We start from the raw sequence: 144,179 nt of genomic DNA on the forward strand, positions 1-144,179 counted from the left end.
GGATGCATCAAAATCCAATTCAACTTATAGTATTTATCACAAATCTAATTAGTGCTACTATCTTTCATGTTGAAGACCTCCATTGCAAGTATGTTACTAATGTTTTTTCTCTGTGAAGACATCTATATTAACTAAATACAAAAGTTACCTATCAGCAAGTTTTTTTCATATATAGAATAATTAATGTAACAATATTTTCATGCACAAGCATCCCTTTGTCATTTCACATATACAATTCTAATATTAGGCAATGCTATGAGATTGCAGCATTGATGCTATCTCATGCTATTCAATGATTTTAGAATCTAAATAAAAATATCCTAATGAGATTAAAAACTAATAAAATCTTTTCTTATTCATAGCATTTTAATTGTGGACTTAAAGTCTTGATGTTGCAAACTTAATATTCAAATATATACTAGATATTTCTTTCCATCGATCCTAATTAGATGTCAACAATAATAATCTATTAAAAATACTTACATCTAAAACAAAATTTTACATTTAATCATTGTAGAGAGCAACCTGCGTGAGAAACTTTGTAGCCCTCAATTCTAAGGCTGAGATGGAGGCCTAGGATACAATAGCAAAATGTGGTTTAACTTAAAATATGCATAATTTGCAAATGTTTTCTCCAAATGCAATGAAATTGTACCTATAATTCTTTTCACAAAGAAGCCTGGAGATATTGAACAAGAAGTTGAGTTATTACAAGATCATTGTTCCTTCACAATGATATTCCTAGAGTACAAAAACAAAATAGATCTTAGGTTAAAGCATGCATATAACTTACATAGGCTTTGTCCAAATGAGTTGAAATTTAACCATGGAGCAACATAAAAAAATGACAATATACATGTCGCTCTCTTTGTAGAGAAGCCCAAAGATGTTGAAGAAGTTGAGTTTTGAGAAAATCATTGTTATTCACTATGGGAGATTCTTGGAGTACAAAAACAAAAGAAAGCTTAGTATGCATATAACATATATAGATTTTGTCCAAAAGAGATGAAATTTAGATATGGAGCAACAAAAAAACAAGATAACATACCTGTAACTTTGTTTATAGAGAAACCCAAAGATGTTGAAGAAGAAGTTGAGTGTTTAAAATATCATTGTTCTTGACTGTGAGAGACTCCTAGAGTACCAAAACAAAAGAAAGTTTATGTCAGAGCGTGCACATAACTTACATAGTTTTTTTCCAAGCGAGATAAAACTTTACCATAGAACATCCATGGAAGAGTACAATATACTTGTAAATTTTTGTTAAGAAAATCTTAGGGCTTTTATAAAATAAGCTCCACTCTCATAAAATATGTAAAAATCACATTGTGTTTGTTTAGAGGCAATGGAATTTCACAAGGTTACATGTACTGCAAGCAACAATGAGGCTGTAAAATTTCATCAGGAAAGAAGAAGCAAGGAAAGAGAAATGATAAATTTGAGTTTCACCTAAGAAAGAGGGGGAAACTGAAAAGGGGAGATATGAAAAGTCAAACATTAAAAAATGAGAAATAAAAAATTTGAGTCACAAACTTTCAGGAAGTGATAGCCTTGTATTTCCCACATTTTCTCTTATTTTATTATTGAGGGAAGATTTGGGTCAAGATATGGCTAAAAGATTCATGTTACATGAATCTAGAATCCCAAAACTCTCATTTGTTAGGCCTATTTTTGTTCATTCACTCCTCAAGGGGCAAAAAAGAGAGTCTATATTTCTCCTAATGATTCGAACTGGTCATAGGTGTACTAGTCGCACCTTGAGTCCCACTTATCAATGCCAAATTATTTATAAGACGACATAGAATCAAATTTAGGTTTTGCCCTAGATGCATAGGCCGCTTGTAAGCACGACTCTAGCTCCTCTACTCATGTAATAGCAGTGTTTATATCGGTAAGAGCAACACTACTCAATTGCACTTGGATATTGAAGTCCGATCCATGTAAAAAGTATTACAGTTGGGCAGGATGTGGGATAGGAATAGAGGTTTGCGATTTGCAAAACACCTCTATCAGTTTCTTGGTGTATACTTGAGCATTCTCATGAGGCTCTTGACATGTCACATTCAGAACAACACACACCCAATGTTGACCACCTCTCTCAGGGGAAAACACTCTTTGAAAGGCTACAAAGAATAAATCAATCATGGTTATGGTCCCAGCTTCTAAGCCATGATACTGCATTGTAGCTCTTTCTTTCTGAGTCATGTTGAAAAACATCACGAGATGTCCTTTCTCCTAAATGCGGAAATTGAACATTATTTTCTGGAACTCAGTGATATAGAGTTTCACAACTTTCCAAGTCATGTTGAAAAACATCATGACATGTCCTTTGTCTTGAATTCGGCAATTGAACATTATTTTCTGGAACTCACTGATATAAAGTTCCACACCTTTCTTTGCTAACCCATTAAAAATGGGTAGCGAAAAACCTAAGGCTAGAAAATCCAACATTCTTGTTGGGATCGCAATAGGTTACACCATAACAATGATTGGATTCGCTACTACAGGGGTTTGTACCAAAGGGGTTATACTCCCAGTTGAAGTAGATTGAATTTTTTGGGAAAGGAGAACATTAGAGCATTCTCCTCCCCTCGATGTATTGGTTGGAATAACAGGGTCAACAAGACCTCTCTTCTCAAGGATATCAAACTACTACACTTAGGATAATATCGCCTAAGGATCTTAGCTATAATGTCCCCATTACTTAGTTTATTTTAATAAATAATGTGTGTATACATTCCAAAAATTGATTTATGTTGAAAACAAAATGGTAAAGATTGCACATTTTTAAAACTAGCTCTAACTATGAAGATAATTGAAGGAAGGCTTGGGAAACCCTCCCAAGACAAGCTTAGTAAAACTATGTTTGTAGTATAGAACAACAAAAAGAACTAGCCTAGTGGATAGTCACTTGGTAGTTAAGTGCACTTGGGTGACGACATTGCTGGGATGGGTGACCTCCTGAGAAGATTTTCCTACAAGCTAGTGGGAGCTTCTCGCACACAACCAATAGTGCCACGAAGCCTTCATAAGCCATTGTTAAGTATACCAAGGCCAAGATGCCAAGGTCTATGCCTTGGTCGTGCCACCCATTCAACAATGTGATGCACGGTGCTTGCCATATATTCGTAAATTCTTATCTTTATGTATACACTATGTTCAAAAAACGGAGCTTCTCTCTAACATCATCGATGATGTCATCAAAAATGCTAAAAGCAAGCATTCTCTCTTTGCTTCCCCTGATTACTATATAAACAAGGATAGAGCATCACGTTAGAACAACAACTGATGCAGAAGTCTCTCTATTGTTGACACAACGAAGCTCTGCTACAATTAGCCGAGCCTCTCTCTCTCCACACCTATGTGGAAGTGTTGCTCAAATCCATCAAGCTTCTTCCATGGCTCCCAAGAGACATCGAGATGATGAGGGAGGTTATGCTCGGAGAGCTCCCCAATGCAAGAAAGTAGTCACTGTTGAGGGAACTTATCACAAAGCTGAAGTGCAAGCGGAAGTTAACCATTCAACCTGAAGGACCAGTTATTCCACAACAAATCAAGGTTGCAATCATAACCCATAATCGCAATGGATGGCCAAACAGAGATAATGAAGTTTAGTACTTAAGAAAAAGATTAGTTTTAAGCTATTAACTCTACAACTTCCTAATTTTTCTATTTTATGTTATTGCTTTTTTGCATCTTATGATAAAATGGGGGATAAGTTAGTAATGTTAGAAAAGCCCATAGGATAAGTCCATTTCATAGATTACGATTAGTTAGAACGTACTTAAACTTACAAAAACATGTTAGTATTATCAATTGTTTTTTAGGAAAGAACACGGGAATTGATGAGGGGGATAGATTCTATGCATCACATACATTGACAAGTGTGTTAAAAATGTTTTATGGTTATGTCTACTTTTGGATTTTTGAATGATGAATTATGTCTCTTATGATCCTGTGCTTGTTACGAGTTGTAGATTGTGGTGGTTCAGGACATTGGCTTCCCCAACCCAATGCTCCCTAACACTTTGCAAAGTGTGGAAAAACTCACCTGTGAGTGGGGGTCCTATGCTCTTGAGGGAGGTAGGTGTTTTTGGTTTTTGATCACTCGAGCACCTGAGAGGGCAAAGGGCCAAGTGATAAGTGCCTGTGCTATGTAGGACAGCTCCTAAGACTCAGGGAAGCTTAGAGGGGCTCTGAGCCAGTAAATTCCTAGTTGACTGCATAGAAGTGCGATCACATACAACCCAATCCTATGAGATTGGAAGGTCCTATCCTACAATGTCTTTTTGTGCAAATACGGTTTTATACCACTCTGTGGAGTGATAGTTCTGCTTGTTATGTGCTAAAGATTGATTTTAACGAATCCAGTTTAACTGAGTAATAAAAGAAGTTATTTTTACATGTCCAAACAGTGTGGTAGTATGCTTTGCTAATTAGAAAAATAATGCAAACCCAATCAAGGAAAGTGGGAGGCTTCGATCTTGATGATCGAATGCCTGTGGCTAGGTGGGGACTCGATAAGTCAGGTAACTTTTCAACACTAGTAGAGTTGATTAAACCATGACCCTCCCAATATCGGTAGAATTAGTTACCAGGTTTAACACCATTTTAGGGGGTCGGAGCTGAGATTTTACATTATGGGTAGGGGAATAGAGTTACACTCTCCCCCGTCTCTCACTCTCTTTGAACCAAGTGTGGTGTTAACCTCACTTCTGCCTTTGATTGATTACAAAGTGATCTTTCTTAGGTGGACGTTAGATTGTTGTTAGGGGTGACTTGTCTACGCTTCCCCTGTCAAGTAGAACTAAGATTACCATGTTCAACTAAGTCCTAGGTTTCCCATGGGGAGACTGGATGGTGATGTGCATGGATATGAATTTCGGTCGACTACTAAGAGGACTCATCTAGGTCTGTTGGAGGAGGCACCTCACATTAGCTCGCTGTTTAGTGCTTTTGTCTCTTTTTTTACATTGAATCTTAGCTTGATAGTGTCTATCAAGAAATAACAGATCTATTTTAATGCTCTTTGGCATACATTGAACAACTCATCCCTATTAACCAACATTCGAAAACCCCACTTGTTAGCAGCTCCCAATAAATGCACCACCTATTGGAACCTAAAATGGTCCCAACACTGGCTTTATGGCTCTAGTCAGCGGGCTCCTATACTCACCAAACCACCCTCACAGCCTCACAGCCACCAAGAGACTATATACTGATCTAGCTAAATCATGCATGTGTATCAATTTTTAGTCCAACGATTTTGCCCATCCCAACTCCAACAGAGGGAGTATCCAAACATTTAAGTGGTAAGCACCTCGTATCACATACACAAAGAGCTCCTCCCTAGCAGAGTGATGTGGCTCCTACACCTCTTCTACACCCCAAGGGTCCCCGAGATGCGCAATCTCCACCCAACATAAAACACAAGTGTAACAGAGTTCTATAATAATATAAATGTAACAATCCAAAAGACTGTACATATGTCTCACTTAATCAAAATTTCAAGATATCGTATTATCCTACAGTAAAGGGGATCTTACACTCAATGTTGGTCGTCACCTAAACATACAATTGTAGTATTAATTCTCAATTAAAAATGATTTTCTTTATGATATACATGATAAACTATTGTATTTTGGGGAATATTCTATTATGAACATTGACAACATATATTAATGTGGCCTAATTTTCTTGAAGCTAGTTATGAGACTAGTATTATGGTTACTATATAAACTTTTTAAAAACAAATTTTCTTACTAGCACATGCCAAACAATAGGGGAGATTTGAGGTCAATTTTTAGTAATGTAAGAAATTTAGGAGAGAGAAAGTGCTGTGCAATTTATAAAATACACCATTAGAAAAAAATCACAATCCAAGGGAAAATTAGCCCTTGGTGGATGAAAGCATGGTTTGGTGGTATAAGAAAATGACCAAATTTATCTATGCCTAGTGGTGCTTCCATTAATTCTCAATTTGGATTTTGGAGAGAAATCCTTGAAAAAGAAGAGCTAAAATTGTAAATAATTTTGAGCATGTCACATTGGCCCAAATGATATCAAGCAACGATATATGTGTATGGTCTCATTATGATCATGTATGAATGGAGTTCAATCGAGTAGACTTGAGTTTGAACTACTAAGAACTATCCTATCCCCCAAATGAATCTCACCATCATCCAATTGATGGGGCACAAGAAACATGCTAAAGCTTGCTACCCTAGATACAACACAAGCCCCCTCTAGCCATTAAGCTCTCAACATAGCCCCTAGGGCTCTCTACTGTGCTACTAAACTCTTTTCTTGGTGGTTTGCACCTAGTTTGCCAGTTTGCTTGTTACCATGAGGACTCCATCAAGGAAGGGGTATATTAAATCCACCCCAATGAAGACCCCAATGATAAAGTATAAGGAGGGAATGAAATCCCCTCATAGCATCAACAAGATACTATAGTCTTTGCCAAACGAGACATAGACCCCAAACATTGGTGCAAGTAATGATAACTACTCCACTCCATGGAGCAAATTGAGAAATGTCAGCTCTATTTGGTGATGAAGTTAAGTCCTCAATGAAACCTAGAGGTGAGCTTCCATGGTATTACTTTTTTTGAGATTCACTTTGTTTATTCTATATTTTTCCACATTTAGCTAGAACTTCATGTAGTTTTCCATACTGGCACATATGGCGAACCATGACATCAAAGCAACATTATTTCTCGATCTAACTATTTCAATTCCTAAGACCCTCGTGGGATTTAAACCCATAGTGGTTCACCAGGAACTAAGAGAGGCCCCTTCCAAGTGGGCTAATAGTACTATGTCACTTGGTGATGACCCTTTTGTGAGGTGAATCCTGTATGGGTCACCACCGAGTGAGAGTTCCCCACATCAATGGCGAAGGGCCCTTATATCTATTGAGATATTGGCAATCATACCTAGCTTAATTGAAAGGTGAGAAGGATCGAAGCTTACACGGGAGAGCTATGGTGGGAGAGCAAGAGCAAGAGAGAAAGAGACTCACAATGTGGGAACTCCAACAGTCACAATGTGTGATCGGCCTTCCTTTTATTCATATGTCACTAAAAGAATAAAGAATAAAGTGTTGGTGATGGGCACCTATTGCCTGTAGTGTGCAGGCGAGGGTATTGTCAGTGTAGTAATATACGAGCGGCTAAGCAGAGGCACCTTTACCCCTAACAACCTCCCACTTAAAGGCAAATCTGCCCCAGTGAGGAGTGAAAAAGAAAAAGAAAAGGCAGTACAACATATACACATGTACAATAGGATGAGAAAAGACGTCATCTCATCCCAAGTCCATCAATCTCCTGAGGAAGGCAAAGCTCTCCATCGAGAGGTTTTTGGTGAGCAGATCTGTAGGATTATGGCCAATCGAGATCTTGACAAGGTCAACAGAATTGTCCTCAACGACCCCACGTATGAAGTGATACCTCACCTCAATGTGTTTTGTCTTTGTATGGAAGACTGGATTCTTGGCTAACTGAATAGCACTCATAGAATGCGAATGCAATGTAGGGATAGCATCAATACCAAGGTCATAAACCAAACGGCCTAACCATAAGGCCTCCTTGCAAGCCTCAGTGACTGCAACATACTCGGCCTCATGGTGGAAAGATCCATACAATTCTGCACCCTAGACATCCAAGAGATAACACCTCCAGTATAGGTGAATACATAGCCAGAAGTGGACTGCCTACTATCTGCATGTCCTGTATAATCAGAGTCAGTGTACCCCATGAATCGTGTATCCTAGCTACCATAGCATATGCACATATCTATAGTGCCCTTCAGGTACCTCATGATACCCTTCACAGCATCCCAATGCTTCTTGCCATGTGTAGCTATATAGCATGCCACAACACCAATTGCAAAGGCAATATCTGGACGAGTGGCTATCATGGCATACATAAGGATGCCCATTGCAGATGCATAGGGAATCTTGGCCATCTCAACCCTTTGCTCATTTGTCTACAGACAATCAGCCTATGATACCTTCACATAAGAAGGCAATGGACAGCCAATAGGCTTCACATCCTACATGTAGAAGCGCTCAAGGATTTAATTAATGTACTCCCTCTGTGACATGTAGAGGAGTCCCTGATGCCTGTTGCGTCTAATGTGCACGTCAAGTATGTGAGAGGCATGTCCCAGATCCTTCATCTCAAAGCTCTTCTTGAGCTGAGCCTTAAGAGCATCTAGCTCATCATGAGCTTTCACTACTAATAGCATGTCATCCACATAGAGTACCAAAATAAGCAAAGATCCATCACAGGCTTCCTTCATGTACAAGCACGGATCCATAGCACTATGGCTATAGCCCTGTGACTGCATAAAAGCATCAAACTTATGGTGTCATTCCCTAGGTGCCTGCTTCAAGCTATAAAGATTTTTCTTCAACCTGCACACTAGGTGCTCCCTACCATGCTTTGCAAAGACCTTAGGCTGCTCCACGTAAATCTCATCATGCAAATCCCCATGTAAAAATGTTGTCTCAACATCCATTTGATACAAGTCCAAGTCAAGCTATGCAACTAAGGCCAAAACCAAGTGAAGAGTGGTCATCTTAACCACAAGAGACAAAACCTCATCAAAGTCAACTCCATGCTCTTGTTTAAAACCCTTAGCAACAAGTTTTGCCTTATAAGCTGGCTTGGGGTGTCCAAGGGTACTCTTCAACTTGTACACCCATTTGCATGGTAGAGCCTTCTTGCGACTAGGCAAGGAAACCAAATCCCAAGTCTCACTCTTATGCAAGGAGTATATCTCAGACTGCATAGCCCTCTCCCAAGAATGACTATCGCCCCTACGCATAGCCTCATCATAAGTAAAAGGCTCTCCTACATCTGTAACCAAGACATAATGCATCGAGGGCTGAAATCTATCAAGGGGGGTCTATCTCTAGTAGAAGGCTGCACTGCAGGCTGCTCTGCTACCTCCAATACCTTGGCCATGAGTACCTGTTGCTGCTGCAGTCTCTCCAGCTGTCTGCGGGAGCTTGTGGCTACTCCTGAAATATAACCATGTGTATCTCCACTATCTTCTTAGGATGGCAATGCATCTTATCTTCATGGAAGACTACATCATGGCTGCGGATGACTTTTCGTGCATGCGGATCCCATAGATGCTAACCCATCTCTCATGCATCTCCATAGCCAAGGAATATGCATTTAACACTCTTAGGATCCGACTTGTTATTCTTGTCCTTGGGCACATGGAAAAATGCCTCACATCCAAAGACATGTAAATGCTCATAAGAGGGAGGCTTTCCTATCCATACCTCCATGGCAACCTGGAAATCAATGGCACTACAAGGGCGGTCTATTAATGATATGCACGATAGTCATTTAACAGCCTCAGCCCAAAAGTGTTGGGGTAGGCTTGCATGGCCATGCATACTATGAACCCTCTCCTAGATGGTCCTATTCATCAGCTTAGCCCTACCATTCTGGAGAGGGGTGTAGGGGGTGGTCAACTGACGCTTAATACCCCTCTCATCACATAATTTCTCAAAAGTACATGAGACATACTCACCCCCATTATTTGTCCTTAGGCATTTCAGCCTATGCCCAGATTGGTTTTCAGTCAAAGCAAGCCATCTATGAAAAACTGCCAACACATCGAACTTCTGCTTTATGGGATAAGCCCATACTTTACATGGAAAATCATCTATGAAAGTAACAAAATAATTTGCACCACCCATAGACTAACAAGGCATGGGCCCACAAACATCAGAATGAACCAAAGTCAAGGGCTCACTCATGCATGACATACCAGACTTCTTATGCGTAGACCTAGTTTGCATGCCATAAAGACAATAATCATAAGAATCAAAATGAGAATAGTCAAGGGGCCGTAAGTACTGCAAACCTCAAAAAGCATTTTCATTCCCTTAATGGACATGTGCCCCAAATGGGCATGCCAAAGAGACATGAGGTAAAGACCCCACAGACAAAATATGATCAACTGTAGATCCAAAAACAACTAAGGGGTAGAGGTTGCCAACCTTGGCATCTCTCGCAAGCACAAGCCTGCCACAAGTAATCTTCCATGCAAAGTCTCCAAAAGATACATGATATCCTACATCATCAAGCTATCCAATGGACATGAGACTGCATGTCAATGTAGGTACATGACGTATATCGTGCTTAACAAAACTGCTACTAGAAAGAAACTGCAACCTAAGATCACCAATGCCGACAATCTCAAGAAAACTATCATCATCCAAGCACACAGAACTTGAAACAAAACGGTATGAATGGAACCACTCTTGGCGAGTGCATGCGAGAAGCGAGCTTTTAGAGTGAGCTTTGGAGCGAGCTTTTTTTGGCAACCTCAAGTTTTGTTCCACATAGTCCACTTGGTCCTGTTTTTCTTTTGGGCATATATCAAGGACCAATGCTGCTCCTCCATTGCCACCACCACCACCACCACTACCACTACCACCACATCTTACTCTCCCCTCTCCTCATTAGAGCCACAACCTATTCTCCTCTCTCTCTCCTCATATGTTGGGGACCAACCACCGATATCTCACTCCCCTTCAATAACATTACCACCACCACATCTTACTCTCCTCCTCCTCATCAGAACCACAATTCATTCTCCTCTCTCTCTCTCTCTCTCATATCTTGGAGATCCACAACATGCATCTCCCTCTCCTCCTCCCCCTCAATAACACCCTCTCTCTGTCTCTGTCTCTCTCTCTTTCTCTTTTTAACCTCCAACTCTCTCTCTCTCTCTCTCTCTCTCTCTCTCTCTCTCTAACAACACATTAGTAGTTCTCTCTCCTTCATTGCTTTACATCACTGCATTAAGCTTGTGTGATTATTTTTTATAATATTATAATAATGTTAGTGGTTGAATTACACATACACAAGCGATATCACACTCCGTATACATACATATCCCATCTCTCAATTATTTGTATATATGTTATAATTACATCATGATGTATTAGTACTTCTATTGTGCACACATAAGCAAAACCAGATACACTTACACATTCCTCTCTCTTTCTCTCGCTCGCTCGCTCTCTCTCTCTCTCTCTCATATGTTAGGGACCAACCCTCGACATGTCACTCCCCTAAAAAACATATATATATATATATATATATATATATCTCATATGTTGGGGATCCACGACATCCATTTTCCTCTCCTCCTTTCTGAATAACAACCTCTTTCTCTCTCTCTATTTGTCTTTTTCATCCCCAACTCTGTCATTTATCATCTCTCTCTCTCTCTCTCTCTCTCTCTCTCTCTCTCTCTCTCTCTCTCTCTCTCTCTCTCTCTCTCTCTCTCTCTCTCTCTCTCTCTCTCTCTCTCTAACAATAAATTAGTAGTTCTCTCTCAACTTATTTACATCACTAGATTAATCTTATGTGCTTATCTTTGATAATGTTATCACAATGTTAATAGTTCAATTACGCATGCATATGAGATATCACACTACATATACATTCACATCTCCCCTCTCTTCTTTGCACATATTTTATAATTACATCTTGATGTGCTAGTACTTTAGTTATACACACACGAGCAAAAAACTATAGACACATCCACTTATACTTGCACATTGCTCTCTCTCTTCCTCATTTGATTATGCTTACATATAGACTGAAGTTGTGCATTCATTTACAATAGACCCTTGCAAACAATTGCTTCACAATCTCCGTAAAATATAGCTATGTATTACTTCATTACTTGTAGTTGTTATTCCTTTCAAGAAATTTTCATTTTAAACTCCAAATTTCAACAATCAAATATTTTAATATATTGATATATTTCACATTATACTACATGAACTTACTACAAAAACTACAAAAAAAAAATCTAAATCCACAATTGCATTTGCAAGTTAGTGAAATACTATATGTAAAGCAAATAAACATATTATTTACAAATGATAACCGTCAGACGAACAAGGTGGAAAATCTAGAAAAGCTAAAGCAAAAGACAAAGGCCAAGGCAAAGTGAAACAGAAGACGAAGGCGCGCCAAAAAAAAATCTAGAAACCCAAGAAGCACACAAAAGTCCTGAATAAGGAAAAAAGGCGCACAAGGAAAATCGTAAGTCAATACTTTTAAAAGAGTGCAAGTGCATCATGATTTAATTTAAGGAGCGCATTTTCCTCATTTTATGCATCTCACTTTTCCTAGCCTATTAACTATTATATTCTCATTTTTATTATTTGGAGTTTTCATAAATGGTGCATGCAAGACAAGACATCCAAGCCGCCAAGGACAGACAAAAGGCTTACGCGGACTTGAAATGGCAAAACAGATCCTTCGTTGAAGGTGATATGGTCTTCATTCGCGTACATCCAAAGAAGAGTTCCCTATCCTTGGGTGAATGCAAAAAGCTAAGTCCTAGGTATTGTGGACCCTACAAGATTCTCAAGTACCTAGGGCCTAATGCTTACAGACTGCAACTCCCTGAAAACCTAAAAGTTCATAATGTATTCCATATCAGTCTATTGAAAAAGTACGTGCCTAACCCTAGTCATGTACTTGATGATCAACAAGTTGTAATGCCGAGCCAAGGAGTCCTTGAGCTACGGCTTGACAGGATCTTAGATGTTAGGGAGAGGCATTTGAGATCCACGACCTTGAGAGAATACCTCATCCAGTGGAAAGATTATCCCAAAGAGGATGCACCTGGATGGATGAAAGTACTCTCAACCAACAATACCCCCAGATCTTCTCGAGATGAGAACATCTCGATTCCTTTAAGGGGGACAAAATGTAATATTTCCTCAACGAAATATTAACGACTCCAGATCCTGCGCAAAAGCAATCCGAAGTAATCTCCCGCAACCAAGAGATACTGGGCTAAGTGCTCCATCTTTGAGCACTAACAAACACCAGCCCGCATTGTGCATAGGAGACCGTGGCTAAAAAATCGTAGTCCAATCCGAGAACACCCCTTCACCGGAAAAAAAGATAATGAATTGTTTGCAAATTTTTTTAATAACTCCCTCTCCTTCACCCGTTGCATGGCGGGGAGAGAGAGAGGGAGTAGGTGTATGAAGGGGCATGGGGGAGGGAAGCATGTACCCTGCCACTTGTGTGGCCACCCCCCCACCTTCCTCCCATATAAAACCCCCACCCAAGCCTGGGAGGGGATGGTGCTGCCCGCCGTGAGGAGCTGCCGCCGCCGCCAGTCTGCTGCCGCCCCCGTCGCCTTCATCATCATCATCATCATCATCATCATCATCATCATCATCATCATCATCATCATCATCATCATCGTCTTCTTCATCATCGTCATCCTCATCATCTTCTCCATCCCACGTCATCCCCCCCTGCTTCTTCCAGAAGCTTGGAAGCTTCTATTGAAGCTTCCCTACGCCTAGTTCACCCGTGCCTCCCCGGTTTTTTAAAACCGTGTCTTGCAAGGCATGTGCCCTGCGCAGAAGAGGAGATCTCGAACAGAGTGACTTCGAAACGCGTAAGTGAACCAAGGGAGAGTTGCTGAGACAAAATTTACTGCATCAATGGCTCCTAAGAAAAAGGAGAGAGGAGCACACGCGGGAGCTTCCACCCAAAGTATGAGAATGGACAACGCCCCGATAATGAATGCCCAGGTTCCAAATATTATTTCCGCATAGAAAGGAAGCATAAAACATATTTTAATTCACATAGGGAAACTTAAAAGCATCGTAAAATTTATGTACTCGTTCAATTTACAAAGTTTAGATACATGACGGGTACTTGCATTTGCTTGCATTTCCATGGTCAAGGGTAGTTGCATTTTTTTTTAACGTATGATGCAGAAGTTAAAAGGATGGATTTGTGCAAAGGCGTCCTTGTTGCATCACACAAAGGATAGGGCATATAACACATAATGCACTTATGAAATAAATTCCTCGTTGTGACTCATGTAGAAGATAATCGTAGACGGTCATTAAATGATGTTCGAATAGTTGCAATGCATGGAAAGGATTTATGAACTTTGCAAATTGCATGCAATGATAGTTACATTTTAGGTTGGGTTAAGTGATAAAGGAAGGATTAAATCAATGATGGATTCATTGGCATCTGGTCATGAAAGAATGGTGCATCCATGCATCGAGTTCTTTTATCAAAGTTTGAATTTGGGAAAGGATGCATCTTCATTAAAATACTAAAAGCCTGAATTGGATGCATAAAACGTAGGGTTTATAAGAATAACTCTGAATGTCAATCAATATCGCGTAGGGCAAGGAAAAGAAAGATTACTATAGATCCTACAGTTGCATAAAGGCAAAAGGTCTATGGTCTTGAATTTGCATATTCGCATGAATGATGCACCTCCTACTTCTTGCAGTTATTTACATCTTTCATCTCTAAGGGAAAGATCACCTTTAATCGTAAGACAATTAGATCAATTAGGTAGATCGCATGTAATCGTGTAACTCACATGAGATTCATAAAGGCATAAATAGTTAGCATACGACGAACACCTCAATGTGCTGGGTTAGGTTAAGTTATGTTAAAATTCTGCCTAGTATCGCACTTAGGATGCCGATCTAATATTTCCACATTCTCGAAATGTTAAGATTATCTAATCACCCGTGCAAGAACGATCTAGGGTTCTCATCCTAAGGATCAGTTGACCAAATGCTAGACTCCCGCAAGGAATTTAGGGACCCTAGGGCCAAAAACGTTTATCAAGCCTAGTAGGGTTAGGGATTTGGATTGGGTCAATCCAACTCCCAAACCCCATATCTTGATCAAAGGTATTCTTGATCAAGAAATACTGTACGAAGAAAGATATAATCCCCACAAGTTAGGTATTGACACCTATCTCATGCAACAAGCTGCAATGTCATATGCTCTTGTGTCTAAATCACAAAATAGCACTTACCTTAGACCAAGTTTGATGGGTTCTAATTACAAGTCTAATTTTCTAGAAATTGAGTAGTCGTCCTGCTTCAACACTCTTCCTTGAAGACTAATTTGTGAAGCTAGGGTAGTTATGAATTGCCAAGAAAGCAATTGACTAACCAAGTTAGGGCGACAAGGTTGCCCAAAATTTATTGGCCATAATATATGGAAACCTAAAGTAGCGACAATTTGGGTTAACAGGGTATAAACCCTAACCCAAGGAAAAAAAGGGTAAACAAGCAACTCAGCTTACGAAACCCTTGGGATATTGCCAAGTCACAAATGATCCAGGATCGAATGCTGGAAGTATTCGTGGAAAAGGAATTACACCTTGGCAGTTGGCCATACGAACGACCATTGGAATGCTCGTGATTGTATATTTAGATGCACTGTTTGTACTTCTTTGCTCAAGGAACTAATTCAGGAAAAACAACTAATGCTTCGGGTCAAAAGCCTGGAGGGAGAGGCAGTTTCAATTACCTCCGACTATCTGCCTGACCCTATCCAAGGGGGTTGTTAGCTGCGCCGGGTACGTGGACCGAACCCGCCGCGAGAGGTCTCTCCGTGGGTGCCAGGGGAGGCTCTGGCCATAAATTCCTTGCCTCCGGATCCTGCACAAGAGGCCGACGTGACTCGAGATGGGATCTCGAGGCCTGCATACTAGTCAACAGGCGGAACTTGGAATAGCGATCCCTGAGGATTCCTGGGATAGCCTTCGGGCAGGTTTATTTGATGTATTCCAAAGACTGATAAAAAAAAGGATTTTGCTTGACATTGTTTTTCTGTGTCAGTGCTTAAGTTACGTAAAGAAACTAGTGATTAAATTGGTTAATTAAGGAAGTTGTTTTTACTTGTCAAACTAAGTGTGGTAGGTAATTAGATAACTAAAGCAACCCGAGGAAAGTGCGATGGACGTGACTCTGGGTCCGTCCTACGAAAGGGTGGTCTCGGTTGGTCGGAAACTTTTCTCAAAGGAATTGACAACGAGGTAACAATGGCCTAGAAACTATAGAGCTAGAGTCTTGATTTCTACTGTTTTAGGGGAACGGAATGGGACTATGCCTTACAGGCAGAGAGGTCGAGCTTTGCATCCCTCTCGTTTCCCATTCTCCTTGAACCAAGTGCAATATAAATCCGCTTCGACCCTGATGTTCTGCGCAAAGTAGTTCATCTAGGGCTCGACGCTAGCTACCTCCTAGGAATTTGACTATTAGAAAAACCCTAATTCATAGACTCTCTTCCTGATGGGCTGCTAAGACGTGTCCTACAAGTGGACAGGGGGACACGTTACAGCCCAAGAAGGATGGTGAAAACCTAATCCTAGAAACTATGTATAAAAAGGGTGAGAATGAATAGAACTAGCTATTCATGTGTGTGTAAACTTTGTGCTCTTGCCTTCTTACTTTCATTGTGCGAGAATGAGTGAGGGTGAGAGTGAGAGATTGAGAGCAAGAGAGTGAGAGATTGAGGGTGAGGGACCAAGAGGGTGAAGCTCTACTTTTTTACCATGCCCATGCTTCTCTCTTACATGTGGAGGTTGTAGAGGGTTGAGAATCGAAGGAGTACTCACTTGGATGGTAGAGTGTGCAAATCGCATCCTTCATGGGATTGAAAAAAGGCCATACAACTCACTACAAACGAATGCTTACGTTCCTATGCGAGAGTCTATGTGAGAGAGAGCCATTTGATTCTTGTGTGTCGAAGCTCTTAAAGGAATAAGAGTGTGCCCAAAGTCCCACTACGTCGAGCTCATATAGACAACATTTTAGTTCCATTGCTAGGGCCAAAGGAAACAAAGATCTTATTGCAAGAAAATATATCTTTTATTCATCAACAAGCTTGTTTTCATCCTTTATGTAATCACAACAGGCAAAACAACATCAAGCACAACAAATTGTCATGTAGCATCATAGAAAGAATCTCCCACGGCTTTATCTTTAACAAAATTGATCACATTCTTCATATTCTTCTTAGAATCTATCTAAGAACCACAAAAACACAAAAGAATGCTACCACTTTGAATGGAATTTCATCACATAGTATTCATCTTTAATATCATCATAGTCTTTATCATATAAATACAATGTTTTTTAGCATAGAAATGACTATTTCTCATACCTCACTCAATAGTACCATGAAATTACGATCAATAATCCTCAATAACCCTCTCTTGATCATGGATACCCCTTCCAAGAGGTATGTCTTATATGAAGAGTCACTAGAGCCGCTACAGTGTCCCTTGAGAGCTCACTATCATTGTAGTCTTCACTCCAAGTCTTCTTCAACTACTTCTTCTTCTTCGAGCTATTTTGGAGCTTGCATTCTTCCTTTTACAATATTATAAAACATTTCCAAGCTAAACATCCATCCCACAAAATATTCACAAAAGAAAAAAAAATAGAGATAGAGGCTCTACAAAAACTCAACAAAACACTACACAGATGGTCCCACAAAAGGCATAACAATCATACAACTTCAACCAAAACCATTTCAAACCATCCAAAACCATTCAATATGCTCTCAATCATCCCTCATAAGACTCATTCACAATCCCAACCTCACAAATAGAAAGAAAATAGATCAAAAAAGAGACAAAATAGACCATATCAGAACCAAACAGAAAGAAAATAGATCAAAATAGAGGCAAAATAGACTTAATCAGAACCAAACACACTCATCATAGAACCTATCAGAACATCATATCTCAACCAAAACCCATCATAACTCTCCCAAAGATAATCAAAATATCCCAAAATTTTTCCAAAGTCATCAAAATTCAATCAATACACCCTCATATTAACCAAAAAAATCCAAAAATCAACAAAAAATGGCTAAAAGTATAGTCATTTCAGCACTCAACATATCCCCACACTTAGTCAAGGAGTGTCCTATGACTTTAGAAAAGGAGAATAAAAGGTCAAAATACTAGCTCATCACTCGATCTTCATCAGTATCATCCCATAGGCAACAACCATCATGACTCCATCCATTCTTTAAAATAACTTGGATCTAGCAAACAGATTAACGAAAGAAAAACACCTTAAAGTATAGATCAATCCTTAGTATGACAAATTAGAATAAAAAAAATTAGTAAAGAATATGAGAGTTTTTTGCATTGCAACACATAGTTATCCATGCAATCTATAACTTCAACCTCCAACTAGCTTTAATCAGCTTCAGATTCAATCTTCTTCAACAACAACTTCATCGTCTCCTCATGACAAGGATAATATACACAAACCGGACATACACATCACAGAACATAAAACACAAAACTCACAAATACACAACAAAATGTAGTCTAAATGGCACCAGTCCCCAAAAATGGAGAGCTAAAAAGAAGAATAATTTTCATTAAAAAGATTATATATCCAAAGACTACACCACTGCTATGTAGGATGAAGATGCTTCTTCTTAAACTTCATGCTAAGCTTGAGATGTTCTAGGGTTTTTCTTTCATCCACAAAATGGAGAGGTACATTCTAAAAAAATTGCAGACAACACATCCTTTTCAACAAGATAATAAATCTAGTAGGAAACGCATGTGCAAAGTAGTATAGCACATCCATCTGAGCAACAATCACATCCTCATTAGGATTTATTGTCAAATTTGGAATGGTCTTCCGAGTGTTTAGATTGGACTATTGATGCATAAAGGCAAGATACCAATAGAAATGTGCAGTAAGCTATACAAAAGTATCCTCAGACTAAGCATGCACACGAGAAAATTGAAGATAGGATTTCAAACATGCTTAAGAAGTCTCCCAAAACCCAAGAATGAGAGGTCAATTAAATATAGGTCATGTCTCATAGAATCATGTCAAATCCATTGCCGTCGACAGAGGATGTCGTTATCAAATCTAGAAGTATCCAATACATATTAAGGTGGAAGATTGATATATTCTGTAGTAGGAGGTGGAATAGGAATGAGGGTAGAACATTGAAGAGGTGGATATGACAGATCATAAAAAGATGGAAAGTGTAAAGATAACAATATTGGAAATGGAGAAAATAATACGAAAAAAGCTTTAACTAATTCTAAACAAAAGGTTGAAGGAATAAGAGGGACAACAAGAGGAAGGATCTGGAGGAGGAGGAGAGGTCGTATGATTAGAATAAAAGGGCAAGGAGTAAAAACTGGAATATGAGGGGATAAAGCAAGGGTGAAAGATAAAAGAGGAATAGAATTAGGATTAGTAGTAAGAATATGAATACAAGAAGGAAGGTGAGCACCAATAAGGGAATAGGAAATAAGATCATGAGGATAAATAGAACAATGGAATTTAAAATGTTGGAAAAACTCCTCAGTAAACAAGGAATTATCAACAATGTGTTGCAACACTTTAGCATACAACTGTTGGATATCAGACTTATAAAAGGTACTCTGTCGATGGCATAGACCGATGATATCATCATCCAAAGGAGGATACCAATCAACTCCTCTACACCATGATGTGTGGTGCTAATGAAAATTTTGCAAACCATCCACAAGATCGAGCTCCACAGAATGTACATACAATAAATCTTGCAAACCACATCCCCCACATAAATATTCAAATCCTCCTCATCTGGAATTTGCAAGTCTCCTTTAATATACATGAAAGAGAGCAATCTAACTTAAGGATCAAGTATGTCATCCAAGGCTCTATCAAACACAAATTTAAGCAAATCACTTGACCAAAGATCCTGCCAACCACCCTCTAGAGGCTGTAAATCCACATTACTCAAAAAGATATATAAGGCAACCCTCTGCTGATGATATTTAAGCCAAAAAGAGGATGAAGGGAATACAAGTTCATTGTAATGAGTAAAAGCTTCATGCACACAATCCATATGATGATGCAACATTTCCTCCTTGGCACAGCAAAGGCATCACACAACCTAGCCTGTTCTTATAAATTCTCCAGCTCCTTCTTAGAAGACACAATAGAAGGAATAACAAGAGCAGGAGGAGGAACAAAAGGGTAACTATTTTAGACTGCAACTCATCAATATGCTTCTATTGAGATTCTACAATCACTTGGGCATGTTTTAATTCACCCTCACAAACACTAAGCTTTGTAGCTAAAGGAAGCATCTCTACCAAATCATTGTCCTTGTCTTTAGTAATGGACACATTATCAACCTCTAAGCTTGCATCTTTAACTTTCAACTCTCTAGTAGTAGCTTTCTAAGAATCCATTAAAATAGTAGCTTCTTGCATTTGCTTATGTATGTCACTGAGGGCAAACCTTTTTGAAGAAAAATCTTTTAGTGCCTTGCTCAATTAACTTGTCAAGGAATCTAGATCAAAACTCCTATGTAGACAAACTGGAGATAGGAAGTCAAAGTTGTTTCCATTATAGTTTGGACATTTGACATAAGTTGGAAAAATAGGATTCCAGTGTTCAATGTCTAGAGAGATAAACGAATTTTTGAATCTAGTGTATCTTTTTGTTGTAGCGCAAAAAAATTAGGACATGCAAGGAATGAGGGAAGGGAGCTACCAGATACCTCACATATTGGAGTTTGTACTATAGGTTGCGAAGCAAGAGCAAGATCAAAAGGACCTTGTGTGCATTGCTTCTTACACGAATGAACCTAACAAGGGGCACATCTGCTTAATCTAAGTTGGGTTGTATAGGAGGAGGAGAAGAACAGGAGGAGGAGACTTCTGCTGAAAGTGGGGCGAGTTCAAGCATAGGAATGCCACTTGGGGGAGGTGCCAATTGAATTATTTTATGTAGAAAAACCCCATAGGAAATAGTACTGAATTGACCCTTCTTTACACGTTGAAAGTGTTGATGTATTTTAGCCAACATAAAGATTGTCTAGTTAAACTTAACCCCTTCAAGGATTTTGACATACGCAATGAATAGTTCCCTAGATAAGCACTTGGATGCAAGCTTGGCTAACATAAATCGGCCCTAGAGAAACTGGCATAATTGCTTCCATAAGGGAGAGGAAATATGTGCCACCAATACTCCTGAACTGGTGATAACCTTATTTGCTAACAAAGGATTAGAGGTCTCCTTCTCCAACAACAGGGCAAGAATCTTTGCAATAAATAATAAATTATTACCACTAGGCACAGGGGAAGCTACAAAGGTTAGGAACAGGGCCTCATTAATAGTGGTAGGGGATAAACAGAACCGACAGCCATGAACCAAGTCCAAAAGCTTCTTGTAAGTATCCAGAAAAGAGTAACAAAGTTTCATATCCATGGGATGGAACTTCAGGGCCACAAAAAGATGAAGACCAGCCTTACGAATGCAATCAGCATCCAACAGGAGAGCATAATCATGGACCGGAAGGGAGAAAGATGTTGAATCATAAGCATAGGAGATTCCAAAGGTGCCATTCAGATTATTCAAGAAAAAACACACAAAACCAAGAAAATAAAGTAACGAATTATTGCAAAACACCAATACACAAACCACAAAAGTGAGATAGAAAAAATGAAAGAGACACCCCCAAGCAAACCACAAAACTGAGATAGAAAAAATGAAAGAGAAGAATAAGACTGACAAGACTAAACCAGACACCCCAAAGCAAACCACAGCCTACAAAAAATTTCAACATGACCTATGCACACATGAGATAAATAGGCACCCGAATCCCCCATAATCAAGCAATCAAAATTAAATATAATCAAGTCGCATGCAAATTAACCATAACAAACTCATGAGACAGAACCACTAATTGTAAATAGGACTTGACAAGACTACCATTTAACTAATAAACCCCAATCCCGTAAAAGCACATGTCTTCATCCTAAGGTGCAGTGATGTGGGTGAGTGAGAACTTACAAACTCCTTTTATGTGTGAAATTTTCACTATAACATGCCGCCTATCAACTGTCCAAGCACGTTTTTAGCGGTCCATCGAGAGACAAGTCTAAGCAGTGGCACCCAGCACTCCCATAGAATGTCATGAGGTTTGTCACTCTAGGGTTTCCCAATTCCACCTTGCAACAAAATGTTTGCGGACCGAACCCACTACGATCGACCTGAAATTTGGGCTCCTACTGGTCAAGGTCTCCTAACAGCATTCTAACGTCGAGTTTTGGACATCCTACTTCACACAAAGATATCCAAGCTGAAGCAGATCCATGCTGCACTTGGTTCAAGGAGAATGGGAAACGAGAGGGATGCGCTACTCAACCTCTCTGCGCGTAGGGCATTGTCCCATCCCAGTCCCCTAAAACAGCATGAATTGGGTTCTAACCTAGCATTGCCTAAAGGTCGAATGATGATAAAACCTTGTGAGAAGCTCCCAGTTCTTTGGGCCCACCCTGTCGTAGGACGAGACCGTCGAAGTTCCATCCACCCAATTCCCTTGATAGCTTTAGTTTTCTAATTAGGTCCTACCACAATTACATGTGACATTTAAAACCAGCTTCCTTAAGGCACAAACACGAATACAGAGCAAGCAATCCTTTGACAAACAAGTTCAAAAAAATTCATTAACTTATCTTCATGTTAATCTTTGTCTCCTACCCATACATGAGAAATTATGTATCCCTTCTATCCAACAGAAGTACCTGATCTAAATCACATGGCACCATAATTTCCATCCAATATCTAGAATAGGATCTTTCAATGCCCTAGATATTGGGCTCACGGCAATCTACAACTCTGTTCTGGACTAGGCAAGGGGTGTCCAGAGCTCTACTGACCCCAAATGACCTAGGAGCGAGACACAACTTCCGTGGTTAGCCTTTTCACCACTCGACCTTCAGCCCGTGAATCGAGCAGTGCCCTCTCGAGTTGAAACGCGCCATGACCTTGGAGATGATCCACCCGCACAAAATATCCTTCCTTAATTAATCCAATTAAGAATCAAGCACAATCAAGGCAATTAGCCTAATATCATCTTCCATGAGAACATTCATTTATTCCCATGGCAACTTGTCATCACAAACCCCTACCATGCATTTACCATCAAAGACAAGCACTTGGAATAGTCATCCAAATCACATCCCAACAATTTGTTGAGATTCAGCAATCACACTCACTAACAGCCTCTTTGTATGGAGCTTCAGGGCCAAGGACATGCAGGCTTACCTATCCCATATGCACAGTGGTGCCTACTGCAGTTTCCTACTTTCCTATAAAGCATTGTACTTGCTTCCTTTTCTTAATGCAATGATAGTACTCTTTTCTTTTCAATAAAGTGTCAATGTCATTGTCCACATACACAAGATTGTGTTTATGAGTCCAAGTCTCAATCTTGGAACCTAATTCACTTGTGTAACAAACAGTGTCTTTGTCTTCTCCATCATGAGTCCACTCTTCTCCTTCCATCCACCATAACTAACTGCCATGTCCTAGATCCCGCATCTTTCACATGGTATCAGAGCCCAGATGGGCATGGCACTACTCCTTCAGCTCCATTTCACTTTCATCTAGCTCAGCTTGAGCTTAGTCTAGCTCAAGAATTCATCTTCTACTCTTTTTTCTCACTACCCTGTTTGGCAGCCATAGCCAAACCTGCACCTACCTGCCTTTGAGCTCTTAGATCTCTTGAACCAGGCAATATCTCCCCAAGCTCTCTTCTGGAGGATTGTTCCTAAACTCCTTGAACTTCCCTCTGTTGCATAACAATCCAACATTGGGCTCCTATAGCTCCAGCATTGTCATTCTTCTGTGTTTCTGTCCTGTGGCCACCATAGCCAGCCTGGACATACCTCTGATAGAGGGCCGAGATCTCCCTCTACAGGTCAAATCAGCCTATGACCTCTTCTTGGAAGATGTTCTCCAACACTAGGCGCAACTCCTATTACAATAACTGATGACATTGTTGCTCTCTGGCCCCGGCATTACAGAAACCGACTGCGCCTGTCCTGAACTGCACCGATTCTGATCGAGTGCTCTACATGCGTCGTACAGCCCGCAATCTGGTCGATCTCCATGGGGTTTTGATAGCCCTTGACATAAGCTTCCTAGACATGTAAAAAGTTTTGAAAATGATCAAGTATTGAGGTCACAGCAGCTGAAAAACCAGGCCCTTGTCTCAGAAACCCTAATTCCACCATAGCCAAAATCTCCCAAGCTCATTTTTTCCCTCATTTTCTCACTCCTGACACTAAACAAAGCTAAAGCCCACTCTGATCCACTGTCCCAGCACCAAATCAAGGAGGGGAAGGACCTGAGAAGATTGAAGAACGACCGAACGACCCCGAACAAGAAGAATCAAGCTCAACATCAGCGCAGACATAGTGTGTTTTCACACTGTCATTACCTGTGTCTCTTGACACATTGTAATTTGCTCTTCCACTGATATAATCTCAGAATTCTAGAGTTGATTTTCTGCTGATCTTGCAACCTCAACATGGGAAAAGAATCTCCAAATGCTCGATTCAAAGGAGTCAGGTTTCACACCTGGCAAACCCGCATCAAGCTCATTCTGATGAAGAAGGGTCTTTGGGCCATCACAAATGGCAAAGAGAAGAAACCTCAGGATGCAGACCTTGTAGTTACTTGGTAGAAGAATGATGACAAGGCACAAGCCATCATTAAACTGGAATTGGACGACAGCTATATCCATCATGTGGATGCCTGTGACACGTCCCATGACGCTTGGGACAAATTGGATACCTTATTTGGTGCACAGTCAAAGTCGTCTAAGTATGGTCTATTGATTGAATTTTTCCGACTTGATATGAAGCCTCATACATCCCTGGCATTCCATCTGAACTACATGGAAAGCTTGCTTACTCAACTTGCAGGGGTAAAGCTAAAAATGGATGAAGATGTTTGTATTGGTGTCTTGTTAAAAAGTTTGCCTCCTGCTTATGATAATGTATCAACCACTCTAACTAATATGCATGATCCTCAACTTGTTGATATTAAAGCCTCTTTGCTAGAAGAACAAAAGAAACTTAAAAGCAAAGAAGAGCCTAGCACTTCAAAGGATGAACAAATGTTATATGTAAATAACAAATACAAAGGTAAAAAGGAACTGCTCTTCTGTGACTTCTGCAAAAGGACCGGACACACTGAGAAGTTCTGTCATGCTAGAAAGAGGTCCCAAAAGGCCTATCTTGTAGCTGTGAAAGAAGAAGAAGACCATGGACCAAAAGATGAAGATGAAGATGAAGATGAAGACCACCAGGATCGGAAGGACAAGACTCATCAGTCCTTCTACTCTCATTACTCTGATAGACTGTTTTAAAAGCTTTGTATTTCCTTGCCCTAATGCTTCCTGCCATAAGCTTTGTAAACTCCTTATGTAACTTGGCATTACAGTCCCTATACACTTTGTGAGGCCCCTGTTACAGCCTCTGGATATCCATCATGTTTTGGAGCCCACACTTAGCCTTTTTTGCGACAGCCTCTGGTGTCTACCATGTTTGTGGTGTGCCCACACTTTGCAGGTGGTTCTCATTATAGCCTCTACACACTTTGTGCCTTTCTAGTTGTGATTCAGGAGGGGTGTTGAGATTCAGCAATCACACTCACTAACAGCCTCTTTGTATGGAGCTTCAGGGCCAAGGACATGCAGGCTTACCTATCCCATATGCACAGTGGTGCCTACTGCAGTTTCCTACTTTTCTATAAAGCATTGTACTTGCTTCCTTTTCTTAATGCAATGATAGTACTCTTTTCTTTTTAGTAAAGTGTCAGTGTCATTGTCCACATACACAAGATTGTGTTTATGAGTCCAAGTCTCAATCTTGGAACCTAATTTACTTGTGTAACAAACAGTGTCTTTGTCTTCTCCATCATGAGTCCACTCTTCTCCTTCCATCCACCATAACTAACTACCATGTCCTAGATCCTGCATCTTTCACACAATCAGTTTAATGCAAAAACATTTAGGATGTTGTTTGATCGATTAACAAAAACAATGATATCCTTTTCCAAACATTGCAGGAATAGTCGTAGAAACCTTCCATCTCATATTCACTCTCCCCCTTGGGATCAAGAGCAGTTCTATGTAAGATTTACTTAACACACCCTTCTTTCAGCTAAGACATATGTTAAGGTTTCAAACATTGTACAAGACCTAAGTTCTATTAATCACTTACATTGATCGATAACCCAGCCTTCTCCCCAACAAGTACAAAAGCAATCTTTCCTTCTACTTAGGGTTTCTTAATCCTTGAGCTCTTCGCTTGCCCTAGAGTTGTTGTTGCATCTAGCCCAACCCCGAATAGGATTGATAAACATAGTCACTATTGGACGAGTCTCAAGGCATCTTAATTCTAATCCTTATGATCGTTGTTTGTGTTAACTATGCATTAGAGTTTCGAGATTGAATTACCTCCAGGATAGATTACTTACCATGTGATTTGTCAAGTGTGCAAGCTCAATGTACTTTCAGCATGGTAAAATACTTAACTATTATTTTTCAGAAAAAGAGAGCCGACAATACCTTGGAACCTTATATGTTATTCATGCTATGTATGGATTTGTCACATAGCATCTAGATGCACTTTACAAACTCCGCCTTTCGAATACGTGAAATGAAATTTATCCTTTTTGAAGACCTATTCTCATGTAGCATAGTATGGGGCCTAACATACTTCATGCGATAATCAAAGCAAGCATTCATCAATTTGGAAATACGTTACTTATGATCGGTACCACGGTTGGACGGACAATTATGTCCTTGCCCGAGGCTTCGTTGCTTGTTGTGGGGTTGCCATCCACGCACGATATTTTCTGCTTGGGGGCCATTCTCAGTCTTCATCTCCCTTAGATGTGAGTCGCACAGGACTTATGTACCTTGAGCTCAATTAGTGGGCCAATTGGGGAGAGAATTAGGCTTGTGGATGGACAATAATCTCATGGAAAGGTATAGTGATTAGTGAGCAAAGGGGAAAAAACGATGCCCACCCTCTTAGGAGGGGAAGAGAAAGAGTCCACCCTCTTAGGAGGGGAAAAAAGGATGCCCACCCTCTTATGAGGGGAAGAGAAAGAGTCTCTCTCTCTCTCTCTCTCTCTCTCTCTCTCTCTCTCTCTCTCTCTCTCTCTCTCTCTCTCTCTCCTTCTTTCTCTCTCTCTCTCTCTCTCTCTCTCTCTCTCTCTTCTTCTTCTTCTTCTTCTCTCTCTTCTCACCTCTCTCTCTCTCTCTCTCTCTCTCTCTCTCTCTCTCTCTCTCTCTCTCTTCTTCTTCTTCTTCTTCTCTCTCTTCTCACCTCTCTCTCTCTCTCTCTCTCTCTCTCTCTCTCTCTCTCTCTCTCTCTCTCTCTCTCTCTCTCTCTCTCTCTCTCTCTACCACCCTCGACATGCCATTCCCATCCTTCCAAGGCCTCCCTCTTTATTGCGATTGGGGGGGGGGGGGGGGGGGGGGAGGGGGTTCCCATCCTTCCAAGGCCTATATAATGGGGAAGGGGGTTCCCGTCCTTCCAAGGCCGCCCTCTTTATTGCGATTGGGGGGGGGGGGAGGGGGAAGGGGGTTATTATGGGGAGGGAGGGGCGTGGGGAAGAGGTGATGGAGGCCCTCTCATTAGCCTCCACATGGACGGGCAAAAATGGCTACCCTTCTTTGCATGGCAGCAGGGGACTGAGAGAGCCAAGGGGTGGTAGGCCCCCACGTGGCCTCCCCCCTCCATCATCGTTATCTCCATCGGTGTCGACTTCACCTTTGTCATCGTCGCCTGCTTCCTCATCAGCTTTGTCCACACAGTCACCCATCTTGGCATCGTCGTCAACCTCCCTCCCCTTGCCATCTATTCGACGACGGCTGGGGGAATGGGGAAAAAATAATTTAAATTCCTTTCGTTAAAATTGGGGGGGAGGGGGAGTTCGTATGCAGTAGCGGCGGAATGTTACATTTACTTTGTAGTTTATTATTAAGGTACCCATTAGTGCATGGGAATCGAATTACGTAACCCAACCCCACTCAAAGTTAGACTAAACTTAAGTCTCTACTAATGCACTTCCTTGTTACAAGCTAGATGATGTTTGGTACATGCGCATGCATGCGTGGTGACGGGGAGTTCATTTTATTTACAATTTAAGTGTGTTTGCAGCGCATGTACACGTGCAATCTGGATATCAGGGGTTAATTTTAATTTATAATATTGTATGGGTTATTATGCAAGGTGCTCGTGCAACGGTGGGGATTCCTTTTACAAATTAATGATTGGTTGATTTTAAGTTAAAATTTTATGGAGTGCATTCTATTAAGTTTATAACTACAATGGTTTTTTTAATTATATTTACAGATTAAATGTGTGTTATGGTACACATGAAGAAGGGAAAGAAAATGGAACCTGGTAGTGTGTATGTGGCGCCCTCATCAAGGTCTAATGGCACAGTGGAAAAAGAAGCAATGTGAATCCCACATCCAAAAAATCCGCCAACAAGAGGGCAATAGGTCGACTAATAAAGAGTCGATCTCTTGGACAATGATAAAATTCAAAAAAATCCAATGACTAATACCATCATACAAAAAAACATATAAGAATGACTAGTTTTGTATGTTAGTTGTGGTTTTTTTTCTTCATTTTTGTTGTGTTTGTTTTTTTTGTTAAGTGTGTTTATGCTTTTTTTTAACTTTTTCATTTGTAATATTTTTTTGTGTGTGTTTATGGTTTCATTTTGTTTGTTTTGGTTTATTTTATTTGTGTAAATTGTATATAAGTTGGGTTATGTATTACTGGTGTTTTTTAATTTATTTTGAGTGTTGTGTTCACATTCGTGTTTGTTTTGTTGTTTGTTTTGTTTCAATGATGATGTCATGTTGGTAGAAAAAATATTCAATTAAAAATGGATGGAATATATGTAGGGGACTGCTTTCAATTTTTTGGAATTTTTAGCTATTTTTGTAAATTTTTATTGATTTTCATGATTTTTACCAATTTTGATTAGATTTTTCAACTTTTTTAACTTTTTAATGTAAATTTTTCATTGGAATGGGTTGTCCCTAGTTTTAGAAGTTTTTAAATTTTTTATAAAAAATATTTAGCAACTTTTTTCATTTAATTTGATTTTTTTATAAATTTTTATGTTTTGGTTTTTTTTGTATTTTTAAAAAATAATAAATAATAATGCGGGTAAAGAGCAAGTACTAGCTACATGCTATATGAATAGCAATCTACATGTGATCAACAACAACTCGAAGAAGACTACATGTGCATCCTCGCGCATGAACGAGAGCTTGATGGCACACACGCACAAACTACAAATCCTTGCACATAAATGGAGGCTTTGATGGCATGCACTCGTGAACTATAAAATCTGCACGTGAATGACCACGTAATGCGAATGATATAGAAAAGTCACCCGCACGAACAAGGGCACATAGGAACAGGATGATGGTGGTAGGAAGAAAAAAGGATGGGACAGGCCCGGCACGATCTCGTACACGAAAACAGACGCTGCGCAACACGGTGGGAGGGGTAAAAAAAAAAAGTGGGCGAGGCCAAATGTGGAGGGGGGCTAAATTTGGGGTAGGGGATCAATTTGGGGTGAGGGGATCAATTTGGGATGGAGAGAAATTTGGAGTGGGGGGGGGGGGGGGGGGGATTAATTTGGGGTGGGGAGTAAATTTGGGGTGGAGGGATAAATTTGGGGTAGGGGGTCAATTTGGAGGGATGGGTGGTGGGCAAGGAGATGGGCGGGTAGGATAGGGGGTACGATGGGGATAGCGGGCTAGGAGGCGCGAAGGGTTAGGGGACTAGCAAGGGGGTCGGGGGGGATGGTTTGGGGGGTAGGGAGGTGGTATAGCAACAGACAGAACAAGGAGGAGCAGCGTCGCATGGGTAGGTGGCAAGGTAGGTGAAGGCGAGGAGGAGGGCGGGGGAGGAGCGCCGCGGGTAGGAGGAGGGTATTAATGGTCAAGGGTGCTAGCAGTCGTAGAGCTGGAGGTGAAGGAAAAGAAGGGAGAGAAGGAATAGAGGGAGGAGGAAGAGGAGAGGGGGGAGGGAGTGGGAGAAGAGATGGAGGGAGAGGGGGGAGGAAGGAGGAGAGGATGGCAGGGGAAGAGAGAGAGGAGAGGAGAGAGGAGGAAGGAGAGAGAGGATAGAGGGGAGGGGACCAAAGGGAACAGTTGGGGGAGGGATTTTTATATATATATTTTTATCATTTTTTATTTTTGGGTCTTTTTTAAAAGTAAATAATCATAAAAAATAAGTGCCCTCCATCTCGTGCACCTATGCAGGATAGGGGGAAAATTTCTTTGATGTGATGGGATTGGACGGGAGGAGGAGAAGCAAGTGCGGGTTGGGCGTGATACAATGGACGTCCTAACACGCAATATGAGGCAAAAACTAGCGTTCATGTGGAAAAAGGACAAAAACGTGGATGAAAATACACATTAAAATTAATAACCAAAAATCCATTGACCGGAACGAGGGGTGGAAAGAAGGAAAAATGATTGAGTGAAGATGCCACATAGGTCTCTCAAGTCAAAACACAATTCCGATAGGAATAGGGCACATTCACATGGAAAAAATAGAAAAATAAAACCCCAAAAATGTAATTAGAAATTAATAACGAAAAATTGAGTGGTTAAAATAGAATGTAACGAGAAGGAGAAATGATTGGTTTGATGAGACAGATAAGGTTATCAAGTCGAAACATGGTTCCGATGACAAATGGGATGATTCACGTGGAAAAACTAAGAAAAACACACACAAAAATCAGAACAAAAAATAATTCGAGACCATCCAACAAGAAAAACAAGAGGAAAAAGAAAGGAAAAATGTCTAGGAATTGTTGTTTGACATTGCTATCAGGTCAGAATGCAATTTCGATGGAAGACAGTTATATTCGTAGGGAAAAATGAGTAAAAATACATAGGAAAACACAATTAAAAATTAATGACAAAAAATCAGTGGACCGAAACAAGGGGAAGAAAAAGAAAAAAAATGTTTGAGGGACCAACAGCTCGAGGCTATCCAAATAGGACACCCTTTTGATGAGAAAAGAGAGTGTTCATATAAAAAAGAGCAAAAATCATGTAAAAATAAACCTGCAAACATGCAAAAATAAATAACGACCAATTCGTGCATTGAAAAGATAGGCTGTAAAAAGAAAAAGCGTTTGGGAGAAGGGGAAGTTTAAGGTTATCATACTATAGTTCTAGTGCAAAAAATGTGTGTTTGCATGGAAATACGTTTAATTCATAAAAAATTCTTCAATTTTTAATGATTGATAAAGTGTTGCTCAAAACATAGGATAGTAAAAAGGAAAAGTGGCCAATTCAAAGGGACAAATAGGATTATAAGGTTACACTCCAATTTTGGTAAATGTAGGGTGCATTCACATGGAGGATTAACAAAGTGATAAAACAATTGAAGGGGCAAGAGAAGACTGTGGGAAAAAGGATTAGAATAGGGCAAGTGGAAGAGGAAGGAACCTGAACAAAGCATGAAGAATACATGATATCATTTAAGGATCAATTAGCGGGGTGTTCACGAATGTATGCAAACGAGATATGTAGAGATGCATCCCCACACTTAAAAAATAAACATATCGGTTTGACTAATCAATAGGGGCCTAGCACTTGGCCATGACCCATATCCTTGCATCCCCACACTTAAGACACGTCACACACAGAAATAAACACAGTAGATAGGGTTGAAAACACTTGGCCCATTCAGTTAGTCGATGTATACTTATCAGTGATGCGTTGGGGAGTCGAAGTCATCTATAGGAGGTACCATGGCTCGTCACATCACTCGTCCCAGCATGGAGGGACCATGCAGCAATACCCTGGGAGGTAGAATCTTTCATAAAGACCCGATAAGCCATTGATGGCAATGGATATAACACTCAATCTCGACAGTCACTCATGTTGGGATGATAGATCAATCGCTCACCCTATAACTCACATTTCTTAGAGAGGAGTGGAATGGGACCTATATCTCACGACTAATTTAGAAATCAACAAGGGGAATGCTATAGAGGAAGCATCCCAACGTGCACAGTTTATGGTGCATCAATGCATCCGAACCCATCTAGCATAAGTGCAAGAAGGAAGGCCAAGGAGCCTTACAATGTAGTGCACAAAAAAAAGTGATGTGTCATGTAATGATGGTATAGGCTCGTCCCATGTGTTCATAGGAAAATGGAAACTTACCTTATTGCTAGTGTCATAACATTCCTCAAATCTCACTTCTCAATTGATTAAAAGAAAAATTCGTCACACGCAGTCCCCCCCTCTATCTCACACTATGTTGATGAAGACATGAGGGCAACCCAAATCCTAACACCCATTGATTAATCCTCACTACCACTTGTGCGAAGGGTGTATGCCTTGTGCACAATTAATGGTGCAACAGTGCATCCCATCCTATGCTAATATGCATGCAAGAAGGAAGGCCAGGGAGCCTTATAGTGCCGTGCATAGGAATAAAGTGTGCTTTGTGCATTGAGAAGCCCGACATGTGCGTGCAACACTCCATTCACACATCACACCTCTCATTTATATTTAAAAGGCAAAAAGACTAGTCAATCACCCCACCCTCTATCTCATGCTCTATTGATAAGTACTACAAAGGGCATCCCATGCTCACATCCCCATTCAATTAGGCTAACAGCTCACATCACTCAAGGGGTTATCGATGAAGATCAGCGTTGGCTTGTTGATGATGCCAAACAATATCTGTTGATGGAGAGGCGTACCCAAGGAGGTAGCCTATAGATCAAGAACATATTTTTGATTTAGAAATTTTCATTTACTGGAGGAGTCAAATGCTTTGTAAAGAGTCGCATGACATAGTGCACCAAGGGAGGAGGCTTTAGAACTAGATTCCGAAAGTTCAATTCAGGAATAGGCTAGTCTAGACTGTAGGGTGTTACCACCTTTTCCACAGCCAACTTCCCTCCCAAGGGTGTTTACCACCTTTTCTTGGAGTGAGGCCTATTATAATAAGAAATTGCTTCCTCTTCTCCCATAATAGTTTTTTTTTTCATAGGACTAGAACATTACTTATTAGAACCATCCATGCCACATCAATTGGGGAAGGTAATCGAATAGAAAGCACAGGTCGAGGTGAGGGGCTAACGTAATGGTGCCACCCCATGAAGCTGAGAATGATGGATATCAATAGCAACATAAAAAGTAGGAAGGAGCGACACCTCTAAGAAAGAGGAACTGCCAATTGTGATTGTCAAGATCCCTAAGGAGGGAAGTACTTCTTTAGGAATAGCCATTGTATAGAAAGGAATCTTCAGAGGCAACCATGGTGGCTTGTATCTGAAACAGAGCTGTTAGGGATGACAGCAAGTACATTGTAGGGACCCATCCAATATTGTTAGAGCTTTCCTGGGAACTTGCCAAATCTTGATGAATCATAGGCAAGGAAGAGGTCACCTTCCTTGAATTCCTTATACTTGGTAAAGTTGTCATGGTAAGCCTTTTCCGTCGAGCCTATGTGGCTTCCATACACTATAAGGCCCACCTTCGGATTTTGTCCAAACAATCCAAGTGTAGAAGATGGTGTTGCAATGACTCATTATCTCCCAAGCACTCAGTTATAGCCACACAAAAGAGGGTAGCTCTAACTCAATAGGGAAGACTACTTCTGTGGCACCAACTGAAAAGGTTTCTATCATGTAGCAGCCTTATAAGAGATTATGTACACCCAGAGGGCCTCTATAAGTCGACTGTCCTAATCACGGTGATGTGTAGCAATCATCCTTGTCAGGATTGAGTAAAGGATACAATTGGTAACTTCAACTTGGCTATTGGCTCTAGGGTAGTAAGGCGTGGACTTGCAATGGTGTATCTTGTAAATATTTTTCAATTCTTCCATAATCTTGTTCAGAAAATGAGTACATGTATCACTAACCAGCTCTAAAAAATTGTCAAAGTGGGTGATGATGTTCTCATACAAAAACATGGCCACGCTATTACCATCATCTCGTTTGAGAGCTTTGGCTTCACATCACTTCGTCACATAGTCTATACAGACCAAAATGTATCGATTGTTCTGTTTCCTTCTAATTGGTGAATTGATGGGGCTGACAAAGTTGATGTTCCACTTTTTGAACGGCTTTAGGAGAAAGATGGGTTGTAGTGGCATAGCACTGGTTTTGGTAGGCTTTTCCATCCACCACTAGCAAGCATCACAACATTTGCAGTAGTCATAGGTATATTTGTGTAATGTAGGCCACCAATACCCTTTGAGCAGAGCCTTTTTTACCATTTCTTCTCCTACAAAGTATTTGCCACCACAGAGCTTATCATAGCATGCTTTTAGAACTATCCTAATCTCATTTCCTGCAACACATCTTCGTAGCACTTCGTCTTTGCCTTTCTTATACAAAGCACCACCTAACAGGGTGTAGGGGGATAATTCCAACAAAAGCTTCTTCTTGTCATGGGTGGAGATGCCAGTAGGATACAGTTGTGTAGCCAATAGGTTTTTTCAACTACTTCTTTGTTAGTTTTCTTGGTCTACAAGAGTACTTACATCCTCCTTGGTTAGGTTTTGCAATGCTTGGAAGGCCATTATCAATAATGTGTTTGCTTGGGAGGGAGATGATTTTGGGATACTAGACAAAGAAGCTAAGAATAGGAGTTTGTGAGACGCTATCCAAATCCTAATTGGTAGAAAGAGACACATATCGATCATTCATTTCTCCTATGTTGATGGTGCTATTGCCTAAATTAAATTACATGTATGTCAACACAAAGTAGCGTATAAATTTGGATTCGTACAAAGGATTAAGAGGACAAGTCATTTGGGTGGGGCACAACATCATCCTATGCTGCATTGACCTTCCAAGATCCACAGCTTGTGTTCTACAACGATTCTCAGGCTTGGAACCATAAACTCCATAGGCACCACAGCCTCTAATCCATATACCAACCTAAAAGTTGTAAGTCATGTTGTAACCTTGTATGTAGTCCTAAAAGCCCATAAAATAGAATCCAACTTTGCATCCCAATCCGTCCTATTATCCACAACTATTTTCTTCAAAATATAGAGCATAATCTTGTTGGAACTCTCTACGTACCCATTAGCCTACAGATGATAGGAAGTTGACTTTTTATGTAATATCATGTGCCTAGCTATTAATTCCTAAATGACTTGATTCAAAAAAATTTTACCCCTAACATTGACCAACTCTATAGGGCATCTGAACTTGGTCATAATGTTAGAATATAAGAGCTTGGCCACAGTGGCTACTTTATCGTCTTTCAGGGCCTAAGCCTCCACCCACTTTGTGCAATAGTCATAGTGTAGACCAAATAATACTAATTACATGTCCTCTTTATAGCTGGCTTAATAGATCCAACAAAATCAATTCCCTATTTCTAAAATGGCCCAAGCGATAGTATAGGATGATCTTGCATCCTATCTCTATCAAGAGGTTGACCCTCCTTCAAACATTGCAAGCACTCTTTAGCATATTGATGGGCATCCTTCAAGATAGTAGGCTGCCACAAGCCAACCTACAAAATTTTCCTACTTGTAATCTCCCCAAAAAAATGGCCACTTGATAGTCTAGCATGGGCTTCATGAAGAACTACTAGCAGTCCATATTCAGGCACACACCTTCTCAATACATTATCAACTCTTCTCATGTATAAGGTATTCATAATAACCTGAAATGATCTGCTCTTCAATGCCAACTTCCTTCTTTGATTAGCTATAAGATGTGATGGCATAACTTCTTCCTACAAGAAATGTAACAGTTGATCATAATATGAATCTGGATCTACAACCTGAACTTCAAAGAGTTGAACATCAAATAGTTGATCAGGAATACTTCTACATCATCATTCTCCAATCTATTGAGATAACCAACCACCACTACATGTTCTTTCCCTAGAATGTGAATGACCTTGAAGTCAAACTCTTATTATAGCAACATCCATCTAGCCAATCTATCTATTAGCTGAGGTTTAATGACCAGAAACAAGAGAGCTTGGTGGTCCACATGAAAGATCACTTGATTACCTAGCAAGTAATGCCTGAATTTCTACACTGAGTAGACCATTCTAAGTGCTTCTCTCTTTTGTGATTGAATAGTTCTTTTCAATGACACTTAATCTTCTACTTACATAATATATCAATCTAAACCATCCATGCATAATATATCAGTCTAAACAATCCGTGTACCTTATCATGCATAAGCACTACTTCCACAACAAGATCAAAGGCATCCACAAATACATGGAAAGGTAGGTCCCATGCAGGAGGTTGGAGGTTGTAATATTGGAGCCACCACTAGCATTTTCTTGAGGATGCTAAAAGCTTTTTTTCTAATCTTCCCTCCAAATATATTGCTACAAAATATGGCATAAGAGTACTCCCCTCTTTGCTACAAAAATAGACTTGAAATAATTCAAGGACATTCCAAATCCCCTGCATCTTTCGAAGCATAACGTAAGATGCTTCAAGTGCTCCCTTTTGCTACCAAGACACAAAAATCATCAATAACCACCCTCATAAAGATTGTTAGATATGGTTCAAAAGTCTTGTGGATAGCTCCTTGAAACTCAAGAGATCCATTTTTCAATCCAAAATTCATCATCGTACCTGACATAAGCTCCCCACTCCGTAATGAAGACTGTCTTATCCATATCTTGTGGATGCATCCTAATTTGATTATAGCCTGAAAAGCCATCCGAAAAACTATACATTTCATGTCCTGCTACATCATCAAGCAAAGAATCAATAAAGGGTACTAGGAAGGGATCAGTAATGGTAATTTCTTATCATCCACACACAACTTGATCTTCCTATTCTTCTTAGGTACCATCACAATGGGAGATAGCCATGCCACTTCATTGATAGGCTTGATCAAGCCAACCCTCAATGACTTGTCAATTTCTTCCTTAACTTGCTTAGCATAATTTGGATTCATTCTATATCTCTTTTGAATGATTGGCTTAGCATCCTTCTTCAGGCTAATCTTACGTTCGCACACTGTTTGATCAAACCCCTTCATATCTGTATAATTCTAGGCAAAGATGTTTTGAAACTCTTGGCATAATTTTCTAGGATCCTTCTTGAAAGCCTCCTCAACATAGATGCTCATTTTGATAGGTTTACTCTCTCCTTCCTCATTCAGGTTGAACCCCTACACTTCATCCTCTACCACTCTTGCAATTCTTCTCATAGTGTGCTCATACCTCTGCTCAACTTGAATAATGCCTTTCTGTCCTTCCTCTTCTAGCACATTAGAGTTGCCCATACCTTGAGATTCCTTTTTCTACGGATTTTAGATTCCTCTTTCAATCCAATTTTAGGATGACTAGTTCCTAAGTCTTGAATCACTTTATACTCCTCATTCCCTAACCTCTCCTAAAATTTGAATTGCTCTTTATCTTCAAGAAGGCTACTTGAATGATGTTCGGTGTGCAAGTTGAACAATTTGTTGCTCTAGAAAGAATTGAATTTCCATCACTTGTGGGATAATCCTTATAATCCTAAATAATACTATCAACATCTATCTCAAACATTGGAACCAAAGAAGGATTTTCTTGTGCAGGAATAGTTCCTCCTCATCATCTCCCACTTCATCTATAAGATTGATAGTCTTAGCTACCACAAGCTAGAAGTACTCTTCAAGATTACCTTATTGGTTGTTGATAATTTGATCTCCTTGAGTCCTCTGCGGATACATACATAATCATTCTCCCAATCTTGCCTCAATTTGGCCGATTTAATAGCCTAAGAGCATGTTATAAGAATCTCCAATTTTTGACATCCTTAGCACAACAAAACTTACCCTAAACTTCAGGCCACAACTTCAAGCCAGCCACTTTTATTTGTTGTTTCTTAAGGATACCTAATGGTTGTAACCTCCTTTGTTCTGCCATCCTAACCTAAAATAATGGGGTTGGTAGCAATTTCTCCTACTTGCTTGCTAAATATGTCTATTCAAGAAGTATGTCGACAACTAAGCCTCCATCTAGTAGGACATGATCATGCTTCTTTCCTACATACTCAACTTGAATAGTGGAAACTTGATAATGCACAACTTCCTTTTGGGTGGCTATTACTGCCTAACATTCAGAAACTGCTTGATCTTAAAATGATTTTTCTTCCAGAACTTACTATTGCTTTTATCGAATCTTCAGGAGAAACTTTTCCTTGAACCAAGGTCACCTGCAAAGAGTATCTTGCTAGAGTATGAAATAACTCTTCTAAACCTTCTTTCTCAAACTCTCCCAATGTCCTATCTTCAAGATGCTGATCCTCCTCATCAAGCTTCAGTGTGCCTTGGCCCTCCTGATCATCATACTCCTCAAATATTGGTTTTCTTGCTACTTTTATAGCTTGCTAACTTGATTTGTTGCCTTTTTCTTGGCTTTCTCTTGCTCTTGCCAACCAAGTTTCACACATGCTTGGCTTTAGTTACAACTAGTACCATACCTTCTTCATCCTCTACTGTAATGTAATTAGAACAATAACATTGAGCATGCATACTTATAGCATTCAAGTTACCTAACACCTCCTCATCCCTTTCTTAAACTTTCTCTTGATGAGTTTATAATCAATAGCATCTGCACCTTCAAGAAGTTTCCTTTTCTCATCTTATTCAAGTAGCTCTATGAGGGCTACTGCAACTAGGGCAGGTGCCTGGCAAGTGGATGCTATTGATGAGATGCTCTTGTAGGTATTCCTTCATTGTGGGTCATTGTTATTGGCATTCCTCTCTCAATCCTATGCCTTGCCCATAGTTCATAGTTTGGCCCTACAAAGTGTCCTTAACCTCCACAATAATGGCATGCTCCCGTTTAAGTAGTTTGCTACTGCACATGGAAATTTTCCCATGGCTATATTGCTAGCATTCTTCTAGGTACCTTAAAGGGTCTCTAAGGCATTGTGTTAGTAATAACCTAATTCATTGCAATTGGCTGCACAGCTCTTGACCTAGTTTGCATAACTAGCATCTGCCATGCCATCTTAACATTGGGGTTGTACCAACAAGTCCTAGTCTCATGGCCATTCCTATTGTATATTTCACTGTACTTTTCCTTCCTCTTGGTTTCAGAAAGACCTAAGTCTTTTAGCTTTTGTTTAATCTTCTTATCTAGTTTACTCTCCTCTTTCTTTTTCTTGGTTTTATCCTTTACCTTCTTCTTCTTACTCTTTGTTGAACCTAATTTCTCCTTTTTCTTCCAATGCTTCTTCCTACTAGACTCTTCATCATCTAAGTCACTAAAGTCATCTTTTGATTCTGAATTTAACTCGTTGTCCTCATCCTCACTATCACTTTTTTATCCTAAATCTAAATCTAAATCTAAATTGGAATCCAATTTCTTAGAACCATCATCCTTACAAGTCATTGATTGGGAGGTACCTAGCCTTCTCTCCACCCTCATAGCAGCTCTTATCATGGTATCTAAAGAATCATCATCCTAACAAGGCTTTGATTGGGAGGTACCCAGCCTTATCTCCACCCTCATAGCATCTCTTATCATGGTATCTAATGTATCATTCTAACCAAGCTCCACATTGGCTAGTGGATTCCTGATCTTTGACCCCTCAAATGCTTAATAAAATAAGTAATTTGTATCTCTATTGATGGTGCATCTACAACACCTAGCCTATTAAGTAGGTTATTAAACTTCTAAGCATAATGTTGAACCAACATATTTGTTTGCTTGATCTTCTTAATCTTTCTCAAGATATATCTAGGATTTTTATCCTTCCTGAACCTACCTAAGAATGCAATCCTTAATGCATCGTATGTATTAAATGCGACCAAGCCATAACTCCGAAACCATTCCATGGCTTTCCCTTGCAAGGAGGTTGCAAACTGCAGCATCTTAGCTTGACCTCCATAGATTCGGTTGAATCCACTTGTTGTCCACCTTGTCTTGAATTAAGCCACATGGCAGTTGGGATCTTCCTTCTTTTTCCCTGAAATTTTAGAAGCTCTCACCTTTGGATTGACAATCTAATTTCGATTCATTTTACTTTTCTTTTGAGACTTCCTCAATGGTGGTAAGGGATTAAACTTTAGAGACTTCCTTGATTAAAGTCTCGTACTCCACAATAGCACTATCCTCCTAAGCATTATACACTACAATCTCTCAAATGCTTATTTGGGAGGATTATCATGATCTTTAGGTGATAATATTGATTCATCATCATTTGACACACTTGGTAGACTTGAAGGATTTGGAGGGGTTTGATAAGACTCTGTAGAGGTAGCACGAGAATGGTATATTATTGCAGTACCCATAGAGGTATCCACATCCTAATATTCATGTGTCTATCATTTGTGCACTATTCTTCATCCAACCTACCTAGTCCTCTTGCTTCTCCTCTATTATTAAGCAATGCATCCTATTGTTGTTGTCTTGCCAATTCTTCCCTTAATTCTCGGGATCTACTCCTTGTAAAAATAGGATTTGACAAATATGGATACTTTTTTTACATATATGATGCCCATGAAAGGCACTTGGCACATCCTCAATGCCATTAGCATCCTACACTCTTGCAACCTAATCTTGTAGTAATGGCTTCCAATCTTGATGTCTAAATCATGAGAATTATGCCCATGAAACCAATAGGATTGCCAAAGTGTTATGGCCTCTCAAGACCAGCCTTTTACCCCAACAACCTCCCACTAAAAGGCCAATGTGGCTGGAGAGTGAAAACAAAGAAAAGAAAAAAAAAGACAAGGTGAGGAATCATGACATCTCACCCAATGCCCAATCCGAAAGCGAGTTGTGCAAGAAGTGTTGAGAACCTCTGCAGAAAAAGAGTCAAGCATCCCCGATTCCATGACATCCAAGAGATAAGTGATCCCGCAGCTCCATACAATGGAGCAATCCAAGAATGCTTCTCATGAAACAAGCACAACTCATCAATGCACGGTTGTAAAGTATCAAAGTTGCGCATAACATCAGCATGGCGAATACAAGACAGTGGAGAGCAATCAAACTCTCCAGAGTCAATCATTGAAAGAGAGCCAACATCTCGGACACTCGTCCAACGGGGTCTCAAGACTACACGTGGCCTCAGCGAAGCGGAAGACTGACATATGGCTAGCTGTCTAGCTTGCAAAACTACAAGAAAATGGCTCTCATGAGCCTGCAAGGGGTCTAGCATTTGACCACCAACATCTTGACCCTAACTGTTATGCATAGCTATGTCATCTGGGCCAATAAGTGCCTCATTTTCAGCATAAACAGCTTGTTGTAATGGCACTATAACTGCTATAAAATCAGCCATAAAGCATACTAAACACTCATCAAGAGGCCTAAGAGGTGTCTGTGTCTCATAGAAGACAGCATGATGATTGCATATGACCTATTGGGCATCCAAATCCCATAATTTGTAGGCCTTAAAGTCACCATCTCCATAACCAAGGAGGATACATCTATGTGACATAGGCTCATGTGGCATACGTACAGATGCTTGGCAGCCAAACATCCTCAAGTAATCATAGGAGGGTTGCATGCCACTCCATGCCTCATGGGGTGTAATACCATCAAGCACGGTGTCCTGTTAACCAAATAGACTGCCGTCATAAGGGCCTCAGCCCAAAAGCCAGAAGACAACCCAGCTATGGTAAGCATAGAAGAAACTTTTGCCTGTAAGGTCAGGCACATGCCATGAGCAATCCCATAATACCGTGGGCACAAGAAATCAATGCCATACTGCTGACAAGAGGTCCAAAAGTTGGGAGAGAGAGCATGACTCTCATAATCCATCTACAAGCACCTAGGCCTGCTACCAGCAAAATCCATAAACCTGTCAAGCATAACTGCAGCATCCTCAATCTTCACCAAGGGAAAAGCCCAAACACGATGGGTAGCATGATCAACAAAGGTCACAAAGTATGACGCTCCACCAAGTGACTGGGAAGGCATAGGTCCATATACTACACAATGGACAAGATCTAGAAAAGCATGCCTCGTACGATTGCCATAAGCCAAGGGGGCTTTGCAAGGACCAAGAGTACAATCAGGGCAAGCATCAAGATTTGTAAGTGACATAGGAGGCAACAATGAGTCTATACGAGACAAGATCTCCATCTCTCTGTGGTGCATATGGTCTAGGCGATAATGCCATAACAATGCATGTGGTATCCGGATAACTACAACCATAGAATCTCCCACATGAGAGACATGCACTGGGTAATGAGAACCAACTCTAGAACCTCTGGCCAAAACCAAGCAACCACGATAGATCTTCCATGACCTATCCTGAAGAGAAATAGTATATCCTACATTATGCAACTGACTGATAGAAATCAAGCTCTTACTGAGCATGGAAACATGTAAAACATCCCTGAGTATAAGAGAAGTCCCATTAGGCAAAGCTACGTGTCTATCCCCTATACTAACAAGAGCATAAGATTGCTCAAGGCCCAAATCAACACATCCGTCAACCTCTATGTAAGAAGAGAACCATGCTCTATGAGGGGTAACATGACAAGATGCCATAGAGTCCAAAAGCCAATCAAACGCATAGGCCTGATCACTGAGCAAGTAAGTTATAGGGAAACAAGAGGACATGAGTATATGCTCAACTCCATCATCATGGGTAACTGCATGTACCTCACCACTAGTAAGAGTGGTAACACCTGATGCATCTGACTCTCTGCTCATGTCGATTCCGTCTCTCTCTCTGCTGCTCTCTAATCCGTCTAAAGCATTTTCTTTGAACATGCCCAAGCTTCCCACAGTGGAAGCAAACAACATCTGAAGTAGAAGAACCTGTAGAAGACAACAAGGAATCCAATTCATCATGAATAGGGCTATCCATAGCATCCACGGAGCTCAAGCAGTTGAGGGCTATCCCAACAAAGGGAACCTGCTCATAAAGACAATCATCTGCAAGTACATCAGTGGTAGAAGCATGCTGCAAAGGATCATGAAACCTTAACATATGAGAGGACATAAAGGCATCAACCAAGGATGCAAAAGCTCCCACATGAAGAAGAGTCGTAGCCAACTGCGTGACATAACCAACCACAGTACGATAAAGCATAAGACATCTGACATAAGAGCATATGGTATTCAGCCATGAAATCAGCCAATAACCATAATGGCAAACATGACTCTGCAGTACATTAGACCACATAGTAGCATCCAAGTCAATGCAAGACCGATAAGTGGCATAAGATCCTGCAATGGTCAAGCTCCAAGAGAAGCCCAAGCATCTATACAACATCTCAAAACATTGGGCAAACATCCCCAAAGCATTTGGCCAAAGCCTTGGAAGCATCACATAAGCTAAGAGCATGACATTTTCTTGTTGTAAATCAACTCAGATCTATTATAGAAATTTTTGTGATTAAAATTTGGCAGATTTGACATCAACATTGCATCCGAAGCATGCCAAAACCCCAAGTTAGACTCTTACCTTGCCTAAATCGGGTTTCGAATGCCCAAGATATGAGAAAAAATGGGATTTTTGAGCCAAATTTTGAAACATGCACAAAAAAAGTGATCTGCTACTGTGCTGAGGATAAGGGGGCAAATGGGGCCATACAATGTGCCCAATGAAGCCAAGGAATACCTGTAAAGAGCCTATGAGGACCGGGGAGAGGCGAAAGATGAAATCTTACCTCGGGGGGAAGAAGCCATGGCTGGTATTAAAGCTCCAAGCTCTAGGTCCTCAATCCGGGTTGAAGTAATGCCAGGCCAAGCTCCACGATCAAGCTCTAATACCAGTTGAAGGGGATGCAATGGCAGTGGAGAAGGAGAAGAGGAAGATGCAGGAGAGAAGAGCACACACAATGTAGGTGCTGTCCAACTAAACTAACAGCCTTATTGCACTATCATATTATATATGAGTAAAGAATGGGTGATCACACTGTACACGGGCAGGCCCAGAGGCCTTTTACTCCAACATGGACAATATTTGGCTAGGACTTCAAATGTTAAGTAACCTCAAGGGGTTTGTCTAGGTCATTTTCCTTTATGGTGACTACAATGCTCTGGAGTAACTTTGCCATCTTCATTCTAGGCTTCCTTCTTCTCTTTTATTTCACTCAATCCAAAGAGAGGCAATAACTAGAAACTCACTTCTTAAATCATTGTCTTCTACCTAGTCTGAGTCACAATTCTCTACCAATGAAATTTTGGAATTCTATACGATACCATAGCTTACCATATTTGAGCAGATGCATCCCAACATTCCAATGACCCTGATGGGGCTTGTTTGAGAAGCTACTCAAATTACCAATAGAAAAAATAATATCTAGCCTGGTGTTGCACAAATAGATGAGACTATTAACCAAAATCCTAAACCTCCCAATGTTTGCAGGTGCTAATGTGTCTTCAATTGATAGCTTTACATTGACCTCTATATGTGTAGCTATCATCTTGCGATTGGTCGTTCCATTTTGAGATCTCCCATGCTTTTTTTTTTAGAGAAATAAAGATCTTTCCTAGCTCTTGCTAGACTTCAATCCCTAAACAATTATGCAATAAGTCCAAGCCTATCATTTCAAACATAGATCTCAAATCCTTTCAAGTTTAATGGATCATTTTCGTAGGCACCCATAACAAAAAGGTCATCCACATACTATCTACATATAAGACAATCACTACATGCTTTTCACCATCCCTATAAACATATAAGTTGCTATTTGAGGCATATCTTTTAATTTTTAAGCTTTAAAAAAACTCATCTATCCATTGATGCCATGCTCTAGGGGTTTTTTCCAAACCATATAATACCTCTTTCAACTTAAAAACTTTGTTCTCAAAATGGGGATCCTCAAGCCCTAGTGGACGAGAGCCATGTACACCTCTTTCTTGAGGTTACCATTCAAGAATCCCAATCTTATATCCATGTGGTAAAATGGACACTTCTTGTGAGCAAGCACTATGCGTACTATGCAAAGAGTGGTTATTTTAGCAGATGGAATGAACAATTCTTAAAAAGTAAACCCTTCAACCTATGAAAATCCTTGGGCAACCAATCTGCCTTTGGACCTTTCTAGGCTTTCACCAAACTTATACTTTACCTTCCATATCCATTTTGTCTTGTCTAGCCAATCCACTAGTTCCCAACTATCATTCTTCACTATGCTTTCATACTCAACATACATAGCTACTCTCCATGTTGGATATGCAAGTTCTTCTTCCAAGTTTGCTAGCACCTTTACTTCTCTCATAATCTTAACATCAAGCCCATATTGACTCTATGAGCTGAAGCCTTTCTTTGCTGCTTTATTCTCTGAGACCTCTTTGGTCCATATGCTTTTTCATCAACAAATATAGGCATAGGATTATTTCAATCATAAAGTTGCTTTACCCATCATGACAATGGCTTTCCCATTAGCACAATGGTAGGTTGGTGAGATTTCTCCTCATCATCCAAAGATGATCCTTCATCTTTCATAAGGATTGGGATAGCTCTTGGGACAAATTCATAATGGACTATTGCTTCACTTGATGATAAAATGGAAGACTTACCTTTTCCTTCATTGTATGTGGATGCTCCTTGAACACTAGATCACAACTTGCTATGATTTGCTTTGCCTCTTGGTCATACAATTTGTAAACTTATTGCTCATCCCTATAACAAAGAGAATACATTTAGTGCTCTTTTATTTTAACTTATTTCATTTATCCTTTGAAACATGTGCATAACCTTCACATCCAGAAGTTTTGAAGTGTGAGATTGATGGTTTCTTCCTAGTGACTTCATAAGGTAATTTTGCCTTAAGAACCATTGTGTAGCTCTAGCTGAGAATGTAGATTGCAATATTAATAGATTTGGCCCAAAACTAGTTAAACAATCCCTTTTCTTTAAGGATGCACCTTGCCATTGTCCACAATGGTGCTATTTCAATATTCAACCACATTGTTCCATTGAGGTATATAAGGCATTGTTAATTGATGCTTGATTTGTTTGCTCTTGCATTGAGTTGAACTCACCACCACCGTCTATTCTGAATGTCTTCACAATTTTCCCTGTGTCATTTTCCACAAGAATTAGCTATTCTTTAGACTTACCAAAAGCTTGATCCTTATCATAAAATAATTACATTCACATCTCTACTCATCAATGATCAACATGATATAAGAAGTCTCCCCCCAAGGCTACCTACATATCACATTATTCAACATTCACCAACTCTAGAGGAGCCTTCACTACACATATTGCTCTCTTGTGAAAATATCTTTCTTTGTTGCTTTTCCATTGTACAAGCTTCACATAGTTCCTTCATTTCAATCAACTACAAGTAGGTAAGCAACCATACCTTACTTATGCATCTCCTTTGACACTACAAATCCAATGTGACCAAACCTTTCATGGCAAAGTTTAATTGTGTCCACTCTAGTGAGGGATTTTAGAGCTCTTAGTTCATATAGGTTGTCACTTATTTATTATTTGCCAACAACTTTGCCATCACTATTGAGAATTTTTGCACTTGTCTTTGTAAACTTCATCACATAATGGCCAACATCAATTATGGAAGAAATTGATAATAGATTTTTCTTAATGTCTAGAATATACCATAGATTTGAAAGCTTTTGGCTTCACCATTTGTAGTAACAAATGAATTAGTACATATTCCCTCAATAGGTCATTTTGCATAGTGATGGATTCTTGTAGAGGCTACATAGAACCACATAGACCTTTCTTATTGGTCATGTCACAAGAGGCACCACTATCCAACACCCATGAGCTAGTGGTAGATGCTTCTTATGCTAAGGAACATACTTCTTCAATGGTTGCCAAGAATAGTTCTAACACAGCTTCAGTCATATTGGTTTTCTCCCTCCCTTTACTTCTCAAGGTGCCATTCTTTTTATCACTCTTCTTGATGCAACAATATACAATTGCATGTTCTTTCTTCTTATAGTAGAAGCACTCTTCTTGTAGTATAAGCCCATCATCTTTCTAAGGAAGGCAAAATGTTCTACTAAGAGACTTTTAGTGAGCACATCCACAAGATTCTTATCAATAGAGATCTTGACAAGCTCAATAGACTTATCCTCTACCACCTCCTTGATGAAGTGATAGCACATCTCAATATGCTTTGTCTTCACATGGAAGATCGATTTCTTAGCTAACTGGATAGCACTCATAGAATCCAAATGTAGTTTGGGGACTACATCAATAATCCTAAGGTCTGTGACTAGATGGCCTAATTAAAGAGCCTGCTTGCATGCCTCAATGGACTGCGATATACTTTGCCTCTATAGTAGATATGATTGTCCATTTCTATACCCTAGACATCCAAGAAATAGTACCTGTAGCAAAGATAAAGACATAGCCAGAGGTGGACTTTCTATTGTTTGCATATCCTATATAATTAAAGTCAGTGTATCCTAGGACTTGTGTATCATGGCCACCATAACATATGCATATATCTCCAATGCCCTTAAGGTACCTCATGATACCCTTCATGGCATCCCAATACCACTCACTAGGTGTAGCCATATAGCCTGCCATAAATTCTACTACAAATGCTATGTCAGGATGACTGGCTATGATGGCATATTTCGAACTACCCACTATGGATGCACGAGGGATCTTGGCCATCTCGGCCTTCTACTCATCAAACTGTTGGCAATTGTAAGGCCATAAAAGCTCTTTATCAACTTACATACTAGGTGTTCCTTAGATTTTTCCTAAAATCCCTTAGGCTATTACATATAAATCTCATCATGTACTCCCCATGTAAGAAAGCCATCTTGACATCCATCTGATAGAGGTCCAAATCGAGCTATGCAACCAAAGCCAAAACCAAGCATAGGGTAACATCTTGATTACAGGAGAGAAGACTTCATCAAAGTCAATACCATGTTCGTGCTTAAAACCCTTAGCAACCAATCTAATCTTATAGACTAGCTTGGGGCATTCATAGGTACTCTTCAACTTGTACATCCACTTACATGGCAAAGCACCTTTTTGACTAGGCAAAGAAACCAAATCCTACATATGATTTTTCAACAATGAGTCATACTCTAACTACATGGCCCTCTCACAAGAGTGACTATCACCTTTTTGTATGGTCTCATCATAGGCAAGAGACTCACCAGCATATGTCACCATAACATAATCCATAGAGGGTGCAAATCGATTGAGCTAACATATATCTATAGTAGACCACCACAAAATAAGTTGTGGGGGCTATACCTCCTATTTAACATCATGATCTTGGGCCACTGGAGCATCAACTACTGCTATATGACATCTAGCTAGTTGTACAATAACAGAAGGCTCCTCTTGAAATATCACTATGTGTATCTTAATGAAAGGGAAGTGGAACCCAAGAGAAAGAAGCTTGGCGGTGAGAGCTATGGCAGATGGAGAGTAAGAGCCAAGAGAGAGAGAGAGACTCAAAAAGTGGGAACTCCAACAACCACAATGTGTGACCGGGCCTTCCTTTATTCAAATTGTCACTAAAAGAATAAAGAATAAGTGATTGTGGCGGGCGCCCACCACCTGTAGTGTGCAGTGGCGGGTACTGTCAGTGTAGTAATACACGGGTGGCTAGGCAGAGGCGACTTTACCCCCAACAACCTCCCACTTAAAGGCGAATCTACCCCAATGAGAGAGAAAAAAGAAAAGACAGTACAACATGTACACATGTACAACAGGATGAGGAAAAAGATGCCATCTCATCCAATGCCCATCAATCTCCTAAGGAAGGCAAAGCGCTCAGTAGTGAGGCTTTTTCTGAGCAAGTCTGCAAGATTCTTCTCAGTCGGAATCTTGACAAGGTCATTAGACCTGTCCTCAATGACCTCACGAATGAAGTGATACCTCACCTCAATATGTTTCATCTTCGCATGGAAGATCGGATTCTTGGCCAACTAAATGGCACTCATAGAATCCGAATGCAATGTAGGCATAGCATCTGTCATACCAAGGTCTGTAATCAAACAGCCTAACCAGATAGCCTCGTTGCAAGCCTCTGTGGCTGTAATATACTCAGCCTCTATAGTAGAAAGGGCCGTACACTTCTGTGCCCTGGATATCCAAGAGATATCCCCTCCAGCATAAGTGAGCACGCAAGACCGTGTAAGACCATGGCATCCTGTAAACCATTAGAGAGCTTTGGCTTGCATTTACATTAGGTATGACGAATTCATGTACCTTGCACAAAGAAAAATATAAGTCACAATTTATGATTTGCATAAGTTCATTGAAATGAATTTCCAAGGATAGAGGCTTTGCATTGCATCATCAACTCAGGAAAGAATCGCAACTAGATTTACGTGGCATCGTGGACAGCTTTGGTTGCACTACATGATAGGGATTCATCTTAAAATATAGATTTAGGATGCACATGTAAATTGTTGAAATTAATTGCAAGAGGCAGTTCGATAAATGAAACCCTAGACGATAAGTAAGGCTAGGGTTTAATTGTAAAATTAATGCTACAATCATAGACTGACCTAGAATCAAGTAAATACACTCACGGGTCTCTATCCTTAGAAACTAGCTGCGATAAGTCCAATAACACCTTTAGGGGTATCATTTTAAGCCATGATATAACTCGATGTCAATACAAGAAAACTCGAGTGTTGTATCTGCAAGAAAGAACAACCATTCACCAAGTGACGTTTGATGCTCGCAACTGCTCAAGGATTGAAAAGGGCTTAGTTTGCTCTTGGCTTGCGAGAGGAATGAACAAAAGTTTATGTTATGAAATCTTGAGGGAATGAAATCCTAGGGTAAACTTAGAAGCCCTGATAAAGTTCTAAGAAGGAAAAATGGTTACCAAATGACCAATTGAAATCCTAGTTTGAATCATTTAAGACATGTGATCTCAAGATAAGAACCCCGGACTAAATGTTAGCAAATTAAGGCAACTACCATCCGGGAACTATTGGATATAAACGCAATGGCATAATTGCTCGCTCCTATCGCATAAGAATGAGGGTATTCCCTATCCCTCAGAAGGTCATTGCAGTTGATACCAAGGCAAGAAAAACCCAAAAGGGGTGAACACTAAGTGTTCAAAAATAGGAACTCCACCTTAGCAGATGTCCTGAGTACTCATCTCCATTATTGTTTGGGCTTGTAAATCTAAAATCATTGTCTGTGAAAGGATTGTATGACCCAAGATCACGAAAGAAATTGGAATAATGAATCAAGTTAAATTCATGGAGGGCGCGCCAAACCACCCCCCCAGCTGGTCGCCAACCCTATCCAAGGGGTTCTAAATAACCGTGACAAGAACATGGACCGAAGAACCTGCCACGAGAGGTCTCTCCGTGGATTAGTTTGAATGTAGGAGGACGCTTGGATGCCAGGGGGAGCTCTGGCTGTAAATTCCCTCCCTCCTGATCCTACTCAAATGATCTACGTGACTCGAGATGGATTCTCAAGGCCCTGTTACTAGTGCAAGGGCAGAACTTGGAGGAAAATAAGGCGCGTCCTTACAAATCGTAGGAAACGTCCTATCGATGGAACTTGTGCCTCAGTTGAAATGTTAACACAAAGTTTACTTCCAAGGAACTTGTCTGAGCTATTTTCGTGCTGGTGCCATAAGTTACGCGAACGAACATGGTTCCCTAAAAGGCTTAATTAAGGAAGTTGATTTTAAATGTCACACATAAATGTGATAGGATCTAATCAGATACCTAAAGAATTCCTATTGAGGGAAATGGGTGGGCGGAACCCCTCGACAGGCCCGTCCTACGACAAGGTGGTATACCCTACAGGACTATACGCTACCATGTTAGGTTAGAACCCCTCGACAGGCCCATCCTACGACAAGGTGGTATACGCTACCGTGTTAGGTTAGAACCCGTGTTAGGGGATCGGAATGGGACTATACGCTACGGGTAGAGAGGTTGAGTGGTGCATCCCTCTCTTTTCCTATTCTCCTTGAACCAAGTGTGGCATGGGTCAACTTTGGCTTAGGTATCTCTGCGTAAAGTAGGATGCCTAGGACAACCGACACTAGAATGCTGTCACGAGACCTTGGCCATTAGGAACCCAAATTCAAGTCAATCCCAGTGGGTGCAGCCGCGAACGTTCTCTCGTGAGGCGGACTTGAGAACCCTAGGCGACAAACCCCGTAACATTCCATGGGAGTACCAGGCGGCATCCTTTAGATTTATCTCTTGATGGACCGTTAAAAACATCCATGGACAGCCGATAGGTGGGCACGCTACAAAATTGCTCCATCACTTTACTTTCTCTCAGTTTTTCTCTCTACATGTATATTCTCTCTCTCTCTCTCTCTCTCTCTCTCCCTCTCTCTCTCTCTTTGTGTTGTGTAAACAATTGTCTCTCTTTCTCTCTCCCTCTCATGTGTGCAATCAGTCCACATTGTATGATTATGTCTCATGTCGAATTATGGCATGTGTTGTAACAAACACTTCTCTTTAATCGTAAGTACCTCTCTCTCTCTCTCTCTCTCTCTCTCTCTCTCTCTCTCTCTCTCTCTCTCTCTCTCTCTCTCTCTCTCTCTCTCTCTCTCTCTCTCTCTCTCTCTCTCTCTCTCTCTCTCTCTCTCTCTCTCTCTCTCTCTCTCTCATTTTCGTAAAGTGAACACTCATGCTACCACTTCAAATTGTTAGAACTTTAATTAAAGGGATTGATAGCTTCCTCCCTTCCCCTACTCCCTCTCTCTCTAGTCTCTTTCCTCCCCTCCACCCAATGATTTCAATACAATACAATTCATACAAGCAATCCACAACTACATTTATATTGCTTTGACTTCTTGCAAGAGTACTATTGCTCGACAACAACTGAGAGAGAGAAGGTCACCAAAATCTTATCAAATTTTTTATATCAGCTAACCTAATGAATTATATGACAATATTTTCTCAACAAAGTAAAATGCAGCTATGCTAAGAGGTAGCATTAGTGTTGCTTTGATGGTCATAATATGAGTGCTACTAGAATAGTTCTTCTATTTCTAAATACGAGGTGCAAGTTTTCCTTTGTAAGTATGGGTTGGTGTATAAACTTTTTTACATTTACATCCATTCCAAACACTCAAAGGTACACCTAGTACAAGTTCTTACATGCCAAATATGTTTTTTCTTCTGCTACACAATCCATGAAATCTGAGCAATTACATGTTGGGCTCTTTGCAATGTGCAAATGATAACACTTCTACAAGACAATTGAGTTAGGTATATCTAGTTTGAAAAGCTCATGCTTCAAGGGCTTCACCACTGTGTGGCCCTTCATAGTTGCATCTAGATCTAATATTGAGTCTATTCTTTTCCATGCAGTCTATGAAACACCTCTTCAATATCTAAGTGAGCCCTCATTAGTGTCCATTTGTTGTGTTGCCTTTGTAAAAAAAACCCATCATTCTCCAATATGTGGATTTCTTCTGCATTCAAATTTGTGCCTCGTGTCACTAGCCATATTTGTGGAACTCTAGATTGTGTGTGATGAATGGAAGAACAAACGGTCCATATATGATCCACACTATCATTGCAAAACCACATGAACTAGCACTGCATTTTATGTTGATTGCTAATTATTCCTCTTGAGCTGGACCACTCCATGATGCCCCAAAACAAACATGCCGGCACCCCACGCATTGCGTTTTTAATTGGTTTTTTTGTATTTTCCTTGTCTAGCTCCCAAGCAACCTTGGCATTCCATACGATTGTGAGCTAGAATCCTTCTTATGAGCCTAAACAATGTCGTGAGGGACTATCTCCACCACCATTTTCTTTGAAAAAATTTAGCATTAGTCCCATTGATTTGTTGGAAGGAAAAGGGTCCTCAAAGTTTAGTTTTCTTGTGCCCTTTCTTTTAGGTATTATTTCTATCATATACTCAAGCCTATAAGAGGAGTTTGCTTCCTTTGACCCCACTTTCCCATCATCCTTTTGTTTCCTTGCTACAATCACATTGTTCCCTCTAAAATCAAGTCGTTGATGCATGTCAATTCTAGTTTCCACCTCCTCAACCATCCTTGTTGTTGCTCGAGGTGTGGGGCCAATTCCTTGCTGTAGTCGACACAAAAGCTTCTATGTACTAGTTCTTGTACCATGGAACATTTCGCCAATGAATGCATGCCATTTTGTGCTCTATAGTAGAGCATTGGCCAAATCACTGACACACGCATCATACAAGCTGATAGATCCTTTGAATCCCTCCCCAGTGAACCAACTTGCAACCATTGGCTCTACTAGGTCCATGGTTTGGCATATAAGCAATGTCTTCTACCGCTTGCACAAATACCAACATGAGAGCATATGGAGTATGAGAAAACAATTGCGTTGCACGTCACATCCTACTCTTATGGATTAGTCTTACCCCGTGACAAAGTTTTATCTCCAATGTGGATATTTGATATGCCACCTACTACGCAAATAATCCATTGTTGTAATATTGCAATTTGCAACTTGTCCTGAGGCCCACTAGGCCCAAATGAATCGGTATTGCACTATTGCATCATCTTCCATGATTGCAAACCCCCACATGTGGCTCAAACACTTATACTTGTCTTGCAAACTCTTGTGCACATACTATGATGTGTGTATTTGGAGACTTTTTTCCAGTGAAATAATCAAGATCTCTCCTTTCCTTGCATTGTGTTGTCCAAAAACCACCATTGAATACTATGTGGATGGCCCGGTTGCCTCATCTGCTATGAATCCTCAAAAATCAATGCTTGGGTGGCCACACTTCTCCATCACTTCATTCAAATTTGACCAGAATAAGAGTGGTCCATCTGTATTCTCTTCCTTCATCTCAAATATTGCCAGAGTCATTAACTCTTGTCCACTATAGAAATACAAGATATTACGGACCATGTGTTTGAACCTACATGCATGGAATACTAAACATCATATCTAGGGCTTTTTTATGATATTTCTTATACAACTAGTAACCATGAATGGAATATGTTACATGTTTCTTAAATGAGTGGTTGGAGTTCCTTGAGCATTGTTGAAAATTCAGTGTTAGACATGGAAACACCTTGTTCTTGAACACGAGCACTTGTTGCTAGTCTTCTAGCCACAGTCATTTGCAAGTGTCGAGTTCTAGTTTTACTAAAGTCTCTTACCATTTCCTCTATAGTCTTTTACACCTCTTTGGCATTAGCTCTGCATGTGCCTCTTTGCACCTCATGGTTGTTTGTTCCATGATGGATGAATAGTCTTGATATTGTGCTTACTGACATCACATAATACACTACACACTCGTGCTTAGAGAGCAAGATGGGCGGATGCTTACAATAGAAGCATCCAAGGTTTCCGAGACCATTAGCTAACATTCTAATGGCCGACATATTGGTATTAAGTTTTCCTACATGGCATGTTATGGAACTTAATCAATATAATTTACTCATAATATGGTACAAAAACCAAGACATGCTATCCCACAATGATTTTAATGACTTTGCAAATGAAGAGTCTTATATCTTTCCATGCCACCTAGTTTGGTGATCCAAAAATTGAGTGGCTAACACAATTTCTATTTGGACACTCTAGTTCTCCAATGCATTTGCCTTCGGTGAATGGTACCAAGGAATGCCATTGATATTGACATGGGGCTTTGTTCAACAATGGTCATTGTACTTTTTCTCCATGCCCTTCATAGAACACATATTGTTTGCTACTGGTGGAAGCTCTTATGCCACACTGCCATCATATAAAATTGGGATCTCTTCCATTCTCTCTATAACACTCATATTCTAAAGCAATCAAGGTAGCACTCGGCATTGCCCTCCTAAAGTCGTTTATGTACTCAACCACGCTTGTAATGTAAGACGATGGCCCTGTGCCCTCCTCTTCCACATCACATGTGATTGGAATGGTTTTGTTTTTTGCCATGTTCAAGGGGGGAGGGGGGAGATGAGGCTACCACATTGATTGTTGTTTTCTCAATACGGCAAGGGCTCTGATGTCTATTGTGAGGGAAGGCTATAACGTAGGCCTATTTCCTTATTCAATAAGATAAACTTGCGAGGCCAAGGTGTCTAGAACATATACATGGCTAGCCTCACGGTCATTGCTGCAATGGATCAATGTGCTTTGTGTTCAGCTATTTGCATGGGTGATAGCAAGAACATGTTTTCCATTGCCATTGCAATTGTCTTACTCCTTCAACATCAAGAATCAACTATTTGTGTAGTGCATAATAGGTTTAGTAGAGAGGGAGGCCACATATGTGTTGGCCTCTATCTCAGTATTTGGCATAACGCTTGATGATGGGTCCATTTTCCAAGCTATCTACACATGTATGGATATACATGTCAAATATGGATGACAGTGAAACACTTAGTATGGGCGTGGGTATCAGAAATGTGTGTGTGTGTGTGTGTGTGTGTGTGTGTGTGTGTGTGTGTGTGTGTGTGTGTGTGTGTGTGTGTGTGTGTGTGTGTGTGTGTGTGTGTGTGTGTGTGTGTGTGTGTGTGTGTGTGTGTGTGTGTGTGTGTGTGTGTGTGTGTGTGTGTGTGTGTGTGTGTGTGTGTGTGTGTGTGTGTGTGTGTGTGTGTGTGTGTGTGTGTGTGTGTGTGTGTGAAGAGGATATATAAAGCATGTGTGCATGAGAGAGAGAGAGGGAGGGAGATAGAGAGAGAGAGTGTGTGTGTGTGTGTGTGTGTGGATGTGGGTGCCAAATATGAGAGAGAGAGGGAGGGGAGACAGAGAAAGAGAGGGGGGAGAGACAAATAGAGAAACAAAGAGAGAGGGGGGATAGAGAGAGAGATAAAGATTAAGAGAGAGTGGTGTACTTACCTACAGGATTAAGTAAATATTCCACATCTTGGGCAAGTGGTTTCACAAGGGGTGTGTAACCTTATATGACCACTTTGAGATAGTGAAACATTAAATGCATGTTAGAGATTATATATATAAGGTATGAAGAGAGAGCCACTTGGGTGGAAGGGGGGGTTTGACATATTTTTCTTCACCAAATATGGGGGCATCGACGACCCCTTCTATGATGAAAAAATGATCCTAATCCACACGCACTCTCTCTCCCATCCCCTCTATAAGAAAACCCAAATAACTATGCATCACATTCTCCCTATATCTCTACCCCTCTCTCACTTACCACCTCGATCCCTAACATTCCATAAATCTCTCTAATTGTTGACTATCCCCCTTTGAGTATAGAGTTGTTAACATATGTAATGTAGAGTTTCTCAGTGTATTATTACTTAGTATTATACTAATATACTATTAATATTAATTAATATATTACTTAATATTAATAGTAATGACCAAACTTCTCCATCATTTCATTCAACTTTGACCAGAATAAGAATATGAAACCTCAAAAATAATTCAACTTTCAACAAATAGTAATAGTAATATACTCATTAGTAAACTTATTACTATATTAGTTAATACGATACTAATTAATTAATAGTAATATATTAAATCATTAATTATCATATTAATTCATATATTACTTATTTATACTAATCTACCCCATGCCCCACCCCCCAATACTAACTATATTAGTGTAAGTTATTAATAGTTATTAATATTACTAACCAATAATTATTAATACTACTAACTAATATATTATTAGTTACTAATTAATATTAGTTAGTATTAATACTACTAACTAAGTAACATTAGCTAATACTAATTAATAATAACTAGTTATAGTAATAATTTATTTATTTATTTAATACTAATTAATTAGTTAATAATCAATTAAATGATTAATTAATTAGATAATACTAATTAAAGCTAACTACAAGTTTAGTTAGTTGTTGAGAGAGAGAGAGAGAGAGAGAGAGAGAGAGAGAGAGAGAGAGAGGTAGAGAGAGAGAGAGAGAGATGTGTATTTTTTCCATTGGAAAAGGATTGCCAATAGCCCCTTCTCTAACGAAGAATGATTCCAAAAGTCCCCTCTCCCTGAAAAAGGAGGGTACACTGAATTATTTTTCATCGAATAAGGAGTTGTCGGTAGCCTCTTCTTAGTGAAGAAAAATTCCATAGGTCCTTTGAGAGTTAAAGAATGGGATGTTTAATTTTTTTGTTGAGAAGGGATTACCAGCAACCCCCTCTTGAGTGATAAATAAATCCACTGGTACACTCCTTTATCTAAGAGAGACTTGTGATATTATTCTTTGTTGGAGAAGGACTACCTTTTCGGTAGGAAAAAAATGCACATATTGCTCTCCCTCTATTTATCTCTCTACCTCTCTCTCCTCCGAGAGATGAATGATTGGACTAGTGGAATTTTCTTTCACCAAGAAGGGGTTGTTGATAGCCCCATCTTGAGTGAAAAACAAAACAAAAAGTCCGAGAAGGGGTTGCCCGCGATCCCTTCAACCCCTTCTTGGGCATTGGCAAAGAATGGGCTATTGATGACGACCCCTTTTTGACGAAAAAAATTCCATAGATTACATAATCTCTCTCTCTCTCTCTCTTCCCCCTCTTTCATGCTTTCTCTCCTATTTTCTCTCTCCTTTGCCTATAAAATGACCCCTCTTCCCCTATCCACATTGCAATTCATTTTCACAACTCTCAATATGTGGTTCTCTCTCTCTCTCTCTCTCTCTCTCTCTCTCTCTCTCTCTCTCTCTCTCTCTCTCTCTCTCTCTCTCTCTCTCTCTCTCTCTCTCTCTCTCTCTCTCTCTCTAGGTGTGTCCCTACTTGGCTCCTTCCCCCCTCTCTGTCTCTCTCTCTAAGTGTGTCCCAACTTCTCTCTCTCTCTCTCTCTCTCTCTCTCTCTCTCTCTCTCTCTCTCTCTCTCTCTCTCTCTCTCTCTCTCTCTCTCTCTCTCTCTCTCTCTCTCTCTCTCTCTCTCTCTCTCTCTCTCTCTCTCTCTCTCAAAGAGTCTCAACCTAGCTTTATTCCTACCTGGTTGCTATGCCTACTTAAATCGCAATTGGTTATTGATTGGGAGGAAATCTAGAAAGTAATATATCTACAAGAAGTAAATATCAACCCTCCATCATGGTGATATTGGATTTCAAAAGACAATATCATGTCACTCTTTTCGAGGGTGATCAAAGCATAGGAGAAGGCTTGGTCCATCAAATATTCCCCTTAGAGAGCTTGCTCCCTAGATGAGTGAGAGTTCTCATCGCCATCATGCATCTGAGAGGTGTGAAGGCATGTGGTATCAGTAATACCGAGATTGACTTTGAGGAAAATGCAATGGTGCAATGGCATATCGAATTGAAGGTAAGTAGCTCCTCTCTTGATTTTGGATTGCTGTAGGAAAGTGAGCGATGACTCTATGAGTCTCTAGAGGACTCCAACTTGCCTCCTCGGCCTAGAGGAGGATGGCCTATTATTGCCAACAGTAAGCAATTGCAAGGGGGGAGATGACCTCCAAGAGTGAGGGGGAGAGCAATACAAACACAACCACTGACATTTGCAGAGGTGCAAGCAACCATTGCATTTGCATGTGGGGAAGGAGTGATATCAGAAGAAGGTGGACATGCTTTGATTACACAAACAAGGAAGGGTAAGAGAAAACTCGTAGTATCGAAGAGTGATACATCAATGAGGCCAAAGTTGAGGAGAACAATGACCAACAAAGCATCGAGTTGTTTAGTGCATAACAAGAGCATAGCCACACATAAAGCAAGAAGAAGCGAATGCAAAGAATAGAAAAGGAGTGATTGGTGAGATTCACAGTTACTTGCGATAAACATATTGTGCAAGCTTACATCAAAGACTAGTTGGAAAAGTTGGCGGTGAGTGGTTATAAAGGATAGTGATGTGTTATTAAATATGGTTTTTACTTTTTTATATTAATGTCGGTATTACTACATCATTTCATACAAATGTAGACATCCACCCCTTTACCTCCCATCCCATTATGTCATTTGGTTGCCATGCCTATGATAATATAAGTTACATCGAGGTATAAGAAACTCTCCAAGACTTTTTTAGCAATGGGTACATTAGAGGAATGGATATATTCATAGAATTATTAGAGACTCCAAGGCACCAATGTAAGGTGATTGATGATTCAATTACACAAGGAGTGGAACCCCCGTTGGCTAAAGAAGCATGAGGAGTTTGAGGTAAAAATCAGCAGCACCAACTAGGCCTTTTTGTCAAATTGCATGTTTTATGTTTGGGATGGCAACCATCAGCTTACAACATGAATAATGAGATACACACATGTGAATGGCCCTAAACTATAGGGCCTTAACAATTTTCAATGTGTTTGTTGCCTCCATCGTTGCTAACATCTTTATGTAAAATATTACACGGCGCAGCAAACAGAATCTGAGAAAGAGATAGAGAGTACACAACAGATAAGAGGAGAATCAGTAAATTCTTTAACTCCAAACAACTGATACAAAGATGGCTCTGTCCACCCGTGCGCTTCCACTGTGTGAAGCTTAGATGGTGATCTAGACAGAAGATAGGTGAAGAGCTTAAGGCTAGCTGGAACAACAACTCTGACTGGGTGAAAGATGAGTGAGTGATGGCTGCGAAGGGGTTTATCTTTTATAGCCCACGAAGGTCGTTAGGTCGGCCTGCTAACCGACCTACCATATGAGCCTCCACTAGTCGGCTAGGGAATATTCCCTTTACCATCGGGCCGGGGGCGCTGCCCCTGGACCCCCGCCAGGGGGGCCGCTGGCCCCCCTGGGACCCCCCCAGCCAGGGGCCGCTTCCGCGGCCCCCGGACCCCACAATAGGGGCCCCTTTTAACTCCCTTACCACGCAACTCGATGCAATGTGCCTCGAGTTGCTACCAGCTTAACCACTCCGTCTAACCCAAAGATTAGACCCACAACAGTCACCTTTTTGCCATCCGGTCACATAGACCTCATCTGATATACAAGTCAGGACTCAACCAATGTCCGGGCTCACATTTGGCTTCTCCTCATAATGGGGGCCTTACAACTTTGAGCACCATGGATCATTGGTAGCACCTACTGAGGGTGGGGCATTGATCATATCTAACACCCCCCCTCAATGTCCACCCATAGGTGAACTATCTCCTCGGCCCAATGCCGAGTCTCTAAAGATGAACTTGAAGCAGATCCTTCGTAAGTGCTTTGGTGAAGATATCTGCTCCATTCTCCTCTGTTGGACAGTAGACCAATTCCACTATCCCATCCTCCATCAAATCACGCACATAGTGATACTGGATCTCTATATGTTTGGTGCGTGCATGAAACACTGGATTTCTGGCAATGGCGATGCAACTCTGATTGTCACATCTCAGCACAGTTGGTTCTTCATCCTGCACTCCCATATGCTATAGAATCCTTCTCAACCATACGGCCTCACATGCAGCAAAACAAGCTGCCTTGTACTCTGCTTCGGTAGAAGACAATGCCACTGTTGGTTGCTTCTTACTAATCCAAGAGAAAATTCCTGAACCCAAAGAGAAACAATAACTAGAAACTGACTTCCTGGAATCAATGTCTCCTGCCCAATCTGAGTCACAGTTCCCCACAAGAGAAGTTCTGAAACTGTATGTGATACCATAGTCAAGAGTTTTCTTCAAGTATCTGAGCATCCGCATCCCAGCCTTCCAATGACTCTCGTGAGGTTTGTTTGAGAACCTGCTCAAAATACCAACAGCAAAACTGATATCTGGTCTGGTGTTACACAAGTAGATCAGACTGCCGACCAACCTCCTATACCTCCCAATGTCTGCTAGTGATGATGTATCCTCGACGGATAACTTTGCATTCACCTCCATAGGTGTAGCTATCTCCTTGCACTTGGTCATGCCAAATGCCTTCAAGATCTCCCATGCATACTTCTTCTGAGAGATGAAGATCTTTCCTGGCTCTTGCCAGACTTCAATCCCCAAACAATATTGTAGTAAGCCCAAGTCTGTCATTTCAAACTTAGAACTCAAAGCCTTTCGAGTTTGGTTGATCATATCTTCATAGTCACATGTAATAAGAAGGTCGTCCACATATAGGACAATCACTACAGACTTTTTACCATCCCTGTAAACATACAAGTTAGCATCTGAGGCACATCTTTTGAAGTTTAGGTTTAAAAAGAACCTATCTATCCGCTGGTACCATGCTATGGGGGCTTGTTTCAGCCCATACAATGCCTTCTTCAATTTACACACTTTGTTCTCAGAATGGGGGGCCTCAAACCCTGGTGGCTGAGCCACGTACACCTCCTCCTTGAGGTCACCATTTAAGAACGCTGACTTAACATCCATTTGGTACACTGGCCACTTCTCATGGGCAGCCACTGCAAGTACCGTGCGAATAGTGGTCATTCTGGCAGTTGGGGCAAATGACTCTTGAAAATCAAACCCTTCAACTTGTGAAAATCCTTGGGCAACCAGTCTAGCTTTGTACTTTTCTAAGGTACCATCAGCCTTGTACTTTACCTTCCAGATCCACTTGGTGCCAATAACCTTCCGCTTTGCTGGTCGATCCACTAGCTCCCAAGTGTCATTCTTCATTATGCTGTCATACTCCGCCTGCATAGCAGCCTTCCATGATGGATCTGCAAGTGCTTCTTCTAAGTCAGTTGGCTCCTTTACTTCTCTCATAATCTCAACCATCAAGGCCATATTGACTATGTGAGCAGAAGCCCTCTTTTGCTCCTCTATTCTCTGAGACCTCCTTGGTCCGTCTGCCTTCTCCTCAACAGATGCAGGCATAGGATTATTGTGGTCATAGAGCTGCTTCACCCAGTGCGGCAATGGCTTTTCCGGTGGGGTGATGTCAAGTTGGTGAACTTTTTCCTCGTCATTTGAAGATGATGCTTCCTCCTCCTTAAGGATAGGGATAGCTCTCGGGACAGGTTCATAGTGGACTACTTCTTCGCTTGATGATAAAATGGAAGAACTTGCCTTCTCCTCCTCCACTGTATGCGGCTCCTCCTTGAACACCACATCACGGCTCGCGATGATCTTCTTTGCCTCTTGGTCATATAATTTGTAAGCCTTCTGCTCATCACTATAACCCAAGAAGATACATTTTCTGCTTTTTGGTTGTAACTTGTTTCTCTTTTCATCTGGAACATGTGCATAACATTCACATCCAAAAATTTTGAAATGTGAGACAGATGGTTTCTTACCAGTGTAAGCCTCATGAGGTGTTTTTCCCTTAAGAGCCTTTGTATAGCTCCGATTTAGAATGTAGACTGCAGTATTAACAGCTTCAGCCCAAAAATGGTTAGGCAATCCCTTGCCCTTTAGCATGCATCTTGCCATCTCCACAATGGTGCGATTCCTGCGTTCCACAACACCATTCTGCTGAGGTGTATGAGGCGTCGTCAATTGACACTTGATCCCTTTGCTCTTGCAAAAGCCTTCAAACTCCTTTGAGTTGAACTCACCACCACCATCTGTTCTAAATTTCTTCACACTTTTCCCTGTTTCATTCTCAACAAGTATTAGCCATTCTTTAAACTTACCAAAAGCTTGAGCCTTATCACGAAGGAAGTACACCCACATCTTCCTACTGTAGTCGTCGACAATCAACATAAAATAAGAAGATCCCCCCAAGGCCTGTGTAGGCATCTTACCACACAAGTCAGCATGCACCAACTCTAGAGGAGCCTGTGCTCTATTCTTGCTTTCTTGTGGAAATGCCTTTCTTTGTTGCTTGCCCATCATACAAGCTTCACATGGTTCCTTCAATTCAGTTATTGTAGGTAGGTGAGCAACCATACCTTGCTTTTGCATCTCCTTCAATACTGCAAATCCGATGTGTCCAAACCTTTCATGCCAAAGCTTACTTGTGCCCACTCCAACGGTGGATGTAAGAGCACTTAGCTCATACAGGTTGTTCCTTCTTTCTCCTTTGCCAACAATTGTGCCAGCACTATCAATAATTTCTGCACCTGTCTTCTTGAACCTCACTTCATGACCAAGATCAGTTATGGCAGCAACTAATAAGAGATTTCTCCTGATTTCAGGAACATACAACACATTTGAAAGCTTTTTGACTTCACCATTTGCAACAACAAAAGAAATAGTACATGTGCCCGCAGCAGGGCATTTAGCATCATTTCCAACCGTCACAGTGATGGATTCTTGTAGAGGATGCATAGAACTGTATAGACCTTTCTTGTTGGTCATGTGACGGGAGGCCCCACTATCCAACACCCAAGAGTCAGTGGTAGATTCTTCTTGCGCCGAGGAGCACACTTCCTCAATGGTCGCCATGAATAATTCCAACTCTACTTCAGTCGTATTGGCTGTCTCTTTCCCTTTACTTTTAAGAGTACCATTCTTTTCATCTGCCTTCTTGACACGACAATCTGCAATTGCATGTCCTTTCTTCTTATAGTAGAAGCACTCTCCTTGAAACTTCTTCTTGCCGCCCTTCTTCTTTTTGTCACCATCATTTTTGGTGGAGGAAACACCTTTGCCTTTTGCATTGGCAGAGAATGCAGCATCTCCATTGTTGCTTCCTTCTCGGGCTTTCAGCCTCAACTCCTCCTCCATTAATAATGCACAAAACTCCTCAAAAGTCAAAGCTTGAGGTCTCACCTGAGTATTAAGGGCAGTTACTAGTCCATCAAACTTTTGTGGACAAATCCGAAGACACCTCCGAGCTAGCTCTTCGCTAGTCTTTTGTATCCCAGCGCCAGCCATTTGGTCGCGCAGATTCTTAATCCGAGTGATAAATGCTTCAACCGTCTCTCCTTCAGCAAACTTCTCCGCTGCTAGTTGATTCTCCAAGTTTTGAATCCTTGTTTGGTTTCGTGTTTCATACTGACTCCTTAGTACATTCCAAGCCTCTGACGCTTTGGTTGTATGCTGAATCAGAGTCAAAACACTGTCAGAACAGCTTGTAACTAAGGCACACAATGCATCTGCATTCCTTCGTTTCCAAGCTCTTAGAAGATCTGCATTCGGAGGAATCATCACACTAGGATTTGATGGGTCGGGGGTAGGCTGTGGTTCTGCGTCAGTCCCCAGCACAGTCTCCAGAAGCTCATATGAATCAAGAATAGTTGTAATTTTGAACTTCTACAAGGTGTAGTTTGTACCATCTAACTTGCCTTCACTGAAGGTTGGTGGACGAATCCTCAGTGTTTGAATAGCTGGTACAGCAGCACCACCTCCTGCACCGCTTCCTGATGCGCCAGAACCGCTTCCCGGAGTCGACATCGTTTCTCTTTATTGTTGAAGCCTTTGCCTCTTGCACGCTCTCCGATCTCTAGAGCCCCCTGGGCTCTGATACCATGTAAAATATTACACGGCGCAACGAACAGAATCTGAGAAAGAGATAGAGAGTACACAACAGATAAGAGGAGAATTAGTAAATTCTTTAACTCCAAACAACTGATACAAAGATGGCTATGTCCACCCGTGCGCTTCCACTGTGTGAAGCTTAGATGGTGATCTAGACAGAAGATAGGTGAAGAGCTTAAGGCTAGCTGGAACAACAACTCTGACTGGGTGAAAGATGAGTGAGTGATGGCTGCGAAGGGGTTTATCTTTTATAGCCCGCGAAGGTCGTTAGGTCGGCCTGCTGACCGACCTACCATATGAGCCTCCACTAGTCGGCCAGGGAATATTCCCTTTAACATCGGGCCGGGGGCGCTGCCTCCGGACCCCCGCCAGGGGGGCCGCTGCCCCCCCTGGGACCCCCCAGCCAGGGGCCACTTCCGCGGCCCCCGGACCCCACAATAGGGGCCCCTTTTAACTCCCTTACCACGCAACTCAATGCAATGTGCCTCGAGTTGCTACCAGCTTAACCACTCCGTCTAACCCAAAGATTAGACCCACAACAATCACCTTTTTGCCATCCGGTCACATAGATCTCATCTGATATACAAGTCAGGACTCAACCAATGTCCAGGCTCACATTTGGCTTCTCCTCATAATGGGGGCCTTACAACTTTGAGCACCATGGATCATTGGTAGCACCTACTGAGGGTGGGGCATTGATCATATCTAACACTTTAATTGTTCGTAATAGCCTTTCTAGATAATGCGAGGAAACATGTGCGCATTGATTGTCACCTCATGAAAGTAACAATCATGACTAAGGGGGAGAATTTTTCAGATATATCTCATACAAATAAGTATATGGTGGAGCATTTTCTCATATGCATGGAATGCCTTTATGCGCTAAATGTCACCCTTTTGAATAAATGTGCTTGAAACCCTGATATAGAATGTATACATGTTGCGAATTGTCCATAACTCGTATCCAAACCTTGTTTGCGAAGTAAGAATACTGGGGTAGACTGACCACACATCTATTTTTGACAAGTTAACTAATGATGCAAAGGCATGGGTGTAAGTGCACAAAAAGCTAGCACCCATTCCTGCATGGTATAAGGGACTGTTGATCGCTCTTGTCCACATCATGTGGAAGGTAGATAATTCTTCAAGCTAATTTAACAACTCATTTCACCCTAATGCATTTTTCCTCAAGGCAATAATGTTATAATTAATCACTAAGTGCAAGACAAGTATGATATGGTGGTGTGGACAATCAAATAGAAATAGACACACCTCTTTGACTTTGAGTTTAGAACCAAGTGGGACGAGGCATACTACAATGTTAATGAAAAGCTCAAAAACTCAACGTTTGCTTAGAGTTGCAAACCTTAGCCTCAAAGAGAAGTGGTATCAGTAAGTTGCTACCTCTCTATGCTTGCATGTCATATGTATTCAAACTACATTGGTACGAAGTAACAACGTTTTTATCATTGCAGAACTGTCTCATGCTTGGAGTGGGTCTCCACCAAGACCCGGGGTGTTTCAAATGAGGAGAAAGTATACACATTGGTATCCTCAAAGCTAAATGAGGCACATCACGTAAGGATATTGAAGGCCATAAAATTTAAACATTAACATAGGTTATTCTCGTTCGTTTAGACTATCTACATTGTAAGTCTGACGCATTATTATTAAGCAACATGACTTTGATTTGAGCAAATAGAAATGTATGTTTTTAAAGTTGAATGAGATAAGAGACCTTTTGGGCCATGTTGCAAGATGGCGGAAGGAGACTACTCTTGAGTTGGAAGGATTATTATAACATTCGAGTGAAACATGATTTGTTCTTCAAGTACACACAGAAGATAAAGAGAAAACATAAAGAGCATATGTTTTCCACCGTCTTCCATAATTTCAAGCTAGATGAAGATATCGAGTCATAGAAGTCATTCAAGTTGACAACATAGATGCTTCTTCACAGAGACAAGTCACAATATCCTTCTCTAATAGTATGTCTGCGATGATATCTTCTTGCTAATCCATTCCAGAAATGTAATGGTGACTTTGTCTACTAGATTCATATATAAGTTGAATAGGGAGGTTGTATAAACTTTGTTGACAGAATATGAGAACTGGGTGGACTTGTAGGATGATCAATGCATGTATAAGGATTACCAGATAGAGCACGAGTGAGATGAGGAGGTATACAATGATGCCCTATCATTCTTGACTACCTAGAAGTTAAATACCCCTCCAATGAGAAAGCTTTCTACTAGAAATACTTAAGGAAAAAGCAAACACAAGAGACACACGGTTCCAAAGCCTTAGTAAGTAAAATGATATGCATTCTTAAAAGTATATTGCACTTTGTTATCTGCTAGTAAAGGGACTATGGTCAGTAGTGCAGTGGCCAAAAAAGGAAAATAGAAAAGCAAGTGGACACCTAGTCTTGTCACGAATTAACTTAGTTTCTCCACACCCCAAAGGTTTGATGTTCTAAAGTACTATAGCTAAGATATCTATTGTATTCTTGTAGTGAAAAAACATCATTAAACATGAATTGTAACCATGACCATGTAGGTCCCATGATTGATACCATTGAAGAGCAGATTACAATCCCACTGGTACAATGAACAATGTACTCAAGCAATAGAGGTATGAAGACAATTGGAAGTTGCAAGATTTCCATCTATTACATATTCATCTAGACTATTCCAAAGGTTTTGTATTGTTCCATCTCTTAACATGTTTCCAATGGACTTGATTTATAGTGGAAGGCACCACTAAGGAGGTCTATATTGTTGGCATGGATAGAAGGATAGAGTAAGTCTAGATCTTATGATGGAGAGGCTTACCTTACACACCATTGCAGAGAGATGCGCGACAAAGACGAAAAGTGGCGAGGGGAGAGCCAAAAATACGGTATCACATCCCACTAAAGTGCATATTATAGGGCACCAAGATGGTAAGCTTGCTTATGTAATAAACTTATGATATGAAAGCATTTAAACCTTCTTCATTATTAAAGTAATAACAACAATGTTTTGTATTGTATACAAGATGAAAGAACTGAAGGACTTGGATCTACAATGATAACAGACATGGCATGCATGCATAAAGGTAAAGAAATGATGCTCGTGAATTTCATATGCCATGATCAAATGACGTGAGAGCTTATAAATATTCTATCATTACGCAACATCAATAGTGATGTTTGGTCTTGTGTAGGGAAGGAAAGAATGCAAGAACGCAGACTGGTAGCGCCAAGGGATGTGGCAACTACACATATCAGTAAACAAGGGTGACTCGTGGTTTTTGTCAATGTTGCATTATGTGAAAGCTTTTGAGCCTTCTTCCCTATTACAATGCCAATAAGGATGATCTATATTTTTGCAAGGGGGGGATACAATTTGAGATTATGAACCTACAATGGTGGAGGAAGTGCAAGCCACACATACAAGTAAATAAACATGCCTTAAGAATATTATCTATAGTAACATTCAAAAAGAAGAATACGCTGCTAATAGTGAGGTCTATTTGCAAAGGTCCATACTAATAGTCACATAGAAGCCCACTTGCAAGACATTGTCTCCCACACCACTATGATGGCAAAGGTGGAGTGTCATATTATTCTATGCAATCCATTTGAGACAGGAAATGCATTACGAAGTGATCAACCAAGTGAGGCATTCTCCTAATTGGTAAAGGCTTTGGAGGAGATTAACCAACATAAAATGATTGACGTTGATGAAGAAACCACAGGGGCATTCTACCTCGGCATGCTACGATATGTCGATCTCTAGCAGGCAGAGTCGATGTTGTAGGTTGGCCATGGAGGGAGGCTCAAGAACACCTTGCTTGTCTGGTGGAGGTGGTGGTTATGGTGGATGCCTTGGAGAGTTGCAGACTCTCTCCTCCTCATTCTAGGGGTGGTTCAGAGGGTGATTGTGGAGATACATATGATATAACCCCATGGCTAGTTACTACTCCTTGCTCTCGTACTAGTTCTAGAGAGGATAGCTCAATCGTGTGTTATGGAAACATCGATGCAGTATTCCCATCCTATCAAATCGAGTGGATACTTATCACTTCCAGGATTTTCTATACCTATAGGGATGTCTACTCCCCTGACTTTAGGTTTCACTCAGCCATCTACCAGTGACACCCTTATATGTGATACTCCGAGAGATACTACCCTTATAGGTATGTTGGATATGGATCTCTTGGTTATGCCTAAGAGTGTGGTCATAGGTGGGAGAGGGTGTATCTTAGACACACCCCACTAGGATATAGATACTTAATGGATGAGAAAGCCAATGCCATGCTCAAGAATGCTGAGGGGAGGAGGGGGATGGCAAGCATGAGTTGTACCAACAAATATTTAGGCACAATGTTCTACACCATTAGAAAATTATATCAGAAGGGAGTAAGGACTATATGGTAGCATCTTTGTATGAGAAGTTTTTGATATTTATAATAGCTGATCAAATTTTCATTGGATGGATGATGGACTGTATGTATGCATATATGTTACATAGATGGTCAGATGCGCATAAGGCAATCATTAAGTGGTTGGATGCAGAGGATGACGAAGACTTAGGGAGGAGACAACATATGCTCAAGGACGATGGTGGCAACAATGAGAGGTGGGGAGGGCACAACTAGAAAGAGAGGTTGTGCATCATCTTAGGAGTGATAGACATAGAACTTATTTGGAGGATTTCATGAGTTTTCTTTTGGTTATATTCACTTTCTTATTTGGTGTATTACTTGTATTAATAACCTTATTTCTAACAATGCTACTTTGTTTTTCTTGTACTACTCGATTACAAACTGTGATTCCACAACTTTGGAGAATCAATATACAGAGAGCCATAGTCCCATGGCACTCATTGATATATTATATCTGTGCGGTGGTCCCATAAGTCATGCATTTTTTATATTTTCAGTTTTTAGCTTTTTTTTGTGATGCATTATGTACTATGGATTAATCTTTGGTTGCTTTTATTGCAGAATCCGTTTGACGCTCTGTTACGTCGGAACAAGCTCTCAGACGGCGAGGAGCAATAGCAATCGCTTGAATTCATGGAGCACGCATCCCTTCCTTTTTTGATCTTTTGGTCTATGTAAGCTCTTTCTATGTAGCCTTTCTTAAATATATTTCTCATCCTTTATATGGATCCACATTTTGCAATATTTATGGATACATTTATCTATTTTATATTCTTCTCTCTATCAATCCATATAGTTTAATGAGATGTCATTATCGATATTGTACTTATATGAAAATTGAATCAACAAATATTTTATTTCTAGCATCTCACGATGTATGTGTTTCAATAACAACTATATACTCAATTTATAAATGATTAATGAAACATTGTTCATCACATGTGGCTGGAAGGATGGTAGGGCATGCAGCCTTGCCACTCATTTTTTTTCATTTGCAATTGTCACTATTCGTGTTGCAAATAAACCTGGATGCATATAGTGACGGATTTGTAAAGACATGTATACTGATAGTTTTAGTGACGACGAGGGTAATTTTTTAAATTAATAACTTTGTTGCTTTAAACGTTGGTATATGGTCTATATCTTGTAGTGTTAAGAAGCATATTTGAGAGACAGACAATTTGTTTCGAAATCTTGATGCATATGAGACACTTCTTTTTGATGTTATTTGTGCTCGACTCAATTGGTTGCCCAATAATCAATCCCTTTTTAATGTTGTTGGTGCCAGCCTCAATTGGTTGCCATTTCATGTGGTACACGAGATGAATGCCCTATAAATTAAATTCTCTAGGCTAGAATCTATCTATATTACTATATTATTTTCGTTGTAGGTTCGGAAAGTGCCGAACCACCAAAGGGCTTCCCAAACCTCCCCTTATTAATTAAAATCCCATTTGTTTTACTTGTAATCTCTCCCTCTCTCTTCCCCCTCACTTTTTAATTAAACCCCCCATCTCTCTCACATGGAGGCAAAATAAATGGGAGAGATAGAGAGAGAACAAGAAGAAAAAGAAAAGATAGGAGAGGGGAGGAAAGAGGAGAGAGAAAAGAGGGAAGAGAGAGAGAGAGAAAAGAGGGAAGAGAGAGGGAGAAAAAAGAATGAAAGAAAGATGAAAGAGAGAGAGGGGGTGAGGAGAAAAAAATAAAAATAATTGAGAGAGAGAGAGAGGAGCTTCGATTCTGGACAAAGTGATGACGGGCGAACAACAACAACAACAACAACAACAAGAGGATCAAGAATATCTTAGACAGCAGGTACACTCCCGATTTGCTGAAGTGCTTTGAAAGCTCCATCTGAGAGCATCCCCATGAGCGTGCGTTTAGTAAGCTAACCGAACGAGAGAAGATTTGCACCAAGTTCCTCTGTTCTTAATTGTGGGGAGATTGCTTTCATTACACCTCTCTCGTCCAGCTTACAACAACGAGTACTTTATATTGTGGGTAACCATGGCGAATCAGGATGCTGCAGAGGAAGTCTTAGGTGAATTCCCACTATAATTTTGCATTGGGAGTTCTGGCAACATCTCGAGCAGAAATTCGTGATGTTGAACACTCTAGGGAAAAGCACCATATTGGGCTTCTTTGATTGCATTCCATGAGCAATTGCAAATCTCACCCAACCCACAATCGACCAGTAGTTATGCACAACACATCGTGTGTGTAATTGAACTCGTGGGAATCTCCTACATCCTTAGTAATACATGCCCTCTACAATGATTGCCTGCAGAAACCTATGGGGATGTGAGAACCACAATGTCTAGCTGAGAATTCCACAGAGTTGTACAAACAACATGACTAACAACAGTGCTCAGAGAATGGGATGAAATGGAATTGAAATGAGCAACAAATGTGAAGAACACGATGTGTGCTTGAAAAGCAAAAGAGGTTGATTCCAATGTAGTCGAAGCCAAGGCTGATGCTCATAGCAGAGGTGGACAAGAAAGGGCCAACTCGGACCACTATCAGTTGGAGGTATGGGATGAGGGGTGCTGAAGGAGGAGTTGATGACACCATGAATTAGCAGGAGAATTTTGTCATACTTTAACAGATCCTGAAGATAGCAACTAACCAGCACTCTGACGCTAGCTTGTGTAGAAATTAGTGTGAAGGTGGCCAATCAGTGGCAGACAGGAGCAGTGAAACACAGCTGTATGTGGTTGTACAGTATGCTTGACAATAGCAGCACTATCCAGCCTCTAGGACAGCAAAACACAGCTGTCAGCAGTTGTTACAGCAACAGGGAACTACATGTGGTGAAAGATATCATTGAGACCAGTCGGTCTGCTGCAAGTCTGTGTTTGGGGCAGCAGCAGCAATATCGAATTAGTAGGACAGTAACAGGGCTGCCAAGGGTAGCAAGGCAGCAACTCCTACTTCTAGCAATGACCATAGTAGCTTGGGATGGTGTTGAAGGCTGGGGGTGATTGGAACTGAAGACAATCCGGTGATAAAAATGTAGAGTTTGGAGATAAAGAGTGATCATGCCTTTGGTGTCCTTAAGTAGAACTTTTTGAGCCGATTGTTGAACCAAAACTTTTCAAGTTTCAGGTTTAATTTAAATTTAAAGAATTACTTTTTGGGGCTGAATGAGGACCAAGAAATTGGCCAACATTTGAGGACTCAAATCTGACCTAATTTTTTGTGGCTTAACATCCCTTGTTAGGCCTAAAAATGGAGGCCAAGAGGGATTGGCAAGCAATGTAAGCTCTTTTCTTGTATGATAGGAATCCAAAGTATGAGGCTACCCTCATTTGCATCAAAGATGAAGTAATGATGCCATAAACGAGGTGCTTGCTTAGGATCAAGGGTGACCAATGAAGTCCATGTACTCTTTGTGATGAGGTAAAATCTATGCATCCTATCATGTATGCAAAGGTTTTCAATTGGATGCCCACCTAATAGGGTTTTCAGTGAGAGTGTGCAAGGGAAGAGGAAACACAAACATGGAGAGAGAAGCGAAGAGAAAGATTGCGATGAAGGAAGAGAATGGAAGAAGGAAATCTGCATTGAACTCCAAAAGAATGCTGAATACAAAGAGGATTGGTTAGTCCTTGTATGCAACCCTAGGCATTAGTGAGGGCATTGGATTAAATTGATGATGGAAGGTAGCATCGGAAGATAGAGAAGAAGCCTTGAATGTTGGAGTGTGTGGAAACCTGCAGAAGAATGACCACAAGTATTGTGGGATGGCTATTTATAGCTAGAGGGTGCCAAAACTGGCTGATCAGCATTAGACCAAGCATTTAACGCTTACCAATCTGCATATTTAATGCAGGTAATGTTGGGAAAAAGAAAAAGTTTATTTCTTCATACAGACGAGTATGAATGCAGTCGAAAACACCGAAAAGAAATGCATAGGCTGAAAAATAACCAACCAGTGTGAACACACCTAAAACTGACTAAAAGAGAAATGCATGCTTACATAGAGCTGTCTCCTTTGTCAAAACACATGATGGACTAAGTCTTAGAGCTCCTAATGTCCGTTTGACTTAGATCGAGGCTCACAGGTAGGAGATGATTGTGCAAGATACACATGATTGCTAATATGCCCTCTGAGGTCTTGGATGTGATTCAAGGCCAGAGAAGACAAAATGGATCTAAGGGTGGTAGAAGAAGTGCCAAAGTTGATGAAGTCCATCGATGAAGAAGCTCCTTACGATCCTAGGAATCCCCATTTGAAACACAAGGGGCCAGGGAATCCATGGCCACATTAGTGATATCGTTTCCCTTTGAAAGAGATGGGGGATACGAGGGAACCACCAAAGGAAATGGTGGGGATGGAATAGAACTTGTGGAATAGGTGGTGCACAATTGGGAATGGATGACTATGCAAGATTACCTTAGAGGACCTTGTATAATGAAAGGGGAATGGAGCCTGTAAAGCCCTCTCTCTTGCCAACATGTTGCTAAAATTGCTCCCTTCAAGAAGAATCCTCAATAAATATGGCTTGCTTGGTGAAGACAACCCGAGTACCAAGTCTAGTAAGGCTATGAATTGAGAGGAGTAAAAATCCCAAATTTTGGAACATGTAGGACTTTTGAAAGAGAGCTCGATGAACAGCTAGGCAATAGTGGCAAATGATCAACAACACTAATAGGCACTGAACAAATTATCTTCTGATGGACAAAGATCCTGCAACAAATCTCCCTGAGGAGTCATATGACTTGAAACATCATTGTCCATGAGGCAAGGCCTCTTTGAAGATGAGACAACTGTGAAGAAGGCTCCTCCATCTCATGGATGTGAAGGAACACGAACTTGTGTAATAGCTGGTGAAGTAGAGAAAGGCTTAGATGTTTTAGCTCCATTCTTTGCTCTTGGACAAAGGTGAGGGTGTTTCTTCCAACACTTTTTCTTAGGATGGGTACCCTTCCCACAGTGTTGGCATTTAGGCATCTTTGAATTTGTGTCATAGCTTGAGCAAGACTTGGAACGTTTAACCTTCTTCTTGTTGTTCTTGGCCTTCTTATCCTTCTTGTTGCCCCCTCCCAAACTTGGAGTAAAAACCTTAGTAAGGCTAGATCAATGTCCCAAATCTCTTAGAGTCACTCTTTGTGCTTCAAAACAAGCGGAGCTGGCTCTTCTCTTAGAAGAGTTGCCCAAACCCTGAAGGCAAGCAAGCAAGCTAGTGTAAAAAACATCATACTTGGGATATGGCAAGAGAGTAAGAAAAATCATCACCGTGTCCTTCAATGAGATCATCCTACCAAGGGATGCAAGCTTATCTTGCTTGTTCTCCATCTTGTTGATGTGATCATGTATAAAAGGGGAATCTTCAAATGAGAGGATCCACAATTTCTTCTCTATGGTGATATGGTGAGCAAAGGTCTTCCAATGATAAAGAAAATGAGAGGATCCAATGAATGAGAGACAGTAGGGTTTGTGATATGAGAGAATCCAATCACTCATGGCTCACAGACTGCGAAGCATTTGACGACGAAGGAAGTGCTGCCGGTCGTGCCAAAGAAGGTATTTGGGGCTTGGAAGAAGAAGCCAGGAAGCACCCAGAAGTGGCCTCTCAAACCTGAGTGGGAAAGGGTAGGGTAGAAGGAGGCTTAGGATGAGCCAAGTGTGGGGAACAGTCGCGGGCTCTTAGGAGAGTGGATTGTGGAGGAGATGTGGGCAGTGGAAGCCACTGTACCCGAAAGTGGGTGGGGGAAACCTTTGTGCAGTGGGGTGGTCTCCAGGAGGGCTTATTGTCTCGTAAGGTCTTAGAGCCTTCGTGTGCTCAAAAGGACTTAGTGCGTGTCAGGTGCGGCTTATTTTCTTGAGCGTAATACTTTGATAGCTGATGCAGAACGATCTCTGTGGCCCAAAAAGGAGAGGTGGCACAAGGAGCGCTTGGTGGTTGGAAGACGCATATACTCCGGAGGGGTGGGGAGTAAAGGTCGATGTCGATAGTCTTCGGTGGGATGACCGTTCGTGTCGTAGTAGTAGCACCTAGTAGAAGGGCAATCTATTGGTGGTGGAGAAGCCATGGTACCGGTGTGGCAAACTGGAGAAGGGAGGGTGGGAGGGAGAAAAAGGATATCTCCCATTGTGCAGCGGAAATGATAGAGAAATCAAATGTTGATACCGAACCCGTCACCAGTCTTTGTCTTCTTTGATGAGGAGGATCTTTGTGGGCAAACGCAGCCAAGGAAGGCAGAATTTGATGCAGACGATAGTGCAGGAGAGAGAAAGACTAAAAACGCAGGTGAGTGTTGGGTGTAAAGTCCCTTTGTCTCCGTGTATAGTCTTACGGGTGTGAACACACCCTTAATGTAGCCTAACATATAAATACATTCTTTTATTCTGTGTACCATCACAAATGGTACACCTATCTCTGCGTTCACTTCCTCTAACTCTTAGCTCATCTCTGCTCTTCAGCTAACGCCTTGACCTTGCATGCCATTGCGCACTCTCACCCCTTCAAACTGGTACCAGAGCTTTGGTGAAGGTGTGCGCACTTCCCGAAGTCAAGGCAAGTCAGTTTTAGCTCGCATGTGCGAAGAAAACAGGAGGTCTTTTTTCAGTAGACAGTTGCGCGCGCATCAAGGCGACACATTTCAGCAAGTTGTCACCTCCCACAAGTCAGGTTGTCAGTTTTCTGGCCTGCGTTCATAGTTTGCAGCAAGCGACAGCCAAGTGGCAGCAGGGGGACAGGTCTTCACAGGCAGGCGACAGCCTGCACAAGTGAGCGTGACTGCAGGTGATAGCTCCCAGGCAGGTGACAGCTCACGAGGACAGGCGTAGGCAGATTCGTCGGGCGACAAGCACCCGGGACAGGCGGCTGGTCAACAGCTGATGTTTTCATCACATTATTAGCAATTTTTGTCAAATTTTCATTAATTTTGCAAGGAGGCCCCTTGTTCACTGACTGAGGGTTCGTGCGTGCAAGCACAATTCCCAAGTTTGTGCAGATTTAGGCCAGAAATTTGGGGCTTTTTCAGATTGAGTGCTGCTCATGCAAGATTGAGGCATTTGCGTCAGAAATTGTAGACATTGTGTGCGTTTAATTTGGGGATTTCGCCAAATTTAGTGAAATTTTACTCATTTGAGTAAAATTTCTCAACATTGGACCCATAAAATTTGGGACTTTTGTTGTATTGGTAAAATTTTGTTCAGCTAAGTCAGATTGGCTGACATTCGTGCACACTTGGATCCGGAAATTTTGGGGCTTTTGCAAAATTTTATGAAATTTTGCTAAATTTACCCGTTTTATGCTCTTGAGAACATGTATTAATGCAATTGGGGCAGATTTGATAGTGAAATTTTGGGGCTTTTGCTGAAATCTGTGGATTTTGGCAAAGTTAATGCGTGAAATGCACTTTGGGAATATTGCTGAAGCAATCTTGTGGTTATAAGTAGAGTGATTTGAGCATTTTTATCTCCTGCTTGTGCGATTTTGGAGAAATTGCAGAGATTTCTTGGTGTTTTGGGTATCAGAAGATGATATGAGCACATACATATGCAGTACACTTGCTGGACAGCTCCCCTTGAGTTAAATGTATTGCTGATTATTCATGTTGCAGCAGTTTTAGTGATCATTTGCAGATTTGGAATTGGTGCAGATGCATTTTTGGTGATATTGTTAAAGTGGGAGTTACTTGGTAGTGGTGTATGCATTTAATGTATGTTGAAATTGCAGTCATACTGCTGAAAGTCATTCGTTCTACTGTTGTACATGTACTTGGATTGAATCTTGCTATTATTTGTTGAAAAATTGGGCTGAAATCAGCTGAATATTCAGCTCATTTTTTTGCTGCCATTAGTTGCAGCATTGAATTTCTGGTTTATTGCTGAAAAATGGCTGCAAATGCTTCTAGCAGCAGTGATACTAAATCCCTCTTTGAAATCAAGAGGTTTGATGGCACTGGCTTTGACTTGTGGAAGGATAGGATGCAAGGCATTTTGTTTCTCAAGGACTGTGAAGATGCTCTCTTGGAGACTAAGCCTACAGCTATGACAGATGTGGATTGGGCTGGACTTAATAAGAAGACCATTGCATACATTAAGATGGCAGTGTCTAATGATATACTTACAGACATCAAGCGTCTCGACACAGGTTTATGCTACATGGAAAAAGCTTAAGGATACTTATGAAAATACAACTCCTGTGAATCAAGTGCATCTTATACGTAAGCTTGTGAACATGGAGTTGGATGAGTCTAAGCTAGCATTTGAGCATTTGAGTACTTTCACAGGGGTTTTGAGTCAGTTGCAGGACTCTGGTTTGGCGGCTTTCGATGATAAATTGAAAGCTATTTTCTTATTGATGACTTTGCTTGACAGTTGGGAATCTTTGGTTGTGTCACTTAGCAATAATCATGCTTTGACTTCTGATGGTGTAAGAGGTTCAATCCTTAATGAAGAAATCGGAAGAAAGTCTAGTGGTGAAAGCAGTGACTTAGCTTACCATGTGAGAGGCAAGTCTGAAAAGAGGGGTAATTCAGCCAGTAAATATAAAAGCAGAAGCAAAAGCAAGGGCAAACAACAGGATGTCATATGCTATCAGTGTGGGCGTAAAGGGCTTAAAAAGCCCGATTGCGGGTACTTCAAGAAAGAGCAAGAAAGAAAGAAAGAAACAGTAGGGTAAGAAAAAGAAGGATGATGATAGCTCTTCATCAAAAGAAGTTGCAAAGGCAAATGTTGCATCTAGTGTGGTTATTGAAGAGCTCCTGACATTGAAGAGATACTTGTTGTAGCCTCATGTAATGATGCAGATATTATGGCAACAACAGATGATATGCACATCACCAAAAAGGAGGTAATTGATGCCTTACTTTCAGCTCATGATGGGCTGTCACAATCATGGATAGTGGATAGCGGTGCCTCTTTTCATGTTACTCCCTCTTTGGAGTCATTTTCTGAATACAGTGCAGGTTGTCTAGGCAAGGCTAACTTGGGTAATAACTATGCATGTGAGATAGAGGGAGTTGGCACTATTCACTTGGCTCTTGAAAATGGCCAAGAGCTGATTTTGCAGGATGTTAGATTTGTACTTGGCATAAAGAAGAGGCTACTATTATTTGGGCAGCTTGTTGCTAAAGGGCATTTTACTGCATTTGGTGGTGGAACTTGGAAGGTCCATAAGGACTCTATGCTGATTGTTAAAGGCAGCAAAAGGGGGACTTTATATTATTCGCATTGTAAAGCATTACGTGGCAAGTTCTTGGCCGTGGTTGAAAGGCACAAAAGACTTGGTCATATGAGCCAGAAAGGCCTTCAGGTTCTCTCCTCTTTAGGGAGATTGATGTAAAAGGCTCTGGTCTCGAATTTTGTAATGATTGCTTATATGGAAAACAAGTGAAGCCTCCTTATTACTTTGGTGTTGTTAAAAAGTCTAATGCTCTTGACCTAGTACACTTTGATGTGTGCACTATGCCTGTTAATTCGTATGGGGATGCATTGTACTTTGTTACTTTCATTGATGATTTCAGTAGAAAGTCATGGGTGTATGTACTTAAGAGCAAAAAGGAAGTGCTGGATTCTTTTAAAAAGTTTCATGCTTTTGCTACCACACAAAAAGGGCTTAAGTTGAAAGCCATAACAACAGATAATGGGGGTGAGTATATCTCAAAAGAATTTAATCAAGTTTTGTGAGATGCATGGCATTAAGAAGGAGTTGACAGCCCCTTATAATCTTGCATCAAATGGCGTGGCTGAAAGATTTAACCGCACACTTTGTGAGAGAGTTAGATGCATGCTGTCCACAGCTAATCTCCTGCAGCAAATTTGGGGAGAGGCTCTTAAAATTGCAGGGTTTTGGTCTGGCAAACTTGCTTCATATGACCATTTGCATGTCTTTGGATGTGATGTCTTTGTGCATGTATCTGTAGAACACAGGATCAAACTAGACATGAAATCCATCAAGGGCATCTTCATGGGATATGGAGATGAGGAGAGATGGGTTATAGAGTTTGGCTTCCTCAAGGCAGGAAGATAGTAAGCAGCCGAGATGTAGTATTTAATGAGGCAAAGTTGCTGAAAAATGCTACACATGGTGATCTTGACAAAAAGAAGCTCAAATTTCAGCATGAACAGCCAGCTATTCAGCAGCCATTAGCTGAAAATTCTGTCCCTTTTGATGCTGAAAATGAGTAGCAACCTATTGTGTTACAACCAGAAGATCATGGACAGCAAATAGATGCATAGGATCAAATAGGACAGCAAGAAGAACATGCTGAAAACAGATTACAACAGCAAGAAAATGCTGAAAATCAGCCACCTGGTGATGGTGTGCACATTCCTCAGGATGTAGGCCCACTGCTTGATAATACAGATCATTGGGTAAGACGGTCTACACGTGTCAGAAGGCAGCCACTGAGGTTTCAGCCATCTTTGTTTTTTGTTGACTGATGAGGGTGAGCCTCTGACATTTAAAGAGGCATAGTAATGTGAAAACACAAGAAAGTGGGAGCTTGCTATGCAAGAAGAGATGAAGTCTCTATATGCAAATAACACATGGGAGCTTGTACCTTTGCCCAAGGATAGAAAGCTATTTCTAATAAATGGGTTTACAAAGTGAAATGTATTGATGGGAAGCCCAAGTACAAAGCACGGCTGGTTGCTAAGGGCTATACGCAGAAGGAAGGCATATACTTCTAGGAGGTCTTTTCACCAGTGGTGAAGATGACTACGCTCCGTGTTTTGCTTGCTCTCACTGCATCCTTGGATTTAGAGTTGGATCAGATGGATGTGAAGACTGCTTTTCTTCATGGTGACTTGGATGAAGAGCTGTACATGAAGCTGCCATAAGGATTTGCTATTCCAGGAAAAGAGCATTTGGTTTGTAAGCTGAAACGCAGCTTATATGGGCTGAAACAAGCCCCTAGACAATGGTACAAAAAATTTGATACCTTTATGCTCAGCCATGGATTTAAACGTAGTCATGTAGATCATTGCTTATACACTAAAAAGGTTGATGATGGAAGCCTTATTGTGTTGGTTTTATATGTGGATGACATGCTGATTGCAGGACAACATAAGAGTACTTTGAATACTCTTAAAAGGCAGCAAAGTTCAGCCTTCTCCATGAAAGATTTGGGGGTAGCTGAACACATTTTGGGCATGCACATTAAAAGAGACAGAGGGCAGCATTTGTTGTTTCTCTCACAGGACAAGTACATCAGCAAAGTACTTGACAGGTTTAATATGCTTGATGCTAAGCCTCTTGGTGTGCCTTTACCGCCCTATACAAAGCTTAGCAAAGCTGATTGCCCTAAGGATGATGCAGCTGCTAGTGCCATGAAGGGTATACCTTATGCATCAGCTTGTGGATCTTTGATGTATGCCGTGGTTGCAACTCGCATTGACATTGCTCATGCAGTGGGAGTTGTTAGGAGATTTATGTCTAACCCTGGCAAGCCACATTGGGAAGCAGTGAAATGTATCTTCAGATACTTGAAAGGTACACAAGAAAAGTGTATATGCTATGGAAAGGGTATACTAGAGTTGCAGGGATTTTGTGATTTGGACATGGCAGGTGATCTTGACACTAGGAAATCTACCAGTGGGTATGTTTTTACTTTGGCTAGTGGGACTATCTCTTGGTGTTCAAGATTGCAGAAAATTGTGGCACTGAGTACTACAAAGGCTGAATATATTTCAGCCACAGAAGCTTCTAAGGAAGCTATTTGGCTTGGTCGTCTAGTCAAGGATTTTGGTCTTTCTTCACGTACTCCAGTGCTTGGTTGTGATAACCAAAGTGCAGTATGTCTGGCTAAGAATGCCATGTTCCATGCACGTACCAAACACAGATGTTCAATATCACTTTATTCGACAGGTCTTGGATGAAGGTCTTGTCACATTGACTAAGGTCAAAACCCAAGATAACCCTGCAGATGTTCTCACTAAGTCTCTTGCAAAGGCTCAGCATGAACATTGCATTCGTTTAGTAGGAGTTGGTTAGCTTAAAGGTACCACTTCGAGCCTTTAAGTGGGAGGTTGTTGGGTGTAAAGTCCCTTCGTCTCCGTGTATAGTCTTACGGGTGTGAACACACCCTTAATGTATCCTAACATATAAATACATTCTTTTATTCTTTGTGTACCATCACAAACGGTACACCTATCTTTGCGTTCACTTCCTCTAACTCTTAGCTCATCTTTGCTCTTCAGCTAACGCCTCAACCTTGCACGCCATTGCACACTCTTACCCCTTCAGTGAGGAGACACAAAACGCAGGCTGGAAAAAAGCAAACGCAGGAGGGAGCAGCCGCCAGTTAGGATGCTGATGTAGCAGAAGAAGAGAAGTGGATGCCGAACCCGCCACCGTTCTTTGCCTTCACTAGAGTGGAGGATTGAGGAACACGGAGTGAACTCGGCAAACATGGAGAAGAGAAGAGAAGAGAGAAGAAACTTTGATGAATGGAATGATGAAGTTTTGAATCATGGAGTGAATGTGATACAAGGGAACAAGGGTGCCATAGCACAAAGAAGATGATGATGACAGCGACAAACCAAGAACCACAATGTCCTCTTGAAGGGGTGTGAGGATAGTAGAGAGGTTGGAGAGAAGAGGTGACGGATTTAATGAATCAGGTGTGAGGAATGAATGAGAGAGTGGCCTATAAATAGGCACAGTCAGTCTAGGATGGTGCCCCTTTTTGGTTCTGCAAACCCTAAACGCAAAATGTAGAAACACAAAAATGAAAACCGCGGGTGAAGGGTTTCTCAACAAAACCTATGGCTTGTCTCAATTGGTGTGGAGATAGGACCTATGGATCTGACTCATTAGCCTAAAAAACTGAGAGTGCTAAGTATTATGAGACTAGTGTAGTGTATCCTAAGCATGCTAGCCTAAGTGTGTCGTGCACGACCATTAGTAGGTCTTTGCCAATGAAACTAATATCGAGGCGGAGAAATAGTTCTACATGGGGAAATGATCCTAGGTGAGGGTGCAGGAGGAGACCCAAGAATGGATGCATATAGTGCTGTTGGTGAGAAATCTAATGGGGTGGTATAAGCAAACCAATCACCCAAATCTTTAGGAGTATTGTAAGGTGGGGGTAGATGAGAATGTGCATGTGACACGTCTAGTGGCATGTGTACCAAGTGTAGCAGATGGGGCAGCAACAGATGGCGTACAGAGACACTTGAGAATGGAAGTTGGTTAGCCAATTTAATTATTGGCTAGTCAGATTATTTTTCAAGGCACTGAAATAATTATTAGATTAATTTTTAGTATTTAAAGATTGAAAATTAATATTTAATTATGGGATAATGGTAGTCACTTGTCAAAAATGCCCATGCAAGATTGAAAAACGTTTTTAGAGGTTGGAGAGAGGCAGCTTGTAAGAGAGAGAGAGGAGATACTGCTGGTCTAATTTGCAGCCATTGGAGGACCTTCTGAGATAGCAAGGGGCAAGAGAAGACCAATCAATAGCGGGTGACAATATCTACAGGTTGTTCAGACATGGCAACAGTAATAAATGATAGATTTTCTTCAATTCTTTGCATCTACAAGCTGTTGAGATAGTGCAGCATCAGTAAATGATATATTTTCTCTAGTTCTTCGAGAAGAAAGTTTGAATTTTCCCTCTTCTCAATATTCTATCTCATCTCGCAGCCTTTCAACAACCTTGCTCCAAAGATTATAGTATTGAGATCACTAGAGGTTGAGAAATTTTAGATTTCTCTATTGTAAGTCCTAATTTGCAGCAAAAATTAGGGTTTAGCAGAAACCTTGCGAAGCATGCTAGAAATTGGAAGCTCTAAGACTAGGATTCAATAGGGTTGAAGCTGTTTTTAGTCAAATTCAAGTGGAGGGACCAGCAAATCAATGAATTTGGGACATTTTCCATCTCTATCAGAGCAGGTGAAGGTCAATTGACTGGCAAATCAGGTTGAAGACTAGTTGGTTATTTTGGACAGCAAGGGAAGTTGGAATACCGAAAGAGATTGGGAGAATCCCATTGTACATCAACTTCTCTTAAATTAAGTTAAAGAAGTATTGAAAGGGGCGCTAATTTTGGGGCCAACAGGGTGTCCAATGTCTAAGATTATATAGTAAAGTGTGCATTTTAGTTTTGTGAATTTGTTAATTATTGTAGATAGTACTTAATCAGGTTATTTACCACGCTATCTGAGGAGGAAGGCTGGTTTGATTGACTATCTAACTTGGAGTGCTATTATGAAAGCCTGGTTCATGTAGAAGCAATTATGATATTATTTGTGGAGCTATTCTGCATTCTTGGCATCCTTTTCTAGTTCCTGATAATTTTGATGAGCAGGATCATGAGGAAGTTGTGCTAACATGGGATATGGACGATGCATGTGCTTATTCTACTATTCTTCGATGTATTTCTAAAGAATTTCTACCGACGATTACCTCCTATAAGATATTTCCAGAAGTATGGTTGAAGCTTTAGATGTTGTACGAGGCACCTTCCACCATGTGCGCAGTGATATTTATGGACAACTCTAGCAAATGAAGTTCGAGCTTAAGTACACTATTCAATCATTTTTACTCTGTATTACATAGGTATAGAATCAACTTCGACACATTTAGGCTGCTCTTCTAGAGGCATATCTTGTAGGAACTGTACTTGAGCTTAAGTACACTATTCAATCATTTTTGCTCTGTGTTACATAGATATAGAATCAACTTCGACACATTTAGTCTGTCTGCTCTTCTAGAGGCACATCTTGTAGGAACCGTACTCTACAAGCTTCCCTCGAAGTTTGATGGAGTGGCCAATGCTTTGAGGGTGCAGACATCCTCAACACCTTTGAGCTTTATCCATATATTCTCCATGCCACTTGAGCATGAGCTATCTTTGCGTCTACAGGGCAAGCTTTTGTCTCATTATACAGGCTTTGGTAAGGCTCTTGTAGCTTTAGAGAGAGGTGATAGGAAGAAGAAATCAAAGGCCCAATGTTATCACTGTGGTAAGAGGGGACACTTGCGAAGGAACTATAAAGAGTTAGGGGCTTTGAGGAAGAAGGAGAAGTAGAAGAAGCACGATCCAGACTCTTTTGCTAAGTCATCCTCTTCCTCAGACTCCAATTTAGATCCTCCAGCCCAGGCAAAGGCTAAGGCATAGAAGGGGTTTGCTTCTTGAGATCGAGGGAAGGGCTTGGCTGCTCCTTCCTCTGCTGCTTTCTAGTATAGGTGATACGGTCATCCCTCACGACTCTAGTGCCAGCAAGGGAGTGCAAGAGGGTGGTGAGATCAGATAGGTGAACCTCATCTATATCGGTATAGAGGCTCATAGGTTCCAGAGAGGGACATCCTTGACGCATCAATTGAAGTCTAGCAAGTTCAAATCCTAGAGTTGGGATTGCCATCCAGGTTCATGATGGGCTGGTATTTAACAGAGAGTGGGATTGGCTCCTAGTTTGAGCTCACATGAGGGGACATTTTGGTGGTTTGGCCAAAGGTGGGGAATCAATGGTCACATATGTTTAGAGGCATTTTTGACAAGATGGTATTGTATGCTACTACAAAACATTGTTGATAGACATTGAGAGCTACTTTAATTCTTCTCTATTTTCAAGAATTGGTACAATCGACATTGATATTAGTCTCTCTTCGAGGCACCTTGGTGGTGGCTTGTGCGTCCACTGTCTTCGTATCCATGGTTCTACTCTGGTGGTCCTTGTTGTATGTACTATGATGGGACATTATCATTGTATATTGTATTGCATTAGATGACCCATGATCTAAGAGGGGTGTTAGTAGATATGTCAATTCATGGTTGAGTCTGTGCATGGGATCTAGTGGGCTAGAGCATTGGGATATTATCTTGTGTATTTAGGCATTTTTATTTGGTCATTATGATGTGTTTTTAGCATTTTTCAGCTAGTGCCGACTTGTCATATTCTTGGCATTTATTTTGTGCTATATCAGGCACTCCTCCTCCACAATCATTATCATTCATATGTCATCTGTAGGTCCTTGGAGAGAGGAGCTGGTGCTAGTGCCTTTACAGCCAGTGACTCACATTGGTTCTGTACTGCCTCATGTCTTGGTATATGGATTTTATTTTCTAAGCATTCTTTTGAGTTCTCTTCTTTTGGAGTGTTCTTCTTTTCTCTCAGTCTTGTGTTCAGCAATCTATTTCAGCGCACATGTACGCTTCCATTGCTGCATCCACTTTTGACATCCCTTGTAAAGAAGAGGCAATTAGACCCCTCTTTGAATAAGAATGTGGATAGGATTTGTGGACTTGATCATGTAGCCCCCCGTAATATAGGAGCTGACATTCGAACTCATAGAAGATTAGCAATCGGGGCAACGAAATGATATTTGGATATAGTAGAAGTATTTTTTAGGTGGCTTGTTAAAAAAGAATGCAATATGATCACCATCTAACTTTGCTAAGCTAATATAGTGGCGATTTGCAAATGCAATGAGTAACCGCCTATATTCTACTAGCCTTGCTTTTAGGTATTTCCCTCCTTAATAGAAAACTCTTGAAGCTGAAAGGCGAGATTGATATGTCGGGTTCAATCTCTTGCTGCATAGTGGTTAAGGAGACGACTCCAATGCTCAAATGCAAGGGTAAGGTATGGAACTCAGGAAGCAATCCCTACATTAACTTAACATGGGCTGCGGCATTTCTAGCTCTCCATTGATGAATGTGATCAAGGTGAGCTTGTTGAGGGTGTGGCACAAGCTCTAGACTAGTGACTGGGTCCCAAAGGCCCTAAGATTCAAGCACTTGTTGAATGAAGCTAGGCGAAGTGGTAAAATTTGACCCGTTAAAATGAGTCTTATCTGTGAAGGCATTCTTGGCCATAGCAACATGAGTGGTAGTGCTGAATGAGGAATAGGGCGGATATCGTCGGTAGAGTGGAGGAGTGGAGTATGCTTGGGGATTAACCCTAGAGTGTCCACCATGCATGGGGGATTTGTGCATAGTGGATCCAAAAGTGGGTATGGGCTGACTGGGCATGGGCATAGTAACCACATATGTAGCCCAAGGAGGATAAATGGAGACACGGTAGGCAGAGGATGGAAATTTGTCAGAGTGAAGCAATGTGGAAGTGAGTGACCAAGACAGAGTGAAGAGAGAGAGAAAGAGACAGTGAAACACAGAAAATCTGCAATGAAGAATGCTGTATAAGGATGCAGAATTATAGCAAGAGAATATTTGCATATGTCTCCACCTTGAGGATCTCGGTCTCCATCAGCCTCGAGGGCACGGTCTACAGCCTGAAATTTGTGGAACACAATTGTGTGAGGGTGCTGGAAACAAAGCCTATAAATAGGCTGAAAATAATACCCAAAATAATGTAGATCGGCTTAATTGTAGCTGATTGCTGGCCGACTAGTGCAATCTGATTGCATGCCACGTGGCAACTGGCCGACTGCGTGCCATGTGGTGCCTGCGACGGCCTGCCACGTGTCCTACCTGTTTGGGAGATGACTCTCTAACACCCCCTCTCAGATCCTAGATATGGCAGAATGCTAAAAGATCTGGAGTGGTGTCAAAGGAAAGCATGGGGAAGCGCCTTGGTAAACAAGTGTGCAAGATTGTCCTCTATCTTGTAATAGACCAGGGAAATGGTCTCATCCAGAATCTTCTCCCGAATGAAATGGGATTGGATCTCAAAATGCTTTGTCAGAGTATGAAACATAAGATGCTTGGCCAAGGCAATGCAACTCTCATTGTTGCATTGTAGAACAGTAGGACTTGCAGCCAAGCTCCTCTAGAAGCATGCGAGGCCACACTGTCTCACATGTAGTAGAAGACACTGCTCGATGCTCCATCTCAGTCGAGGAGAGGAAAACCGTAGGTTGCTTCTTGCTGCTCTATGAAACAGCACCAACACCCAAGATAAAACAATAACCGAAGAGAGTTTGGACTCATCTCAAGAACAAGGACGATGGATAGCCTTCGTAACAAGCTCCGCCAAATCATAGGACTCCAATATGGCAAGCATCATGACCCGCCAGATGCGATAGTTCTCACCATCGAGCTTTTGATCTGAAGGAAGAGCCGGTAGGACGGGCACCTTCCGGTTCGTGATCGCCTGAAACTTTGTCTCGGCCTCAGAAGTCATCTTCACCTACAATGCTTGCACCAAAAAACACAAAGAGCATCCCCCTGTGACTGTGAAAATACAGCGTGCTAGGGCTGTGGTTTGCTTGTCCTGCTCCTTCTTCACCCGCTGGAGGTGATGAAAAGGTAAAATCTGCACTTGAAGGCCCAAAATGCAGCCTTCTTTCTTCTCTAATAGCTAAAACAACAGTAACTTTAGCAAATCTTCTCTTTTCTCACACGCCCACGCTCGCCTCAGCCTTGTTTTGATGTGCAGCCCACCTGCTCGCACTTGAATGCTGAAAACATAGCCTTGTGTTGCGCTGAAAACTCCTCTTCAGATGGGTCCGTCCTTCAATGCTCTGATACCATGTCAGAGTGAAGCAATGCGGAAGTGAGTGATGGTGAGAAAGAGTGAACAGAGAGAGAAGAGAGAGAGAGAGAAAGAGATATTGAAACACAAAAAATCTGCAGAGAAGAATGGTGTATAAGGATGCAGAATTATACATAGGTGCAGAGAGAATATCTGTGTATGTCTCCACCTCGAGGATCTCGATCTCCGTTAGCCCCGCTAGCAATCTCCGCAGCTGCAGGCTGAAATCTATGACACACAATTGCCAAGACTGCTGAAAACACAGCCTATTTATAGGCTGAAAATAATGCCTAAAAATGATTAGGTCGGGTGCATTTAATGCAGCTGACTGATGCAGTCCGACTGCTGTCACATGGTACCTGCCTATGTGGCATTGCCTGCCAGTCTAGGGAATGACTCTAACACAAAGATAGTGAAGTAACCCCTGCTATCTAACTACCCAACAGATAGCAAGCTCTTCTTAATGCTAGGTACATACCTAACATCATGAGGAATCAATTCTTGACCATTGTCAAGAGTCACGTGTATGGTCTCGATTCCTTCAATATCACATGCATGGTTATTCCCTAGGTAGACTTTTCCAAGGTTACCTGTTGTGTAAGAAGAAAAATACTCCAAAGATGGAGTCACATGAAATGAAGCACCATTGTCAACAATCCACGATTGTGACAAATCATCATGAGTAGACAACAAGGCATCTATCACATCCCTTTTAGTAATATACATGTCTTCCACTATCATAGTATGTGGATCTAAAGATACAACCAGCAAATCAACATCTTTATTTTCTTCTATCTCCTCAATCACAACATTAGATATCACATTTGCCTTCTTTGTTTCTTTAGGGATAGAACTGCCATCCTTCTCATTCTTTTTGCCTTTTGCATTAGCTTGCTTCTTGCATTCTTGCTCCTTTTTATGGCTTCTTATGCCCTTTGCATCCACATTGATAGCAAGTGACATTTTGTTGTTTTTCCTTGCTTTTGCTATGATTTTTGTGCTTATTTGAAGCATTTGACCTCTTTTCAGTTCGTTCTCTTACATTGTAGGTTGATCCACTATTTTCCTCGCTTGCCTTGTGTCTAATCTAATCTCCTCATCGAGAATAGAACCACACACACCATCAAATGTTAAGTTGGGGTTGTTGCTCAATGACACAACCAATGCTTCCCATGAATTTGGCAAAGTCATGAGCAAGAAGATAGCCCTCGGCTTAGGATCAAAAGCCTGCAAGCTTGCATCTTGTAACCGACTCAAAATACCAATGAAAGCATTTAAATGCTCTGAGGTGAGCTTAGACCCGTTAAGCTTCAAGTTGACTAACTTTCGCATGAGATGGACCTAATTTGACATGAGTTGTATTCTTATACGTAGCCTTGAGTTTCTCCCAAACTGCATAAGTAGTGGTAAATCCCTTTATATCAACCAAGATATCATCTGTGATTGCCATTTTGATGTAAGTAATGGCTTTCTTATTCATTTTAGCCCAATCCTCATCTAACAAAGCAACAAGCATATGTTCTGCCAAAGCATCATCACAATCCTTCAGAAAAAGTATACCTTGCATACGATCTTTCCAAAGATCAAAACCATTGCCATCAAATTTACGAATGTTAAAAAGATTCTTTGTGTTAGATGTAGATGCACTGCCAGCCATCTTCAACAATAAAAAACTGCAATAAAATGTTGAATACTTTCAGCCAATAGCAAGATTGTTGAATATAACAGCAAGTACACACACTTAAACTTCCAAAGGTGTCCAAGAAGCAGATATTTTACTACAATTTCAGTCCCAAGAGCTGATTGCAGCATGTACATGAACCAAATCTGATGCATATGTATGAATGACAGCTCCCACTTCAATAATACATCACCGTAACACCCAAATGCAATAACCCCAGTGCTGTATGTACTACTGTTTCCATGCACAATGAGCATTCAGCAATACATGTACCAAGAAAAGCTGCCCTTTTACAATATTTAATACATCCCAAGTCCAAATTTCCCACTCAGCAGTGAATTTGCTGTAATTATGCTGTCAAAGCACAAATCGGCTCAAAATGCATCATTGATGCGAAAAGCCCCAGAATTTTTGCAATAAATCTGCCCCAATTGCATTAATACATCATCTCGAGTGTCAAATACGGACAAATGTTGCAGAAATTTCACAAATTCTGCAGAACCCCCAAATTTTGGGGTCCAAATGTGCACAAATTTTAGTGAAAAACCAAATGGATATGTAGAGGATGACCTAAGAATGGATGCAAAGAGTATAACGGGTGAGGAGCTAGCAAATTAATTAGCTAATCCTTTAGGAGCATTGAAAGATATAGGTTGTTGAGAGTGTGCGCATACCACATGCCCGGCGGTCTCTGGGGGGTAGGAGCAGATGGGGCAATAGTGGGAGGCATAGCCCCGCTAGATTGTCTAGCAGGAGTAGAGGTAGTTGCAGTGGTTTGTTGAGGTTTCTTAGGAGAAAGACCTCGGGCCTTTGTACAACACTTGTCCACATGGCCTAATCTTTGGCAGACTGCAAAACATAGTGACATGGACGGGTTTTGGGAATGGGAACAAGAACGAGAATCGAGACTAGAATTGCCATCCCTTGTCACCATCGAATCGGGCTTTGACAAGGGAGTGGGATTGGGACAGTTTGAGGCTAGAACTGGGATGGGAAGCTAGGAAATGGCCATTCCATATTACTATGGTGCGAAACCTATTTTTCTTAGGAAATTATTGCCGGATGGGTTTTATTTTTTTGTTTTCGTCGAAGGAAGGGGTGTCACCCTTGTTTTGGCTTACCTTTGCATCTTATGAGTTCTTGACACTCCCGGTTTTTCCTTGTGAAGAAGAGGCAACCGGACCCCTCTTTGAATAAGAGTATGTGCAGGACTTCTTATGGACTTGATTGTGCAACCTTGCGTAACACAAGAATTGACACTCCAACTTATAGAAGCTTGGCCATCAAGGCAATAAGATGATGTGTTGGATGAAGGGGAAGTATTTTTTAGATAGCTGATTAAAAAAGAACATAACTTAATTATTATCTGACTTCGGAGAGCTAGTAGTAGCCAACTCAGCGGGTAATTGTCAATATTTGGTCAATTTGACTTTTAGATCGTCCGCTTCCTTAATGGAAAACTCTTGAAGCTCAAAGTCAAAATTGATATGTTGAGTGCGATCTCTACCACACAACGGTCAATGAGATGACTCCAATGCTTAGATACGAGGAGAAAATGTTGTAATTGTTATAAGATCCGAGATACACACTCGACTTTCTTATATATTTGAATTATATATGGTGAATATTATGCTGGCGCAGAGAGAGAACAGATGAGAGAGAGAGAGAGAGAGAGAGAGAGAGAGAGAGAGAGAGAGAGAGAGAGAGAGAGAGAGAGATTGACAACACACTAGGGACTGGAAGATTAGCATGTCCCCCTCCCCCCTCCTTGTGGAGTTATATTATTGATAAGGAGCAAGCTCCTCCATTACACATAAACCAGTTCTTAACTTGTAGATCTTGGGAACAAGATTGCGGTTCCTCGCACGGTATACAACCGGCTAACACTTGCACAACTTGGAAGTTGGTACCTTTTGATCCTTCTCGAGTCTCTCCTTCTCTCGTACACAATATGTGTAGGGCTCTCCTCTTGGAGCTTGATTTCAGCAAAGCTTCTGCAGCACTTGCACATTCTCTCGTACACATATTGTGTAGGGATCTTCTCTTGGAGCTTGATTTCAGCAGAGTTTCCGCAACACTTGCGCCTTCTCTTCTCCTCTTGGAACTTGATTTCAGTAGAGCTTCCGCAACACTTGCATCTTCTCTTCTTCTCTTGGATGCATGCAAATTGATTCTTCCTTTTACCTCTCCCATACCCAAGGAGAGCCTCCTCTTTGATAGGCTTCAAGAGCTTCTCTTCTTGGAGAGAGACTTGAGTGCCAAGATTGGAAAGGTTGATCTTCATGCAAGATGTGGCTGTTTGCGGATCTACTCTGCAGCACCAGTTTCGAAAGATCTCTCTGTGCGTTGCTCGGATGGAAAAACGTCCAACATGAAAGTTGTAGATCTCGCCGTTTCTGATAACCCTAGCTGGGCCGCTTTCTATCATGAGATATTTAAAAAATGTATTCACCATGTCTATTTTAAGAAAAGCAGCTTTTTAAACTCTACTCTTAACTTATTGTCCATGCAACCACCTTGAGCCATAGATAAGGAGAGTTCATTAGATTGCCTTGTGCCTCAACCTTAAGATTGACTTCCCACAAAAGCTTGTGCCATCTTAGACCTTAGAAAGAGAAAATCACTTCTCTCCTTACTTCGAGAGGATTACGTCTCTTGTTTTTCTTAGTGAGAGAATTACCTCTCTCGTTTTTTCTTAGTGAGAATTACTTCTCTTCTTAATTCATTAAGAGAGAAAAGACCCTAAACCTTGACTTGTAAGGGAGAGGATGACCCCAAATGAATGCAATGGTCATTACACACAAGTAAACATTTCTAGGCGTTTTCGGATGCACACATAAATACATAAACACAATGCTAATGCACTTCCTCTTCTTAGAACTCAATCCATCTTCATTTATGTGTAACTCCTTGGTTTTTGTGTACACTCTTATACTTGGTTCTTGTGTGCATTGGCAAACATTTCCTTCCCTCTTCATAACTTGTACTGCCTGTACCAGATATCCCCGTCACAGTGCTATGATCACCCCATTAAGTGATGCACTAGGAATATTGATCTCTAAATGGTCTCATGGCCATGCTAGATCATCATCAACACTTAAAGAAAAGTGAGTCATTAGTTAAAAGTTTATTGATATAAATTTACTAAATAGAGAATAGAAAAGTGAGTCATTAGTTAATTGATATAAATTTACTAAATAGAGAATGTGTAATACGCAATCAATTTAGTGATATCCCTCTGGCTTCTAAATAGTTGACCTCAATTGTAGAGGGGATACATAGTCCTTAAGAAGATTTGGAAAGTCTTGTAGTTCTCTCTCAGTCATAAACTGAGCTTCCAATGGGGGATAATTGTTAAACTTAACCAGATACTTCCGTAATATCTTACCTGATCTTAGAGTATTGTCCTGATGGTGTAAAATTCTTTCAGGCACAAGGAACTCTTCTGTTTTTTCTATGTCAGGTAAATCTTCATTGATTGGTTCCATTGAAGGTTTTCCAATATAGGGACGTAGCAAACTTATATGGAAAGCATTATGAATGTTCCAATGACTTGGTAGATCCAAATAAAAAGTTACATTGTTTATCTTATCTGTAAACTTGAAAGGGCCATAATAGCGATTAGAAAGCTTAACCACTTTACCCTTTTGACTTTTCTGCTTCTTTAAGCGAGCCTTCTCAAACTTAAGAAGAACATGCTGTCCCAATTTGAGATCTAACTTATGACGATGCTTATCAGCTTCGTGTTTATGCTTCTCTTGTGTCCTTTGGATAGCAACTTTTACTTGAGTGAAAGCTGTATCAATATCTCTAACAAACTCATCTGCTGCAAAGATCTTATCCTTCGTAAGAAGAATGGGTGGTAAACGAGGCTTACCATAGATGATCTCAAAGGGTACCTTACCAGTACTAGAATGTATTGTGTTATTGTATGCAAACTCTACTAAAGGTAAATACTTTTCCCATTCTCTTTGATTATCAGAGACATAGGATTTCAAAAGGTCTAGAAGAGTAGAATTAGCACTTTCACTCTACCCATCTGTTTGAGGATGATTCATGGTCCTTGAGGCGTCTACTCTCATATGCTACTACATGATGCTCTTGGTTAAGCATAGCTTTAATGCAATCCCCAGAAGCATCGCAGTGAACTTCAAAAGGTTTTTGAAGATCCGGAACTATGAGAACTAGTTCTTGAGTCACAAGAAACTTAATTCTTTCAAAGGCTTGCAGTCGCCTTGATCCCTAGTGAAAAGGTTTGCTTCTTAGTAAGGTCATGTAGAGGAGATGCAACATACGCAAAACCTCGTATGAACCTCCTGTAGTATAAACATAGGCCCAAGAAACTTCTAACTTCATATACAGAAGTAAGTGTAGGCCATTCAACAATGGCTCGAATCTTCTCAGGATCCATTCTCACCAAATTGTGAGAAACAATTTGGCCCAAGTAATGAATTTTTGAAAGAAAAAATTCACTCTTCTTAGCATTGACCTATAGTCTATGCTTGCGAAGCTCTTGAAAAACAATAGATAGATGTTTTTTATGCTCTTTTTCAGACCGTGACAATATTAGAATGTCATCAAAGAAGGCACCTGTGAACTTTGAGTGAGGTCTGAAAATTCTCTCAATCATTTAATTGAATGTGACGAGTGCATTAGTCAAACCAAATGGCATGACTAAAAACTTGTATAGTCCAAATGTTGTACGAAAAGTTGTCTTATGAACATCTTCAGGTGTGATCTTCCGGGCGCTTAGGAGGTAACTCTCCTGGGAGTGAATCACCAAAACAATCTTCATATTGTTTATACAAAATCATGTGTGGCTTGATCAATTAAAGAGAGGGTTTTGTTTAAAGCCTGAGACTTAGAAGCATTAGTTGGTATTGTGTGTTCATTAGAGGCATCAAGTGCCCTTAAATCATTAGCTTCTTTTGACTCTCTCATTAAAATCATGTATGCAAAAATAGCTTTCTTCATTGCTTTAGAAATGCTAACATGACTAATAATTGGCACAGGCCAATCTCCAGCATTAGCAATGCATACTATGTTTCAACCCTTGAATTGAAATGCAAGGGTCGTCTTAACAAAATCGGGAAGAGGTCTAATCTTGTAATGCCAAGGCATGCCGAAGATAACATTACAATTACCAATGGGTGCAAGTAGAAAAGATTCTTGGTCGCGGTAATCCCCAATTCTAAGATTCAACTTTCCCTGGATAGGAGTAGAATTGGTTGTAAGTCCTCAAATGCCGAACCTGATCCAATTGGTGTTCCCAATCGATCCGGTGGAATTTTAGCCTTTCATCTGCTGACACAAAATTATCTGTGGACCCTGGATCAACAAGTATCAAAACTCATTGATTGTTGAGTGTCTCCCAACCCTTTAAGAGTTGTCTCTTCTTCTCATTTGAATGAGTGTTAGCTTGCATCTCCGTAATAGAATTTGAGGATGGCGGAGGAGAATCTTTAACCACATTTGCTTCCTTTCTTTTGTGAGGACAATCAGGCTTCATATGCCCTAACTCACCACAAAGAAAGCACCTTTCTTCCTCTTTGTACTTTTGTATCTTAGAGGGTGAGAGATGCTTGCGCTTTTTCTTATTACCCTCTGGCTTTGAATATTGATCATGGGTAAAGGTAGGTCTTCTTCGATTAGTCCTGTCTCTTGGTTGATCATAATTGTCTAGCTCTATAAGAATTCATCTCGAACTTTCGAGATATACCAGGTGTATGCAAACTTTCATCTATGATGGCAGACTCCATCATGCGAGATAAGGTTTCATGTGGATACACCTTCATGGTTCTGTGTAAATGAGGGAGTAGGCTAGCTTCAAACTCCCTTTTCTTCTTTTCATCGTTGATATCCATGAAAGGAGTAACCTTGAGAAGAGTAGACCAAAACTTGTCCACATAACTAGTGACCTTCTCATGCTCTTTCTGGCCTAGCCAATCCCACTCCTTGATATCATTCTTAAAATCAGGAGGCGAGAACTGAGCATAAAACTTCTTCTTGAACTTTTTCCAAGTTGTAGGTTTCATTCTCTCCAAAATGAGAGTCAACCACCAATTTTTAGTGGTGTCTTTCAAGTGCATGCCTACATGCCTAAGCTTGAACTTTTCTGAGAAATTACCATCAGAAAAAGCAACTTTAAATTGCCTGACAAAGGTTAACGCCTTAGTAGGATCTCTCTTGGAGTAAGAGTTAAACTTTATGTCCTTATCCCCAGGCTTGAAAGTCTTAGTCTTCTTAAGCTTGCTCCTTTTATGGTCCCTCTTTGTCTATTTGCGGATTGCACGAGACTTAGAACCAAGAGTAGGAACTAGAAGATGATGATGAGGAGGAGGATCTTGAGTAATCAGGGGAGTAGCTGGTTGTTGAGGAAGATGACTCCCTCCTTATCTGCCTCACTCGAGATGAGGTCTTTTTACTCTTCTTGACTCGAGAGTCCTTCTTTCTTCTAGGAAGCTTCTAAAAAATTAGATGCTTTGCATCTTCACCATTAATTGGTGCAATGGTGTTTCCTCCAGTACCACCATCTTTTGGAGGATTGGGTCTTTCATAAGTAGCTTCTTCCCTTGCCCTTAAGCTATCAATCAATTGACGTACTTCGATATTCTCCAACAAGCTACGATACTCTGTCAATTGAGCTTGTAATTGCTCACTTGTAGGCACTTCATCAATTGCTATCTTTACCTTCTTCTTGCAAGGATCACCTTTACTTTGAGAAAAGCAAAGAGACCTGCTCTGATACCACTGTTATAAGATCCGAGATATACACTCGACTTTCTTATATACTTAAAAGATATATGGTGAATATTATGCTGGCGCAGAGAGAGAACAGATGAGAGAAAAGAAAGATGTAGAGAGAGAGAGAGAAAGAAAGAAGAAAGAAAGTTATATTAACGTCTACAACAGGCCAAGTTGGCCTATGAGACCAAAATGTTACATACAAAATGTCTGGGAGATTTCAAAAGTCCCAGTGAAGCTAACATTTATGCTATGTTGAACTAAATTGAGTAGGTACAAAATGGTATCTTGACTAGATACAATCTAGAGGTACTCCCAATGCGGTATGGAACTGCTCTTGGAGTGTTCATCCTAGGATGTCCCGCATGGGTCGGTCTAACATGGAGAGACTAAAGCGGCGGGGCAGGGCCCTCCGATGGCGGCGTAGTATCCCTTGTATCTTCGACATGTGTCTTCTGCGGGGACGGGGGCCAGCGGGGCGTGGGCGCCGGGCTTTGCCTCTCACTGTGGCTATTTCTAAGGTGGTTCCCCGGGGTCGGGAGGCCGGTTGGGCTGGTGGGGGCTCGGTGGTGGGGAGGGTAGCTGGTATTTGGTAGAATTCGTTGAGTGTGCGTTGGTGGGTGGCTCCTTGTCTTTGCTCCATGGTTCGTAGGAGGTGGTCTTTGTAGCGTCGTATTTCCAGTAGAAAGAGCCCCAGGCATCCCTGGTCTTTGAATTCCATCACCTTGGAGAGTGGTCCGAATCCTTCGCTGAATAGGCAGTGGAAGCGTCCCCGGATTTCGTAGTACACTGGGCATCTACAGATATAGTGTTCCTCTATCTCTGGCTCGAGATGGTAGAGCTGACAGATTCGGTCTTCTGGGGGAAGGGGGTTGGCTCCGTATCTGCTCATTTCGACCCGTAGTTGGTGTGAGGACGTGCGGATCTGTCCGATGGCACTTCTGACCCCGTGAGACAGGTGTGTGTCCATGTAGCTTGGGCGGGTGATGAAGCCATCCGGGGAGATGTGCAGGAAGTGCTCTCGGTAGAAAGCCTTCTTGGTTCCTAGTTCCGACGTGGGGGTCACCCATGTCCTGGCTGTGTCTGTCTGGATGATATCCATTCTGATGATGCGATTCACCTCCTCTCGATTGAGCTCCAGGTGTGGGCAGTCTAGGCTGTATTGTAGTGGGGGGAGGTGGTCCATGTGCAGGCCATGGAGCCGTAGCCAGTGTTCGGGCATACCAGCACTCAGTGTCCCCTTGTGTTGCTAGCTGTTTGGATGACTCCAGGGCGAGTCTGGGGTATCGGTGCCGGGGCAGGTCCCATATTCGGTGCAAGAAGGTCACGGTGTGGAAGAGGGCCTCAACCACGAGGGGCGGTGCCCCCAGCTCTACGCGGATGATCTTGTGTGGTACGGAGGGCTTGCTTCGGATCATCCGTGAGATCATAAGTATTAAGGGTCTCTCTATCTGCTCCCATCCCTCATAGGTGGCCTCCTCCTTAGGCAGTGGCTGATCCTGTAGGGCCCTCCGCGTGTGGTAGAGACTGGGCCCCCATTTGGAAGCCCCGTACAGGAGGGCTGGTGTGACCAAGGTGTCAAAAAGCCAGAGCTTTGTCCGGGGTTCCTGGAACTGTATGCGGGCACATTGGTTCTCCATTGACCCGAGGGCTGCATAGCCTCGGGTTAGTCTATCTTCTGCTGCTTTTCTCAGGGTAAATCTCGGTCCAGAGAATGTAATCCCCAGATAGACGTATCTTTGGACCACGTCCACGGTCTCTCCGCCGTATGTGAAGGGGGGTACCGACCGTCGGAGCCATTGGGTTGACGTGTTGAACACCATGACCTTGGTTTTCCCCAGGTTCACAGTTAGGTCTTTGTCTTGGCAGAAGGTCTGTAGTGCGTCCAGTTGGCGCTGTAGCCCTTCGGGTGTGCTGGAGATGAGGACTATGTCGTCCGCATATAGTAAGATGGGTATTAGTGTCCCTCCCAGGCTCAATCCCTCCTCGCCCAATCTATCTATGTACTCTGAGAGAGAGAGAGAGAGAGAGAGAGAGAGAGAGAGAGAGAGAGAGAGAGAGAGAGAATACTAGGGACTAAAAGATGGGCCAGTTCCCCCCCCCCTTGTGGAGTTATATTATTGACAAGGAGCAAGCTTCTCCGTTACTCAAAAACCAGTTCTTAACTTGTAGATCTTGGAAACAAGATTACGGTTCCTTGCATAGTATACAATTGGCTAACACTTGCACAACTTGGAAGTTGGCACCTTTTGATCCTTATTGAGTCTCTGCTCTCCTACACAATATGTGTAGAGCTATTCTCTTGGAGCTTGATTTCAGCAGAGCTTCCGCAGCACTTGCACCTTTTCTCCTACACAATATATGTAGGGATCTTCTCTTGGAGCTTGATTTCAGCAGAGCTTCCGTAGCACTTGCACCTTCTCTTCTCCTCTTGGATGCATGCAAATTGATGCTTCATTTTACCTCTCCCACACCTAAGGAGAGCCTTCTCTTTTATAGGCTTCAAGAGCTTCTCTTCTTGGAGAGAGACTTGAGTGCTAAGATTGGAAAGGTTGATCTTCATGCAAGATGTGGCTGTTTGCAGATCTACTCTACATCACCAATTTTGAAAGATCTCTCTGTGCGTTGCTCGGATGGAAAAATGTTCAACACGAAAGTTGTAGATCTCGCCGTTTCCGATAACCCTAGCTAGGCCGTTTTTAGAGATCGACTTTCTATCACGAGATATCTTAAAAATGTATTCACCATGTCTCTTGTCTTTTTTAGTGAGAGAATTATCTCTCTCGTTTTTTCTTAGTGAAATAATTACTTCTCTTCTCACTTTGAGAGGATCACGTCTCGTCTTTCTTAGTGAGAGAATTACCTCTCGTTTTTTCTTAGTGAAAGAATTACTTATCTTCTTAATTCATTAAGAGAGAAAAGACCCTAAACCTTGACTTGTAAGGAAGAGGATGACCCCAGATGAATGCAATGCTCATTACACATAAGTAAATGTTCCCAGGCGTTTTTAGATGCAGACATAAATACATATACACAATGCTAATGCACTTTCTCTTCTTAGAACTCAATCCAGCTTTATTTATGTGTAACTTCTTGGTTCTTGTGTACACTCTTACACTTGGCAGACACTTCCTTTCCCCTTCATAACTTATACTGCCTGTACCAGATAACCCTGTTAAAGTGCTTTGATCACCTCATTAAGTGATGTACTAGGAATATTGGTCTCTAAATGGTCGCATGGCCATGCTAGATCATCATCAACACTTAAAGAAAAGTGAGTCATTAGTTTATTGATATAAATATACTAAATAGAGAATGTGTAATAAGCAATCAATTTAGTGATAGTAATTGAGAGTGGAACTCAGGAAGCAACCCATGCATTAACTCAACATTGGCTATGGCATTGCAGGCTCTCCTTGATAGATGTGCTCAGGGTGAGCCATCCGACATAAGCTCAAGACCAACTACTAGGTCCCAAAGTCCCTAAGATTCAAGCACTTTTTGTATGAAGTTTAACCAAGTAGTAAAATTCGATACATAGCAACAAAAGTAGTAGGGCTGTAGGATGGGAAATATGGGTAAGGTGGGTAGGGTGGTAGGGTGAGGGAGTGGAGTACACTTGGAAATTAATCATAGAGTTCCCACCATACATGCAGGAAGTGTGCACAGTGATTCCAAATGTGGGCATGGGTATGGTAACGGCATGGAGTGTGTGATGATGCATCATAAGTGGAGGATAGAAATCTTGACTTTTGGAAGGTCGATGAATGAGAAGGTGAGTGACTAGGGGTAGTGAGGTAAATGCCCATCATAGCCATCTGAGGGTGAAAAGGAGTGCTCACTTGGGGGTATGTGAAAGACACAATGTTAAAAGGTGGCATTCCCCCTAATGATGTATCTCAGTGCAAAGAGGTAGTGAAGTGAGGGTAGTTAGAATATGCCGTGGAGAAAGAGAAAGTGCTAGGAGTGGAGATTGAGGATCTAACTTCTAGTGTATTGGATGTGGAAGTGGAGTGTAATCGAAGGTGTTGGAATGAAGAAGAGAGGAAAGCAAGGTGGAGGTGTAGATTTGAAGAGGCTGGGATGGGAGGGATTTGAGAAGAGTGGTTTACATGCTCAAATGAAACAGATGTAGATATAACCGATGAAGAATGTCTGCTTTGAGAGCCCCTTAATTAAAGTTTACATACTGAAAATCATTTAGATCTTGCACACTAGAAGGAGAAACTGAAACCAAGCTTCCTCCTCGGATAGAGTGGTAACGACCTGATTCAACAATAATTATAGTAAGCATAAAATTCACGTAAATAAAAAATGCACACTTTACCACTTTAATCTTGGACATTAGACACCGTGTTGGCCCCAAAATTGGTGCCTCTTGTGGTATTTCTTTATCTTATATTGCAAATGAAAGGAGTACAATTGAGATCCTCTGATCTCCTCTACTACTCCAAGTGTCTCTTGCTGTCAAAATTGACCAGCAAGCCTCCAAACCAATTTGCCCCTTGGTTTACCTGGGGATTTTGGTCTTCACCATGCTCCTTGAAAGACAAATTCAGCCCCAAATTTGATATTGGTTGGCTGGTCTCTTGAATCTCCCTGAAATTTCTCACTTTCAATTTCTAGAAATCAAGTCCTAGGCTTCAATTCTGAGCACACATCCCGAGGTGGATATCAAAACCCTAATTTTTGTTGTAAATTAGGGTTTATAGATGAAATTGACTAAAATATATTTCTCTAGTGGCTTAAACTGTTGGAAAATGCTACGATAACTTGAGAGATGGTTGGGGAATGAGAGAGAATGTTATAGAGAGAAATTTTAGAGTTTCATCATGAGAAACAGTGAAAATCCACTACTGCCGTGCTCAAATAGCCATGGAAGCTGTCATCTACAACTTAGGACCTTTAACTTTAATTGTCTTGAAGCCTCCGCTAGGTTGTAGGCCTTTTTCCCCCTTAAGCATTGCGATGCTTTATACTTTTATATTGTTGCAATTTCAACTTAACTAATATACAACATTGCATTGAGTTGACTAGCCCCTCATGTGTACATGATATGCTAGGAGTACCAGATGCATTACGAAACATTCTTGTTTGCAGACTTTGGACCATTGCAATGTGACAGTGTATGGAAACGTGCATACTACCAGCCATACCAAGATACATTTTCCCATACATTGCATGTAGTACTAGCTGCATTTTTTCTCATGGCCAACACTATACATAGCATTTGCATAACCAACATTAATACCATGAGTTCGAAGAGAATGGACTGTATATATGCATTGCCAAACTTACCACATTGTGCCCTAGCATCATGTTGACATTGTTATACATGGGATTACGCATATTACTAGCCATATCCGATACATTGGGCCTTGCACACCATGCATTGGTTGCTACATATGATAAGGAGTTGTTTTATACATCCCCATATGTGGTCCCTTACCCACCACAGCATGGAAACTAGTGCCACCACCAAAGTATCATGGCTGCCCCATAATTGCATGCATGTCGTGTTGTCCAAAAAGCATTGGATTGGCACTTTCAAGTTGGCCTTGCATATGCATTAATTGTTCCACTGGTATCATTTGCTTATGCTCACTATCCACATTTGGAACATCATGTTGCTGTATTGGCTCTTTCTTTGGTGCGTCTTGATGTCCCGAACCTCTTGAAGACAATTTTCTATTATTGTCTTTGTTGCCCTCCTTTAAGGGGTTCAAAAAGTGCGTAAACTGAGGATCATTTGCTAATTGCATAAACATTTCAGGTGTTATCCTCAGCGGATCTTTAAACTGGGCAACAAATTCCTCTTTCTCTTGTTAATCATCAGCTTCTGAAGGCCTAGAAGAACCCACATTTTGGTCTAAACCAACATTATCAGCTTGCTGTCCATGCTGTGTGTCTTGTCAATGATCAGACATTGCATTTTTCCCAACACTGAATTTTTAGATTGAGAGGCATCATCCTTGCTTGGGTGGTCCCATATCACTATTCGAAAACATTATTTCTGTAATGAACTAGAGCAAAGCTTTTGACCTCTAATCAGATGCCTCAGGCCTCTACCAAGTCAAGGAAATCAATGGTATATCTTGGCAATGGAACCATGAAACCAGCCTTCCTCCTTAGATAGGGTGGTAATAACTTGATTAAGCACTAATTACAACAATTAACAAATTCACATAAATTGAAAGTACACACTTTACTACTTTAATCTTGGACATTGGACACCTTGTTGGCCCCAAAATTGGTACCTATTGTGGTATTCCTTTATCTTATATTGCAAATGAAAGGGGGAGATCTTGTGATCTCCTCTGCTAGTCCAAGTGCTTCTTGTTATCAAAATTGACCAGCAAGTCTCCAAACCAATTTTCCTCTTGGTTTGCTTGGGGATTAGCCTTTACCTAACTCCTTGAAAGACAAATTCAGCCCCAAATCTGATATTGGTTGGCTGGTCTCTTGAATCTCCTTGAAATTCCTCAATTTCAATTGCTAGAATTCAAGTCCTAGGCCCTCAATTATGTGAGGAAGGACAGGAAAACGAAGCTCAGCACAGAAAACCAATAGATAGTAGAGAGTGAAGCACAACACCCAATGCAATAGAATGAAAGAGTGTAAACTGAAAGTACAAGATACAACCCTTAAACCTTAGGGTTGTAGGGGGGTGTTCACACCTGAACACGGTAAGTACTCATAAGTGTGTATCATAAGCACATACGAAATAATACCATAAGTCTGGGGGAAAAAACCTCTCCTACCGAAAGTAAAAAGTGCCCTAGTGTCCTATTGATCACCGACACTCCTATGTGAGCGTAGGTGTAAGTCAGGCGTGAGTGAAATACCCAACAAACCCCCTTGGAGTGAAGAGTGATCAAGAGTACAAGGATCATCCGCCACCAAAGGAGATCAAATTTAAAGCATCGCAAAATGCTTCAAATTTGTTACGAGGAAGAGCCTTGGCGAAGATGTCTGCCACATTACTGGTGGTAGGACAATAGACAAGGCTGATATCATGTGCATGTAGTCTCTCTCTGACAAAGTGATAATGTATCTCAATGTGTTTCGTGCGTGCATGAAACACTGGGTTCCGTGCCACTGCAATGGCACTCTGACTGTCAGTGAACAAAGGAGTAGGCTCCGTAACAGATACATCAAGATTAGTTAGCAAGCGTCTAATCCATATGCATTCAACTGTGGTAGTGAAAGCTGCCTTGTATTCAGCTTCACATGATGATGTGACAATAGTGGACTGTTTCTTGCTAAGCCAAGATATGCAAGACGAGCCAAGAAAGAAACAATTGCCACTAGTGAAGTGACGCAAATCATAATCACCAGCCCAATCAGAATCACTGTAAGCATGTAACTGCAACAGTCCCCCCTTGGCATAAAGCAATCCAAGAGATCTAGTACCCTGCAAGTAACGGAAGACACGCTTAATAGATTGCCAATGTGACATGCGTGGTTGATGCATATATCTGCTCAGGGCTGAAACTGCAAACTGGATGTCTGGCCTAGTGTTGCATAAGTAAATAAGACATCCAACTGCTGGAGCATATGTGTGTATATCAAAAAAATCACTGCCATCATGTAATGACAGTTTAAGTCCAGGTTCCATTGGTGTACAAATTGGCTTACAATCTTGTAAGCCAAACTTCTCAAGATGTTTACCAATGTATCTTGACTATGATAACTCAATACCTCTAGCATCATGCATGAACTGAATGCCCAAGTAATAATGCAAAGACCCCAAGTCTGACATGTTAAAAGTTTGCTGCAAATTTTGTTTAAATGTTGAAATCTGATCAGCATGTGTCCCTGTAAGCAAGAGATCATCAACATAAAGACAAATGATCAGCATGGATCCCCCCTCTTTACACGTAAAGGGTAGACTCAAATGAGCTGTTTATGAACCCTTGGCTAAGCAAGAAAGCATCGATCTTTGTATACCAAGCTCTAGGATCTTGTTTCCAATCATACAAAGCTTTTTTTAGCTTGTAGACTAAGTGTTCCAAGCCGTCAACTGCAAAACCAATAGGCTGTTGTACATATACTTCCTCATGAAGTTCCCCATGTAAAAATGCAGTTTTAATATCCAACTGATGCACAGTCCATCCATAATGAGCAGCCAAAGCAACCATAGACCTGATGGTCGTCATACAGGAAGTAGGAGCAAATGTCTCCTCATAGTCAATGCCTTTTTTCTGTGCATAGCCTTTAGCTACAAGCCTTACCTTGTATTTGTCAATGGATCCATCTACATTCCGTTTCAGCTTGTAGACCTATTTTGTTCCAATGGAATTTTTTCCAAATGGCAAAGACACCAGATCCCATGTTTGATTCTTAGTGATAGAATCCAATTCAGCTTTCATTGCTGCCATCCAATGCACACTCTGTTGTGCATCCTCAAAACATTCAAGCTCCTCATCATCAAGGATACTTGTTGCCATAACGAACTCCATGGTATGTGTAGTAGCATGCATACCAGCTTGCCTTCTAGTACGACCAGCCATGGGTGCATCCAGATGACTAGCTTTCATAGTCTGTAAATACCAACTAGGCATTTGTCTTGCCTCGTGACTGTGCATAAGCTCTTTCTGAATTTCAGTTCAGCACTTTGCTGAATATTCAGATCAGCTAATTTCTGATTTTCTGCATTTTCCAAAGGAGCTGCTGGCTGAACATTGAGTTCACTTGCTGAAACTCCAGCTGAATCACCAAATGTAATGGGCAGCAGCCCTTCAAATACATCACGGGCAGCCTGATATGTGTCTAAACCAGTCAGGGACAATTCTAAATTTTTATCAAATAGTACATCCCTACTGACAAACACCTTTTTAGAAATAGGATCATAGAGTCTGTAGCCTTTGCTCTCATTGCTATATCCCATAAAAATGCATTTAACAGCCTTGTTATCCGACTTTTTTTTGAGTACCTTTGGAATATGTGCATATGCAAGGCACCCAAAGGTACGAAAGTGTCCAACAGAAGAATTCCGGCTGTTCCAAGTCTCAAAAGGTGTAATTTTCTTCAAAGCTTTGGTGGGGCATCTGTTCAAAACATGATAAGTACACATGGTGGCTTCCATCCAAAAACTGTGAGGCAAGCTCCTTGCCTTCAGCATATATCTGGCCATCTCCATGAGTGAGCGATTCTTCCTCTCTGCAACCCCATTCTGTTGTGGAGTATAAGCAGTAGTGTACTGGTGGACAATGCCCTTCTACTTCAAAAAAGAAATCAGCATAGAGGACATGTATTCCCCCCCTCGGTCCGAATGGAGAGTCTTAATTTTACAACCAGACTAGTTTTCACAAGTGCAATAAAAGCCAAAAATGCATCATACACTTTTGACTTTTTGACTAAAGAGTAGACCCAACAAAATCGAGTAAAGTCATCAATAACAGTCACAAAATAGTAACATCCTCCCAATGACTTTGTCTGTATAGGTCCACATACATCTGAATGCACTAACTGCAACCTGGCTATTGCTCTAAAAGCAACATCATATGGAAACGAAAAATGATGCATTTTTTCCAAAATACATCCTTTGCACAAGTGCTCAGGAGGTCTCTCTAGTAGAGGTAATCCATCTAACATCTGCGTATGTTGTAAGAGCATCAAGCTGCCAAAGTTCACATGCCCCATCCTAGCATGCCATAACTCCGCCTGTATCATAGCAGGAGTAAGAGTGGATGTCAAATACGTTGACTGATCAACTAAAAGAGCATCCAACTCGTATAACCCATGACATAAAGTGCCTGTCAATACCAAAGTCATGTGTTCTTTGTCTCTCACGATACATCTGTCATCATCAAATGTGACTTGCAATCCACAACGTGCCAAAGAAGAGATAGCGAGCATATTCTTCTTTATGCCTGGCACAAATAAAGCATCCTGTAGGCGGAGAATAGAGCCATCAATGGCTGTGAGCACAATCTCCCCAATACCTCTACCAGGGTATGATGCATTGTTGGCACATTGTACAGACTTGCCAACTGGAGCTGCATGAACAGATGCAAATAAATCTCTGCGAGATGTGATATGCCTAGAAGCACCACTGTCAAAAAACCAAGTGCATGCATCCTCAGTAGAGCTGAATGCTCGATCTGCCCAAGAGGTGTCATAACTGCATGTGTAAAAAAAATAATCCCTATCTGCAACAAAGGACGCAGACTCAGTAGCAGTGGAAGAAGCATCAGAAACAGACATTCTTGACTCCTTTTTCTTCTCTTTGGCAATGTGTTTTCTGCACTCAGTAATGTAGTGGCCTGGCTTCTTGCAATAATGGCATTTGCCATTTTTGGCTTGCGTGTCCCCTTGTTTTTTGTTTACCTGTGATGTGCCAGAAGTCCCAGAACTCTGTGGAGCATTATTCACTTGGTTGCTTTTACCCTTTTGTCTAGCCATAAAAGCCTATTGAGAGGCTATAGCATCCGCACCACTATTCCTCCGTGTTTGCTCATTCTCTAGAAGCAAACAGACTAACTGAAGAAAAGTGATTGGCTGCATGGCAATCCTCATGGTGAGGTTTAAGGCCGTATGAAAAGCCAAGTACGAAGGAGGTAATGAGTTCAAAGTGGTAGATATCATCTGTGCATCCGAATAGTACTTATTAACATTCATGAATTGCTCTCGGAAGTCCTGAATTTTGTTCAAGTGATCCTAAATAGAATCACCTTCATCAATTTTCAATGTTTCTAGCTCTTTCTTTAAGAAAGAGATGCGATTCTCATTCTTGCCTGCAAACATCTGCTCCAAAGTTAGCCAAGCTTCTCATAAAGAAGTCGTTGAACGAATGTTGGGGATGATTGACCGCTGAACTGCCAATGCAATCAGCGACAAAGCTTGTGCATCCTGTGTATCCCATGCTTTTTGAGCTACTGTTCTTTGGGAAAGTAGCTGAAGTGGAGCAAACTGAGGTGCCCGTGGTGCATGTCCTCCTGGAGGAGTAGCTAGAGCCACAACTCCAGGTCAAGCTTCTTCTCCACTGACATAATCCCAAAGATTTTTTGCCACAAGTACATTCTTCATCATGAAGGACCAAAGTGAATAGTTATTCCCATCCAATCTGTTCTCTTTGGATACATAGGTGAAAACATCTCCTCCCTGATTTGCCATGATTTTCAATTACCAAATAAAGATGCAAAAGAGCAATGTCGAAGCAAGACTACACTGAAAATCTGAAAATTTCCAAAAATTGCAAGAAATAACTTTCTGCGATTAGTGTGCAGAGGTGCACTCTGTCAAAACTATCTGTTATGTACGTAGTCCAACGTGCAATCAATGTTCAGCAACACTGTACGAGCAAAATTCCCAAAATTTCTTGCCTCGGGTTTGTCAAAACAGTCTGTCAGTGACTATAACTGCAATGCGTATGTCAATGTTCCCAGAAAACAAGCCCAATTTTTTTTTGATGAATGTGTCCAGAAATTGCATTTGATGTGTCCCAGACACGTTTCCTGACTTTTGTGTCTGTGGCGTGGGAACCCTGGATACGGGCAGCACTGGTGTTGGCGAGCAGGGAAAGGGTAGGAGCTGCTGCAGAGACTGAACAAAGCCAAGGTAGAGTTGGACTGAGCAAGAAGCTCCCGGAGGCTGAGCGGAGTTGGGCAGAACCTGAGCGCAGAGCCAATGCTTTGATACCAAATGTGAGGGAGGACAGAATTGAAGCTCAGCACAGAAAACCAGTGGACAGTAGAGAGTGAAGCACGACACCTAATGCAATAGACCGAAAGAGTGCAATTGAAAGTACAAGGTAGAACCCTTAAACCTTAGGGTTGTAGGGGGGTGTTCACACCCGAATACGGTAAGTGCCCGTAAGTGTGTGTCATAAGCGCATACGAAATAATACCATAAGTTTGGGGGAAAAAACCTCTCCTACCAAGAGTAAAAAGTGCCCTAGTGTTCTATTGATCACCGACACTCCTATGTGAGCGTAGGTGTAAGTGAGGTGTGAATAAAATACCCAACAAATTTTGAGCATGCATCTCGAGGCGGTTGTCAAAACTCTAAATTTAATAATTATTATAGTGCTAAAAAATTTAATTTCACTAGCCAATAATTAAATTGGCTAGGCCAATTTGTCTTCCAAGTATCCCTAAGCAATTATTAACTCTTGCATTGGCATTACTTAATTAATTAATGCCTAGTCTCTAATGTCACTACTGACATTAGTGGCCAATAAATCGGTCTAGGCTCAAATCTAACACCGAGTACTACCTAGTACTTGTCAGGGATAACTTATTACAACTTTTGCCTTTGACACTTGTTGCATTCTCGGGGTCCTTGACTTGTTACCATGAAATAACTGCCATGTGCATCACATGTGCTAAACAACCTTGCACATTTGATTAATAACTTAGTTAAATGTTATCTGCAAGATTAAAGCATCTCAAAATTTCATGTATCCGTTGATAGAAATAGGAGAGAGTTTTGATTCATACAACTCAAAGGAGTTGTATGAACTTGATAGTGGGTCTAGTTGAGATGATGAAAATGGGTCACCAATCGTTCCAAGTGTCATATGTCCTCCATGATTGAAGAGGTGATCAATCTCACCAATTGGTTTGGTAGTAGCAAAGCTGGTAGGAGGGGTGTAAACTCGACTATACGTGATACGCAAGTACTTTTCAAACTCCTACTTTGTCATGTGACTGAAATCTGAAATAGGAGAAGAAATAAAGGTGAAGGTGGAGTGTCATCTTCCTCGCTGAGTCCATAATGTGTCCTCAGGGCCCCCAGTGATGGAGAAGCCTAATAAGACATCATGGGAACTTAATAAGAAGTTTGAGACATTAAGAATCAATTATGAGTGGTTCGTGTACGTCACACAAAACCAAGCCTCCACAATATTCGTAGGATACTCCTTGCAAGAGCACCGGATACCATGTGAAGATATGCTAGGGTTTGTACTAAGGAAATATAGAAAGTACAACCATGATTGAAATACAAAGACACGGACAATGATGTACAAAACTCAAACCCAAAGCATAAAACTCAAAACTCAAACATAGAAATGAACAACAAATAAAGAAAGAGAGAAGAAGAACTCTGAAGTGAATGAATGCTGTAAATGAATGTAAGAGTGTATAGAATGCTTAAGGAGAGAGAGAGACTAAAAACGTAGAAAAAACTAGCAGTAGCACTCAACATGCTAAAATCAACTCCAAACAGTGTGTGATAGGCTGAAAATAGGCACCAGACTATTATAGACAGCAATGGTTAGCTTGGACTACGATGTTCTCCGCGTTCGGGGTGTGGGCAACAAGCTGAAATATGTGAAATCTGCAAAAACGAGATAGTTTTCTAAATGGAGATTGATCAGTAATAGTCGCTCTGTTGTAAACAGCTGAAACCAGCCTTCCTTCTTGGAATGGGTGGTGATAACCTGATTTAAGAGTTAATTACAGCAATAAATAAATGCACATAAAATGAAATAGACACTTTACCATAACATTCTTGGACAGTAGACTCCCTGTTGGCCCCAAAATTGGTGCCCCTTGCGGTATTTCTTTAGCTTTCATTCAATTGGAAGGAGTACAACTTGAGATTCTTCAATCTCCTCCTGCTAACCAATTGCTCTTGCTTTCATAAATGACCAGCAAGCCTTTTGGATCATTTGCCCCTTGATTCACCCAGGACTTCTTCTTCAATTTGACCCTTGACTGGCCAAATGCTGCCCCAAATCAATTCGGGATGGGCTGGCTCCTGAAATCCCTTGATAATCTTCAATTATCAGCTGTTGATTTAAGTCCCTTGAGCCTTCAATCTCTGGCACGGATCCCAAGGTGACTGCCAAACCCTTATCAGCCTACCAAAAATGGCTGAGATCTCCTCCAAATGGCTGAGAACTACTGAGAATGGCTGAGCATAGGCTGAAGGAGATGAGAGAATGCTGTAAAGAGAGAAAATTCTGAGATTTGTTGCGAAGCACTGATCAAAATCAGCTGCTGCCCTACTGTACCAGCCCCAAACGGATGCACCAACAACAATAGGAGCATTAGAGACTGTGATCTTTAGGAGAAAGTGCATCAGCAGCAATTGCCAGCTTCCCAAGGTCAAGAATATGCAATCTCCATCACTGAAATGGTCTCCAATGGTTGGGAAATGGCCCCAAAAGCTGGCAGCAACAGTCCAACACCTCTTTCCAACAGCTCCAAAATGAAAAAACGAGATTTTCCTCTCCCTTCAGCCCTATTTAGCCTTTCCCCCACTTGCATGGGAAAGTTTTGCCAAGTGGCAGCTTTCTTAATCCATTTTTAGAAATTTTCAGCCATTTAATTAATTTTCAGAATTAATTAATTATGAAAATTAATTCAGCCCTTAATCCATGCCCAGAAAATTGACCTTGCCCATCCAAAAATTAATTGGCTAGGCCATTTGCAACCCAAAGTGATCCCATGCATTAATTGACTCTTGGACAAGCATGAATCCATTAATTAATGCCTAGTCCCTAGTATCACCATTGACACTTAATGGCCAATTAATGGTCCTAGGGGCAAACTGACACCAAAATTCACCTAGAATCTAATAAGTGTAACTTGTTACAACTTTTGCCTTTGACACCCATCTTTTTCACAGGGTCCTTCGGCCTTCAACTGTGAAAAAGTACCTTGCACCTCATATGTGCATATTTTAATTGCACATTTGATTGATCCTTTAATCAAATGTCAATTAAACATAAGCAAAGCATCAAATTTTCACGTCCTCGTGACAACAGCTACAAAAGGCGGGTGGAAGGCTAGAAAACAGGCACCTGACCATAGATGATAGCAAGGGATAGCTGAGACTGCAATGTCCTCTGCAAAAGGGGCGTGGGCAGCAAGCTGAAAACACCTGAAATATGCAAAAACGAGATTTTGATGCATCGGAAGAAGAAGAAAAGTGGATGCTGAACCCGCCACCGGTCTTTTCATCACTGGAGTGGAGGATCTTTGCCGCTGTTTGAGCAGATCCAGCTCTGATACCATGTCAAAAGATGACATACCAGTGAGACAGTAGGATTTGCGGGGAGGAACACGGTGTGAACTCGGCGAACATGGAGAAGAGAAGAGAAGAGAGAAGAAACTCTGATGAATGGAATGATGTTCTGAATCATGGAGTGAATGTGATACAAGGGAACAAGGGTGCCGTAGCACAAGGAAGATGATGAAGACAACCACGAACCATGAACCACAATGTCTTCCTGAAGGGGTGTGAGGGTAAGGGAGAGGCTGGAGAGAAGAGGTGGCGGACTGAATGAATTAGCCATGAGGAATGAATGAGAGAGCGGCCTATAAATAGGCACAATCAGTCTAGGATGACACCCCCTTTTTGGGGCTGCAAATCTTAAACGCAAAATGTAGAAACACAAAAACACGAATTGTAGGTGAAGGGTTTCTCAACAGCTTGTGTATTCATAGATGTGGAAGGATCCTCACAAATTAGGGTTTTGCATTTGGGATATAGAAACTCTCTAGAATTGCTCTCCATTTCATGAAACTTTTGATAATTTATTGTTTTTGAAACCAACCTTCCTACTCAAATAGAGTGGTAATAAATAGATTTAATAATCTTTACCACTTTAATCTTCAATAAAATGAATAGCGTGTTGGCCCCAAAACTAGCGCCCCTTGTGATATTGCAAATGGATGGAGTACAATTGAGATTCACTGATTTTCTCTGCTTATTCAAGGGCCTCTTGTTATCATCAATGACCAACAAGTCTTCAAATCTATTTTTCCCTTGGTTTGCTCGGGGATTGACCTTCACTCTACTTCTTGAAATCTGATATGGATTGGTTGACCTTTTGAATCTCCCCTGAAATTCCTCAATTTGAGTTGTGTTGGAATTCAAGCCCTAGGTCCTCATTTCCGAGCATACATCTGGAGGTGGTTGGCAAACCCTTATTTCTTTTTCAATATCTTCACATCTGATGATTCAAATGGCTGGATTTTATTAGGATAACTTGCAAGATGGCTGTAGGATGAGAGAGAATGTTGTACAGAGAGAAGTTTTAGAGTTTCATCGCGAGAAAGGCTGAAAAACTGATGTTGCCCTGCTCAAACAACTACGTAAGCTATTATCTACAACTTAGGATTACTAGAATGACTGCTATTCTTTCTTTATGTTGTTACCTACACCAGAAGGACCTTGGTTTGTTGTCACCTGCACCTAGAGGGATTTTTTAAATTGCTATCACATGTTGTAGGTGTCATGAGGACATGTATTTTTGAAACCTCACTTAATATGTGGATTAATTTTTAATCACATGGTTAAGTAAATGCTACATATGTGAGGTGTGATTGGGGTTAGAGTAAATTTACGAGCCTCGGACCCAAGGAAATCATGGGATATCAAAGGCAAAATTTGCTATAAGTTATGCCACACAGGTACGTGGTGGTATTTGGTGCCAGTTGTTGGCCTAGGTCATTCATGATCAAAGATGGCACAAAGATACTCTGCGATGGAAGTTGCACAACCAATTTAATTATTGGCTAGTCAAATTATTTTTCTAGGCACTGAAATAATTATTAGATTAATTTTTAGTATTTAAAGACTGAAAATTAATATTTAATTATGGATAATGCTGGAAAAACCATTTGAAAAGTTTGCCACTTGTCAACAATGCCCATGCAAGACTGAAAGAAGTTTTTAGAGGCTGGAGAGAGGCATTTGAGTGGATTCAACATGCAACAGTAAATGACTGATTTTCTTCAGTTCTTCACGAAGAAAGTTTGAATTTTCTCTCTCCTCAGTATTCTCTCTCATTTCCCAACCTCTCTACAGCCTTGCTCTGAAGATTACATTATTGAGATTACCAAAGGCTGAGAAATTTCAGATTTCCTTGCTGGCAGCATAGGCATGATGCTTGGGGTACAAAGTGGGCCATATGGACATGTATCTGTACCCTAGAGATTGTTGGAGCACAAGGATTTGGTGCTGGTCATGCAAGTGCATTTGATAGTGCTGGTTTTCATGTAAATACAGAAAATGCAGCCTTTTTGCAGCAGTCTATTTATGACAATTTAACACCCATAGGACCACCAAAGGACTATGATGAAGGTGGCAAAAGTATGAAGTTTGAGCCTTTCAATGGTGCATAAGATAGATTGAAAGCATTTACTTTTATTTAGCAATTTGATGTAGCCTATTTTGGAGGCAACTTCACAGAGGCATCTAAGATACACAAGGTAGCCACATTCTTTAAGGGAAATGCATTACAGTGGTTGTCTACACTTCTCATTTAAGGAAAGACGCCTACCACTTGGGTCAAGTTCAAGTAAATGTTTGCTTCAAATTGGTTGACAAGTACTTTTGAAGTAGACATTATGACAATATGGAATCAGTTGGATTCCAAGGATTGCAAGACCTTGGATTAGTACAATAAGAAGTTTTGGGATGCTTTGTTGCCCATTACTTCTTATCAGTTAGTAACCCTCCATGAGCAAGTGGAGAAGCATGTTTGCGGTTTGCCTAAGGGTATATGGGATTTTTGCATAAAGTTCACTATTTCTAGCATGTCTCTGCTTATAGAAATTGCTACTATAGATGATGTATTGCTGCATGGAAAAGATGCAAGGTTCCAGGACATTGCCACCAAGTCACATGTCAAAGAGGCTAAGGCTGCGAAGAAAGAGCAGATCTGAAGTAAATGCTGAAAATCAGGGGCAGATCTGAAAATAGGTTTGGAAAGAGGAACATATGGCAGAGAAAGAGTGGGAAAAATGATACAGGACGTAAGGAATTGATGACTGCAAATAAATGTTTTATTTGTGAGTAGAAAGGGCACATGGCAAGGAGCTGTTCTAATAGGTAGCAAGCTGAAAAAGATGATAATAATAGGGGAAAGAAAGGCAAAACCATTGCTGGTTTAGAGTCTGATATAGTGGCTGATTAGCCCAATAATGATAGTACTGAACTTTGCCAGAGATGGGGCAAAATTAGAGATAAGCATGCATTGATTTTTCTTAATCAAGGGGTATGATTAAATTTCATCTCTCTTAATATGGCAGCTCGTTTAGACATCAAAGGATGAGATGGGGCCCATGGGTGAGATTGGTATGGCATGCCAGGGACATATAGAGTCGTTCACTCCTATCATTGGAAAGCTTCGTTTGCACATTTAGAGTTATGTGGACAACGAAGAGTTCTTTATTGCTCATTTGGAAGGATGTGATATCTTACTTGGTATGCCTTGGTGCATTCGTGTGTATGCAGTGATTAATGCTAATGATAAGATCGTGACCCTCTTTCATAGAGTCAAAGTTCATACTTTGGATGTAAAGTTGAAAGGCAAATTGGTCTTTGTATGTGCTTCTACTATTTCCAAAGTAATGAAAAATCATCTTTTAGCTTACTTGGTTTTCACTAAGGATAAGAGTGATAATGAAAATGTTGGGAATGCGACTCGTTTGGATAAGGATTGCATGTCGTTTTTGCAAATTTATGTTGATTGCTTTTCTTAGTCACTTGCCACCTAAAAGGCGTGAGGATCATGGTATAGATTTTATCCTCGGTAGTAGCCCTCCTAATCCAATTCATCTGTGTTTTGTTCTCTAGTGCTTCTAGTGCAGTAGAAGGATGGGTCGTGGCACATGTGCATTGATTATCTTACAAAGATAGTGAACACAATGAATAATAAAGTGAATGAATAATGAATATACAATGCTCATGCAGCAAACACACTATGCAGTGAAAACTGAACTTCAAACTCTCGTATCTTTGGGATCAAGGCACAGGTTATGAGCTGTAGAGTGTGTCGTACTCCGAACAGATCTCGAATCGCTCACAACAAAGGTAGCCTTTGAGTATCGAACACCGTCAAATGCAACCAAGGAATGCTAGATTTGATGCAGACGGCAATGTAGGAGAAAGAAAGACTAAAAACGCATATACCTGAGGAGAGAGAAAATCTGAACGACAACTGTTAGGTGTAAACACAACACACAGAGGTAAGAGAATGTTAGGGCAGCGGCTAGAAATTGAAAATGCAACATTCAAAGGAGAGAGAAGATCAGGGTGGCAGTTTCTAGCTGATGGCGACAGCACCAGACTGAGGTGACAGTGCTTGGGACTTGGCGACAATTGCAAGCAGGTGATGAAGGCTGGAATCAGGTACTAGATGGTAGCAGATGGTTGATGGAAGCTCTGGTTGTGATGTCCTCCTCCAGGAGCGGGGTGTGGGCAGCAGAGATACGGCTCTTGAAACCTGTAAAAATGAGATTGAGGGAGAGTGGTAGGTTGCATGTCTATTTAGATAAAGTTGGGGCACCCAAGTTAGGGTTTTGCATGTGGGATGCAGTAACTCTCTAGGATTGCATTTCTTTTTAAAATAAGAGGTTTTAGGAGCTATATCTCTATTGCCCATACCCCATTCGTGGAGGACATCATAGTCAGAGCTTCTACTAGTGATCTACTACTATTTGGCACCTGATTCCAGCCTTTATCACCTGTTTGCAATTGTCACCAGCCCCCAGGAGCTATTGCCTACAATTTGGTGTTGTCGCCATCAACTAGAAACTATTGCCCTGATCTTCTCTCTTTTGAATGCTGTGTTTGTAGTTTTTGGCTGCCGCTCTGACATTCTCTCATCTCTATTTGCTACGTTTGCACCTAACAATTGTCGTTTATATTTTCTCTCTCCTTAAGTATCTGCGTTTTTAGTCTTTCTCTCTCTTGCACTGCCGTTTGCATCAGATCCAAATTTCCTTGGCTGCCTTTGTTGGTATTCGATACTTAGAGGTTGCCTTTGCTGCAATTTGGGATCCATTCAGAGTATAATACACTCTATAGCTCATAACCTCTGCCTTGATCCAAGAGATATGAGAGTTCGAGGTTCCGTATTCACTGCATAGTGTATTTGTTGCATGAGCATTGTATATTCATTATTTATTCATTTTATTATTCATCGTGTTCACTGTCTTTAAGTTAACGTAAACCTAAACCTAATTGTGTTCTAAGTTTATCAATGTGCGCTTTGTCATACGATTGGTTTTGTGCGTTTTGCATTTAGAGCATTTCTTCACAACTCCTTATGTAGGACATAGAGGTATTGATGCCACAATTAAGGCAGTTGAGCAATTTTTCTATTGGCTAGCTTTGAGGCATGATGTTGTGTAGTTTCTTAGGACATGCATAGTTTGCCAGAAATTCAAGTATGATAGGCAATAGATGCCGGGTTTATTGCAGCCCCTTGCCTATTCTGTTGGGAATGGAGAGAGAGAGAGAGAGAGAGAGAGAGAGAGAGAGAGAGAGAGTGTGTGTGTGTGAATACAAGATAATGATCAAGAGTGGATAGCAGTTCCACACTCAAAAGATGCAAGTGCTAGAATGATAGAATGAAAGTACAATAGGTTTTAAGTAAGTTAGACCTATCCTTAACTTAACTAGAGTTAATTCAAGTCTAGAACTAACTCTAGAAGTGGTGACACAACTTATTAATAGTATGAAAACCAAGATATGACTCTAGAAGAGAGTTCAGTGTGATGTTCACCAATTTAGCATCCTAAATAATCCCATCAACATTGAGCAGCTGCTCATGCAAATTTTGTATATGAGTAAGGTGATCCATCATGCTATCACCTTCATCCGTGTTTACATTTGCCAACTCTTTGCGAAGATAAGAGATTGTGGCCTCATTGCGGGCAGCAAACATACACTCAAATATGTCCCATGCTGATTTTGAGGACTTGCAAGATTGAATATGTGGAATGATAGCCCTTTTCACTCACAATGCTATCAAAGAAAGTGTATGAGCATCCTTAGAATCCCATTTCCTTTGATCCTCTGCAGGACCAGGAGTAGTAATAATAGCACCAACCACCTCTCCTTGAGCATGAGATTGATGTGTTTGAGGTGCGAGACCTCCTAGTCATTATAAGCCACTTGTAACATAGTTTCACAAATCCTTTGCAATAGGAAGATTGTGTACCATAAAACTCCACAATGGTTAGTTGGAGCCATTAAGCTTGTCCTCCTAAGTGAGGACACTTGAGGATGCTGCTCTAATCATTGTTGCCTTGATGTGCCATGCTTTTAGAAATGAGCAAAAATCTGTAGCCAAATACTTCAAAGCTGAAGTATAGTGCGTGTACTTCTTAGAGTACTAGAAATCCCTCGGGATTACGAAACAAGTGCCAAACCGTTACACAAATGTCAAAAATAACACTCAGTCACAAGAATAGCAACAATGCACTGCTGCATACTATTGTAGTACACCTGCCTCATAATGTGTGGCCACAAAAGTACAAATTCTTGCAATTTAATGCCGATTGTTACTAAAATTTTTAATTTTTCCCCAAATTTACTACTCAATCTGACTATAGCAGCAATTAAATGCAGTTGTACTTCCTCGGGATATATGCAAGGTAGAAGACCCAAATTTCTTCATGAAATTTCAAAGAAATTGAAGAAATTTTTACCTTATAGTTCAAATTTCTGCAAAAATGTTGCCTTGGGAGGCATGCCCAATAATAACCAACAACTGAAATCTGCCTTGTGATGTGTGCAGGAGCCAAAAAATTGAAGGGCCCAAATTTCTTTCATCAATGTCAAAGAAATTGCAAAGTGTTGGCAATTTCGGTGGAGATTTATGCACGGCAACTTGAATCGGGTAAAAGCCCCAACTTTTCTCGAAGAAAATTCGAGAAATATTAAAATTTGGGGAAGTCAATTGAAAATCCCCAAATTGCTAGCATGGAGTGTGAGAAATTGAATATTTCTTCAAAATGAGGTATGAGATGAGCAAGATGGATGAGAAATTGCAAAATTTTCGAAAACCCCCCAATTTGGAAATTTAGGGGTTTTGTGTTTTTTTTTTTTCAATTTTGCAGAAAATGGTGGATATGGCTGAGAAAATGGCGAGCAAGGCCGAGAAAATAGCGGGCAAGGCTGAGAATATTATGAATAGGATGAGAGAGGATATGTATGCAAAGTTGCATGCAAGACTACCTACACGATTGCGTGTAGGCTGAAAACAGCAAAGAACATTGCACAAAGAACTCATAAGCAAAGAGATACTTCGGAAATGGAATCCGTATACCAAGATATGAGACAATACAGATCTAATGTGAGTTACTCGCTGTGACATCACTGGCACTGGCTCCTCTCTCCAGCACAATGACATGTCAGATGATGAATGAGAGATGATGCATGATGTTTGTGGAGGAGGAGCTTGAATAAATAGGCATAAAAAATGCCATAAATGATGTCAGGTCGGCTATGCCTAAATAATTTGGAAAATATACTGGTGCCCTAGGCCTTTGAATCACATGCACAGACTCAACCATGATTTGACATATCTACTATCACGCCTCTCAGATCATGGTTGATTTGATACAATACAATATACAATGATTATGTCCCATCATAGTACATACAAGGAGGACCATCAGAGTAGAACCATGGATACCCAAGCAATGGGTATGCAAGCCACCACCAAGATGCCTCAAAGAGAACCTAATGTCGATGTCGATTGTACTGGCTCCTGAAAATAGAGAAGAATCATAGTAACTCTGAATATGTGTCAACAATGTCTTGCAATAGCATACTAGATGAGCCTGTCAAAAATGCCTCGGAACATATGTGACCATGGATTCCGTGCCTTTGGCGAGACTGCCAAAGTGTCCCTTCATGTGACCTTGGATTAGGAGCCAATCCCACACTAGCAACTGGGAAGGAAGGCCCCTATAGCCATCGGTGGGGCCACATAGCGGGAGCCTAAACTTGGATGTGGAGATGAGAAAGACTCACCGAGAGAGTCGTCACCCTTTGTTACTGTTCGCTCTTGCTTCTGCTGTAAATTTGCTAATGTTTTGCAGTGCTTCTGGAGGTGTCCCTTCGTACCACAAGTATAACATTGAGACTTCTTCTTCTTTTGCTATTTGGTGCCATACGGCACACCCCTCTTTCGAACTGGAACATTTGAAGCACCAAGAGATAGCATCCTCACAGAAACTTGAAGCTGAACACAGCAAGTCTCTAACATAACACTGGTAGATGAGTAAATAATGTTTGCATACTGACCATTAGGAAGAGATACCGGAGGATCCATAATGAGGGAGATACAGAGAAGAAGAAGAAAGACAAGGGATCTTTAGAGAGAAAAGGATTCCAAAAGTATATATTCACAAGGATTGTACAAGTTCTGTGCAGTAAAGAAAGCACATATAGAAAAGAGCAACAGTAACCGGTGTAGTGATGAGAACATGACAATTGAATGCACATGAATCCTCTCTAAAGCTGAGAAGTGTATCACAAAAGGAAAATACGGACCGAACAGCCAAAAAAACAGCCTGAAACCTATCGCCCAGCCTTCCATGGAAGCAGAAGAGCAAAACACAGATGCTGATGACAAAACAGAGGCAGGAACGGCAATAAATGCAGTCGTCCTGCGGGAAAATATGTTGCCTCAGCCAGCAGACACCAAAATGCTGATGTAGAAAGGTTAAAAAAAGGTCCCCAACCTTGAAACAGCCCTAGGAAACAGTAAACACAAATGGCAGTCTGCAAAACAGATGAAACAGGCCAAAAATAATCAAAAGATGGTCACTCAGGCTGAAAATCAGTCACAGCAGTCAGAATAGGTCCAAACAATAGAGGAAAAGTCAAAACTCAAACCTGAAACAATGTAAAATAGCAACAGGAGCAGTGATCCTGCAATCTAATACCATGTAATGGAATCCATATACCAAGATATGAGAGAGTACAGAACCAATGTGATTCACTGGCTGTGAAGGCATTGGCACTATCAAACGTAGCATTAGCTGGTAGAGCAGACACAGTGTAGTTGAGTAAGTGAACGTGGAGCAGCAGATTTGGCACAGTAGTGGCAGGGCACATGGCTAGGTGGTGGTGAGAGCTGTGGAGGTGCTATTGGAGAGGTGGGTGATGTAAGTGAGACATGTATTCCTTGCGCAGAGCCTGGCAGCAATGGCATTGATGTAGTGAACAACTGATGGTGATGGGTGTAGGTGATGCTGGAGCTGGTGGCAGGTGCCAGTAAGTCGGCCAAGGTGGCAGTGTGCACATGGGGTGACAAAGGCTGCAGGCAGTGGAATAGCTAGAGGCGGCGGACCTAGGCAGCAGTGGATGGAGGTGGCTGAAGCAGAGAGCAGCTGCTGTAAATAGCTGGTGGCAGATGCTGGGCAGAGGAGAGAAAAAGGTGAGCTTGAAGCTCAATGCCAGCGGTGGTGGCAGCTAATGAGTTTGATGCTGGCAGCGCAGCGGCAGCTCTGAACCACTGTTGGATCGATGCGCAGCTGCATTGGAGAAGTGACTTCGACTTGAAAAAATTTGTGTATAAACAAGCTGCATGCCCAAATAACTGCAACATGGCCATAAAAGTTTCACATTCCTTTGATCATGTCTTGAACTTCTAGAGACTCGTGTATAAACTAGCTCCATGCCCAAATAACTGCAATGCAACCCCTCAAGCAGCATGCACTCAACTTGGAGTTTTTCATAGAAGGGCTAGTATGTTATGGGAAATAGGCTGATTATGAAGGATATGCAGGTGCGGAAACTGGAAGTTGCATGTGCTGAGCTCAAGTCTCTGCCTTCATCAAGGGTAAACATTTTAATGCTGCTTTTGAAGAATGCTTGTTGTTTGGGAGACTTATTTGTGACTAGTTGCATTGAATGGAAGTCTTGAAATCTTATAAGGTCCTTCCTGCTGACATGAAATAATGACATTTTTAAACGACATTTGCAGAATGTCTATGTAAAGCGGGGTGCTTTGTTTTTCCGTGCTGATGTCAAATCTGTGGCAACCATGCAAGAAAGTAAAACTTTCGATGCCTTCTTTGTTTGTTGCAAAGTTTGATTCATAACGTCTTTGACCTGATTTTGTGTGAAATTGTTTTTTGTCTCAGAGATGCTTGAGAAAGCTAAGGCATCCTTAAAGTAGGGGAGAGCATTCCATGATGCATTTAGCTATCTTGGTGAATGGATGTATTGAAACTCAGAAATATCAATGGACCATGAATGTTTTTCTTGACAGTAAAATATCGAAAAGCTACTGATAGGGTTGTGAGGTTGAATTATCAATGGGAGGTTTGCTCTTTTAGTGTCTCCTTCGTTTGTGTGAGAGAAAACTTTCTGAAAAGATTTCTGGAGTGGACATACTATGTTGAATTCACAACTGTGGAGTTAAATATTGGAACCCAGCGCATGTTTCGAAGGATCACCAGTAGGTCAAGTTATTAGCAAAGTGAACAATAGAGGATCTTTATGTTGTAGAACTCTTGTTGCGAAGTTGATCTATGAGGCCAAATATGCTCAGCCAAGAATAACTTAAAAGAATGTCTGAAATAGTGGGAAAGCACATCCAGATGATGGTTATTGCTGTAAAGAGCATTGAACAGGGTAAAAGCATTTAACAATCTTGTGTGTGAAAGGGTGCATGGATAGTACTACCTGGTTCTATGTGTTGAGGGTCTTGGAGATTGATAGTGAACATCCATGCATTCTTGCTTTTTTGATTCATTGTGATGCTGACTATGTGGACTACAAAGTTCTAGAAAGCTGACTCAGTTAAGAGCAGATGCTTTTGTCCAAGGGAAAGTATGTTCCTCTATGGCTTGTTTGTGACCTAGTTAGATTCAGTTCAGCCTCTCTATCCTTAATGGTTGTCAAGGTATGGATGAGAGGCAATCCAATGGCCATTGGCAATCTAAGGGAGACCTCCATCTTGCTAGTGTTGATTGCATGCTTGTCTTGTGATGATTTTTATGGCAATTGTTGTAGTGATGCATGTTGTCGTCGTGTATCGTGCCAGTCCATGGCCGTGATTTGACATGTCACCTCGTGATGTCATGATGTCGTGGTGGCGGTCTTCACATTTGAGTGACGTTGTGTGTTTCCCTACCTCATGCGGATAATCGTGTCATGTCAGCTTAATTCATTTAATTGGTCACATTAATTAATTAGTTAGTCGACTCGCTAATGCCATTAATTGTTTAGTTAATCATGTTAATTAATTAGTTAGTCGACTTGCTAGTGTCATTAATTATTTAGTTAAAGTTAATTAGGTGGTGCTTAATTTGAGAGAGAGAGAGAGAGAGATTAACGTCTCTAAAAGGCCACAGTGGCCTATAAGACCATAACCAATACAATTGGTATCATCATCTCTCACTAGATAAGAAGAGATAAAATTTGTGTGTAAGTTTACATGGTATATTGGAATGAGATATATGGAAACTGAAAAAAATTGAAAAAGTTGGAAAAAGATCTAAGTTTAAAAAGATCAAGAGTGTAGGGTATCTCCCCCTCACTCTATGGAATCCACCAAGACTATGCAAGCTATCTCCGATTGAGTCATCGCACCAATCTGCCTCTGTACTGAGCTAGCGTGATGTGAATGTGGTGCATATGGGCACGCCTATGTTGTTGTTTAGGTACTCTAGGGCGTCGTGCTCTGCGTAGTATTGTAGCTCTGTCAACTGTGACGCCTCTTGATGTTGTATCTCGGTAACGCCTATCAGTAGGAGGTGGAGGTACTCTAGAGAGAGAGAGATGGATCCTTGAAGCAAGACATGTGGTCATGGATGTATCCATCACAATCTGGTTATACTTATCGATCTTTGCAACATCCAAACACCTGGGCCAAACTGGATCGGATATATATTTGTCAAAGTGATTTTTCTTCATGCAATTATTGACATGTGGGTGGAACGACAACATGTCTTATCATATCACTACCCTTTGGTCTTGGAAATGACCCATAGACGTGTTCATGTATTTAAGGCTCTTCTTACTCGGTTGACACTTCGTTTTAATCAATCTTTTTTGCAGCAGAATCAAATTTTAGAATATGTCCAGCAACTGATTGCTTCCTTTAGCTTGAAGGTCCTATCTGGAGGGATGGACGCATGGGCTGTTTTTAGGGATAATACCTTACAATTATCCCGTCAGTATGGTATTCAACAGGCTTCTGCTTTACGGGTTGAATTGCAGAATGCCCAATCTTTATTGGCCCACTCCTTGTCTTTAAGTCAATCAGGGGATTCTAATGATGACTTGATCACATGCATTGAAAGTTGAAAGACAGGGTTCATTCTCTTCAAGAACATGAATATGCAAAATACAAACTGTTGGTTGGAGCTGAAAGCTTTACACGATAATATATGTCAATCCCATTAATTCTTCACTCGCCCGCACGAGAAATATGCTCGGGAAAATATTGTGTGCTTAATGGATGAACAGTGTGTCATGGTGACAGATCCGGCCTCCATCATTTGTATGTGTGTCGACTTTTATAAGTCCTTGCTGGATTCACAAGAGAATTCTTTTGATGTCCTCCTCTTTGCTCGTCGATATATTTGCGAGTTGGTAAGCAACCAGGTCAAACCAAAATGGGTGGACTTAATGAAGGCGGATATTTCAGAAGATGAAGTGGAAGAAGTGTTATCCCATCTACCTCGAAGGAAAAGCCAAGAAAACATTACCATTGTAAGAAGAATATGCATGCCTTGCCAATCATAAGCCAATATAAAATTATTAAATGCATATTATTGTTGAATCCCACCATACTCACATAAAATAGTGTATCTATTTTATTCCAATCAATTGAAAGACGATCATAACAAAATACAGTTTAAATAGGGATATTTACAACTCATTTATGATCAAATAGTTTGTAATCATGATATTAACATACTTGACCCTAAGCAAACATTATGCTCATCACACCTTAGGTATTAAAGCAAGAATGACTAATGATATTTTTGTAGGAAACACAATTGTAGACGAATCATTAGCCAATCATAAGCCAAAATCATTCATAGTCAAGAACTAGTAAAAGGAACACACAGGCCAAGTGCAAATATGATAAATGATCATGCTATGAAGTCACTAACATCAATCCAAATTGGAATCTTAGCTTTCAAATGACAAAATGTTTCCAATTAGGCTAAAATAATGTACTCAAGTATAGTGAGCCTTAACAAGATCAAATTTGATCTAAACTTTGATTATATATTAAACGACATTACTTTGCTTGCAAGAGATGCAAAAGAAAAAGCTTAAGTGAATGTGACCTTGCATCCTTAATTCTCTATCACTTTTCTTGACTATGGATTGTTAATTCATTTGGATTATACTTAAAATCTAAAATGAAAATCCTAAAAGCTATGCAAAGGATTTAAAACATTGAGAACAAAATCAAGCAAGATACATAGACATAACAATTAATCTACTACATGGGATGATTTGAACATTGACATGATCTAAACTTTGACTATACCCTAAAATGTTGTTCCTTTGCTTGTAAGACATGCAAAAGAAAAAGCTCAAGTGAATGTGGCCTTGCATCCTTCTATTTCTTTAGCATTGCTCACGACCATGGACAGTTAATTCATTTTAATTTATCCTTCAAATCTAAAATGAAAAACTTGAAACCTATGCAAAGCATTTGAGACATTGTGAACAAAATGCTAAGCAGGATGCACAAACATAACAAGCACATTATCTTGGATGATTTTCACATTGACATGTCATTGCTTAAGAATAAACAAGCTTGACGTTAAAGATTTTTGCAAGGATTGTCCATCTTCACTCATCAATCATAATGCTTTTTGGCCCTTTAGCTAAAATAGGAAATGGACTTGGATTAACCATTAAAAACACTAATTGCCAAATCCATCATCAAGCAACTTATCTTTGCTGTCGTACTTGGATATGATTCTTGAGGGTTAAGGGTTTGGTAATGCTAAAAGCCAAGTTCTCCACCTCTTCACTATCCAAGAATCTTATCATAGTTCTGTATCAGGTGTGCTAGACTAGCTTGGCTTTTGATGCTAAGTTTTCTTAAGGAATGATGCCATGATTATAAGTCTTTTCCTTGAGTAACTGGTCCTTGTTGCAGGAACCATTCACATCCCAAATATGTAGGCAAAATTGATTTCCTATCCTAACTTCAAGCTTGGAACTTGTGATGAGAATGTAGGTCAATTTACATCTAGGATGCAAGCCTACACAATGCCAAATTAGGTTTGGGAAATAGGTTGAAATTATCGAGTGGCACTAGGTTGTTTTCATAGGCTTTTAGGCCTCAACTTGTTAAACTAAGTGCACCATATGATATTTAAGGGGAATAGAGTTGACACGAGAAGTCCTTTTTCTTGGCAGGTATTAATGACAGTTCCTAATTGAAATGTAACACTTTTCTAAGTGGTTTGGGCATTTATTAGGCTACTTTTGGTTGTAGCTAGGTTCACCACAATGCCTTAAGGACTAGAGGGAGGTCTTGGTTAACTTAACTACGTCTATTTCTAATTGCAATCATTAGCTAGATTGTCAAGTATAAGAGGGAGTTAGACTTAAAATTTGTTAAATTGAGCTCCTATTGTTGGATTCAATTGACACAAATGATTTAATCCTAATATAGGTCTAAGCTTCATTGATATAAATGCTTAAATTTGTTAAGGGTTATATTATAATATAGAATACAAAAATTTTGTTGTTAATAAAAACCAAGGACATGTCCAAGAAAAATGGAACCTAAAGTGGTAATGTTCAAGGACAAGCATTGTGACTTTAGTTAGATTATGTTGGAGTCTTCCAAGGAAGACTAGGATGGGTCAAGACAAGAAAGTGCTCCAAGGATTTGGGTATGCAAGGTTTGAGGCAAGCCAAGGTCTCTCCTTTTGAGGGCTAACTCCTAAAATAAAGTGTAAATGCTTATGTAGGGGATATACTTTTTTTACATTTAAGAGTTCCAAGGTGTTAAGAAGGTATTGCGTCAAGTTATTTCTTTTTAGGTTCAAGGTAAGGTCAAGTACCAAAACAAGACATGCCAAAGTGCAAGGTTAGCATAAGGTAATAACTCTAGTTCATTTCCCTCATTATTGATTTCAACTTACGTGTTCATGTCCAACCTATTTATTTTAAGTAAACCATTAAACAAAAGAAAGACTCACAAGTTAAACTCCTTTGCCTCATAGCTACATATACCCTCTAGCACCAATATGCATTAATACTTCTAATCCCCTCATTCCACATCTTTGGTGCATATTGTGACAATGCTTCCTCCAATGTGCAATACTAAGGAATTGATACTCATTTAGCGACGATAGAAATGTTATTAGGATATGACAACATGGAGAAAAAATTACAAGGGAAGTTATAGGGTGAAAGAAAAGCAATGATGGAAGCTAGCACCTACCAAAAAAGGTACTTCATAAAAATAACAAGTGAAGGACCAATTGCTTAGATAGTAAAATAAGACAAAAGTATGGAAAATAACACATAATAAAATTTGAAACTATTGTTTAGCTTCTGGACTTTTGTTTTTGTCTTGTAAAATTTATAGTTACATTTAAACTGTCCTATAGCACATGGAGAAAATTTGTTGTAAAACCTCAGTAGTTGGTACATTCCCATGAAAATTGCAATGATCAGAGGACCAAATTAAAGGTCTCTCTTGGATAGAGGAAGAGCTTACTTTACCCACTCTCTAGTCATGGATGAACATCTCACATTGATGTTATGATGGTTGTGTAATCGATGCCGTTTTTCTAAAGTAGTCCACTACTTTTGAGCTTGATTGACCTATAGACTTATAATGCAGAGCAACTTCTAGTACCTAGACTCTCTACTCTTAGGTACTAAACCTGATGTATGCTTCATTTTCTTTTCAAGCTAGAATACAAGATGTTGGAATGCTTTGTCATAATTCTATGCTATACTAAACACTTCTATAGATTTCTACAATAGTAGATTGCTGACTGCTATACATTCTTTACTCTATAGGTTGTAATTAATTCTTTACTACTACAATCATTATGGCTAAAAATATATGTGTAGGATATGCAATTTTTTGTTGCTATCATTCTCAAAAAGTTGCATTATTGATTTACGAGCTTGCAAGCTTTCACTGTAAAGAATTCTCAAGTCAGTAAATATTGTTTTGATGACTACCTCTTTGGAACTTCATTTGCTATAATTAGAACTAATGATCTTGTTTGAGCTAAATCGATCGCTACTATGGTATTTCTCGCTTTCACTTGCAAAAAACTACATGCTTTTTTACATACTTTCATGATTTCATTATCAAGATATTGAAGTTAATATCTAGTAGCAACCTTTTTTATGATTGGTCAACTGATGATCCTAAATGAGATGCACAAGCCATTTGTAGCACAATCAAACAAAATGAGCTAGTTGCTACTCCTAGCTTCACATGCAAGTTGCAACATACTATTGCTACCTAGTAATGATGATCTTTTCCTCTTGAGCATGTCAATGCTAACAATAATCATACGACTGCCTTGCATGAAATGTCAACTTAATTTAATATACAATAGTGCTGATTATTCTTTTTGAAAATGAGCCAAGCTATTGTTGCCTTTATAAAGACATTTAAAACTCTAACGCAATAGCTACAACTATTTAACTTACTAAATTGAACTTAATATTCTATTATCAAAAGGCATTGAAAGCCTCTAATCTAAGGTTTTTATTGTAGCTCTTATTAAAATCTATGGAGCATGTATAGTTAGATGAGGGACCTCCTCATATTGAGCTACTTAGCTCTAATATCCCCTAAGAATATAAGTGAGGATTTTACTATATGTAATACCATCTTATAGTTTTGGCCTATATAGCCAACTTAATAGCGGGCATGACTTGTCTACAACTAAAGTAAATGCATTCCAACCAATTGTATACTTTTAAGGCATCACTATAGTCTATTTATTGTAGCATCTCTCCTACATTCTATGCAAGTCTCCACCTATTCAAACACTTCTTACTATCCCATAAACCTCATGGATTCCTTCCCTAAAGCCACACTCCCATGGAAAAATATTTTCCATCCTTCGTAGACCTTTGTGTTATATCCCTACTACTATTATTGGTCCTACTAACTATGGACTGCTTTCATCCTTTACTTACATAAAGCATGGATCATATCAATGCAACTTATACTTGCAACAGTGACATGGATGAAAATTGGGGATTGTTGTTGATCCCTGTGATACATGTTAGATCTTTTAGTGCTTACTAATGGTTTGCCTATATGGTTTGCAGGTATTTGATGGTCCCATTCTTTTTCAAGTTCATGTTTAACTTGCTTTGTATAAATAAGACTTTTAATTACATAAGAGTGTGCTTTCCATGTATTTTGAACTTTTGCACAATGCTCATGCTTTGATTGTTTCTATGAATTCATGTTCATTAAAATAAGTTTTTCTTAGCTTCTACTTTGTTGTAACACATACTTGTGAGGTTTTTGCAAAATGCAATAACTTCTTTATTTTGTTGTACTATTGTGGTTGCGCTAATCATTTAATTGTTGTTGCTATAGCATAGCTCATGGTATCCTAAACTAGAAGCTCTTGGTTGTGTGGACCCCTTACCTTCCCCATTGATTTTTCATACAAGGGATACTAACTTGTACAGCCTCACGAGAATTCGATCAAACTCTTATAGACATGGGAAAAGCCAATATTGTAGCAAACTGTGATACAAAGAGTTTGCTACTACTATAACTTGACATTGCAAATTGGCTCGAAATCTACCATATCTCTATAAGCAATACTTTTGCTATTGCTAAGCTAACACTATTGATGGAGAACTTGGAAAATCTTGCAAATGAAGACAAGACCAGCCTCATCATTGGCTAAATTCTTCAAAGGGTATCATTAAAAATAATTTTTTGGCACATGGGTATTCCTTTTCAAGAAGTAAACCCTCGACGGAAGAAGACCTTGGATATTGAAACTCCCTCTCTTGTCAACCCAATTGCAAGAAAATCTCTGATGCCATATAAGTTCTTTGAGGAATAATAATTATTGAATGCCCTCTTGGATATCCCCAATGGGTTAAGAATAAAAAACATGGCTCTTATATAGATGCATTTATTCCCTATAGTAGGCATTTGGAAATCTATTTATGGGAAAATAATCATCATAGGCGTATGTGGTATTACTTTAATCATGCCTATATCCATGGAGATGTGGCTATTGCTTTTGGGAAAGACTAATGAAGCTAATTTTGAAAAATAATTTTATAATTTGGCCATTGAAGGAGTCTCTTCACTATCAAAAATTGCCATTTTAAATGGTCCCATTACAATGGCTCTTTTTGAACTTGCCCTTCCCCATATGGGGTGTGTGTTACTACCAAGGCCACCAAGGCAAATGACACAAAATATGATCCCAAATTTTATATGGGATCTTTAGCAAGCTTAGGCCTTTCCTAAAATGTTGTTGTGATCTTGCTAGGTATCATAATGAATGCAAGAACATCACAATATTGTGGTTTGATCATTCTTTATGATACATCATCAATAATGTTGACTTAGTGTTCACGACAAAATCCTTGTGGGGGTTAGTGCTTCTATTCTTTAAATGGATTTTGTGTGAGGCACATGAAGCCATTAAAGCTCCACTAGTCTTCTCTTACTACTACAGGGATATGGTCCTAACTGCAACAAAAAACTTGATGATATCTAAGGATGGTAATAATCTCTTAGGAAATAGAAGAGGTGATAGGAGCTATAGATGAATGTGACTCTACCATAAAGAAGCTTCTCTTTGAATGATTCATGCATGATATTCTTTAGCAACAACATGGGTGATATAAGTTGGTGACACATAGATCAAAGTCAATATATATTCATCTCGTGTCAATGGCCTGCTAGATAAATTATCTCCTAAGAAATATAACAAGGAATACTTCTTTTTGGCTAGGCTACCACTCCCACATTATGTCTTCAATGAGGCGGTTTTTGAATGGTGCATTCTTCCCTCCATTAAATCTTCGGTTTATAAACCAATGGATACCTTTATAGCTAGAGATGTTGTTTGTAATTGCCATAAGTATTCTAGTGATTTTTACCTTGAGAAATCTTGTCATGTTGGTACTACTAGCATAAACATTATAAGTAGTGTTGTGCTACACAAGCTCAATGTAGTGGGACTTTTGACACAATCTTATTACTTCAAGAGCTTTGATGCACAAGAGTCAAATGACTACCTCTCATAGTCTCTCACACATGAACGTAATCATTTGTTTGTAGTGAGTGACATGGCCTTCCTTCAATCCCATGAAGGATGCGCTTGGCACACTCCACGATCCAAATGAGTGCTCCTTCAACTCACAACCCTCTTTGACCTCCACATGCAAAAGAGAAGCATGGGCATGGAAACAGAGAGTGCTAGGAGAGAAGATGAGTAGAGCTTCATCCTCTTGGTCCCTCACCCTCACTCTCTCACTCTCTCACTCTCTTGCTCTCAATCTCTCACTCTCACCCTCATTCACTCTCTTATCGATGAAAGTAGGAAGAAAAGAGCACAAAGTTTGCACACACATGAACAACTTGTTCTATTCATTCTCATCCTTTTTATACATAATTTTTAGGGTTTGGGTTTTCCCATTCCTCTTGGGCATCTAATCCACTTTAGGGCCTCAAGACCAATGTCATCTCTTATTGCATGCTTTTCCTATGGTGAGAATGAACTAGAACCTTTGTATTTTTTCCACAAAAGTCTATGCCCTTGAGGTGCCTTGAGTGTATGTGGGGGAATGAACAACAGGGCTACGGGATTAGGGACAAAGCCAATCGACCAAGGCCATTTGGCGTACCTAATTTGAGGACCCCTAAGTGCAGTGCAGTAAGCATGTGTACATTTTTATTTTGACTTTCTTTTCTTTTTTCTCATTTTTTTTGAATAATACAATCAATGCTATATAATAGGACTTTTAGCCTTGCAAACGGGAACTGAGTTTTTAGGGCTTGAAAGGCTAAAAAAGGATTACTCCTTGAAAAAGTAGATTTGTTTGATTTTTAAGCCTTGATTCGAAGCTGCGAAGAACTTGTGGTCGATGAAGAGTGGGAAGTTTGAGAATGGTTGGAGTTCTTGGGTAGTCATTGCTCTGCATGCTGGAATGTTTTCGACAAATTTGACTCCTTAGTTTTGTCTTTCTTCTTGCATTTCCTTGATATCTGTTGAGAAATCTACTTGTCCAAGTCTTCAAACTTGATTGTGTCTTTTATGTCTTCCATAGCTTGTTGACTTACTGCTTCTTTGTTACCACTTTAAGCATATCATTCACCACCTGTTTGTCAACATTCACTTGATAAGGCTTGAGAGCATATGGAGTTGAGTTCAACAAGGACTTGAGAAAAAATTTTAAAATTTTTAAAAATATCACTTACATGTTCGTGTTGTTAATCGTTGCTTGCTTTCGCTTGCTCCCTCCCTACACAAAAAGAGTTGCAATGCTTTCGAGCATTATAGGGATACTAAAAATGTGGTGTGTATGGATTTTTTGGAGTTTTTGGTTTTTGCTTTTATTTGCATAAATTTGGGTGTGTATAATTTTGTAATGTACAATGTTTTATGATACAAGGCTACTCTACCAAGATATGAGCCATTGATAAAAATGAGGATTGTATTGGAGTACATCATATTTATCAAGAAGTTGTGGCATTTTTGCCATTAGGGTTAAGTATGCAGCAACATCAACTACAACACCTCCTTGGTTTAATCTATTCTCAACATGGAGCTCTTCTTCTGTGAGTATTTTGTTAAATAGAGTCTAAGAGAGGTCCAATTAGCATGACTTCTTGTAGAATGGCAAGTACTCGAAGGGAAGTCAGATCTACATACATTGGGTTAATTTGGGATTTCCAAATAGCCCGTTGTTGCTCTGAAATGTTTATGAGTTGACTTTTGAGTTCAGTTATTCAGGTTCTCATGGTGTGCTAGATTTGCTCAGAGAAGCTTTTGGTCTTTGCCTTCTCTTCAAGGGTTACTAATTCATTGATGGTTGAAGGGAATAATGGATTGCTGATTGTTGGGACTAGATGGTGCTCCTTAGCTTCCTCTTTTGGAACTAGTTGTAGAAGGTTATCTAGTTGATCACTGTATTGCTCGCTAAGATGTTCTTACTCTTCCCAAGATAGTGGCCATGTTAAGTAATCCTCAAAATCCTCACGGAGGAATTCTCATTTTGGGCAATTTCTGTTGTAATGTCTTTTAATTTTCCCATCTGCAAGTTAGGTTTCAACCGAGTTGGAGGTTTTTGGGCGGGTTGAGCTTGACTGGAGAGCTACTAACTCTTTGGGGCTTGTTGGGTTGGTGCTAGTAACACTCTTTTCTGAGAGGTAGCAGGCATATTTTCCTTGGCAGAGTTGGTGGGTTTAGTCACAACTGGGAAGTGAGACTGTTGTGGTTCCACTTCTTGATGAGAAGTAATAACAACTGAGCCAGTGGATTAAGAAGTTGTAAAAATTGAAGGCAATTGCAATCTTAGATCCTAGTTTTGTTCAGAAGGATTCATGGGGTGAAGGGATTCTTTTGTATTTCTAGCTCCTTGTGGACGTGTCATTAAGGCCAATGACTTGTTTTGTTTAGAGCCTTTGTTAAGGGTTCCTTGAGGATGTATGGATCCTTGGCTTTCATATGCAAGATGATTGTCCGTTTCTATTCTAGCCATGTGGGGCAAAGTCCTACTTTTCATTCTTTGATGAAGAAGTGAATGGCACTAAGGAAAAACCAGGTGGCTGGATTAGGTTTCATGTCACATAGTTGTGGATTAAACCATTTGAAGAATTCATGATTGTACTAAAGTGAAGCATAGTTGTCTAGAATTGTTGAATCTTGGGTCACAAGCACCATGCTTCCTACTCCTACTCTACAAGCCATGTGTAGGTCTTCTTTGATGAGAAGCTTATCGAATAAGGGATGATTTTGGGCAATGGTTGATAGTTTAACATCATGGACGAGTGGTAACACTCAAAGGGATATAGGAGTAACATAAGTGGGGCTACGCAAAGAGGTCCAAAGAGCATTCCTTTGCTCTACTACAATCATTAGTTTGCGACCAATTTTAGTTGCTAGATTTCGATTAGAATGCCATTTGCGTACAATTAAGATCTAGAGAGAGAGAGAGAGAGAGAGAGAGAGAGAGAGAGAGAGAGAGAGAGAGAGAGAGAGAGAGAGAGAGAGAGAGAGAGAGAGAGAGAGAGAGAGAGAGAGAGAGAGAGAGAGAGAGAGAGAGAGAGAGAGAGGGAGAGGGAGAGGGAGAGGGAGAGGGAGAGGGAGAGGGAGAGGGAGAGGGAGAGGCTTGATGTATAAAGGTGGTTGGTTTTTTGATTGCATACATCCTAAAGCATATAGTAATGATGCGAGATTGTATGCATAGACTTGACCATGGCACATTCAACTTTGACCTCTTCATTGAATCTACATAGATTATGTGACCTACTTATCATTGTATTTATTTTCTTGTAACATATATATGATGAAACACCTTATATGTAGTTATCCAGGAAAGAGAAAAATTACAAAATAAGAAGGGTTTACGATTGAATATAGAAAGTAGAAAGTAGTTTATATAAGCAATTGAAAAGAAGAATTTATAAATAAAAAAAGGATAAAAAATAGTCTTAAAAATAAAAAAATAAATATTATACTTGAAGAGTTATTAAATATAGAAATTATGCATTAGTTCATATTAAAAAAAGATGAAAAGTGAAAAGAATGGCATATCACTAAGGATAAATAGTATATAGGATTAAAGAAATCACTTACAAAAGTAAAAAGTTGAAATTTTTAAAAAGAAACTTTGTAGAATTGAAGATAAAACTTATATGGGGAGGGATGGGATTAAACGTTTACGAGCTTATATTTACAATAGGTACACTTACGAACCCATTGTATATGAACTCTATAATTTCCAATGTGAATATAATTGTAGCTTCCAATGCATATTTCAAGTAGAGGCCACGCTTATTTGGAACCCATAGTTGGAGTCTATGAGAAGCATCATATGACTTAGGGTAGCAAGAGTCATGCATCATTGTTTTGTAGTTTTAATATTTGTGTTTGGGATTATGCTATTCCTAAAAAATTAAAGGTCACAAAGTGTATCGACCCTTATGTACCTCTTTGATTTGGTTTAGGGATGTTGATGTCTAGTTTGGATAAGGCTCAAGCTAATTATCAAGAGAAATTCATGAATAAAAGAATATATTACCTATGAAATGAATACAAGACAACTATTGAATGGCAATGTTTCACCACCATAGTGGATGTACAATGTTATGGAATGTTTGATCCCTCCTAGATATATCAACTCAAGCAATAACAACACTCATCATTGGTGTGAATCCTTTGATACTGTGGGAGCTTTCGCTCAACCGCCAAGACCCACAGACTGCTTATTGTTTCAAGCGTTCCAAGCAGAGCACTAATGGCTACCTCTCACATAGCCGACACGCCATCCATATCTACGGGTGTAGTGAGCTTACCTCCATGCCGTTCGAGTTACCTCCTCTCCCGCGCACTCCGGTAGCTCCACGATCCAAGTGCAAGCTTCAAGCAAGCTCCATCCTCAAGCTCCACGCTCCAAGCTCCATCACCACGAGCAAGAGAAGAGAAGAGAAGAAGAGAGGAGAAGATGGATAGCTTCTCCACCCCACAGTCCCTCACCCTCACACACTCAGTCCCTCACACTCTCACACTCCCTCTCTCAAGCACAAGCTCAAGCAAGCAAGAAGAAGAAGAAGAAGAAGAAGAAGAGGAGAGCCACTTTTTGCCACACACAAGAATGAGCTTCTCATTCACTTTTCAACTTTATATACAAAACCCTAAATCCCTTTTGGGCGGTCATCCCCTTTTTCCTTTTTTACATGGCCGGCCGTAGCCTAGGCCCTTTTTCCCATTGACCTTCTATCTTCCTAACTTCCTTTCCACCGTCCGTCTACATTTACAACTTGCATGGGTAAGAGCCCACCGCTCTTTGAATTAAACCATGATGCACTTGCGCTCTTTTACGAAAGTTTTGACTTGCGCTTTTCCTTGTGCGCCTTTGTCTTCCATTTCTCTTCGCCTTGGCCTTTGTCCTTGTCTTCTATTTTAGCTTTCCGGATTTTCCACTACCTGGCACTCTTTTACAAGGTTTCAAGGTGCGCCTTTGTATTTTAAAATGCACCTTTCCCCTTTTGCATTTGCCTCGGACTTTTTAAGGTTGCCCTTGCGCTTTTGGCCTTTTCTCCTCTTCTTTCTTCAGTTGAGCTACCTTTTTTCTGCGTCTTTTTTATTTCCTTTTGCTTTCTTCGTGTTGGGGTTAACATTACCCCCCTCCTAGATGAGTGCTAGTCCCATGGCACTCACCGTCGTAGGTAGCAGGCGTTAGCATGCATCGAAGACATGGGTGGCAAGGACGGTGGTGGTTTACCTTGGGGGAGTTCTGATGTTGATGAGGATGAAGGTCGGTGGGGGCACTAGCTTTTCCAATTGGTGGGTGATATGATTGTTGTAGGTGGTGATAGGGCGACTCTTTGTTGGGAATGGCCACTCGTAGTTGGCACGGGGGTTGGTGTGTGTGGGATGTTCCTGGTGGAGTTTGCGCGTGATGATTCTCTAGTGATTGGCATGATGGAGTGAAGGACAAGAGTTTAGAGTTGAGCGTTGATGTAGAGCTAACGGCGCTTTCGTTGGATTCTTGAAAACCTCTCAGGTGGTCTCTCCCTAAGGGGTAGTGCTAGTCTCTGAGCGTGCAGAAGACATATTTTGATGAGTTTGGGAGATAGGTCAAACTCTAAGCAAGCCTGGAGTATTGGCCTACACTTGAGGACCCAAACTATGTATAGACTTTCGTGCAGATATTATGTGAGTGCTCGCGCATACTTAGATATTATGTAGGTAGAAGACCACGGTATGGTGGCTCATAACGTCGTGTGGGTGAAGCAAGGTGGTCCATGGTGGAAAGAAGTACACGTGAAGGTGGGTGCAACATCCTGTGCATCGTGATTGCACGACGTAGCAGGATAGGACACATGGATAGTGTATGAGCCGTAGGTGGGAGACATTGGACCTATGGTTGAGGATGGTGTACTATTCATGGCCATTCGTGCGGTGCGTGCCCTAATTGATTACCATGGTTTTAAGGCAGAGTGGAAGCAGGAATTGTGTGAATGGTTCACGGTAACAGGTCTAACCATAGGCGAGACAAGCTCCCTAGGGCGGTTTTGCCATTGATGTGCCCTGAACTATTGTGGGTGATGGTAGGGGGCTAGGGGACTAGGGACGGAGCCAGCCGACCAAGATCACTGGGACGCACCTAATTTGAGGACCCCTAGGTGCGGTACTTTGATCGGGTTTTTTTTTTTGCCACAGTACAACCATTGCAATATGCGGAGGCTATGAGCCTTCAATGGGTCGGAACATGTCAAGCCTTGGAGGCTCAGAAAATGGATATGACCATGATGATTTGGCCCTAGCCTCATTGTTAGGGGAGCCGTTGTTGCGATATCGATATGATTGCAGCGTCATCTGTCGTGAATGTAGAGCTTGGCCCAAGAAGAGAGTGTAGCCCATGACCATGCATTGGTTCGTGCGATGTGGGCACTCGCAAGGGTGATTGTTCGCGTTGAGCAGCGTGACTTTGTTGCAGTTAGTGCACGGTCGTGGTTTTGCAGTGACCCAGGCGTTGAACACGTTTGCATGAAGACCTGTGTTATCCTGCATCTACTTGTCACATCGTGAGAGCACATGCTTGAATTCGTTAAGTATTTCAACATATTGAGTAATGTTAAAACACGACTTTTTGAAATGCTATGATGTTAATTGCAATGCCCATGAGATCGCTTGTCAAAGATGCTGCATACATTAGAGATAGATAGAAGAAGTTGTACAAGTGGGGAGTTGCCCTTTTACCCGTCAAAAGACAAAAAGTTATGTCTTGATAACTTGTCAAGCTACTTGTACATCATAGGGGCTTAGTCGATTTGTACTAGGCAGGGCGAGTCTGATTGGTTAGGCGACTGGGCTAGTGCTGGTGCAAGACTCTCGTGAGATCGGGCAGGGCACATGTTGGCCGAGACATGGATGGTGTAGTCCCGGGCTGCCACCATTTCCAAAAAGCCTTTAAATAATTCATTGAACTCTTCCCTGTCCCGGGCCGCCTTTTCTGCCCTTGAGTATCTGGTGCGTGAGCGTATATGGGGGGTTTGTGCAACTGGTGTTTAGACGGCTTGCATGCTTTGCTGAGCTGCGGCTTTCCTGGTCTGAGGATTTTTAGGCCTTCGTCCGGGGTGGTGCCGTTTAGGTCCGCGTTTCTTTGCATATCTCTTGAGAGTGGGCACATAGCGCACCAGCGGAGGGGCTTGTGCTGCATGTTCCCGTCATCCATGAAGAGTGTCCCTGCAAGCCGGCTGCTCGTGGTTCTCCATGTTTTCCTTGAGGGGGGCCTGCAAGATGCAACCCAAGGGTTAGGCCTTAATACGGAATAAGATTGTTCTCATAAGAGGGATTTCAATGTCGGTTGTCAAACGCATATGACTAGAAGAGAAGGTGTGGAACATGTTGTACTTGTTGTAGAGGGATGGCCTCCGTAATGGTGTCCATTTAGCCTCTAGCTACTAGCAGATCTTGACTCATGCCAAGTTACATCGGTTGGTGGCCCTGCGTTTGGGCGGGGCTCATCCTTGGAAGGATAGGCCGGAAAGGGAAAAGTGTATAGAGAGGGACTGCGCCCTGCTTACATCATCAGAGATGTTAGTCAGGGCTTTCCATGGTGGCAATGCGGGGTGCATGCTCTTCGCCCGGAGGCTGATGTGATCATGTGAGAGGGGGACCGGACTAGTCTAGCCTGTTGGCCCCAACTCTTCTGTCTGCGCTTGCCTTTTTATTGCTTGTGTGTGTTGATAATGTCTATACAGGGTGACACAAAAATCATTGTTTATATATATACATATTTACGAATCCCTGTCACTTCATGAGGATAGAAACCAATTGTAGAACTCGGGATAGTACTGAAGCGTGGCACGCACATCTAGTACACGTGGCAGCTTACTCAATACTGATAGATATTTTGCTACATCGAGTAGCATGGAACCTTGCCCGAGTCTACTGGCGACATGTAACTCCTCCTCAGTGAGAATCTTATCAAGCAGAGGGTTTTCTTCGCTTGGTTCAGCCATGTCCGTGCCCCAAATGGCAGTCAGCACTCGAAGGGAAGTTGGTGCCACATAGGTTGGGTCTCTTTGAGATCGCCATTTGGCCAATCGATCCTCAGAGACTGTCATGATCTGAGCTCCTAGTTCGACCATTGCAACGTGATTTTCACACCAACGCTGTTCAAATCGAATTCGGCCTTCTGACAGTCGCTTTAGTTGCTCTATCTCTAAGAGATTTGGTTGGCATAGCGAATCATTGAATGTGACAGTTAAGCACAGTTCGTTGGCTTCCTCGCTCGAGATGAGTAGCATGCGTTCATGCACGAGCCTGCTATAGTGCTCGTCAAGATGTTCTTGCTCTTCCCAAGATAAGGGAAAGGGCAAGTATTCACCGAGCTTCTCTTTAGGGAATGCGCGCATGTTTGCCAGGACATAGACACGTGCAAACGCCTTGATCTTGGCATCCAACTCAGTTAGGCATTCTGCGACACTTCTATGTTCAACGAGGGCTTGCTCGGTCGCCATCTCATGCAAGGTTCTAGGAGTTTTCATGGGCTTTAGCGTAGCTAGGGGCTCAGGCTTAGATGAGCAAGATCGGTCAACGCTAGGATGTCTGACACTCTTGGGGTTTCCATGTTTCTCCTGCAGCTTCGTTATTGCGTCATGGTTTTTCGTGGATGTGATTGGTATAGGTTTGTCACCCTGTTGTGACAACGTTATATCCACTCTTGACTGGTCCATGCAAGTTCCATTGTCGGTGGATTGAGTGTTGCAAGCAGCTATCGATGGTAACGACTGCTTGGATTTTTCAGAGCACACGGACGTGTCTGAGGTTTCATCGCTATTAGGGAAGGCGTCAATGGGTTCATTGGCGGGTGGACTCGATGCTTTATTCATCAACTCTTCAGTGCTCTTCGTCTCAATGTTCTTGGTGTCCCCAACCACTTGCAACTGTTGTTGTTTTCGCAGTTTTCTTCTCTTTTTCTTGGTCAGTGAAGGCGCGTCTCTCAATGACTCAGGACCCTGGACTAGGTCAACCGTTGTTGTGCCTGGTTGGGCCTTAGCATTTCCTTTCTCTAGTGTGTCCTCATGGAACATAGCCGTGGCCCACTGAATAGCCTTGCTAGGTTGAGTGGTTTGATGCGTCATCTCCTTAGCCACATCTTTGAGAGGTTTCTCCTCAAGCCTAGGCTTCAGGTGCTTTGGACGGGTTGGAGTTGTCACGGATACGGGTTGGAGTTGTCACGGATACTGGTCACGGATACTGGACACGGACGGGTACGTTCTGCAAGGGGTGTAGTCATGGCCGAAGGCTGTGACTGCTGAGATCCCTGATTGGGAGCAGTGGCGTTTAGTCCAATGGGCTGGTTACTCTTGGTGGATCGCAGTGTCGAGTCCCTAGGGCGATCGGACATGGTCGTGTCTTTTGTTGTCCTTTGAGCATTCACCTGTGTAGATCAATCCTGAGTTGATCTAGTCACATTGGGTTGCACGAGCATATCCTTGGGCCGAGAGCTACGGCTAGTGTCATGTTTCCCCTCTTGGATGTTTGGAAGCTTTGATGGAGACAGGGATTGGGAGTGAGCAATCGCCATTGACGGCTGCCATTGTGCTTCCTGAGTTCGTTTGGGAAGAGAGGACGTGGGAGACCTAGGACTCTTAGGTGGACCTGGCACCGGCTGAATGGTTTGCTCGTGATTATTAGGGGATTCCATCATTAGCTTTGCTGAGCAATCAGCCTTATCATGAGTGATGTTGTGTCCATGGTGCTCATTATCCTCGTGGGAAGTCAAAGGCTCCTTGGGCACTAGTGGACCTTGTGTACACTTGACAGATACATTTGATATTTACTTGCTAAGCACGGCAGGCTGAGGATCTAATTTTTGATAGGTCCTGTTTGGTTTCTTGATTCCCATCGTGAGGGGCCCAATCGCTCCAATATTTCTGGTTTGAGACTTGGATTTCCGTTTAGGTTTCCTCCTACGCCTCTTTGCTTTTGGCATAAGTTGGGCTTCTGGCAAAGGTGGTTTAGCAGGGGGTTTTGGTACCCAAATCCATTGGTTGCCTGCATAATACCCTTGAGCACGAAGCAACGCCTTGGATATCCATCGTGGCATTGTGCTAGCTCTCCATCGATGCCTTCATCTATAAGGCTTGGGTTTCTTTCGTGGTCTTCTACGATATTTGTAAGTCCAAACCCTATCCTTGGCCCTATCTCCTAACCTTTATGTTTCAAGTATGGGCTCACTCACTGGTTCTCTCCGTTCAACCTGCGCTTGTATCAACTCTTCCAACAACTCCTTGCTCTCATTACTAGGCTTGCTTGGTATGTTAGAATGCTCCTTGCCCTTCCCTCGAGGTTTGGTGAGGTCACCCTTGCTAAAAGTTGTGATTATCCTCACACCTGGTAGTGTTAGGTGTATCCTCTGTGCGATATAGTCGGTTTCACACCTCATTGCCTTTTTGAAGGGCCTTCCTAGGAGGATTTCCTTTCCACAATTCTCGCTATTTGGCTGAACATAGAACAGGACTTGCAAGCTTTCTGTTTTAATAGTTATAAGGATTCTGCACTTCCCTAGAAGTGCTCGTGGGTGTTCCCCGTAAGGATTAAGAGTTGCATGAGTCAGTTTGAGCTCTGGTTGACCTAGTAGAGTCCATGCTTCGTAAGTTAATATATTGAAATCTGCTCCTTCATCAATGAGAGCATTAACACTATGCTCTCTTTTTGCGGTGAGTTTGACCCTGAGATAAGCAGGTGACACTATGTCTTCATCTTCCGGGTCTTGGTTTATAGCTTCAAGACTTCTGATACACGCCTTTGAGTCCCTAACTGCACAGTCATACGTGGATTCTCTACTGAGATCTTGGGATGTCTGTGCAGTGCTGCTCAAGGTACATCTATCGTCAGGACTGTCATGTCTAGTCATCCTTGCATTGATAGCTTGATGATGTTGCATTCTGCTTTGACTAGACGCAGTTTGAACACAATGTACATGTGTTCCTGTAGTGTGGCCTTTTTGCCCTTGATGGCTAGATTGGCCCGTTGAGGTTCTAGGGTCTCTGTTTGTCTCTATTCGGGTACGGGATTTTGGTTGCTCTTTTGCGAGTGAGAATCCATGCTCGTGTAGAGCCATTGCTATACTAGGGTCTATTTTGGAGGACCTGTCATGGCACGCGTTTTCTCTCCACCCTACTTGGGGGAGGTGTAGAGGGGGCAGAGCCCCCTTTGCGAGGGTCTGGGGGGCAGTCCCCTCCCCAGCCCGCAGGGCCGTTACGGTAACCACCATGCGCAATTTGGAGGATCGTTCAGCCAAATCTTGAACTACTTGCTCTAAGGTTCAGCCCAGTGATGGATCTGTGATGTGCCTTTTCGCCCTATGTAGCTTGTGGGGTCAATTTCGGGGTTCAGAGTTTTTCTAAATTTGTTGCCTCGTTCGTTTTTGGGTCCAATCAGGCTTTTCCACTCAGCGGTTTGCATCTAAGTCCCTGGTCTCGCAACTGCCTACTTCTAGCAGCTAAGCGGCTGCGCCCTACGATTTTGCCTATTTCGTGTGCCAGAATCAAGTTCTGAGCGTCCTAAGGGCTTTTGATAGTTTGTGCTACTGAGTTCTAGCCGGGTTAGGTCAAGGTTTCTGAAAATTTGGTGAAACTATACACTCGGCCCAACTGGTCCGAATTGCAGGGTCCAAGTGCTCGATTCGGCCCGTCCGAGAGCCGAGTAGGAGGGGCCGTATGTAACTATCCGAATGCCAAATCCGACCGGTCCGAACCCGGGTGTCCGAGGGTCGAGTAGGCCTAGGCTGAGTCAGGCGGGCCGAATAGGCCGAGGCCGAGTTCCGAGGTAGTCTGAGTGCTTGATTCGGATGGGGCTGAGTGTGGGCATCCGAGTGGTAGTGGCCGAGTGGTTTGAGGACCAAGTGGTCGAGGGCCGAGTTGAGTGGTCAGGAGGGCCATGTGGACCGAGGGCCGAAAGGCCGAGTGGTTCGAGGGCCAATTTTGGGACTCGGCCCAGAATCGCCGTCACTCGGACACGTCGAGCGTGGCACGTTTTTTTTCGCCGATCTTCACAAAATTCACCGTGTCAGGTGTTGGAGGCCTTCCTCCTAGTCAAGCAGCTCCAGATCCATCCTTCTCATGTAGGGGAAGGTGTAGAATTACCTAGGTTGGGCAAATATCTCTCTAGTGCCAAGATCGAAGTGGATCCACTCACCAAGGTTTTCTCTTCTCTCCTGCTCTCCTGAAACCCTGCAGTGCACAATGTGGCCTTTCTTGCCACTTTTGGCCCTTATACCCCTTCCCGAGTATGGTATTGATGCCCCCAATAACTCACTTGCTGATCTTAGGCATCACAAGTGAGTTTTTAACCATTTTTGCACGATTCTTGCCCTGTTTTGCAACAGTAAACCCTAATGTTTATTTTCTTTGTTTTTCTTTGTTTTCTCCTACTCTAATGCATCCAAATCACAAAGCAAATACCTACACTACTCCATCTCACAACATAGATCTTAAAAAGAAAAAAACCTACTTCCCAAGGAGATCGAATACCATCTTCAACCTCCTCACTTCCTACCTATCTCAAGCACCGGTTCGGGGAAAACCCTTACTTCGATGCTCGATTCGAAGTGTGCAAGCACTCAAAGCTTGAATCTGTTGGTCCCGGCAACGGAACCAAAATGTGCGAGCTTTCGCTCAACCACCAAGCCCACGGACTACTTATTGTTTCAAGCGTTCCAAGCAGAGCACTAATGGCTACCTCTCACATAGCCGCCACGCCATCCATATCTACGGGTGTAGTGAGCTTACCTCCATGCCATTCGAGTTACCTCATCTCCCGTGCACTCTGGCAGCTCCACGATCCAAGTGCAAGCTTCAAGCAAGCTCCATCCTCAAGCTCCACGCTCCAAGCTCCATCACCGCGAGCAAGAGAAGAGAAGAGAAGAGAAGAGAAGAAGAGAGGAGAAGATGGAGAGCTTCTTCACCCCACGGTCCCTCACCCTCACACACTCACTCCCTCACACTCTCACACTCCCTCTCTCAAGCACAAGCTCAAGCAAGCAAGAAGAAGAAGAAGAAGAAGAAGAGGAGAGCCACTTTTTGCCACACACAAGAATGAGCTTCTCATTCACTTGTTAACTTTATATACAAAACCCTAAATCCCTTTTGGGCGGTCATCCCCTTTTCCCTTTTTTACATGGCTGGCCGTAGCCTAGGCCCTTTTTCCCATTGACCTTCTATCTTCCTAGCTTTCTTTCCACCGCCCGTCTACATTTACAACTTGCACGGGTGAGAGCCCGATGCTCTTTGAATTAAACCATGATGCGCTTGCGCTCTTTTACAAAAGTTTTCACTTGCGCTTTTCCTTGTGCGCCTTTGTCTTTCGTTTCTCTTCGCCTTGGCCTTTGTCCTTGTCTTCTGTTTTAGCTTTTCAGATTTTCCATTGTCTGGCATTCTTTTACAAGGTTTCAGGGTGCGCCTTTGTATTTTAAAATGCACCTTTTCCCTTTTGCATTTGCCTCGGACTTTTTAAGGTTGCCCTTGCGCTTTTGGCATTTTCTCCTCTTCTTTCTTCAGTCGAGCTACCTTTGTTCTGCCTTTGCCCTGCGTCTTTTTTATTTCCTTTTGCTTTCTTCGTGTTGGGGTTAACAGATACCACCAACCTTGTTGCTAATTAATCAATTATCATAACTAACTATGTATACAATAGGATGAGGACTTTACATCAACTATAAGAGTATCTCAACTAGTGAGATGCATTTAAAAGTTTGAACTAGGAGAGAGAAATATATGAGAAAGAAGGTTTTTGAAGGAGAGAGAAAGAGGAAAGAGGTGAGAGAAACACTAGACGAAGATAGAGAAACATAAGAAATGAAAGAAAATGTTAGCCATGAAAGTTGAAGTAGAGAGATGAGGCAAGAAAAGACTTATACTATATCAAAACTAGGTACAAAATGATTGGTACTTTCACCTTTTATACCTATATCCTATGTATTCTATTTCCCATCCTTTACATTCCATTCCCACTCAAAGGAAGTGTTTGTCCTAAAAAACAAGCTACAACTATTGACAATGGCTGAATGTAAGGAAAGTTAGAGTACTACTATGTTACAATGGCTACAAAAATAGAAAAATCGCTAATATGTACCAAGGAATGGATGGAATCAGAAGTGGAAAAGTAAATAGACCATATATACATCCATTGTAGATGATAAGGCTAGGAACTAGACTACCATAACTCCATGAAAAGACACCTACAAACAATAGACAACATGCTGTCTAGTTTTAGTACAGACACTATTGTAGTAAAATTGAAATATCTATTGATGGGCTTATCCAAATCAAGCATTCTATGAGTCCAAAGAAAGCTCATTTGACATAATTTCAGCCCATATAAGTGTTGCTTCTTTGTACACAAATCAGAGTTAAAACTAAGCTAAAACAGTAAGTTGTCTGCAAACTGCCTGTAGTAGAATAAGGGCTAAAATGACTAGGTTTCAGCCAAGTAAATATTTGAAAGATAAAGATTTTTGTCCCAATTTGATTAGTGCTCTAATTAAGGTGCAAAAACCATCACATATCCTTTTAGATCAAAAGGTATGCCAACATAATAATGATCCAAAGTAAGAAGATTGCCATCAAACTCATAATCTTGACCACTCGAGTCAAACGGTGGGTAGGAAGAAGTATCCCCATAATCACATGTATAATCATATCCATCATCTATTAGATCATAACCATCATGAACCTCATCTGCATCCCTATCATCAACATACCAATTATAATATTCATTGCCAAAGTTTTCATAATAATAATCATATGCATACCGCTCTTCTTGTGGTTGGTGCATGCGCATAAGCTAATGCATATACTCAACTAATCTATCATAAAAGTGATCAAAGACTTCAAAATCTTCTTTTTGAGCATATTCATATCCTTCCACAAGTGGTCCATAAAGCTACTCACTTACTAAGTGATCCTCACATGCATTGTCCTGTTCTAGTCTAGTCCATCTTCTTGCTAGTCATCTTCGTCATCCTCTTGTTCTTCATATTCTTATTCTTAATCTTGCTAATTAGCCTCTTTTTATTCTTCATATTGCCATCATATTGCCCATAGTCCCATGCATCATCATCAATATCTTGAACAAATAAAGAATTCAATGTTATATTTGTTTGATTCCCATTGACATGCTATCCAAGATCATTGAAGTAATTCTCTCCATCATGACATTATACAAGTATACATGCTGCCCATGATCTA

At 41.0% G+C, this 144,179-nt stretch overlaps 1 protein-coding gene and 1 pseudogene across 2 annotated transcripts; one reads left to right on the forward strand and one right to left on the reverse strand.

Annotated features, from left to right (window-relative positions):
- The first annotated feature begins 69,858 nt into the window (after positions 1–69,858).
- LOC148031553 (Prefoldin chaperone subunit family protein) lies at positions 69,859–120,284 on the forward strand. Of its 2 annotated transcripts, XM_087685768.1 has the most exons (5): positions 69,909–70,019; positions 116,523–116,624; positions 119,526–119,579; positions 119,724–119,793; positions 119,884–120,284. In XM_087685768.1, exons 2-5 carry the CDS (start codon positions 116,604–116,606, stop codon positions 119,916–119,918), a joined length of 180 nt encoding a protein of 59 aa, XP_087541894.1. In that variant the 5' UTR covers positions 69,909–70,019; positions 116,523–116,603; the 3' UTR covers positions 119,919–120,284. The 2 variants fall into 2 exon arrangements, with proteins under 2 accessions (XP_087541893.1, XP_087541894.1); XM_087685767.1 differs by lacking the exon at positions 116,523–116,624 and having other exon boundaries at positions 69,859–70,019.
- LOC148031554 (uncharacterized) lies at positions 95,379–96,978 on the reverse strand (annotated as a pseudogene).
- Positions 120,285–144,179: the final 23,895 nt, after the last annotated feature.

Source organism: Lygodium microphyllum, chromosome 9, assembly GCF_053477565.2.
Source record: "Lygodium microphyllum isolate KBCC chromosome 9, Lygodium_microphyllum_v1.1.10, whole genome shotgun sequence".
Lineage (NCBI taxonomy): Eukaryota > Viridiplantae > Streptophyta > Polypodiopsida > Schizaeales > Lygodiaceae > Lygodium > Lygodium microphyllum.

Coding starts and splice junctions, on each gene's coding strand:
- LOC148031553 (XM_087685767.1), top strand. CDS start 69,957: ATGACGGGCGAACAACAACAACAACAACAACAACAAGAGGATCAAGAA. Junction 70,020..119,525: donor AAGAATATCTTAGACAGCAG/GTACACTCCCGA, acceptor AAGGATATGCAG/GTGCGGAAACTGGAAGTTGC. Junction 119,794..119,883: donor TGTGGCAACCATGCAAGAAA/GTAAAACTTTCG, acceptor TTTTTGTCTCAG/AGATGCTTGAGAAAGCTAAG.